At 39.1% G+C, this 144,179-nt stretch overlaps 7 protein-coding genes across 13 annotated transcripts in view; 5 read left to right on the top strand and 2 right to left on the bottom strand.

The window, feature by feature from the left end:
• Positions 1 to 6,381: 6,381 nt before the first annotated feature.
• Positions 6,382 to 41,017, bottom strand: tspeara (thrombospondin-type laminin G domain and EAR repeats a). Its single transcript, XM_079841100.1, has 12 exons — positions 40,432 to 41,017; positions 36,612 to 36,832; positions 34,566 to 34,792; positions 34,094 to 34,184; positions 33,823 to 33,979; positions 31,883 to 32,014; positions 30,064 to 30,296; positions 27,537 to 27,726; positions 25,699 to 25,931; positions 14,988 to 15,166; positions 14,798 to 14,899; positions 6,382 to 6,614 (listed from the first exon to the last, which is right to left on the bottom strand). Exons 1-12 carry the CDS (start codon positions 40,544 to 40,546, stop codon positions 6,461 to 6,463), a joined length of 2,034 nt encoding a protein of 677 aa, XP_079697226.1. The 5' UTR covers positions 40,547 to 41,017; the 3' UTR covers positions 6,382 to 6,460.
• LOC307141238 (zona pellucida sperm-binding protein 4-like) lies at positions 7,684 to 10,866 on the top strand (the record flags this gene model as incomplete). The annotated part of the gene is made up of 8 exons (XM_079841294.1): positions 7,684 to 7,708; positions 9,444 to 9,548; positions 9,625 to 9,812; positions 9,884 to 9,981; positions 10,048 to 10,205; positions 10,292 to 10,484; positions 10,550 to 10,697; positions 10,777 to 10,866. 8 exons carry the CDS (start codon positions 7,684 to 7,686, stop codon positions 10,864 to 10,866), a joined length of 1,005 nt encoding a protein of 334 aa, XP_079697420.1.
• A 9,680-nt stretch (positions 41,018 to 50,697) lies between the features above and the next one.
• Positions 50,698 to 71,582, bottom strand: ube2g2 (ubiquitin-conjugating enzyme E2G 2). 2 transcript variants are annotated; one of them, XR_013818324.1, is made up of 7 exons: positions 71,470 to 71,574; positions 71,044 to 71,079; positions 70,844 to 70,889; positions 59,226 to 59,344; positions 53,745 to 53,885; positions 51,428 to 51,621; positions 50,699 to 50,877 (listed from the first exon to the last, which is right to left on the bottom strand). XR_013818324.1 is itself a non-coding variant. In XM_079841097.1 (6 exons), the coding sequence occupies exons 1-6, from the start codon at positions 71,510 to 71,512 to the stop codon at positions 51,509 to 51,511; spliced, it is 498 nt and encodes a 165-aa protein (XP_079697223.1). In that variant the 5' UTR covers positions 71,513 to 71,582; the 3' UTR covers positions 50,698 to 51,508. The 2 variants fall into 2 exon arrangements, 1 of the variants encoding a protein (XP_079697223.1); XM_079841097.1 differs by having other exon boundaries at positions 50,698 to 51,621; positions 71,470 to 71,582.
• A 526-nt stretch (positions 71,583 to 72,108) lies between these two features.
• On the top strand, positions 72,109 to 78,426 carry cep20 (centrosomal protein 20). Its single transcript, XM_079840176.1, has 5 exons — positions 72,109 to 72,168; positions 72,367 to 72,564; positions 72,673 to 72,757; positions 77,807 to 77,945; positions 78,069 to 78,426. The coding sequence occupies exons 1-4, from the start codon at positions 72,141 to 72,143 to the stop codon at positions 77,940 to 77,942; spliced, it is 447 nt and encodes a 148-aa protein (XP_079696302.1). The 5' UTR covers positions 72,109 to 72,140; the 3' UTR covers positions 77,943 to 77,945; positions 78,069 to 78,426.
• Positions 78,427 to 88,072: 9,646 nt separating this feature from the next.
• Positions 88,073 to 125,788, top strand: myh11a (myosin, heavy chain 11a, smooth muscle). Of its 3 annotated transcripts, none has more exons than XM_079841053.1 (42): positions 88,073 to 88,195; positions 92,514 to 92,876; positions 94,454 to 94,610; positions 97,376 to 97,403; positions 102,398 to 102,497; positions 102,902 to 102,928; positions 106,005 to 106,097; positions 106,188 to 106,251; positions 106,335 to 106,433; positions 106,569 to 106,712; positions 106,794 to 106,889; positions 108,231 to 108,349; positions 108,478 to 108,630; positions 108,723 to 108,896; positions 109,150 to 109,323; positions 109,757 to 109,871; positions 110,089 to 110,282; positions 110,378 to 110,499; positions 111,905 to 111,974; positions 112,066 to 112,226; positions 112,307 to 112,415; positions 112,585 to 112,716; positions 112,802 to 113,008; positions 113,140 to 113,277; positions 113,370 to 113,493; positions 113,615 to 113,786; positions 113,897 to 114,109; positions 114,219 to 114,363; positions 114,451 to 114,657; positions 114,775 to 114,879; positions 115,005 to 115,157; positions 115,245 to 115,493; positions 115,601 to 115,813; positions 115,908 to 116,120; positions 116,201 to 116,362; positions 116,455 to 116,583; positions 118,183 to 118,271; positions 118,541 to 118,664; positions 118,884 to 119,092; positions 119,999 to 120,107; positions 120,233 to 120,405; positions 124,575 to 125,788. In XM_079841053.1, exons 2-42 carry the CDS (start codon positions 92,535 to 92,537, stop codon positions 124,717 to 124,719), a joined length of 5,952 nt encoding a protein of 1,983 aa, XP_079697179.1. In that variant the 5' UTR covers positions 88,073 to 88,195; positions 92,514 to 92,534; the 3' UTR covers positions 124,720 to 125,788. The 3 variants fall into 3 exon arrangements, with proteins under 3 accessions (XP_079697179.1, XP_079697181.1, XP_079697180.1); XM_079841055.1 differs by lacking the exon at positions 124,575 to 125,788 and adding an exon at positions 120,596 to 120,743; XM_079841054.1 differs by lacking the exon at positions 102,902 to 102,928.
• A 2,392-nt stretch (positions 125,789 to 128,180) lies between these two features.
• On the top strand, positions 128,181 to 134,598 carry pglyrp2 (peptidoglycan recognition protein 2). Of its 2 annotated transcripts, none has more exons than XM_079840220.1 (5): positions 128,181 to 128,417; positions 128,712 to 129,530; positions 130,943 to 131,153; positions 133,715 to 134,009; positions 134,127 to 134,598. In XM_079840220.1, exons 1-5 carry the CDS (start codon positions 128,354 to 128,356, stop codon positions 134,145 to 134,147), a joined length of 1,410 nt encoding a protein of 469 aa, XP_079696346.1. In that variant the 5' UTR covers positions 128,181 to 128,353; the 3' UTR covers positions 134,148 to 134,598. The 2 variants fall into 2 exon arrangements, 1 of the variants encoding a protein (XP_079696346.1); XR_013818263.1 differs by having other exon boundaries at positions 128,278 to 128,417; positions 130,943 to 132,607; positions 132,659 to 134,009; positions 134,127 to 134,357.
• rasal3 (RAS protein activator like 3) overlaps positions 134,465 to 144,179 on the top strand; it is a 10,569-nt gene continuing 854 nt past the window's right edge. Inside the window, exons 1-16 of one of the 3 annotated variants that reach the window (XM_079840217.1) lie at positions 134,465 to 135,798; positions 136,244 to 136,377; positions 136,546 to 136,624; positions 139,653 to 139,720; positions 139,832 to 139,917; positions 140,079 to 140,205; positions 140,328 to 140,426; positions 140,500 to 141,171; positions 141,248 to 141,392; positions 141,484 to 141,628; positions 141,820 to 142,056; positions 142,369 to 142,570; positions 142,695 to 142,786; positions 143,331 to 143,601; positions 143,703 to 143,810; positions 144,011 to 144,179. The exon at positions 144,011 to 144,179 is cut by the window's right edge and continues 22 nt beyond it. In XM_079840217.1, the coding sequence (XP_079696343.1) occupies positions 135,252 to 135,798; positions 136,244 to 136,377; positions 136,546 to 136,624; positions 139,653 to 139,720; positions 139,832 to 139,917; positions 140,079 to 140,205; positions 140,328 to 140,426; positions 140,500 to 141,171; positions 141,248 to 141,392; positions 141,484 to 141,628; positions 141,820 to 142,056; positions 142,369 to 142,570; positions 142,695 to 142,786; positions 143,331 to 143,601; positions 143,703 to 143,810; positions 144,011 to 144,179 (3,181 nt within the window). In that variant the 5' untranslated portion in view covers positions 134,465 to 135,251. Of the gene's footprint in view, positions 135,799 to 136,243; positions 136,378 to 136,545; positions 136,625 to 138,079; positions 138,284 to 139,652; positions 139,721 to 139,831; positions 139,918 to 140,078; positions 140,206 to 140,327; positions 140,427 to 140,499; positions 141,172 to 141,247; positions 141,393 to 141,483; positions 141,629 to 141,819; positions 142,057 to 142,368; positions 142,571 to 142,694; positions 142,787 to 143,330; positions 143,602 to 143,702; positions 143,811 to 144,010 lie in introns of those variants that run through there. The other 2 variants (XM_079840218.1, XM_079840219.1) reach the window with 2 other exon arrangements.

Consider the following 144,179-nt stretch of genomic DNA (forward strand, 5'->3'; position numbering starts at 1 on the left):
AAAGGTCTGCTAAATCCTCTCATATAATCTGGTTGATTTTAAGAAATCAATGAGGAGTTTCCAGGCTGATGGTCTTATATTTGAGAAAGATAGTAAACTTTCCAATGTGATACTTGTATATCCTAGTGGTTTCATATTTTCCAGCATGACTGTTCTCTCATTATTATATGCTGGACAATCTAATAAAACATGTTCTACAGTTTCACTTTGGTTTTGGTTGCATAACGTGCACTGATCCGTATTATGTTTCCCTATCATGTTGAGGTTGTGATTAAGACTAGTGTGACCTATTCTCAGTCTCGTCATTACAGTTTCCTCCCTTCGATTCCAACTTCCTGGTCTTTTGGAGGGAACCTGTTTCTGGATCTTATATAAAAACCTGCCCTTTATGTTTGTGTTCCATTGTTCTTGCCACATTTTGTTAACTTTGGTTTTAATTATAGTTTTGACTTCATCTCGACTCAAGGGTACATTCAAGTTATCTGCATTTAATTCAAGGGCTTTTTTGGCCAGACAGTCCACAACCTCATTTCCATCTACTCCAGCATGTGAAGGAACCCAGGTAAAAAATACCGATATACTCATCTGATGGAGTCTGTATAGACTTTGATATATTTCATAAAGTATATCAGGTCTACAAGTAGATTTGAAATTTAAAATACTTATTAATGCTGCCATGGAGTCTGAACAAATAACCAATTGACTAGGTCTAGCATCCTCTATCCATATGAGTGCTAACAGAATGGCCAACATCTCTACAGAATAAACTGACAAATGATCAGATGTTCTTTGCTTAATAGATTTCTCAAACTGTGGGATATATACAGCTGCTCCTGTCCTTCCTGTATCTAGATCCTTTGAGCCATCTGTAAAAACCTGAACCATACCTTTATATTTATCACTTAGGTACTGTTGTACCATGTTACCCACCCCACCATATTCTCTACTATTTTTTAATATATTGACAATTTCAAAATCCACGTTAGGCATAGAAAATAACCAAGGGGGAGTAGCCGATAATGCCACTGTGCAGCTATGAGATATCTTTGTCAAACTCAATTTCTCAGCTTCATTATCCCCTATCCATCCAAAGCTGTTAAAATGCCTACGTCCATGCTCCCAACATTTGCCTAAAACTGACTTAGCTGGATGTTCTGGTTTGTGACCCTGTAATGTCGACCAATATGTCATATTTAACTGAAGACGCCTCAATGATAGTGGCATTTCTCCTACCTCCACCTGTAATGCTGGAACTGGAGATGTCTTAAAAGCCCCACAACACAATCGCAAAGCCTGTGCCTGAATCACATCTAGTTTGTATAAATGCGAGTTAGCAGCAGATCCATATGCAATACATGCATAATCTAAAGCTGATCTAATTAATGCAGTATAAATATGTCTAAGAGACCTCATACTTGCACCCCAGTTACTTCCTGTGAGGCATCTCATAACATTAATAGCCTTTTTGCATTTAGTTATGACTTTCTGAATGTGTTCTCCATAAGTTAATTTATGGTCCATCCATACCCCTAAAAATCGAATCCATAGAGCTTGCTTAACTGGCTGCCCATAAAGAGTAATCTGTATTTTCGGGTTGACCCTTTTCTTAGAAAAACATATTACTTGGGTTTTTTCAATGGAAAAGTGGAAGCCCCATTTATTACCCCATTCCTCCACAGTACTAACCGCTGCTTGTAATTTCTTCTGCACAATTGCCGCATTACGACCTCTTATCCACAGCGCCCCGTCATCTGCATATAATGATCTGCCAAGGCTATTATCAACTCCTGCGAAGACATCATTAATCATAATATTAAAAAGTAGAGGGCTGCATACACTGCCTTGGGGGGTTCCATTTTCTATAGTGTAGGTACTGGAGTGGAATGTCCCAACCCTTACTTCAATACTCCTGTCCCTTAAAAAATCCATCACCCAATTATACATTCTCCCTCCTATACCCATATTTTCTAATTTGATAAGAAGGCCATCTTTCCATAACATGTCATATGCCTTCTCCACATCAAAAAATACTGCATTTACCAGCTCCTTATTGGCCTGAGCCTTCCTAATTTCATTCTCTAGGCATACAACAGGGTCCATGGTGGTCCTTCCTTTCCTGAAACCACTCTGATAACAAGTAATTAAATTTTTCTTTTCCATTACATATGTTAGTCTGTCTGTAACCATACGTTCCATAATTTTACATATATTGGAAGTTAGAGCAATAGGTCTGTAACTAGTTACCTCACACTTATCCTTCCCAGGTTTTCCAATGGGTATAACGACTGAGTGCTTCCAAGCCAATGGTAAGATCCCTGATTCCCATATCTTGTTATACAACTTTAAAATTACAACCTGAGCTACAGGATTTAAGTTTTCCACCATCTTATAACAAACTTCATCCTTACCAGGAGATGTTGCTCTAACCCCAGCCAGAGCTCTTTTCAATTCAAATAGAGAAAAAGGAACATCTACTGCTTCATTAAAAACACTCCTTTTTTTTCTATAAATGTTAGGATAATCTATCAAAATTGTATTCCTAGCTACCCTTGCGTCTGATGTCAAATTATCAGAACTGTGAATTTTAACAAAAGTTTTTGCTAAAGCTTCTGCCTTATCTTTGTTACTGATCATGACTTCATTATTATACCTTATGGCTGGTAGTGTAAACTCTCTTCTGATACCATTCATTTTCCTAATCATGCCCCATATATCATTTATTTGAGTTTCCCTTCCAATCTTATTACAAAATTGTTGCCATTGTTGTCGCTTAGCTTGTCTAATAACTCTTCTAACAACTGCTTGAGCTTTTTTATACTCCACCAGGTCATTAAAACAGAATGTGGTTTTAACCTTTTTAAAAGCTTTGTTCCTATCTTGTATAGCCTTTTTGCATTCATCAGACCACCAGGGAACCATTTTACGCTTTCCTATTCCACCTCCTTTACCAATCACCTCTACAGCAGTAGAATGCATGACTTCTGTAATTTTTCCATTAAAATCATCCACACTATTGAAACTGTTTGGTTTTAGTACTAGTAACCTCTCACTACTGATCATATTATATTCTGCCCAATTAGCATTTCTTAACTTCCATCTAGGAAAACTTACTTCCTCCAATTGAACTGGTCCTACTCCAATAGTACTTATTATTGGGTAGTGATCACTACCTATTGTGGTATTCTCAAAAACATCCCATTCTGAGATGCTGGCTATTTGTTCAGACACCAAAGTGAGGTCTATAGATGAAACCAATCCTCTCACTACATCTATTCTAGTCCCCCTTCCATCATTTAAACATACCAAACCCTCATCTTCTAAAAATTCTTCAACCATATTACCATTGATATCTGTGCTTGTACTACCCCAAAGAGTATTGTGTGCATTAAAATCCCCACACCATATTGTCTTATTCACCTCTTGACCAATTATATTTTCAAAGGTCTCTCTACTTAATTTCCCACATGGATTATAAAAATTCACTATCCATATATTTGTATTGCCTATCCATACCTCCACTACAATTGCTTCTGATTCTTTATTTATACTTATAATCCTGTACCCCAGTCCCTGCTGAATAAAAGTTGCTACCCCACCTCCAGTACCAGCTTCCCTGTCCCTACGAACAGCTACATACCCATGTATTACAAAGTCTAGATGTGACTTGAGCCAAGTTTCTTGCACACATATAACTTGTGGTTTCTTATCCATTCCTTCAATAAAATTCTTAAACTCCTGCCCATTAGAGTAAAGACTACGGGCATTCCATTGCAGAATCATAAGGACCATTATGTACCAGTACATGATGACTGTGTGTCTTGTATCCCTGCATTAAGTGTTTCATTTATTAATTCAATTGATATCTCTCCCACATCAAGATATTTTTCTGCCGCCCTTATTATGATTTTAATCCTCTCTGTTCTACTCTGTGTTTGAGCTGAGCAATTTATTATCTCAGCAAGAAATGTCACAAACTTTACTTTGTCCACTCCTACATTTATCTTATTTGCTGTATCACACTCATTTCTTCCCTTATAATCGTCCAAATTGGGTCTCTGTTCAAGCACTTTCCTCATTGGTAGTTGGTGTACCAGATTTCTCTTTGTACTGACTTTTTTGATGGCCTCAGCATATGTGAGCTTCTCTTCTACTTTAACCCTCTGTACCTCAGCTGCTCGTTTGTGTGCTCCACATCCTTTATATGCTGCACTATGTTCACCTCCACAGTTACAACATTTTGCTTTTGTACCTTCACAACATTTGCCATATTCATGATCCTCTCCTCCACATTTGCCACACCGCTGTTTACCTCTGCACACTGCTGCCACATGCCCAAATTTCTGACATTTGAAACACCTCAATGGTGGTGGAATGTATAGTCGCACTTGGTAACTCAAATATCCTACTTTTACTCGTACCGGTAACACTTCCTCATTGAAATGTAACAAAACAGACAAACTCTCCTGCTTGCTCCCATTTTTAGTATACAATAATCGTTTTGCCTTCTCTACTTTAGCTCCTTCTACATTACTTAGGATGTCTTCAACGGATATATCTGTTGATACCCCTGTGATTACTCCTTGTACAGTTTTCTTTCTTTGCCAAGCAAAACACTTCATTTTCTTTCCATTTAAGGACGTAAGTTTAATCAAGTGATCTCGCTGTTTAGTGTTTGTACAAATAATCAGTAGACTGCCATCTCTCAATGGTTTAACATTCACTACTCCTACGCTTTCATGTAGTGCTTTAGTCAGCTTCAATGGGTTGACAGAACCAGGAGAATCAAATTGAAGCTTTACCTTTATCTCTTCCGTTTGGTTCAAATTGATAACACTACCCACATCTGACTCATAAGAACTTTGAGAATGTTTTTTCTTTCTTTTACTTTTTCGCATCGTTTGCCATTCAGCCTCACTATTGTTCGTTTTTCCCGCGTCCTCTCCTTCCATCTCCTCCTCACTTCCTGACTCCACGCCATTTCCTGCCATCTCAACTCCACACCCCCGAGTTGCCAGGTCTCACCCATTCCGACTTCTGAAGTCATGATTACGAGCTCGTTGCATTCAAGTTTCAAAATGTGAGGGCGTTCATGTGCAATTTTTACCTAGGAAACTCGTATTTACGATAATTCCGAGAGCACGTGAAGGCAGCATTATACATCCGGCTGTTTCTTGGCTAGACGGGTTCTGTAGTTTTATATAGGCCTATAATAATTCTATGTTGTTATCAATGACCATACATTGTTGACCTCATAGTCACCCTGTAAATGTCAATTAAAGGGATAGTTCACCCAAAAATGAAAATTATATAATTTACTCACCATCAAGTTGTATGAAATCCCACCTGTATGAATTTCTGCTCAAGACAAAAGAAGATATTTTGAAGAATGTCAGTAACCAAACAGTTGACGAGCCCCATTGACTTCAATGTTTTTTTTTTTTTTTCTCCATAAGTCAATGGGGTCCATCAACTGTTTGGTTACCCATATTCTTCTAAATGTATTTTGTTTTCAGCAGAAGAAATTCATACAGGTTTGGATCGAATAACATGAGGGTGAGTAAATTACTTCATTTTTGGGTAAACTTTCCCTTTAATAAATACATTTTGTTTTTATGTGTATTTATATCCACTTTCCATATATATTAGTCATCTAATCAATAAACCCTCTTCATCAGCTGACCATATAATGTTAGTTTCTTAATGCTAACCGTGTGCTTATTTGTAAACATCATGTAGCAAATATAGTCATGAAACTGAAGCTGATATAGTATATTTTCTTCCCTTGTGACATATGTGAATTGGCTTCTGGAACAAGTAAAAATGTAGGCTACTTTAGAATTCTATGAGCAATACAGTCAGTGGTTGTTATATACAAGCATATTAATGTAATATACATAAATCATATGTGAAATTGTGAAACATGATACAGTTTATTGATTAGTAAAAACAATTTATTGTAGTGCACAAGAGGTAAAATACAAATATTATACATATAAATAATATTTATTACATTATTTTACATTATTGATGGCACTTTCCACAAATGAGTGTGCCGTATTAATAGAAAGTACTGTGTTTATAGAAGTTACACACAGTCTAAAAGTTCTGCACATTAATTTCACTTTCTGGCTTTGAGGGATGTCCAATGTGCACAAATGTTCATTTCTTGAAACAAAATAGTCTTTGCTGAACCACAATATCATTTAAACCATTTTAAACTGAAGTGATTTTAGAACACAATTGAGATTCACCGCTGATTTTTTCCCTTGCATCTTGACAGTCTTTTTATGCAGATGAGGTAGTTTCCAGGAAGTCTCAAACTCCAGATTCCAGCTTGATTGACTTCACTGACATTAAAATGTTTCCCATGAAAGCGTCAGCTGTCATAGAGGTCAAGAGTGGAATTGAAAACTATTCAATTCTATCAAAATATGCAAAAGCCAAACAACCGTTTGTGCCCTCAGTGGATCCTCAGCTTGAAGATTTTGGAAAGAGGTGTTTTGGCACTGGAGTACATCAAGTATGAACCCTCTGCTGAGGTAAAGAACTCCCAGTCACTGCATCCTATAGTAGGTAGCCGATGGACAGGGACAAAACCCTCATATCCCTGCCACCTGTCAGAGGCAAAAACAATAAAAGTGAAAAAGACTACCTGAAAAATCTTAATTTATTGCAATAGTCTTTTTGTGGAATGACAATTTTTCATGGTGTTAAAGGGATAGTTCACCTAAAAATGAAAATGTTGTCACCATTTACTCACCCTCATGTCGTTCCTAATTTTACTATGGATATAATCCATCTGTAAATGGTAATATAACTGTTTCTCAAATCTTATCAGGGTAATATTACAGTAAGGTATACTGTACTGTACTGTTACAGTAAGGTATACTGTAATATTACCCTGATAAAATTTGAGAAACAGTTATATCGCCATTTACAGATGGATCATATCCATAGTGAAATCCTAAGTGAAATTTGGCTTGCTTGGGCTTTTAACAAGTTAGGTCTTATCTTTTACATTTAACCCTCTCATGCATGAATTATTGAATCACAAAGTAATATTTTTTTTAATGTTTGTTTTTTTACTTTTAAACAAGTGAAAAATCACGGCAATATTTTTTTTTTCCCCCAATATATTTTATTTCGAGGGAGTTACATATCTGTCCACTGCAGTGGACACCATGCATCAACGGTATAAAAAGTGATTCAGTAAAACTCATTGTTTGGTCCGAAAAAAACATGTTTTTAAAACATTTACTGAAAGCAAATGGTATGAATACACATAAGAACATTAAATAACAACAACAATAGAGAGGACATTTGAAAAACATATCATTCTAGGTCTCGAAACGTCGTAACGTCGACTGAATGGGAACTAATTTTATTTGAAACCAATTAAAAACAATATCATAATTAGTCTCGTTTGATTTATCTTCTTCCACCAATTAAAACTATTAATAAAATTATTATGAAATATATAAAATAAGTATATGCCTAGCCTACACTTTTATATGACCTAAAAATAAATATAGACTGTAAAAATTGAAATAAATTATAAAATATGAAGACTATTTAATATTGCTGTTTAATAAAACTATGCAAGTGTAAATTATATCATAATTTTAAGTAAAACATACTAAATAAGGTGGAATCTAAATATAGGCACAATATACCCTTTGGGGCATGACGTCCACTGGAGTGGACAGATGTATTTTCTGTCACAGAAAAAAATTTACAAGATAAAAGTTTTTGTTACATCTTATTTAGCTGAAAAATATAATTTGTTCCTGTCTGGTTATCTGAGAATAAAAGGATTTAACACTTAATCGTGAGGTACTTGGTGGATCTCCTTTCCTGTGCCATTTTGAATGTATGATGCAATATATCAAAACAACAAAGAGATACAAAGACAATTAAAGCTGCAAGCAGCGTTGAAAGGGCCCTCGCACCCAGGGCCACCGCAACCCGGTGGCCTTGGGAAAATAGTGAATAGTGGTAAATATAGGAGAAATATGGCAAAGTCACTTCGATGTGCTATACTTCCTGCTGCCAGCAGGTGACGCTTTGACTATAACTGATATTGGCATGTAGATGTCTTCAGGCCAGCTCTTTTATCAAACATGTGAAGTTTAAGACAGATCAGACATTGTATGTCTGAGTTACAACAATTTCCTGTTTTGGGGATTGCCCCGAGGGGAAGTGCTTAGGGAGGTTTGTGAGTGTGTTGCTAAATTTGGAACTCCAGATTACTCGTACTATTTCTGCCATATAAAGATATTGTAAAAGTAGTAATGCTAGTTAATATTTATGCATGTCTACAAGCAAAGCGGAATGCACCAAACATCTACCCAAAGTACTTTGGGCAAGCTCCAGTGGCAAACCTGAGCATGAACCTTTTTATTTGTCTTCAATATGACAAATCTGACTAATTGGAGTCAAGAAACATCACATGCGTATGAGAATTTTCTGGCAGCGTAAGCTCCCATTTGGGCAAGTCTGGCGAATCATGACTGTTAATTAAGAGGGAGGGATTATCGTTAATTAGCCAAAATCTGTAGAATACAAAAAGACCAAAGGGCCTCATCTCAATAGTGTGACTAGCTGTTGAACAATGGCAGGAAGTTGGTGTGCTATTCAATCTCTGGCACTTTGTGTGTGGTTTTGTGCTTTTTGTCATGCTGTTCCACAGTGGAGTAATCTGCCCCAGTATCCTCAAGCTCTGATGTTACAGCAAACTGACCAGCGGGTTCAACAACAAGCTAGTCAACAGGTTCCTCAGAAGGTTCAACAACAAACTAGTCAACAGTTTCCTCAGCAGGTTCAACAGCTAGCTAGTCAACAGTTTCCTCAGAAGTTTCAACAACAAGCTAGTCAGTTTCCTCAGAAGGTTCATCAACAAGCTAGTCAACAGTTTCCTCAGCAGGTTCATCAACAAGCTAGTCAACAGTTTCCTCAGCAGGTTCATCAACAAGCTAGTCAACAGTTTCCTCAGCAGGTTCATCAACAAGCTAGTCAACAGTTTCCTCAGCAGGTTCAACAACAAGCTAGTCAGTTTCCTCAGAAGGTTCGTCAACAAGCTAGTCAACAGTTTCCTCAGAAGGTTCGTCAACAAGCTAGTCAACAGTTTCCTCAGCAGGTTCAACAACAAGCTAGTCAACAGTTCCCTCAGAAGGTTCAACAACAAGCTAGTCAACAGTTCCCTCAGAAGGTTCAACAACAAGCTAGTCAACAGTTCCCTCAGAAGGTTCAACAACAAGCTAGTCAACAGTTCCCTCAGAAGGTTCAACAACAAGCTAGTCAACAGTTCCCTCAGAAGGTTCATCAACAAGCTAGTCAACAGTTTCCTCAGAAGGTTCATCAACAAGCTAGTCAACAGTTTCCTCAGCAGGTTCAGCCTAAGCATCCAGTGGTGCAGGCAGAGCCCCTTGACAAATGTGCTGTAGCTGATTATGAGCAGATCCAATGTGGCCCACCTGGTATCAGTGGTGCTGAGTGTGAAGCTATCAACTGCTGCTTTAACGGACAGCAGTGTTTCTATGGGAAGGCAGGTAAGAGTGAGTCAATGTAAAGGTGTTCATGTTAAACCACTCCTCAGTGATAACATTCTCTTGTACCTTGTTCCAGTGACTGTCCAGTGTATAAGAGATGGTCAGTTTGTGGTAGTGGTGGCAAGAGATGTTACACTACCTCGCTTGAGCCTGGATTCAGTCCATCTCCTGGGTGGAAACGACCCACCTTGCAGTCCTGTGGGATCCACACCTTCCTTTGCTATATACCAGTTCCCTGTCACTGCATGTGGCACAAGCATGATGGTGAGTAGCTGCTTGTGGCTCTGTTCTGAATGGCTTAGAATGGACTGGATGCCAACAGTTACTATTTGCAGGAGGACAGTGGATATGTGGTGTATGAAAACCGAATGACCTCCTCGTATGAAGTGGGTGTCGGACCACTTGGTTCCATCACAAGGGACAGCCATTTTGAGTAGGTATTTTATTTTTAGAAAATATTAATCCTTGACAGGCTACAAGCTCTCTATTTGTTGTCTAGGCTTCTCTTCCAGTGTAGGTACTCTGCTACTTCTGTGGAAGCTCTGGTTGTGGAGGTCAACACTGTTCCTCCACCTCCACCAGTAGCGGCTTCTGGACCCCTCAGGGTGGAGCTTAGACTGGCAAATGGTCAATGTGTCACCAAAGGCTGTGCAGAAGGTAAATGTCTGTCCAAGTATGCATAAGTATTTTCTAAAACTCCAGGTTGCAGCAGTTTCTGGTTAAACGCTGGTTTTCTTCCTCAGGGGATGAGGCATACACGTCCTACTACGGTGATGCTGATTATCCAGTCACAAAAGTCCTGCGGGAGCCTGTGTATGTTGAGGTGCGCCTTTTGGAGAGGACTGACCCCAACATTGTCCTAATGCTGGGACGTTGCTGGGCGACATCAACCCCCAGTCCACTCAGTCTACCCCAGTGGGACCTTCTGGTCGATGGGTAAGGCCAGTCTTTATCCATCTAGTGTGCTTTAAGGCATTTCTGACTGCCTCTATACCTTTCAGATGCCCTTACCAGGATGACCGTTACCTGACCACATTGGTTCCAGTGGCTGGATCTTCTGGTCTTCAGTTCCCAACCCACTACAAGCGCTTTGTTGTGAAGATGTTCACATTTGTGGATCCAGCGTCACTGGCTCCTCTACAGGAAACCGTATGCTCTGCAGCCTTACATGAATCCTTAATTATTTTTATTGTAATTTCTGTGGCTTAACTCTTTCCCCCTCTGTTAGATCTTCATCCACTGTAGTACAGAAGTGTGCCATCCCTCTTCTGGCTCCTGTGAGCAAAGCTGCACTAGGAAAAGTGAGTGCTTGTTGTAAACTGACTTCAGGAACCATCAGAATTTGTTTTTTAAATGCCTCACATTCTACCATTCCTTTTCCAGGAAGATATGCTAACATCAAGACCATCCCTATTGGGCAAACTGTGGTGTCTAGTGGAGAAGTTAACCTGGTCATGTGACTTTAGTAGTTTTAATAAACTTAACTCAACTGTCTCTTTGGTATTGATCTTTCATGATTGTTCTGTTTGATTTATTGGGCCACACTACTAAACCAGAGTTCCCTTTTTTGCTTCAAGGTTGTGCTTGACTTGAACTAAACAAGCCACGTTTCTGCCCAAACCTGACCCAATTGCCAAGTTCCAGTTGCTAATCTGGGTCCCTGTTCTGAATGGTATCAAATTAGGGGTTGAATCTGTTTTGTCTCTACTTGTGCCTTTATGGCTGGACTAACATAACTGCTTGTACTGATATTCAAGCATTTATTGAAAAGTAGACTGGTGCTTTAATAAAAGCTGGTTTAGTCCCTTAACTGGTGTATCCCACCTGGGTTGCTGTCTGAGGGCCTGTTTACACCAAGCCTGCAGCGCTCCTGTGAGAAACTGACGCTTCTGCGCCTTGATCGCCCCCCGGTGGCTGGTCCCAGTATAGCTCCTAAACCCTCCCTCTCCATGTATTTGAATGTGGAGCGAGACACACTATAAAATTCAATTACACTTCAAATAATTGTTTCCTAAAGATGGTTTCTATCTTTTTAGGCAGTTTTATTACGATTTCATGTGTTTTTTTTTTTTTTTTTAAATAAGTTTAGTTTTAGTGAGTTGTGACGCTATAAAAACGGAGGGTGTGACGTCATGATTGACAGCTGAGATTGACGGCTTCTCTGAGTGAAGTTGTCACTGAGGCACTAACTGACTTTTTGGGGGATTTTAGGGAGGAGATTGGAGCTTTAATTTCTATATTTCTATAATGGTTTATTTCACACCAACATAATGAATTGTTATGCATCTGTGTGTGGGTGGGCTTTTGATAATCGTGCCTCTACTTCCTGTTCTCTACTGCGCAGACTCGGTCCCAAGATGTCAGCGCCGTGAGTGGGCCTACGAAAGCTTCAACTATGGTCAGCGGAAGTCAATGAAGTCGCGTCGTCCATATTTTTTTACGGTCTATGGTTTACACCTGGTACTAAAGCGTTTATCAATCCAATCACAAGTGGACAACGCTAAATACAGGTGTAAATGGGGTCTAAAATGTCCTTTTTAGACAATTTAACCTTCACTCATGAACGGGGTCTTTATAAAAAGGTTCCAGAGCGTGACATTAACCGGTCTAAACCATGTCAATGCTGTATATTTGGACAATAAGCTACTTTGTTTAACTGTCTGTGCTTGTTGTTGCACCATTAATAACAGAACGTGGAAGGCAATTTGACTAGTATCCATACTGGCAAGGAAATGCCTCATTTTAATTATATTTAACTGGTTTGAAAAGCTAAATGTTGGTGTATTAGGTTTGTGAAATAAACATTTCAAAATGGGGTCTATGATATTTGTACATTTTAGTGTCCCATCATTAAGACTTGGTCCTGTTAATTCTTCTTGCTCTTTGTGTATCACATTTTTCCTAGAGACATTTTGGGGGAAATTTGAGAAAACCTTAGGTTTGTGGCCTAACATAAACTGATGTTAAAGCTGAGGGCAAGTGGACAAAAATTAATGACTCCGTTTCAATTCCCGTTTGCATGCCCTTCCCTCACTATCTTCCCTCTGTGTCGTTGATTTTGTACAAGGAGATTTTTTTGTAGGTATTGGGTTGTTACATGTGTGCACCGAATTTCATACCTGTACGTGAAACGTTGCAGGAGGGGCACTTCGTTGAAATGTTGTAGGTGGTGCTATCGAGCCATTTTGTCATGCCTAATTCTGAAACTCATATGTAAATGTCTTCAGGCCTGGATTTTTATCAAACATCTAAAGTTTAGGGCAGATCGGACATTGTATGCCTGACTTACAACAGCTTCCTTTGTCAGGCCGCCACGGACATGCCCTTCAGCGAAAACTCATGATCTTCACAATTTAACATCACCAAGGCCTTAAGATTAGACTGACCAAATATGTTGTTATGGTTAAATCTCAATGAGGAATTAATCACAATGTAAAACAAGGCATTTCCTGTTGCCTGCAGGTGGCGCAATGACTGTAACTGAATATTGGCATGTAGATGTCTTCAGGTCAGGACTCTAATTAAACATGTGAAGTTTGGGGCAGATCGGAAATTGTATGCCCGAGTTACAACAACTTCCTGTTTTATGGCGAACCATCGAAATGTGTGAGGCCGCCACTGACACGCCCTTCAGGGAAAACTCAAGATCTTCGCAATTTAACATCACCAAGGCCTTTAGATTAGACTGTGCAAATATGATGTTGATCTGATTAAAATCTCTAGGAGGAATTCTTTAAAGTACAACGTCTGGAAATGGCATTTTGCAGAGAAAATTCAAAATATTTAACTTCCTGTTGGGTTTTCAGATTCCCAGGGTCTTTTTTGTAAGTATTGGGCTGTTACATGTGTCTACCGAATTTCATACTCGTACGTGAAACGTAGCTCGAACGGCGCTTAATTGAAATTTTGTAGGTGGAGCTATCGAGCCATTTTGCCATGCCTAATTCTGAAACCCATATTGGACGTAAATTTTCACCACTTTTGATGCTTGTACAAAGTTTTCGAGCATGTTTAGGCCCTCAAAAATGTGATTTATTAGGGAGAAGAATAATAATAGGCTGAACAATTCCAATAGGGTCCTCACACCATCGGAGCTCGGGCCCAAATAATTAAATGGAATCGTAGACAACGCTTTGGGGTTCACCACTTGGTGGTTGGGACATGGTACTAAAACTTAAATGGTTCAAAATGGCTTCCAAATATCTTTCCACTGTAGTGGACGCCAAGCATGAAAGGGTTAAAGGGTTACTTCAGCGATTAGCATTAAGCTTTGTATCAGTAGAAACCCGGTAGTATATTCAGATTATGGTACTTTTCCCCCTCATATCCCCCTGAGACGAGAGAATTATGCATTTTTATTTCTGGAAAAAATCCTCCGATGACGCAAATATCGTCATTTTGCATCATCGGAGGATTTTTTGGCCAGAGGCTAGAGACTACAGGAGCTAGTTCCGCATGTTATCAACCCGCCTATAGGGGTGGGATCTCACTCACAGAATGTAAATGAGCACGGCCGCTAGGCTCGGGAATTAATAACGGAGCGGTGCAGCGCAAAGTGAATGTTTCAACTTTTCAATGAATTCCTATGAAAGTTTAGCTTCCATATAGGCATGATTTGAAAACGCGCCAGACTGGACACGCGTCGTGAATGACTGCAGCGCTTACCTCAGCTCTGCTCAGCTCTTCGCTCTCGTGATGAATGAAATCTGACTCCTGCTGCGCTTGTGCCGTGACTTTCGTTCGGCTCACTCACACTTTATTGAAAAGACACGTTCAGTTTTTAATTGTAGTGTCTATTTTCTAACTGAACGAAATTATTGTATTACTATGAAAATCAAATCGACGGTGGGGACGGTGTCATGGTGGGCAAGTGATAACCAGTAGCCGTGGCTTTGGGAGTGGCCTCGTAGGGCAGCGAAGCAAGTGCATTCTGGGAGTTGTTGTCTTTCATCCTTTCAGACAAAAATACATTTTCGGTCTTTTCTCAGTCTAGAAGGCACCAAATTCAAAAATAATTTCACATTTCTACTACATAAATAACCCAGTTTAAATACACATTCATCTTCCCAGCGCTGAAGTACCCCTTTAAGTACGGAAGGAAGTAATAGAAAAAGGTAAGATATTTAACACAGTATACTAGTATCTCAAAACAGTTGCACAACCACCCGCAATGCCAATGTCTGAAGTTCTGCAGCATGCCTAAATTGAAGTTATGACACGTGTATAATGTAGACGTTTAAAATCATTACCTGTATATAACACTGTTCAAAGAGTAAGACGATCCATCATAAGAGTTGGCTACAACTAAAAAGTGCTCATCTCCAAGCGAAAAGAATTCCCAGTCCACTGCACTGCCATACAAAAGGGAAATACAGTCAAAAGATGAGTATTATTATTGACTCTCAAATCCCCAAAAATCTTTTGTAGTTTAGGCTTTACCTGTATGTTACAATGTCTTGGAACTTGAGGAACATCTTGGTTGTCATATCAAGTTCATATATAGTTGAGTTGATGGTGTAAAGGCTTGGTCCTCTCTCACACAGCATATGTCCATTGGCAACAGCAAGGAAGACTCTGTTCCCGATCTGAAACATTTCCCAGTCTGTAGCCCCAAATGTCTAGAGAAATTAAAGATATTCATTAAGAAACAAAGATTTGGTTTGGTAGTAATAATAATAAGGGTAACACTTTACAATAAGGTCCCACTAGAGGTATGTTTACACAACAATGATGTACTAAAAATGGAAAAGCTTTCTTTTGTGTTTTTCGCATGCAGACGACAACTTTGTCAAAATGATCCCCGTTCACGTGGATCTGCGAAATCCATTAAAACGCTGTATTATGCATGCCAGGCCAGTAGATGGCGATGTCACTTTGTAAAGAAAAAGTACCCGCCTATGGCATGACGTCACCGTTTTCACAAATTCATGCTTTTGTAGTTTACATGGAGACAATAAAAGTATCGTTTTCAAAAACTTGTGATATGGCTTAGTGTGATCGTCAAATCTCAATGCTTGTGATGTAATTATATAAATATATAGTCTGTCGCGCAGTTTCAGAGTAAAGTCAAAGCACGGGACTGTGTTCATTTTCAGTGTCGATTCACAGTAAATGCTAATCTGATGCAACCTGTGGCTACCATCTTCCCAAATTCGTAATGTGAATTGTTTATTAAACTGTTGTCAACAAAGAGAAGCCTTAAAGGGTTAGTTCACCCAAAAATGAAAATTCTGTCATTAATTACTCACCCTCACGTCGTTCGAGACCCGTAAGACCTCTGTTCATATTCGGAACACAAATGAAGATATTTTTGTTGAAAGCTGATGGCTGAGAAAGGCCTCCATTGGCATTCAGTACACTTATACTCCCAAGACGGATAAAAGGCACTCAAAACATCGTTACAAAGTCCATCTCACCACAGTGACTCTACAATAATCTTACGATGCGACGACAATAGTTTTTGTGCGCAAAAAAAATCAAAATAACACCTTTTTCCAACTTGTTACTGCCTTCCGTGTGCCTCCACGACGCATGCGCGAGAATATGATGCAGATCCGGCGTTCGGACAGATGACCCAGAAGTGATTTGTTTACAATCAGAGGAAGACGCGCGTATCTCAGCTGTTGGATTCTACATCGATCGTGCTTTAGGTCTCGGCGTAGTGCTCAAAATGGGGTTAAAGTGCGCATTTCATGGAATCCCGAGCCCCGGCGCTACGTCATATTCTCGCGCATGCGTCGTGGAGGCACACGCGGAAGGCAATAACAAGCTGGATAAAGGTGTTATTTTGATTTTTTTTTGCGCACAAAAACTATTGTCGTCGCATCGTAAGATTATTGTAGAGTCACTGTGGTGAGATGGACTTTGTAATGACATTTTAAGTGCCTTTTATCGGTCTTGGGAGTATAAGTGTACTGAATGCCAATGGAGGCCTAACTGAAGCCTTTCTCAGCCATCAGCTTTCAACAAAAATATCTTCATTTGTGTTCCGAATATGAACGGAGGTCTTACGGGTCTCGAACGACATAAGGGTGAGTAATTAATGACAGAATTTTCATTTTTGGGTGAACTAACCCTTTAAAGGAAATAGTTCACCCAAAAATTTAAATTCTGTCATTAATTACTCACCCTCATGTCATTCCAAACTCATAGATTTTTATTTTTGATGAAATCCGAGAACTTTCTGTATTCTCCATTGACGGCCTATGCAACTACCACTTTGATCATAATAATTGAGTGGTTTAGTCCAAATTTGATGGACTAAAAAATTTCAAATTAAAATTTCAAACTATTTTGTCTTTTATCTAAAAATGATGAGACTCGATCACATGTGATGAATTTAATTTATGGGTTCTCGCATGTCAAGTGAACATGCTTGAGTTTACGCTTGCCATGGTAAATGGGTCTTACAGGTTTGGTAATAAACGACTGAATTAAAATGATTAGGTGAACTATCCCTTTAAGTTCTCCATGTGGTTTTCCGCCAAAATAAAAACTCAATGGTTTGACGTTTAAAAGCAAAAGAAATCAAGACAACCATAAATGTTGGTATTGTAATTGTACTGTTGTTCTGTAAAATAAAATAAAATGATAATAATAATTGTTGTTATTAATAATAATAATAACAACAACAACAAAAACAACAATCCTACTTGTATGTATATTATTATTAATATGATTATAAAAGTCTTTTTTTATTTTACAGTACAGTAGTATATATTATTGCAATAGTAAGTTGTCTGGCTATCACCAGACCAAGCTCAATTTAAGATTGAACATTGGTCTGGGGAGTCTGCTATGTATTTTCTACTGCACAAGAGGTGTGATAAACAAGCATAATTCAAATGACTCTGTATGCAATTGGATAGTCCTTCAACCAATCAGACCACAAGAGGCATGAAAAATGAGCATAATTCAAATGACTCTGTATGCAATTGGATAGTCCTTCAACCAATCAGACCACAAGAGGCATGATCAACGGGCAATGACCCATCGCTTCTCTAGCCGTCATCGTGCTAAACCCGCCAATAGCGCGCCAGGTGGATAAGCCAGTCTGTGATTGGTTCCCGCAAAAGTGTAACAGAAGCAGTAGAAATGAATGTACAGGTTTCCAGACTGAGTTGCAGGGCGAAATGAAATCGCCGGCAGATCAGGCTGGGTTTACCCAGTCTAAATAGTAAGATATTTCTTTATGAATTTAATCAAATAAAACACTATTTTCAAGTAATACACTATTTCTGAAACCTCAAAATTAATATGCAGTTGTATTTCCATAAACTGGTGCAAGTACTTAACTATATTCTTTATAGGTTAAAACCATTGTAGCATTTGTCCCATTTTTGGGAAACACGGTCCTGCTGAATTGACACTGACTGCATCAATAACTTCACCAGATCCATATCACATATATGACTTAGATTTTATTAGATGTAAGATCTCAAGAATTTAATTATAGTGTAACATCATCTAAACGCTTGATATTAACAAAAAACTCTTCATGTTCTTTATTCCCCTGTAAAAACACATCTGCACACAGGGAAATTCCCATCTGAAACGGCTGACAACATCACAAGCGGTGAATCTGCCTCGTTAAGTCTGTTGACATGTACATTGGATCAGTGATTTAGAGCAAATTCAACAGTGATTTAATATGTTTAACACTTTTATAGTTTTGTATGAAAGCAGCCATTCCTTTTTTTCATCTGGCTTCCTATTGCAAATTTTTGGGATTTTCAGAGCTGCTATTTTTAATAGAAAGAAAGTAGATGGTGAATTATATTATCAAGCTCCAATTGGACTACTTTTATTTATTTTAAAGCTTGGTAGATTTTATATTTTGGAGCTTCGCCATTTACGTCCGTATGGAAAAAGAGTAGCTCCAACATTGTGCTTAAGCTCTCATGTTGATCTCCTGTTGAGTTTCATGGAAGAAAGAAAATAATATGGGACCATTATATAATAATGGCCGAGACTGAGTAAATAACAAAATTGTTGAGTCACCTGTTCTTTTAAGTGATATTTATCAGCAATCACCTTACCAATCCCAATTCCCATGAACAGACTTTTTTTTATGTATTTTTCCTTTAAATAAAGTAAAATAAATTGTTTAGTAAAATAAATTGCAATAATGAATGAAAAGTTTGTGACAACAAGCAATAAATCTTTTTGGTACCAGTTCAGGGTCTTTTACGGCGGTTAAAGCTTTAGTTCACCCTATACTTATACAAGCCAAGCGATACTACAGATGCCCCAAGGTGATTCAGTGAGAACAGGTGTCGGGTAAATGTAAAATAACATGCTGCAACTGGGAAACACCTACATGAGTCCTTCATTCATCTTTTTTCATCTGTGTCATGATTTTCCACTTCATTTACCCGTAATATATTTCTTAATGTGTAACTCAGTATAGAAATGCCCCTTATTCACATCAGTGTTTCCATTCAAAGTAAACCTAGAACCTAAACGTCTACACTGTAAAAAAAAAAAAAAAAAAAATCCCTGTAAAATTTACAGTAAAAAAACAGCAGCTGTGGTTGCCAGAATTTTACCATAAAAAATACGGTCGCAACATTTTAGGTTTTACAGATTTAAGTTAAATTTACAGTAAATAACCGTATTTCATTAACTGAAATAATGTTAAATTACCAACCTACTGAAATACTAATATCTGTTATGTACCTTTGATATATACTGACAACCACCAATCACTGTGGTGATGAGAGTCACGTGATGAATCAAAGCTCATCACAAGCAGCTTTTAGGAGGACAATACTAATATATAGAAGGAGCACAGTGTCATTCACACAAACGTTTCGGTTACTAACGTAACCTCGGTTCCCTAAGATGAGGGAACGAGTATTGCGTTTTGCTAAAACGCTATGGGGGAATTCCTTTCCTCGAGATATTGAAGCAAATTTTTATCCAAAAATACCTTTTATACGCAGTGCAGCTGCACAACTCTCAGCAGGAAGCAGCTGCGTGCTGATTGGCTGTGCCGTTGCAACTGCAGCAACCTATAGCGAGACCTTGGGGCGGGACGGACCAATCAGGTCCTTCCAAACTCCCGCCACAAGGGGCAACATAATTTGCATAGCCTAGGGTATATAAGACCCACTCTCGCAAGGTTAGTCAGGTTAATCGACTGAAGCGACTCCTGAGCAAGTGAGCAAGCACGGCAAGCAAAACGCAATACTCGTTCCCTCATCTTAGGGAACCGAGGTTACGTTAGTAACCGAAACGTTCCCTTACGAGAGTACTCTCGTATTGCGTTTTGCTAAAACGCTATGGGGGACCAATGCAAAACGCCGTGCTTGCTTAACGGCTCTAAAGCCGACGACACCAAACCCAGGCCAACCTAGGTGGGCCTGTAGTATGATATCAATAATTCAGAATGGGCCAGACCTGAGTCGGGCCCTCATGAGAATGAACACGATATTCGTGCAATAAGTATAGACCGGACATAATCGGGTCAGGAATAAAGAGTGGCCAGACACTTCGGGCCGTAAGGAATATGCTTATGACTTATACAATATTAAACCCAGGCCGGACTTATCGAGCCTCAAGGGGTTAATCTGTTCATACAGCAAGAAGCCCAGCTTGTAAAGCCGGAACATCTAAATTATAGAATCTGATAAAAGTGGACGGGGAGGCCCAGCCTGCCGCCGCACAGATATCATTCAGAGAAATGCCAGTAGACCAAGCCCACGAAGAGGCCATGCCTCTAGTAGAATGGGCTTTAATGCCCAAAGGGCAGCCGAGATCTTTAGACTCATAGGCCAGTGAGATAGCATCCACTATCCACCGTGACAGGGTCTGCTTTGTAACCGCGCACCCTCGGGTGCGTCCGCCAAAGCATACAAAGAGCTGTTCAGTTTGCCTGTAAACAGCGGAACGCTCTATGTATATTCTCAGCGCTCTGACAGGACAGAGCAAATTAGCATCTATTTCATCTGACTGTGATGAAAGTGCCGAAAGTGAAATAACCTGTGCTCTGAACGGAGTTGAAAGCACTTTAGGTACATATCCATGTCTTGGTTTGAGGACGACTTTGGAGTCGTTTGGCCCAAATTCCAGACACGAGGCGCTCACAGAGAGCGCGTGCAGATCACCCACTCGCTTAACTGATGCAATCGCTAGCAGAAAAGCGGTCTTTAGTGACAGGAGCTTTAAGCTCACAGAATGCAGAGGCTCAAATGCAGAGCTCTTCATGGCATCCAGGACCGTGGACAGGTCCCATATAGGGACTGAAGGGGGACGAGGTGGGTGAAGCCTTCTAGCCCCTTTAAGGAAGCGAACAATGAGATCGCTCTTTCCTAGTGACAGTCCGTTCACTTTAATGTGATACGCTGCTATAGCAGCCACATAAACTTTGAGCGTGGAGGGGGAAACGACCCGCGTCCAGAAGCTCTTGTAAAAATGTAAGCACCTCTGACACTGCACAATCATGTGGGGTCAGACTTCGCGCTTTACACCAGTCTGAAAAGACTGACCATTTGCCTGAATAGAGCCGCCTAGTAGTGGGGGCTCTAGCTTCAGTAATAGTGTTCATTATGCTTTCAGAAAGGTTCTCATGTACCCGTTGATGGACCAAACATGAAGCGCCCATAGATCGGGACGGGGATGCCAGATCTGCCGTTCCGCCTGCATGAGAAGATCTCTCCTCAGCGGGATCGGCCACGGAGCTGCATCTGACATCTGACTCAGCAGTGAGAACCAAGGTTGATTTCTCCAAAGCGGGGCTATTAAAAGCACAGCGCATTTGCTCTCCCTGATCCTCTCTATGACCTGAGGTAACATTGAGATTGGGGGAAACGCATAAAGAGGAAGGTTGGGCCATTCGTGGGCCAACGCATCCTCGTGCTTGGAGAAATATATTCGGCATTGAGCATTGTCTTTTGAGGCGAAAAGATCCACTTTTGCCTCTCCAAACTTGCCCCAAATTATCTGAATTATATTTGGGTGAAGAGACCACTCTGCCGGGGACACTTTGCCCCTGGACAGCATGTCCGGACCCAAATTCAGAATGCCTGGCACGTGAGTCGCTCTCAGCGAGCTCAGATTGTGCTCTGCCCATATTAGGGCTTCTTCCGCCATTGAGTGCAGATCGATAGATCTCAGACCGCCTTGGCGATTTATATAGGCTACCACCGACCTGCTGTCCGTTCGGATCAGGACATGGTGGTATTTTATGTACGGAAGGAAAGCTCTTAGCGATATCGTGACCGCTTTCATCTCTAGACAGTTTATATGAAGGCTCTTCTCCGAGTCTGACCAGAGACCGGAGATCGGCCTGCCCTCGTGAAGGGCTCCCCAACCTAGGTTGGATGCATCTGTCGAGATAACTTTCCACTTCGTAACAGTGCCCAAACTCACGCCCGTCTTGTACCAGACGGGATTTTTCCAAGGAGCCAGAGCTAACACACAGCTGTGGTCTACCTTGATTTGCAATCGGCCCGAAAGCCATGCGTGAGCTGGAACGCGGCGATTCAGCCAGTGCTGTAGGGGGCGCATGCGCAACAGACCCAGTCTGAGAACTGGCGCCGCCGAGGCCATGAAACCCAACATCCTCTGAAAGTGTTTGAGAGGAATGTGTGCACCGGACCTGAGGGAAACCGCTCGGTTCCGAACAGAGAGCGCGCGCTGTGACGTCAGCCGCCCGCTCATCTGCATTGAGTCCAATACTGTTCCCAGAAACGAAACTTTCTGTGTGGGAGACAATAAACTCTTTGCCACATTGATTCTGAGTCCCAAGCATTGTAAATGGTTGAGAAGCCAAGATCTGTGGTTTAATAACTGTATCTCTGACTGAGCTATTATGAGCCAGTCGTCGAGATAGTTGAGAATTCTCATTCCCCGAAGCCTCAGCGGGGTTAGCGCCGCTTCCATGCACTTTGTAAACGTGCGAGGGGCTAGAGATAGACCAAAAGGTAGCACCTTGTATTGGTATGCTTTCCCCTCGAAGGCGAATCTCAAGAATGGCCTGTGATGGGGGGCTATTTGTATGTGAAAATAGGCATCCTCTAGATCCACAGTGAAAAACCAATCTCCCGGGCGAATGTGCGCGAGGATTTGTTTCATTCTCAACATTCTGAACGGGCGCTTCATAAGGGCTTTGTTCAGATGTCTGAGATCTAGGATGGGTCTTAGACCACCGTCCTTTTTTGGTACAAGGAAGTAACGGCTGTAAAAGCCTGACTCGCTCTGTGAGGGGTGTACGGCTTCTACCGCTCCCTTTATTAACAGTTTTGATATCTCGGTTCGAAGCACGTGACTTTTGTCGCTTCTCACCGTTGTCTCTTCCACGGCGCGAAAGCGCGGTGGTCTGCGAGCAAACTGTAGCGAGTAACCTCGTTCTATTATGTTCAACACCCATTTCGAAATGCCGGGAATGGCCCGCCAGGCCTCGGCCTTCGAAGCCAGGGGCTGAATTAATCTGTGGGGCGAGTCGCTGAGTAACAGGGACTCGGTGGCCCGATAACCTTGCGCTAAGCTGGCGCTTATGAGGGAATTGTTTCCCGCCGCCTGAGTGCAGGGGGCCGGGGGACATAGAGGATTGGTGCTTGTGTACAGGCGAGCGCGCTTGAGTGCGGGCTCGTTGACTGTGAGAATAATGTTTCCAGCCACCTGAGTGCAGGGGGCTGGGGAACATGGGGGAGTGCTTGAGTGTAGGGGTACATGCTTTAATGCTGGCACACTGCCTACAGAGAAAAAGCTCTTTTTGTGACTCATATGGGTCGCCGTGAAAACGGCGTTTGTGTACAGGCGAGCACGCTTGCTTGCGGGCTCGTTGGCTGTGAATGTGGCGTTCCCAGCCGCCTTGAAGGGAGCTGGGGAACGTTTTGGAAGAGAGCGAGGCGGTGCACCGGCCGAAGCGGGCACTATCCGCCTTCTCTTCATACCTCTGGCTAGGACGGCTTCGGAGGCTCAGGTTTCGACACATTGCTGGGTCGTGGACCTCGACGCTCCGGCGGTCTGCTGCGGCTCGTAGAGCGGGAACGCTGACCGGGCTTGGAAGCCGCGTGAGGCTGGCGAGCTGAAGGCGGCGCCTTGGCGGGCTGGGCTGGTCCAGCCTTAGCTTGACGGCTAGCGGAGGAGCTGGAACGCTTGGGCAGGAAATGTCGCATTGCCTGCGAAGTTTTCTGTGCCTCAGTGAAGCGCTCTGTGAACCCAACCACGGCGGAACCAAACAATCCTGAAGGCGAAATGGGCGCGTCCAGGAAAGCGGTCTTGTCCGCGTCCTTCATCTCCGTTAAGTTAAGCCATAAATGGCGCTCCAACACCGTCAGGCTGGCCATGCATCTGCCGATCGCCTGAGCATTGGCCTTGGTGGCGCGCAGGGCCAAGTCAGTGGCGCCGCGCAGATCCTTCAGAGCCTCGTTATCAGGAACAGACTCGTCCAGGGAACGGAGGAGTTTGGCCTGGAAGACTTGAAGAACCGCCATGGAGTGTAGCGCTGACGCTGCCTGGCCGGCGGAGGCGAATGCTCGACCGGCGAGGCTGGACGTAGTGCGGCAGGCCTTGGAAGGGTGCACGGTCTTTGACTGCCATCCTCTGGCGGAGGGCGGGCAAAGGTGTGCAGCGACAGCCTCCTCGAGGGGAGGAAGGGCTTGATATCCTTTTTTCTGAGCGCCATCGACTACCGAGAGCGCTGGAGAAAAAGAGGATCTGGCGCGTGATGAAAATGGCGCCTTCCACGATTTTGTTAGCTCCTCGTGGACTTCTGGGAAGAAGGGAGCGGGTCTTTGAGCGGTAGGTTGACGGCGGTTCTCGAAATACCACTCATCCAGACGGCTTCTCGTGGGCTCCTCGGGCTGAGACCAGTCAATGCCGAGGTCGTCCACGGCCTTGGTGAGCAAGCGCATAAGCTCAGCGTCGACTGAGGTTATGACGCCGCTAGCCGTCCGCGTCGAAGTGGCGTGCTCCGAGGCGGCGTCCGACCACCCGCTCCCGGATGCAGCAAGGGAAAGGCTGTCATCCTCTTCCTCCTCCGGTCCGCCGAACGAAACAGCAGCAGCCGCCATGCGAGGGGAGCTGTGCTGCTCGTCGGCGAACAACACGGGCGATGGCGAGGCACGCGGGGACATGCCCGGCGTGTGCTCGTCAGAGCGCTCCGGTGGCCTCTGGTCGCGACGTTTTTTCTTCCGTGGCTCTAGAGGCTGGGAGCACGGGACGGGATCCGAGTCGAAGCTGGCGAGCCGAGCCCGAAGGGTCTGCAGCGCCAGCTCGTCGCACTCAGGGCAGCCGCCCTGGTTGAGTGCAGCCTGCGTGTGGTCTCGTCCGAGACATGACACGCAGATGATGTCCGCGATGAAACCTCTGCACGAGGCGCAGGAACGAGACATTTGTATCAACGTCTCGGCTCTTTTTGAATGTTTTAGAAAAACAGAAGGTATAAAGGATATGGTGCCGGATGGCGCAGCTGGAAGGCAGGCTGAAGGCGGAGAATCCGACGTCCTCAGGCTGCGTGTTCCGCTGGGTGCGTGTCGACGGCAGGCTTCGATCCGGAGCTCAACGATTGCAAGTCGCTGAAGAAGAATTAATCTGACTAACCTTGCGAGAGTGGGTCTTATATACCCTAGGCTATGCAAATTATGTTGCCCCTTGTGGCGGGAGTTTGGAAGGACCTGATTGGTCCGTCCCGCCCCAAGGTCTCGCTATAGGTTGCTGCAGTTGCAACGGCACAGCCAATCAGCACGCAGCTGCTTCCTGCTGAGAGTTGTGCAGCTGCACTGCGTATAAAAGGTATTTTTGGATAAAAATTTGCTTCAATATCTCGAGGAAAGGAATTCCCCCATAGCGTTTTAGCAAAACGCAATACGAGAGTACTCTCGTAAGGGAACACTAAACACCATCATGGTAACACTTGAAATTTTAAAAATGCAATAAACACTAATTTAACAACATAACACTTCTTTTTCACTTCCAAAAACTGTAAAAATGTAAGGTTAGATCTATTACAGTTATTTACCGCATATAGTACGGAAACTTTATGTTAACCTGTTAACTGTTTTTAACCGTAGCATTTTTACAGTCTTTTACCGTTAAAATCACAATCAAGTTTCAGAATGATCCAATTGATTTTAAGCAAGTTTCAGGGCCTTGCGTCCATCACAGGCATTTTGAAATGATGTTATATGCTTCCTAAACTCACCCTTATAGTCTGAAAAAGCTGAAAGGCTCCACCAAGCCAGATATAGATTGATGAATCTGTTTGGGTGGAGATGCCATCAAATGCATTGGCCACTGCTAGGAAGTGGTAGGGCCCTACGGTGAAAAACTCCCAGTCATAAGCTCCTGATGTCGAGATGGTCTGGTTCACCTCAAACGTCTTGGTGCCTGGGTTCCACTTATAAACAACACTGTTAATGTTGTGATTCCCGTTCTCTAATAGGGATGACAGGAACATAATATAAGGGTTTAAACTATTCTCACAATTGCCACCTATTTTAAGACCAGTAACACAATGAAATGCTGATACCATCTACTGAACTCCATCAGTTGCTCAAAATGTGCTCAAAGAAATAGCTAACCTAAGACTCTAAGTTCACACTCATCCTCATGCCATTCCAAACTCATTTCAGTCGCATCCTTGCATTTATTGGACGCTATTGAAATATATGGACAATGTTCAATGGCTCATTTGGAGCTTGATAGTCCCTAGTCAAAATATTATTTAATTGTATAAAAAACATTTCTGAAAATATCTTTGTGTTCCACAGATGAAATAAAGTCATACAGGCTTAGGATGGCATGAAGGTGGGCATGAATTAAAATTTTTGGGTTAACTATTCTGGCTTGGGGTGCATTTAGCAGTATTCTAGATTACTGGTCAAAAATGTAGATTCAGTAGTTTCTTATTCTCACCAAGGCTGCATTTATTTGATTAAAACAATACAGTATACAGTAATATTGTGAAATATTAGAAACATTTAAAATAATTGTTTTCTATTTGGATATATTTTAAAATGTAATTTGGTCCTCTGATTGTAAAGCTGAATTTTCATTACTTTTAGCAGTCTGTAGTGTCACATGATCCTTCAGAAATCATTCTAATATGCTGATTTGCAGCTCAAGAAACATTTCTTATTGTCATCAATGTTGAAAACAGTTGTGCTGCTTCTTACTTTTGTGGAAACCGTGATACACTATCATTAAAAAAATTGGTGTAAGTATGATTATAAAAAAAGAAAGTAATGAATGAATACATTTATTCAGCAAGGATGCAATTATTGGTTGAAAAGACATTCATAATAATACAAAATATTTATATTTCAAATAAATGCTGTTCTTTTGGACTTTCTATTCATCAAAGAATCCTGAAAAAAAAAATGATCAAGGTTTCCACAAAATATTAGGCAGCACAACTATTTTCAACATTGATAATAACCAAGAACCATTATTAATAATTGAGCACCAAATATTAGAATGGTTTCTAAAGAATCATGTGACTGAAGACCGGAATAATGATGCTGAAAATTCAGCTTTGCCATCACAGGAATAAATTACATTTATTAAAGTTATGTTAAATTGTACAAACGTTTCATAATATTACTGTTTTTACAGTATTTTTGATCAAATAAATGCAGCCTTGGAGAGCATAAGAGACTTCATTCAAAAATATAATCATAATGATTCCAAACTTGATGTACTGTACACTCTAAAAAAAAAGGCTCGTAATCATAGGGGAACCTTTTTTAGTGCTATACAGCACCAATTTTGGTGCTTCAGTGGTTCTTCAGCGGTTCTTCAGAGGTGCTATATAGCACCTTAGTCAAAGAACCGGTGAAGAACCTCTGAAGAACCACTGAAGAACCTCTGAAGAACCGCTGAAGAACCACTGAAGCACCAAAATTGGTGCTATATAGCACTAAAAAAGGTTCCCCTATGATTACGAGCCAAGAACCATTTTTGGTGCAATATAGAACCTTTTTTTTTTTTGAGTGTATGTACAAGTCTATTGATGCCCCACCACACCATTATAGGACCAACCTGTTCTGTGATTGGCCACAGCCAAAAAAGCTTCATTGTTAATATGGAAGGCTTCCCAGTCACGAGCGCTGTGCGTCTCCAGGGTCTGATATCGCACAAACTTCAGCCTCTTATTACTCCACCTATATATCACAGACAGCTCTCGCTGTCCATCCTCTCGGCCCACGGAGTTCGACACCGCCAAGAACATCTGGCACACAGACAACACACAAAGTGATAAATGAGCTTGAGACAGACAAACAGAGATAAAGTTACACTTATCAGTCAGTCTGTCATTTGGCTATCATGAATCCAGGTCTCTAAATTTAGCGCAGCGTGAAGATCAGTTGATAGATATATACTGTACCATATATAGCTTAGTATGAGTCATAATTTCACTCAGGCAAAGAGTTTAGCGATGTTATAACTGATACAAATACAGGCTCCATGATTTACAGTAATGATAATAATAGTTGTAAGGAGCTGCAGGTTTCAACAAAGAGCTTTTATTACTTCCTATTCTTTATAATTCAATCGGTGATATAATTAAGACTAAACAATTACACTGTAGACAGACAGATGTGCATAAATGATTCATTCAGGGAAGGGAAAGATCATCAGACAGAATTAATTTCTGTGATTGACTACACTAGTGATTTCAAGTTATTGCGTATGTTTGTACTGAGTGTAGAAACACCACATCAAAACACATCTGTCTCCTGAAGTGCAGTGTAAAGTCTGTCTCTGTGGATCTGTGCATGTTTGAGTGGGAAATGTTCAGATCACGCTTGTAGACCCTGTCTACTGTATCTCTGAATGAAGTCTCATACCTGCCCCCCTTAACATTTCACCTCAGGCTTTTTCTGCCAGTAATTCTTTCCTAATGAAGTGTCAATCACTGCTTTCTACTGCAGCACTCTACAACCTTTGCCTGTTAGGGGCAGAAAGCAATTTCTGAGAAACAAATTGTAATATAAATATGAACTGTCAATTTGGATTTCATCGTGACTTTAAGATGTGTAAGTTTAATATTCAAATGAATTAGATTAAATAATAAAATCAAAGTGTCTATGTCTACTGCTATCTTTGACACAGTGATATAATATCCTGTTTTGTATTAGCTAGTTTTACTGCATGTTGGTTAAACCTACTGTATTTTTATTTGGATGACCAAGGATTTTCAAATATTAATATTTTATATAAATGATTTATCCGTGCACATCAGTATTGTTTTATTTTTATTTTTATAAAATCTTGTAATCTTTATTCAAAAACGTTAACTTCCCCCTCCCTCTCCAAACAACGTCTGTTCTGTTCTAGTCATGACGTATGTCTCGGCGGAAGGTTTGACTAAATGTTCTCCACAACTGACATTCAGAGCTGCCTCCATTTAGTTAGCAATGCCCAATTTCCAACAATCCGATCAACTCCCGAAGGATGAAATCACGTCCCGCTCTACATTTTCTCTCATTCCAGAAACCGTTTCACTTTGGCGTCACAATAGGGAAGGCTTTTACTTGACAGTTGTGGCATGTGAAAGTTTTAGACTTTGACAACATTATTATCAGTGTGATGGGGTAACGCATTACAAGTAACGCGAGTTACATAATCAGATTACTTTTTTCAAGTAACTAGTAAAGTAAAGCATTACTTTTACATTTACAACTAAATATCTGAGTAATTTTTTCAAATAAGTATTAAACTTGTTACCTGCAATAATTAAATATGTTAAATAATGCAAATATATTTTATGTATTTAATCTCACTTTATTAACCAATGTCTTTGCTGCTGACCTTCGATGATCCAAATCAACCATACTAATAAGCAAAAATGACTGAAGAGTGTTTAACTTTCTTCTCTTGCATCCTATTCTTCTCCGATCCAGAATTAGACTGGATAAACCCAGGCTGATCTGTCGGCGATTTGATTTTGCCCTGCAGCTCAGGCTGGACACCTGTACATTAATTTATCCTGCTTCTGTTACATATTTGCGGGAACCAATCACAGACTGGCTTATCCACCTGGCGCGCTATTAGCAGGTTTAACACAATGACGGATAGAGAAGCCATGGATCGATACCCATTGATCACGCCTCTTCTGATTGGTTGAAGGACTATCCAATAGCGTTCAGAGTCATTTGAATAATGCTCGTTTATCACGCCTCTTGTGCAGTAGAAAATACATAGCAGACTCCCCAGACCAATGTTCAATCTTAAAAGATTGAGCTTGGTCCGGTGATTGCCAGACAAATCCAGAATGGCAGCCCAGCTGAAAGGTTTGTTTGAGCTGCGCCCTCTACTGTACAGGCATGAGTTTGCATTTCCTTCAGCCTGAGGCTTATTCATTTAACTTTTTGTGTGAAAGGGCCTTTACATTTACAAATATAACTTTTTTTTGCAAACAAGGAAGCCCAGCCCAGGTGAGAAAAAGTAATGCAAAAGTAAATGTTACGCATTACTTTCCATAAAAAGCAACAAACACAATTATCGTGATGCATTACTTTTGAAAGAAACATTCCCCAACAAAAAGATTATTATCTTTTCTCACCTTCCTCCCTATAGTGAATTGCTTCCATGCCTGGGCCTTAAAGGTGCTGATGTTCTGGTAGAGCTGGAAGTGGCCATGGATCCAGCGGTAGATGGCAGAGCCTGGTTTGTTGGCCCGATGAGCCATAGCAGCAAACAGCCCAACAGAGGGGATCTGGAAAAGCTCGATGTCCAAAGTCTCTGAGGTGGTGTAGAGGTCCTGGTAATCATCTACATAGTCTAGTCTGTCTTTCTCTGTAGATTGGACAGTGTAAAAAATTATTAATGAAGAACTTCAGCTGGCATTACAAACAAAAGTTTAACTTTAACTCACATGGGTCGCTTACATGACCAATTCTTAGTTGAAGCACTTACTGTACTGTTCATCTTCCATCACTAGAGAATAAATAATGGTCTGTACGTCTTACTGAGAGAAAGAACATGCTATCAGTATATTTGGGGAAAGTTTCCTGTTTAGAGCAAGAGCTCGACTAACTCTGTTGGGGACACAGTTTCAGACCCAGAGACCAGATATGTTGAATGAAGACCAGGAGTCAAGAGTTAGATTAATTAAAGAAATTTACTGAAGAATAGTTTGCAGTTTCATCAGCAGAAGCCAGCGTCAGAGTCTCTCGTGGAATCGCAGGCCAGACTCTAACTCACAGAGAATTTTGCCCACCAGTTATACTGGTTACAAGGACATTGATTACATCAGCAATAACAGATGGCCTAAGCCTTAATTGGCTACGGAGACCTAAAAGTCTAAACATTTGTCACACATGTATAGATATGCCGGAATGGCGTAGTTTAGTCAGGATGCTCGTCGCAACATCCCTCCCACAAGGGTAAGATTGGCCTCGGACGCCGTAAAGGGCGCCTGCATGTCGGGAGGGGGGTCAGGCCCCGATCAGATAGCTCCAACAAACCTGCACAGAACTTGTAAAGACACACACACATATAAGCACTAGGGCATCACACTCTAGTTAATGTCCGGGGATTATGACCGTTTATCAAGAGAACACTCAATACCCAAACAGCGATTCCGCCATAACTATCCTTCACGAGAGTGAGCCATGCATGGCTGGAGGTCAACCCAGAGCAGCTGGGGAGACTAGATTTAATACTACAAAATCATCCTTCCGTCTATCAGTCCATGTTTGGAAGTTCATGTATTTTATAGCCAACCAGAACCTGAAGTAATGGCGTAGCTTAGTGGCGTAGTTTTAGTGTTCTAAAACTTGTACGGTGAGTGGCCTACAAACTTCTTTCTGAGTATTGAAGCTGACATCTGCTGATGAAACTGCAAACTATTCTTCACTAAAATTTTCTTCAATTGACTTAACCTCTGACTCTCTCTAGTCCTTGGGTATTTAACTGTAAATTCCCTATACAACATGTCCAGTACAATACTTTTTCATAAAAGATCTGATCGATTGTGCTTATTGTTATGAATAATTATAGGTTCTGGGATTTATATAATACTGCACTGTAATTGTAAATGTGACGATTTTTTTAATTAAAATGGCAAAGTGGCTGCAGGACTTTTGCACAGCTCTATATACACAGCCCAGCTCCCCAAAAAGTCGCTATTTGGATTTAAATAGGCATATGCTTGAGAATTAATGATTGGATCATTATTACAGTTATTTTTATGTTTATACCACGTTACATGTTTGCAGTTCTTTTAACCCTAAAGGATGGGGTGTAGCTTTTAATTTCTTAAACAACCATGTAGGAAGACGCATCATGGGAATATTCCAGGATGACAATGTCAAGACACATGTTAGGTCATAATCTTAAAGTTAAAATGAAATATTTAGTAAATTCTTTTTTCTTCTTACCTTGCAGCATAGAGTGCCAGTATACACCATCACATAGGAAGAGGCCCCTTTTAAGGGTATCAAACCAGAGTTGTCCCTGCTCTGCCGCAGTGCATGCTGGTTTAGACCCCAGGGTAACACGGACCTCCGTTTCTGAACATTGAAGTGAGAATGCAAAAGTTCAAGTACACATACTGAGCAAAAATGCTTAAAGTAATATTTCTTTTTGAATTGTATTTGATGAAGTTTGTGATTACTGGATTTGTACAATATATACATTTATTTTTGATGTGTTCATGAAATTGGATGACTATTTGTCATGGATCTACTTCTTCAAAAGAATATGGATATGAAACAATAAACACAATCTCTGTTACATCATCACAGACGTAAAGTGCGAAACAATATGTCTAGTCATCTCAGACATTGAGGTTGTAAAAGTATGAACCAAGGTGTGTAATCTAGATCAAAGTTGCCATTAGCTAATTTAAATTGTCAATACGAATTATACAAACACAGCATTGTTTGTCATGCCCGAGATGTGTGCCAGCGTAAACCCCCTCATCACCAGCACACACTCAATCACTGACAGCTCTCACTGCAAGCGGTATAACCTCTGTTTTCCTTTTCAGAGCGAAACAAGTGTCAGATGTTTAGTTTGGGATGATAACTCAATCCAGCCATGGGCGATATGTCATCAGTGTGGTCTTTTGCAGCACAGATCTGTTCTTTTCCTCAAAATGTTATACATGGCTCCAGTCATGATAAAATAATTTTTTTGTAATGGTTCATTGTAACTCTGTGTTAACATTGGCTATATTGATATGTTTAACCAGCCTATTTTCCATTAAGCATCTCAGTTTTAATTCTTATCATGCCCTTAATGATGTTCTTTCTATATATATATACACTGATCAGTCATAACATTATGACCACCTTCCTAATATTGTGTTAGTCACTTTTGCTGCCAAAACAGCCCTGACCCGTCGAGGCATGGACTCCACTAGACCCCTGAAGGAGTGCTGTGGTATCTGGAACCAAGATGTTAGCAGTAGATCATTTAATTCCTGTAAGTTGCGAGGTGGGTCCTCCATGGATCAGACTTATTTGTTCAGCACATCCCACAGATGCTCGATTGGATTGAGATCTGGGGAATTTGGAGGCCAAATCAACACCTCAAACTTATTGTTGTGCTCCTCAAACCATTCCTGAACCATTTTTGCTTTGTAGCAGGTTGCATTATCCTGCTGAAAGAGGTCACAGCCACCAGGGAATACCGTTTCCATGAAAGGGTGTACATGGTCTGCAGCAATGCTTAGGTGGCATGTGTCAAAGTAACATCCACATGGATGGCAGGGGACCAAGGTTTCCCAGCAGAAGATTGCCCAAAGCATCACACTGCCTCCGCCGGCTTGCCTTCTTCCCATAGTGCATCCTGGTGCCATGTGTTCCCCAGGTAAGCGACGCACACGCACTCGGCCATCCACGTGATGTAAAAGAAAACGTGATTCATCAGACCAGACCACCTTCTTCTATTGCTCCGTGGTGCAGTTCTGATGCTCACATGCCCACTGTTGGGGCTTTCGGGAGTGGACAGGGGTCAGCATGGGTACCCTGACTAGTCCGCGGCTATGCAGCCCCATGCGAAACTTGGCCGCTTATTACCCTGTCGCTGGTTAACCACTGTTCCTTCCTTGGAGCACTTTTGATAGATACTGACCACTGCAGACCGGGAACACCCCACAAGAGCTGCAGATTTGGAGATGCTCTGACCCTCGTCTAGCCATCACAATTTGGCCCTTGTCAAATTCGCTCAAATCCTTACGCTTGCCCATAATTCCTGCTTCTAACACATTAACTTTGAGGACAAAATGTTCACATGCTATATATGCTGATATCTGTGTTTCACAGAAGAAAGAAACATACCTTAAAATCATTTAAATTTAAACGTTTAGTTTTACCATATGGAGGGAGCAGGACGTCATTCATGTGGGATTTCACTGGCAAATTTGACAGAATTGTAGGAATTGAAAGCTCAACCAGTGACGGTCTGGAAGAGGGGCAAACACGTGACGTCGCGTCCGATCCAGGTAATAGGACGAGCTGCCGCAGTAAACCCTTACAAAAAACAACAGATCATCCTCTGAGCAGCAGGTATGTTTGTGTGTATGCTAAAATATATTTTTTTAATTTTAAGCAAAATAATTAGCAATATGAGAATTCAAAGCTCACAGAGAACAGCCCTTTCCACTTCCTTCGACTTCCAATGTGGAACCTGGAGCCGTCGGTGCTGAGATCAGAGGGAAATGGCTGTTTATGGACCCTGAAACCCATCAGTGGAAGTACATTACTCACAGGACTCAATTTTAAACTGTAACATTATATTTTGTTTCTGAATCTCTTATATTTTTGTGGTTGGAAAGATCCCACCCCTAGAAATAACAAATGTCAGGCGCTTTCCTGTTCTAAATGCCACCCATGTAGCAAAATGAAATACAGTTATGTAAAATACAGCTATGCAGCTAATTGCTCAAGAATTCATTGCAATAATATGTGCACATTTTGGACAAGAAATCGTATTTTAATCTTATAATACAAATTAACCAAAATGTAACTCTGAGGTCATCTAAATGCTTATATCTTGTAGTGAAAACATAAAAGGGGTAAACTCAATAGGGTCTTTCTACTGCTGTTACAGACTCACAGTTCCAGTGGGATGCCGCAGTCCAGGGTGAGGGTGGCATGGTGGCCACTGATAGCTAACACTATGCTGTGCCAGTGGTTGTCTGCCAGGCGGATTCTTTTAAAGCTGAGACGCTCCCTCCCCATTGAGCCCCGATAGATGAGTTGGACTTTGTCTTTAGAGAAACGCAGGCCAAGTAGGAGTTGATTGACATCCTCCTTCACCACAGCAAACAAGTACTCATTATTCTGAAAGACAGAGTGAGTCCAGAGATACAGTAAAGACAGGTCAGGTTTAGGTTGTCATTAATTTGGGTCAATTTAATATCATAACCATTTCCTATTCTCTTTCTGACCCTTGTAGGCCAAAAACTAGAAACGAGGTTTAAAACATTACCGTTTTCACAAATTCACATTTTTGTAGTTTACACCGGGACAATAACAGTATCATTTTCAAAAATTTGCACTTTGAAATCCATTTTCAAAAGCTCAGGTCCCCAATAAGCCATTGACGTGTAAATGGACGGCCAAAACGCATAAAAAGTTTTCAGTTTTTATTTGAAAACGGTGTCGGGTAAATGGCACCTCAATGGGACATTAGAGATTGTCAGGGACATTAAAAACTATCAAGGTGAACAGGAAAACTCATTACTCGCTTTTACAGCCTTGTTGTGTTTATAATCACTATATATAATTTCTAACTCATGGTAAATGTTTTTTAAAATAAAGACTGAAGGGAGTTGTCGGGAGCTTAATGGTGGTGACATTGAAGTCATGCGTCCCTGGTGTAGCCCGTAACCGTTTATAGACTACGTTTTGCTTTTTACTTCTGGCTATTGTATTTAGGCTTTAAAAGTCTTCAAAAGTTGTGTTAATTTCTAAATATATTCTCATGATGAACAAAACATGTAAGAATCATACAGTCTCAGAATTTATTTTCTGCAATAATTCAAAAGCCAGTGAAAAAAATCCTATTGCGTTTTTGTTGAGGGAACCAGGGTGATGCTAACTTCTGTTTTGGCCTATAAAAATACGCTATCACTGGAATGCTCTTTGATGTAAAAAAAAAAAAAAAAAGAAAAAAAAAGTATTCCTAGCGAAATAACCCCCTTAATATTGTACACCAGAGTTTAACCCAGCTTGAACTAAAGAGGAAATTAGCAGTTTTTGAGACTTTCTATAATGATTAAAGGTATGGTAGACAAGTTTCGGAGAGGCTAGCAATAGCAAGCTATAGCTTTGAAAACATTAGATCCCATCTTCCATTCAGTAGCAAGCTATAGCTTCCAGTCTCCAAAGCCACGCCTCCTCCAAAACACATGAACACTTACAACAGGGAGTAAACAAAAGCGCCACGAGATGAGAGACGGCGTTAAACTACTTCATGTTTTAAAGCACATAACATTACAAAAATAACAACCATAAACAACTTAAAGAGCTCTGACCTGTACTAGCTGACTGCTGCAGATTCATTTCACCGCTGATAGTGTTGCCATTGAAATGCATACATTCGTGTCATGCACTGCTCTGAGTATAACGTCACAGGTTTCTATCACTTACAAATACAAAATTATTGGAACATTTTATGGTTGCCTCTGGCTTGGCGTGCTCAGTTGGGGACACTAAATTTTTCAACTAAACATCGAAATAAATCTAATTAATAAACTAAATTAACCATTTAAACTAAATTACTGATCGAATTATTGATCTAAAGCCCACACTGTCACTGTATGATAATTGAAATGAACTGATGACGTTTTTTCCAGAATGGCTATACAGCTGAATAAAATTATGCTGCATTATTTTCCTGTTTAACACTGTAAAGCTGCTTTGAAACAATCTACATTGTTAAAAGCGCTATATAAATAAAGTTGACTTGACTTGACTCCTACTCATTCTTAGTGATGAGCGATTGCTATCAGGATGTGAAGATACTTTCAATCAGCATAACAAAAACATGTTTCTGGAACAAATCACCAACCCTTTAAGCCCTTTTAGCATTTAAGCTGACCTGAACTCTGGACACAAGCAATTCTGGCATTAAATGACTATGTTAATATAAGCCTACCTTCACTCTGGTTTGAGGCACTTTTAGAGTGGCCACTATAGAGAATTCTGCAGGGAAGAGAGGGCAGTTAATGAAGAGCTGAGATGATGGAAAGGTGAGCGTCTGCTTAGGACTGAAGAACTGGACTCCACGGGCACCTCCCTCCTGCACCACACGGACCCCAGCCAGAGCCTCTCTATTATGGGGAAGCACCCGAGACAGCAGGTCCACTGGATTGAGATCTGTAGGAGAAGAGGACAAAGATTAAAGAGAGAAGTTGAGGAAACAATGAGATTAGGCCCCCTTGTCAGAAAAAAGTTTTGGTTGATTAGCATGGCCTAGTTAGCGCCTGCTGGTTAATGCTGTAACTACACCCTCTGAACTACACTATTGATCATTGAATAGTCAACAGTATTTATTTATTTATTTTTGTTTATAGGGACCTAAAAGATGACCTGTTATGCCCTTCATTTTGTTTTTGGGGTCTACTAGAATAGGTTTTCATGCTTGAATGTTCAAAAAACATAAATTTTACACTATTGCGGCACCTATCTTCCCAGTCTGTCAGTAACACTGTGTTCAGTTCCTCTATTAAGCCCCTCCTTCCAAAAAAAAAAGTGCAATGTGCTCTGATTGGTCATCCGGAACAGTGTGTTGTGATTGGTCAACAGCTTTGAGCGTGATTCAGTAAACACACACCCTTCGCATAATGTGAGTTACAACACACTAATAACGCAACTCAACCAGGCCTTGTTAAAAAAAAAATTGTGTATGCCTAGATAAAAAAGTTTGTAGACAAACTTTAAGTTGGCTTGAAAAAGCTAGACCAGAAAGTTTGAAATAGTTTAAAAAGTTTGAGATAGTTTGAAGTTTAAAGTTTGAAATAGTTTGATAAGTTTAAAGTTTGAAATAGTTTTAGTTTTAGTAAGTAGTTTAGATAGATAGATAGATAGATAGATAGATAGATAGATAGATAGATAGATAGATAGATAGATAGATAGATAGATAGATAGATAGATAGATAGATAGATAGATAGATAGATAGATAGATAGATAGATAGATAGATAGATAGATAGATAGATAGATAGATAGATAGATAGATAGATAGATAGATAGATAGATAGATAGATAGATAGATAGATAGATAGATAGATAGATAGATAGATAGATATGCTCTTTCTAGGGTACTCAGGTGGTTGCTAGGGTGGTTGCTATGTGGTTGCTAGGGTATTATTGTAAATATATATCTGTAAAGAAATATTGTAATGTGTACATTCCCGGAAGAAAACTGAAGACATTTCTGGGAATTTGGAAACAGTGCTTACTGAATAACTCCCTTTGGAGTGGACTTGGAATGGAGTGTGCTTTGTAACTTGCTAGTTGCTACTTGCTAGTCAAGCAAGATGGGAGCAAGCAGGTTGTATACTTCCAATGTTGTCTGCACCAGCCGAGAATGGGAATGCTAATGGATAGATTTCTCACGGTATTATAGACTTGATATTAAGTTTGATAATCATTAAGTGTCCGAAATTGTTCACTTTGACTAGTATAGTATAATTTAAAACCAGAAAGCAAATATCTTTTTGTGAAATGGCATGCTTGAAAAGTGTGCTTGTGCCTTGTGCTATCTACCATGCTTTAAAGTTGGCACAAATTGGAAGTTGTGATAGTCTTTTCTTTCCTGAAGTTGTGATATATCTAAGTGAAACGACTTCTAAAACAAGAACAAATGTAGGACGGGACTTGATTTTGTCCATGGGAATTGATTGAATTTGGATGGTTGTGGTTTTCTATTGCTTTGATCTCATGTGAGGGACAGGATAAGAATAAGAATTGTCAATTTCATAGTGACTTTAAAATAAATATCATTTTGTTTTATACATTGCTATCTATGTGGCTCAATAATCTGAATACTTTTGGGGGGCCTATGTATTTTTGCATATGCGGATGTTAATAGCTCTTGACATAGTTTATCAACTAAAGTATGCAAATTGCCTTTCCATGCAAAATATACAGAGGAAAGAGGGGCAGACAGAATATTTACCAGCTCTGCCTGGTTCACAGAATTTAATGAACCCTGAACTTTGATTTACGGTCATTCATAGGCTACATGGTTTAAAAACTTTTAAATAGGGCTTAAGTAATGTTTTTATCAGCAGCCCAAGTCTGACTTCACATGCCCTTTGTTTTCCTCAATACATAGTCTTAATCTAAAATACGTAGCGTGGCATGAGCATATACATTTAATGACAGCATACACAAGCTTGCAACTGATACTCTTGGATCCTGCATGCTTCTTACTCAATGTTCAAACTACAAATAAATGCAATGCAGAAAAGGAATATGCTTCAAATGAGAACACACACACTGATGACAAAGAGATGTCATCTATAGATGTTCAGTGACAGAACTGCAATTCCCTAAACATTCCCAGCATTCTTTGGTTCATCCACATTATTGTGGTATTTACAGCTTCTATTGTAATAACAGTCCTTTAGCTAAGCTCATTGCCCTAATTATGGACCATTTAGATGGCGTGCCCTTGACATACAAAAGCAATATTTTAAAATACCACTTAAGGAATTTACTTTGGTGATCTTCTAGCTCTTTTTTTATATTAGCATTTTTCATTTTCTCATTTCTTTTGCATTGGTATCTAATGTAATTGCCTCCGTGGTATGAAAATTGGGGAATTTAAGCCCGAGGGATGTCGCCGGGATTGGGAAGAGTTTAAATTTTTCCATTGTAGAGACCAAGCTGTGAATCAGCATGACAACATGGATACACCACCAGCCTTGTGAATGCATTTGTGTGGCTGTGCAACTTTTTCACATTTATTTCTTCTATTAAGTGACATTGTGGTGGTCCGCATGACACATGACCATGTTTTTCAGTGTTCAGCAGTGTCATTTTCACCATTTATCCCTAATAAAGTTTCTTAAGTGGTGACAGCTGTGTCAGTGAAGAACATGCTCGAGATGCAAAATGAGAGGTTATAGCACCATCGCACCATCTCATGCGAAATCGTAATTATTTTATGTTTTGGCAAATTGGTGGCTAATTCATATTAATTTATATTCGCAGTCGTATGTTTTTGTATGATCTGCTTACATCTCAGTGGCGGTTAGGTTTAGTGGTGGACATTTATGCTTACTTTTTTTCTACAAATTGTTCTTTTTCGTACTATTCAAATTCATATGAAATTGCCACCTCGTGAAAAAGTTACGTTTTCCTGTGAGATTGAGTTGGACGTGATTTGACTGGGTTTTTTGCATGTCATTTCCAATCAAGTTTGAAATTATAGGAAACGTGTAAATATATTATGTAATTGGATATCATTAGAAATATAATATTCAAGTTAGTCAAGGCAAAGAAGTCTGAAATTCTGATTTAAAATGTCATTTCCATCATTATTTTCACCACAAATATGCTAGAATCACATGGTGGAAATAACATTTGTTGATTCAGACCAACAAAAAAATGGCAATGATCTTCTATGATGCACACACACACACACACACACACACATATATATATATACAGTACATGTATTTATAAATAAAATCAAAAGGGCCAAAAGTGCCCATAGCTGAAGAGAAAACGTTCTATACACACAATAAATATTCAGATTTAGGATGTAAAGTCTCATTCAAGACCTTTAAAATCTGGACCCAATCTAATCTGAAGAGCTTTATTACAGAGGAAGTAACTTTTATCTTGGTGTCTGATGATAAATAGTTTGTAGCACCAGGACTCAATGAGTAAAGACTAAAAGTTGTCATGCAACAAACAGAAGCCAAATCAACATTATTTAGCTAGTGTGTTGAAAATGTATCTCACCTGTACAGGGTTTCCATGGCACGACGGTCACACTTTCTGTCAGTGGTAGAAGCAACAGACACCAATGCAGTGAAAGTAGCCATAATGATGGCACCAAGTTCTGCTGTCCTTCCATTAGATGGTTGATTTGCTGATAAAAAAAAAATTCTTACAAACTTTTGATTGGCCGCAAAAAAAAAAGTCAAAATATGAACTTCAGGATGGTCCAAAGTTATCTGCTGGTCAAGATGCCTTTATGTCCTGTATTCTTTGTTCACTGAACTGTCCAGAATGGAGTCTGTCCCTCATTGTATAATTTTGATTAAAGAATCAGTTCAACACCAGTGAGCCAGTAGTTACTCAATAAAGAAATTCACAAGTATGTTTGTAGAGCAAGCACTGGGTATAACTTCTCAATATCCAAGAAAGTCCTTCCTCATCCACTTAAATGCTAATCATTAACAAGCAGTTTGAAAGAGTCGGAGCCCAAATATTTCTGAAAGTTGTAATCAAAGTCCTGAAAATCCACAAGGTTGTGCTTTTCCCCTCTTCTTCCCTGTTACTCAGGTGCGTAGAGGCGACCAGAGAGCAGTAATTCACCTGTCACCTGCCGGGTCAGATGAGCATGTTAACAGATCAGAATTACAAGTGAGAGCTCAAGGGGCAAAAGTGGTGTATTTAGAGAGACATTCTAATGAAACCATGTCAACACAAGAGGAGGGGCTCAGAAGGAGGTACAGAGGCTGAGAGAAAGGCAGACAGACAGAAAGAGAGAGAGAGCGAGATTTCCTGCAGTCCTAATCTCAGCATTTCATTGCTTCTTAACCCCATCCTCCCACCCCCCCTCTCTCTCTCTCTCTTTCTGTTTTATTTTCTTCCTCTGGGTGGAGTCCTGATTTAGTTCAGTCTCACTTGGTAATTTTCTTCTTCTTTTTTTTTTTTGCTGACCTTTGCTGATCTGTAGTCGAAATTCTCCTTAACAACATGTGTACATTGAAAAAATTGTGTTAACTGCCAAACAACTATTTTCTTAATCTTCGTTGTTCAGTATTTTTAAACAAGATAAATTATTTGAAGTGCAAAGTTGTGTAAGTTAATAAGTCTTAAGAGAACATATTTTTAATTAACTGGCAACACTTTATAAGTACAAACTTTTTTATATCATATTAGATTATATTACTAAAACTTTTTTATATTAGATTTTTTGGCTAAAATAGAAAAATAGTGTCAGGTTTGGGGTGAAGGGATGAGGCAAGGAATCAGAGATAGAAAGAAAATGGGCTTTTATTTGACAACAAAAACTACCCGTGGCAAGTAACTAGTTACATAACATTACGTATTTTAATTACAAAATAAATGTAACTGTAATCCGTTACAGTTACTGAGAAAAATTTACAGTTACGTATGAAAATTTTAACGGTTACAAAGGGGGGTTCTGAATATTTTCTGTAAAAAGCTAGAATATGTTGAATAATATTAATGTGTTGCTTTGCCTGGTTTTGATGTGCACGGTTAGACTGGGTAAACCCAGCCTGATCTGCCGGGGATTTGATTTCGCCCAGCAACTTAATTTCTACTGCTTCTGTTACACTTTTGTGGGAAACAATCACAGACTGGCTTATCCACCTGGCGCGCTATTGGCAGGTTTAACACGATGACGGATAGAGAAGCGATGGGTCGATGCCCGTTGATCACACCTCTTGGGGTCTGACTGGGTGAAGGACTATCCAATTGCGTACAGAGTCATTTAATACAAAATACAGAAAAATAGAAAATACAGAGCAGACTCCCCTGACCAATGTTTAATCTTAAATTGAGCTTGGTCTGGTGATAGCCAGACAAGTGCACAGTTTAAAGGTCCTGCCATCCTGCCATTCCTGATGCTTTTGATTGGTTCTCTTGTTTGAATTTGCAGTGCACCACATCTGCCAATTACATAAATCAAAATTGCTGCTGAAATCATTAGACTTTTGACTACAACCCGTCTGAGAGTTGCCACTGTGAGTGATAAAAATGCGTTAAGAATTTAGAAAAGTAATCAAATGTCATCACATTACTTTAATAAAGTAATTTAAATAGTTACACTACTTATTACATTTTAAATAGGGTAACTTGTAATCTGTAAATTTTACATGTATTACATTTCCAAAGTAACCTTCCCAACACTGCCCGTGGGGTAAAACAGGACCGGCAGCTGGACAAGGTAAACAGCATCAGGCAGGAAAGGAAACAAAAGGTAAATAACGACAACGATCTGACACAGGACTGAAAACACAAGGAGAATAAATAGATAAATATTGCTTTTCAGCGTGAATGCTGTGAAAAACACATAAAGAATTAGTGTGAATTTACAATTTTTCATTCTTATGTTTTCGTATCTGCTTAAACCCCAGCACAACTCGGTTAAGTGGTTGGATTAGAAGAGGACTTTCATGCTTTCTTTTGTCTAAATATTGTACATTTTCATACAAATTGATATGAATTCATATCAATTCGGCACCAGTTTGAGGTGCAAGTAAGGATAGCCAAAGATGGTACCATGACTTTAAGTTTAAAATTGAATGAAATGTTGCAATTAATAATTAAGATTTGAAATAGAGTTTATGATTAGATTACGAAAACAAAGTATTGTAAATTAAGAATTAAGATGTCGGAAAGACAGCGTTGTAGCTAATTACGAGTTGGGAAACTCAGGATTTTCTTTCAGCCCAAGTTGGGGGCGTCAGTGATAAAAATATCAGTATGTAATTCATGCAGTTGTAAATTTGTTAAAATGACTAAAATAGTTGTTTTTTAATTTACAATAATTTATTAATTTGCATGTACAAAATACGATAATATTGTACAATTACAATTATTATATATAATGATCCAGTTTACAAACATCCACATAAATTAAATAAAAACATTAAAAAGCCAAAACACCTGATGCGCATTCTTTATTCATCATTTTGCAGAAGAGTGCACTGTAAAAAATAAAACCGGAAAATGTACTGGTAATTTTCAGCCAGGACATTAGTAATTTTACGAAAATTTCCATAAAAAAACAATGCGGAAAAATCTTTCATATTTATACAGTAGATTATGCCCCATTTTTACAGTGTATGATTTTATTTTATTTTCTACAAAAAAAATGTATATCACAATCTTGCTCTGAGCAAGAGTGATTTAAACACATCTGATGTCAGAATTACGTCTTCCTAACTTGCAATACAAGTTCAAGTCATACGTTCAAGTCCTCCTGCACTGTAAAAAATAAAAACGGAAAATGTACTGGTCATTTTCTGCCACACTGTAAAAAACGATTGTGATTTTACTGTAAAAATGCTACGGTGAAAAACAGTTAATTAGTTAACAGAAAGTTTCCGTGCTATATACGGTGAATAACTGTAATAGATCTAACCTTACATTTCATTTAATTTTACAGTAAAATACCGTTAAATTTACAGTTTTTGGAAGTGAAAAAGAACAAGTTGTAATTTACAGTGAAAACCCGTAAATTGATATTTCCAGAATTCCCCGCGTTACACTTCGCATTTGATGTATTTTCATTGCAATAACTATGTTTCTTCTTTGTTTTTTCTAATCAGTTATGTACATTAGGGTTTTATGTTACATCTGATGTTGTTAAATTAATGTCTATTGCATTTTTTTTATTTGTTTTACCATGATGGTGTTTAGTGTTTGTGTGAATGACACTGAGCACCTTCTATTTTTCAGTATTGTCCTCCTAAAAGCTGCTTGAGATGAGCTTTGATTCATCACGTGATTCTCATCTTCACTGTGATTGGTGGTTGTCCGTATATATCAAAGATACATAACAGATATTAGTATTTCAATAGGTTGGTAATTTAACATTATTTCAGTTAATGAAATATGTTTTTACCGTAAATTGTTTACAGTGTAAACATAATTATTACAATATAAACCTTTAAATTATATGGTTTTGAACTGTAAACATTTTTTAACCGTAATTATTACATTATAAACCTTTAAATTATATGGTGCTGTCCCTAAAAACCTAAAACGTTACTGCCGTATTTTTTACGTTAAAGTTCTGGCAACCACAGCTGCCGTTTTTTTACCGTAAATTTTTCGGGGATTTTTTTTGTGCAGTACATTATCCAGTAATTTGACAGTACATTATCCTTATTAGACCATACGGCAGCAGCAAATGAAACAGGAAGTCACAATTTTAAATAGTTGCCTTTTCTCATAAGAATTGGATTGGTTTTTATCATCCACTGTGAAGCAAGTCCAGATTGCTTAAAAATACACCACACCTCTCCTCAACAAGCTGCATGATTTGAGGAATCACTCAGGCTGTTACACCCCAGTGTAGTTTCCCCATAAATCTTTGTTTTGTTCTCTCACTCTCGGTCTCTCCCTCTTCTGGTACTTTTTGGGATGTACAACCCACTAATGGCTAAATGATGTGGGTTTGACTAATTAGTCAGACAGGTATTACAGATTACAGGTAACTGCCTCTCAGCTAGAGTTCTTCAGCGCACACATTCTACCCTACACAATACATTCATCTTTTATTAGTAGCACAGATGGTACAGGGTAAGCTGTTTGCTAATAGTCTGTGCGCTAATCAAAACAACATCTGAGGCTAAAGACCAGCATGCAGTGCACCTGACCCCACTTCACCTTTGTCGCTTAAAGTCTTTTTCACATCAAAGCCAGCAGAAAAGAAGGAACATTAGGGATGTTAAAAGGGGAGGAACACCGCAATTGAAATTCTTTTGGGAGTAGAACTACAGCCTTTGACAAACAGTTTGTGTGTAATTTGTAGTGGATAATAAAGTGCTGTGCTACTAGTTCATGAACTGCTTTCCTAACCTGCATATTTATAGTGGATAATGAAATTTTAACAGACTTCCAAGACAGCCTTTTATCATAAAATGGTGTTTAAGTGCAAGGGTTCCCATACTTCATTGTTGCTTCATAGATTTGATGACTTTATTATTTAAGAAATGGGAAATAGGGCTGTAACCATCACAAGCACCCAAATATGGCCAAATTGTCAAGATCCCGCGTCCTCCTCAATATTTGATATTTAACATTTGACATATTTTACATTTTAATTGGCAATTTTTACCATTTGGTGACCTAACAAAAGTTACATTTTTAATGACCAAATTGTCCCACCCAATTCTTGATATTTTGATCATATTTGAGAAAATGTTTTAACTATACATTTTTACATTTTCCATGACTTGTCGCACTCAATATTTGATATTTTACCAAACGTTTTAAAAGTTAAATTTTGTAACTTTACATTTTTAATTGCCAAATTGTCTAAATGGATATTTTTAATGGCCTGATTGTCAATGCCTAAAAGAGATATTTATTGAGATATACATTTTGAGATATTTTACCGTTCACAGAAAACCATGCACAAAAACGCATTTTAATGGTGAAAGGGTGTGCGAAATAAGATACAAGAATAGTTGACAACAAACTTGACCTTTTTTTGTGGCAAATTTCGCCATTTCGAATTGAAAATACTTATTTCATAACTGAATGTGAAGAGAGACAAGAAGTATTTTTAATTTTTGCATTTTCAACAATTTTTTTTTTTTACACCATTTTCAACAATTTTTTTTTTTACTTTTTTATTTTCATTTACACGGCAATGCCGTTTTGGGGACCACAAAAACCTTCTGAAAACTGGTTTCAAAGTGCAATTTTTTGAAAACAATACCGTCATCATCTATGTGTAAACTACAAAAACACAAATTTGTAAAAACGGTAACATCATGCACATGCCATAGTGCGTAGTGTTTCTTTGCAAAGTGACGTCGCCAACTATACTGGCCTGGCAGCAGAATACAGCGTTTTAATCGTTTTCGTGGACCCATGTGAACGGAGGTCATTTTGACAACGTTGTCGTCAATGGGTGCATATTTTCAAATAAAAATGTTTGCAAAGAGTTCAAACTGATTATTTTACAAAAAATATTCCTGTACTTTTACTTCTATTTCCCCCCTAAATCCATTCAAATCTTTTATTTCTTTCATTCCTTTAAATAAAAAGACAATTACCAGTGGGCAGAGGTACACAACTCCATTACTAGTAAAAGTACTACTGGTCAAATAATACTCCGTTACAAGTGAAAGTTGTAAAAACTGATTTTTACTTAAGTAACAGTACAGAACAATTTTTTTTAAAGTAGTGAAATATCAAAAGTAAATTTCCTTTTTTTGTCAATGCATTATTTTATTATTGTTGTATGAATGCACGCGTGTGATGCTCCATCCGACATGCTAGCATACGACTACCTTAAACTCATTTACTTGTATTAAAGCTCTTTACAAAGTCACTTAAGACCTAATGCACGGATCCAATACACTGATACACATCCAATATTCTCCCAACTGTTTACGTTCACTCAAGACATAATCAACTTTGTTTACGTGAATACTTGCCAAAACTGACATTTTTACATCATTTTGTGAGTATCGGTCGGTTCACTTGCGAAAAGACACGAAAGAGAGCTCTATTCAGTACTCGTACTTCTCTTTCTCCCAGACGTTTACATTATTGAACATTTTATGAGACATGCAGCATATGTATGCCAACAAAACTAATCTTTAATCTTTTGAAACATACTGCCATGGGTGCACACAATGCGCAGAGGAACTGTCATGCAGCTGTTCCATTTTGCTATAAACTGATCAGTGTTAAAAAATGCTGGGAAACTTCACATGACCCTACAAGGGTGATTATTGATAGACTGGCAAAAAACGACTTTCAACTGTGAGGACCTTGATAGAAATGTAGTGGAGTAAAAAGCATACGATATTTGTCTTTCAAATGTAGTAAAGTTAGTCATATGTTTCCAGAAAAATAATAATACTCAAGTAAAGTACAGATACTCAAAAAGTTTTCTTTTGACTGTAAGTGTACATAAAACTTCACACAAAAAAAAACTTGTGAACCATATACAGAATCAAATGTAAACAAGTCATTACAAATTAACCAAAGCTCTGTTGGTTTATGCAGGTCAACCTTGACGTCAGTCTCAGGGTTGGGTGAACAGCAAACTGGACTTTAGTGAACCTGTTTCAGATCAAATTGTTCAGGAGTGGTGTAACACATGATGGAGGGAGAAGGGAGTGATAGAAAGAGGTGTGTGTCATGTTAGTTCTTCTTTGAAAGCTGTTGTGGTCTTATATTTGACCCTGGGGCTGAGCTGTGCTTTGAGCTCCATTTATGTTTCATTATCAGCAGTGTGTGTGAAGTATCAGACAAGTTTAGACAGGGAAACTCATCACCTAACTGCAGGGTTTGTGCTTTGAGATTGATGAGATTCCAGAAGAGATGGACGCAGTATCGCTCTTATGAATCTGATAGATGTTCAACGAGTTTGATCATAAGTCTGTTATTTGCATAGATACAATAGCAAAATAAATGGGCAAAATTAAGCAAAAACCTTATTTCTTATACTTACCAAGGCTGCATTTATTTGATTAAAACAATCTAATAAAAGCAAATCAAGAAAGACTTCTTATTATCAATGTTGAAAACATTGTGTGGAAATGACACACATTCAACCATTCAAAAGTTTGTGATAGAACTTGTTATATATTTGTATTCAGCAAGGATGCATTAAATTGAAAGTGACAGTAAATATACATTTATAATGTTACAAAAGGTTTTTAAATAAAACAGTTTAAATAAATGCTGTTCTTTTGAACTATATTCAACCAAAATATTAATATCCAAATTGAAAATTATTTTAAATTATAATATTTCATAATAGCATTGTTTTACTGTATTTTTGATCAAATAAATGCAGCTTTGACGAGCATAAGATACTTATTTTAAAAACATTAAACAACCTTAATTTCAAACATTTGACTGGTAGTGTACATTTATCAATAACTAAAATGTATTGGTTGCAATTTTATATTTTAGTTAGTTTTGGAGCTATGTATATATATCTATCTATCTATCTATACACACACACCGATCAGTCATAACATTATGACCACTGAGAGGTGAAGTGAATAACACTGATTATCTCTTCATCACGGCACCTGTTAGTGGGTGGGATATATTAGGCAGCAAGTGAACATTTTGTCGTCAAAATTGATGTGTTAGAAGCAGGAAAAATGGGCAAGCATAAGGATTTGAGTGAGTTTGACAAGGGCCAAATTGTGATGGCTAGATGACAGGGTCAGAGCATCTCCAAAACTGCAGCTCTTGTGGGCTGTTCCCGGTCTGCAGTGGTCAGTATCTATAAAAAGTGGTCCAAGGAAGGAACAGTGGTGAACCAGCGACAGGGTCATGGGCGGCCAAGGCTCATTGATGCATGTGGAGAGCGAAGGCTGGCCTGTGTGGTCTGATCAAACAGACACGCTACAGTGCATCACGGTTTGTTGGGTATGGGGCTGCATAGCCACAGCCCAGTCAGGGTGCCCATGCTGACCCCTGTCCACTGCCGAAAGTGCCAACAGTGGCCATGTGAGCATCAGAACTGGACCACAGATCAATGGAAGAAGGTGGCCTGGTCCGATGAATCACATTTTCTTTTACATCAGGTGGCTGGCCGTGTGTGTGTGCGTCGCTTATCTGGGGAACACATGGCACCAGGATGCACTATGGGAAGAAGGCAAGCCGGCAGAGGCAGTGTGATGCTTTGGGCAATCTTCTGCTGGGAAACCTTGGGTCCTGCCATCCATGTGAATGTTACTTTGACACGTACCACCTACCTAAGCATTGTTGCAGTTCAGACCATGTACACCCTTTCATGGAAACGGTATTCCCTGGTGGCTGTGGTCTCTTTCAGCAGGATAATGCGCCCTGCCACAAAGCAAAATTGGTTCAGGAATGGTTTGCGGGGCACAACAATGAGTTTGAGGTGTTGACTTGGCCTCCAAATTCCCCAAATCTCAATCCAATCGAGCATCTGTGGAATGTGCTGAACAAACAAGTTCGATCCATAGAGGTCTCACCTCACAACTTACAGGACATAAAGGATCTGGATACCACAGCACACCTTCAGGGGTCTAATGGAGTCCATGCCTCGACGGGTCAGGGCTGTTTTGGCAGCCAAAGGGACTGGAAGGTGGTCATAATGTTATGCCTGATCAGGGGATACACTGTACTGTCTATATATATTAATACTTATATATAAGTGCTGTCAAATCGATTAATCACGATTAATCGCATATCTTAACATAAAAGTTAGTTTATATATATGTGTGTAGATACGTATATACTGTTTTAGTTTGTGTCGTGGGAATGTCCAAGCAGTTGCTCATACCAGAGAGAAAGACTGAATTCATCTGTGGGAGGTGGTCAGAGGCATAGCTGTTTTTTCAGTAATGACAGCTAAGTAATCATATTTGACATTCAATTACAGTAATGTGTGGGAGGTAATAGCTGTACAGAAGAACAGCTTCTGGCCTGCCAATAAATGTCAACATGCGGTCTCTAGTGTGCAGATGGTGAAGCAGAATCACACGGAAGCAACTGTCCAATAATGAGCCACATCAGCTGATATGCCATTAAGAATAACAAGAGTTAATCCAGCTTCTGATGCGGTCAGATTCTACAAATCCTGATTGAGCTCTGCCAAATCATACAGGTTTGATATCCACCTCTAGTTCACTGGGAAGTTGTTACATCACCTCAGAGTGGGGTCAGTAAAGTTCTCCTTTTTTAAGGAAATAACATCTATTCAGTAAGGATGCATTACATTCATTAAGTGACAGTAAATAAATTTATGTTACATATTTCAACTATTACTTTCTATTAATCAAAGAATCCTGAAAAATATCATGCTTTCCACAAAATGGAGCACATATGTTTTTTTAACATTAATAATATTAAGAAATGTTCCTTGAAATCAACATATTTCTAATGATTTCAAAGGTGACACTGAAGACTGGAGTAATGATACATTAATTACTAATAATTCAGCTATGAATTGTATGACGGTATTGTATTTTAAAGGAGTCTTTCATATACAGCTGCCTATGATTGAGAGACGAGACAACAAGAAAAATTGCATGTTAAAAGGACATTTTCTACATGGCAGATAAAGAGTTTCGCTTGAAACTAAATTATTAAAGCATTTTTACCAAACTGGTAGTGAATTAGAAGCTTGCCCCACTCTATCCTACTGTTACATGACCTTGTATGAATTATGTTTCCCCACATATTTGACAAATTTTCCTTCTGTGCTGTTTTTTCCCCCATCTGCGCTGGAGCAACCACAGAAGTGTGTGGACACAATTTTGGTACACATTAATAAAATAACAGAAGACGTTCATAAATCACAAACACTTATTGATTTTATTTGGCTATACAATCCTTGAGAACAGATGAAAGGCAACATACCAAATAAAGAAATGAAACATTTTTTAAAATGAAATGATGATGGTGTAAATCAATCATTTTGGTCTGACTTTCTGCTGAAGGCTGGACAATTCCAGCTTCCTGCTGCAGAATCTAAAAACGTCAATAAATGCAAAGAGTGAAATTTAACACAAAAAAAATTCTCTCATATTAAATGTAATCAAATGTTTGTAATTAAAACATGTATTAAATCCCCATCAATAGACATGATCTTTTTCCACATTCCTAAAAGATCAGCAAATAAGTGGATGTGATAGTCACTGCCTCGTATGATTTTCCTCGCAATGCATTTTATTAGGAGGCATTAAAGCATGCATCAGCATACTGTCATCAAACCAAAGCTGCATTCCACTGGTTATCTCATGGATCTATATAGACATGTGACAGGCATGATAGACAAACCGGCAGCCCAAAATGGCTGTAAAAAAAAAAACTTTCAGTGACTGATGCTTGACTCTCTATTAAAACACTGTCCGGTGAACGCATGACATTTTGCCTTATTCAACAAAAGTCATTTGTCCACGCATCCACCCAATCACAGGAGAGGGGAAGACTGGGAAGAGAGTATGAAAGCCTGGATGGGAATAAAGTGCTCACACTGGTGGAGGTAGGGGGGGGGGGGGTAGCACACTACAACACTCACTCTTCCGCTGGGAGTTTGTATCCTCGTAAATCTCAATCCTCACTGTCCTGGAGTGTGAGAGTGTGTCTGTACACAGGAGAGTCAGAGACACAGAGATTTGCGCACAATCTGCTTAGCTAGTCGATTGAACTGCTCTCTGTCCTCACGCCACATCTTAGAGGCGTCCACGTTTGCTCCGCTCTCATCATTGGGCTCTGTAGGGGCAAATATATGATTATTTACAATCAATTGAGGATAGGCAATGTTGAGATGTAAATTATAAAAGGTATTAAAACATTTAAAATCCATTATTTACATAGATGGAGGATTATCACAGGAGTGTACCTTAACGCACTGTCATTCCAGTATCCTAGTAAACACAGTCTGTTATGGCTTGAAACAACGCATGTGTACAGTCTAGGTATAGTGGATCCATGCATTAGGTCTTAAAGTGACAGCAGCCAAATATTTCTGTTGCTGTCTGTTTTAAATGTTAATCAAACAAAAAAGGATAAGAAAATCTGCTCTTGACTGAATAACTTGAAACTTTAAATGTTGATTAATTTGTATTAATTTATACAGTGAAGAATATGCAGTGCCTCTACCTGAAAACTACTGTTACTTGCTTTTAATGTTTGAAATGTATATAAGTTAGGCTAGTAGTTTAGTAGTTTAAAGGGGCTATATGCGTTTTTTCTGAAATTTAAACTCGCGACTGACACCTGTGGCCAAAAAACAGAACTGCTCTTATTTTCTGCTCGCTCTCGCAGCGGTGGTGACTTCACATCCGCAGACAGCGCGGGAAAAAAACGACCCGCCAGAAAATAGGAAAAATAGGATACAGGCTTATAGGTGCACCCACTGTGAGCGGACAAGGTGTCAGTATGCTCATCAGGAGATGTTTGAGTCATAAATGGTAAAATAAAAAGGTTATTGTTACGTTTATTTTGGGGAAAAAGTTGCATATAGCCCCTTTAAGCTGTGGTATCGGAATTGTATATTTTTACTAGTATCTAAAATGTTGTCATAACTGGCTATTTTTGCAAATTCAGTTTAATGGCCGGTAAAGAATTATGATTAAATTAATTGCATGCGTTAACGTTGACAGCACTAATATTAAAAAATAAGTCCTTAACGTGTGAGATGGTGGTCCAGTGGGTTAAACCATGGAACTGATATGCAGAAGGTTGCTGGTTTGATCCCAGTGGTCACCACCAATGTGTCCTTGAGCAAGGCACTTTACTCCATGTTGCTCCAGGGGGATTGTCCCTGTAATCAGGGCACTGTAAGTCGCTTTGGATAAAAGCGTCTGCCAAATGCATAAATGTAAATGTGTTAAAATAATTGTATGCAATTATGCAAATAAATTACAGAAGTACGTGAAGCTGCGTCATTAACGTAATTTTCGTCACGCAGTTAGATGATCTTCGAAGTCGGGAGTTTATCACAATCACACTGAGCATCTACAGCGCCTGTAACCCTGGTAGGAGGAAATATGCATTCTAACTCTTTAACCCGATTCTGCTTCAGTTTGTGATAAGGCGTTTTTAGTGAATTGTTCGTTCCAGTGTGCTTTGCTTTAAAACACAAGCTCTGTCGTATTCTGTGATTGCTTCTGAAGAGCGCAATTTTGGTGACGTACCGGAGTCGCAAGTAAGCCCGTGAGTGTCTGATGCAACAAACCGTGTGCGCGCGCTCGATCACTGATCGCATGCTGCATTCATGTACAGACACAAAGTACATTCACGTTGTTTCCACACACACTCAGGAAGGATAGTGTTTGATTTGTCATGTGTATGTTGTTGTGATTAGTAATCGTAGGTTTATGCAGTTGATTTAGGAGTTTTTTGGCGTCTCCGTTTTGTCCTGTATCGCAGTTTGACATCTAAAATGTAAACAATCTTGTTGTTGTTGCTCTGTACACACACACTTTGAATTCTGTAAAGTTTCTTTATGTAATGTTTTTTTTCATGGGTGCTCAGGTGTGTATAAATTTATTATATAATAGAAGTATATGGACTCCTTATATTTGGTGTCTCCAATGATCCTTGAAGCTTGCAGAAAAAACACCGTTCAATCTGATTGTTTACTTTGAATATAGAAAATTATGACAAAATGAATGTGTTTAATGTTATAAATGGTGTATGATTAATTTCACGATAAGAGTGCGATTAATTGCACAACAAAGCTGCAATTAATCGCGATTCAATTTTTTTTTTCTATTGACAGCCCAAATATATATTCTTGATTTCTCAAGATCCACTTTTAGGCAAGAAGAATCAAGACGACACAACTTTGAAAAAGTTTATTCATCATCATTAAGTGAATGGTTACTGACCGGCAAGCATGCTGACCACAGACAGCAGGATCTTCTCCACGCTCTGCACGGGACTCCACCTCTCAGCACTGCTCTCATAGCCCATGGGATCATCACCGGGTGCGTGCAGGATTGAGATACACACACGTCCATCTGGATAGACTGCAGAAAACCAAGTGATGAAGTTATGTTATGAGATTTCTCTTGCCATTTGTCCTCTAGACATCTTTACGGTCTTCATTGCCGGTTGGCTAAACACATTTGAATAAACTTTCGACTTGATTATATCTGCATTTTTGTCGGTGACTCTTATGTTCCAGTTGAAACAAACTGACTGTAACTTTGTGGTTCATTTCACTGCATTTCATACCACAGAATGAACCATTCTCCCAATTAATTGGAAAAAAGGCTGTAAAAAGAGTTGAGATGGCAATTACGAACAGATGTCAGGCCAGGGCCCTCAAATGATCAAAAGAACATAGATTAATCTGTTAAAATTGTCTAGCACAAGTAAAGATGAGATTATTAACCCTGGATCAGGCCTGAATGAAACCACCCCCGCACTCCACGGTATCAGCCACCCAACAGCCTGGCTGATGTTATCTCCTCTGTCTCCCCACAGCTGAGGACAGTGATCAGAATCTGAGCCGTCCAGCTCTGATAACCGCCTCCAGAGCCCCGGCACCATCAGAGGACTGCAGGCTGGTCTGCTGCTATCTGTGGCCTGCAGGAAGACCTTTATCTGGGCCCACTTCCCTGTCCACACATCCACCAGCAGGACCAGAGGAAATGCCCTAACCATAAAGAAACTTTAGGCCTCAGATCCTGTAGGTCAGTCTACGCTCTTTACGTCTGCGGACTGTAAGTGCATTAGAAAAGTGTTTCTCAAACCTGCTCCTGGAGGCTTCCCCAACACTGTAAATCATAAAAATCTGATAGTTTTGACTGTTTGTATATGCATATGAAAAACATAAAATATATGAAATAACTGATCCATATATACTGCCGCATTTATTTGATTAAAAATACAGTAAAAAAAAAAAGTAAAATTGTGAAATTATAAAAAATGTAAAATGTTTTCTATTTGAATTTTTATTTTTTTATTCAGCATCATTACTCCGGTCTTCAGTGTCACATGATCTTTCAGAAATCATTCTAATATGCTGATTTGCTGCTCAAGAAACATTCTTATCATCACAATCTTACAATTCTTATTATCAATGTTGAAAACAGTTGTGCTGCTTAATATTTTTGTGGAAACCCTGATACATTGCTAATATTGTGTTGGTCCACCTTTTGTTGCCCAAACAGCCCTGATCCGTCGAGGCATGTACTCCACTACTCCACTAGACCCCTGAAGGTATGCTGTGGTATCTGGTACCAAGATGTTAGCAGCAGATCTTTTAAGTCCTGTAAGTTGCGAGGTGGGGCCTCCATGGATCGGACTCATTTCCACAGATGCTCGATTGGATTGAGATCTGGGGAATTCGGAGGACAAGTCAACACCTCAAAATCATTGTTGTGCTTCTCAAACCATTCCTGAACCATTTTTGCTTTGTGGCGGGGCGCATTATCCTGCTGACAGAGACCACAGCCACCTGGAAATACTGTTTCCATGAAAGGGTGTACATGGTCTGCAACAATGCTTAGGTAGGTGGTACGTGTCAAAGTAACATCCAAATGGATGGCAGGACCCAAGGTTTCCCAGCAGAAAATTGCCCAAAGCATCACACTGCCACAAAGATGAAGTTCACAAGGTGAATGCATACCTTGACGCTAGGGGTCAAACAACTCAAAATCAAGTCAGGAATCTTAGTGTGATTTTGGAGTCAGACCTGAGTTTCAGTAGTCATGTAAAAGCAATAACTAAATAAACTTACCATCATCTCAAATATTGCAAGAATTAGATGCTTTGTTTCCAGCCAATACTTTCATCACCAGTAGGGTGGACTATTGTAATATTGTAATATGACCATATCACACCAGTCCTCTGGTCTTTACACTGGCTTCCAGTTACATTTATGATAGATTTTAAAGTATTATTACTGGTATATAAATCACTTAATGGTCTAAGACCTCAATACAATGCAGATTTACTCATAGAACATAAACCTAACAGATCACTCAGATCATTAGGATCACATTAGCTAGACATACCAAGTGTTCACTCAAAGCAAGGAGTCTGCTTTTAGATATTATGCCTATATCGTTTACTCTTTTAATTCTGTTTATAATATTTTGTGATTATTTTAATTCCCTTCTCTGTGTAAAGCACTTTGAATTACCATAGTGTATGAAATGTGCCATATAAATTGCCTTGCCTTGCCTCATGTGTTCCCCGGGTAAGAGACACACCTGGCCATCCACGTGTTGTAAAAGAAAACGTGATTCATCAGACCAGGCCCCCTTCTTCCACTTCTCCATAGCCCAGTTCTGATGCTCACGTGCCCACTGTTGCCGCTTTTGGCGGTGGACAGGGGTCAGCATAGGCACTGACTGGTCTGCGGCTATGCAGCCCCAGACGCAACAAACTGCGATGCACTGTGTATTCTGACACCTTTCTATCAGAACCAGCATTAACTTCTTGAGCAATTTGAGCTACAGTAGCTCGTCTGTTTGATCGGACCACACGGGCCAGCCTTCACTCTAGGGCTGTGCAATTAATCGAATTTCGATTTCGATTTTGCCTCCCAACGATCACCAAAATAGTACAATCGAGAAAAAACGATTATTTTGCCTTGCGTTCTGAATGAAACGCGCACGCGCTCATCCGCCCCTCCCGAAGCCATAAACTTTCTCAGATCGGGAGTCTCGTGTGCATATCATCCGCTGGAATTTAAAAACTCGGCGCGAGTAAAGATGGCAGAAGGAGGGCAGTTACAGCAGCGTTTGGTGAGCAAAAAAGGCAAAACCAACTCCGTTGTCTGGGAACAGTTTGGCTTCGAGGAATCAGACCACCACGAATTTGTTTAACCACTTGAAAATTAAACAGAGTGACCTATGACAATCTAATAAAGAAACAAAAACTGACGAGAGCAGGGGTGCCGTGTAAACGTCCTTTTTTCCCCTTATATTTCTCAAATAATTCTCTCTTTGAAAACTTTGTTCAATGTATGCGAGTGCTGCCGTATGTTTGAATATGACCAGTCGTTTTCACCGTCATCACCCGGGTTTAGTGCCAGAAGACGCGAATGAGAAGCCGCGCGCGCTGTGAGGAAATGTGTCTCTGTGCGCTCATCCGAGAGCGCGCACACGTCTCTCAGCGCGCAAATATTGAGTTCTCTTTCAAGTCTTGCTCTTGAACGGACAAACTCACACAAAACGTATGTCAACATGTCCATCTTGATGAGTATCCTAGCAGACATAGTCTGTATATGCCTTAAGTGAACTTTATACAGTCGATAAAGACGACGCATATCCGATCCGGATTGAATAGCTTTTGTAAGTTTAATAGGATTCATCTTTAATTTATGCACTCAAATATGCAATGTTATTTTACATTTGAGACATTTCTGTACCTGAAAACTAATGTTAGACGTACCTGAAAAGCATATCTAGCCGAACCATATTGTTGATCTTATTTATTTGTGATTATCATTTTTACGTGAATGCTTTTATACTTTGATTTGAATATGTTATATTATTTATTTTAATAGTTAAAAAAGTACAACAAATGTTACAATTTCAATTGAATTGTTGAAAGGTGTATTTTTAATAAATACAACACATTCCCAAAGTCATGTGAAATAATCGTGTTACATAATCGTGATTTCAATATTGACCAAAATAATCGTGATTATGATTTTTTCCATAATCGAGCAGCCCTACTTCACTCCCCAAGAGCATCAATGAGCCTTGGCTGGTCTGCCATGACCCTGTCGCTGGTTCACCACTGATCCTTCCTTGGACCACTTTTGATAGATACTGACCACTGCAGACCGGGAACACCCCACAAGAGCTGCAGTTTTGGAGATGCTCTAACCCAGTCGTCTAGCCATCACAATTTGGCCTTTGTCAAACTCGCTCAAATCCTTACGCTTGCCCATTTTTCCTGCTTCTAACACATCAACTTAGAGGACAAAGGCTGCGTCCGAAACCTGCAAAATACTGCCTTCAGAGGACACATGTCAAGGAAGGAAGGCATCAAGGCACATCCGAATCTAATGTTAGCTTCACTTCCTCTCTCCTGAGATATCGATTTTCGAAGGCAGCATTTATGCATCCTTTAATATCCCACAATCCTGTGCTTTTACATTCTGTGACAGTTGAGCTGGGGAAAAAAAGATGGTGTCTGAAAGTTACGTTTGCTTGTCAGTTCGTGTGTAAACATTTTCCACTTCTGATGTCATTTCTGGCGAGAAATTACTAATGTAGTAATTAAATTAGGGATGAACCGAATCCAGGCGCGCGAGCCTCCTGCCCTCTCCGTTGTGTTGTTCTTTGAAACGACAGAGGACGACTCGGGGTAATTTTTCTATAAACTATCAGGAAACGAGAAGAACATACGCGACAATGTTTACTTTAGTAAACTTGACCAAAACCACACTACAAAAAGCCTCAAACAAGGCTTCAGATGGCACTGATGTCCCGGGAATACAGAGATAACACCTTGCTAGAGTGGCCAGCCTCGGGAAGCACCTTTCATTTGCTTTCCACCAGTCAGGAGCTTGTACTACTGCTGTATTTTTCTGTCGAAATGGTCCCACACAGTAAGCTTTTCCATTGCTTCCTTTTGCGAGATATATCTGGTTTGTGGTTGCACATGTCGATGCGCTCCGTGAGTGAACAAATAACACTTTACAGCATATTTTTCTTAACCATCCATTAAAAAACAAAAACAAAAAAGCGTTAAAAACATTTAAACCATTTAACTGGTTGTATTAATCGGTCAAAGTTCTTACTTTAGGTTAACGGTTAAATGGTCAATAGCATCCCTGCACTGTTGTGGATGTTGTTTACTTCATTAATGTGTTACTGTGCTAATGGACTGAGGATGGGAGAAGGATTCGGTATTCAGTTTCGGATTTGGCCGAATCTTAACCAGTGGATTCGGTATTCGGCCGAACCCCAAAAATCTGGATTCGGTGCATCCCAGAATTAAATATTTGTTTAGTTCTCACCAAAGAACTAAACAAATATTTCCCACCTCTCTCTATTTTGCTGTAGATCATTAAACGGTTACACTGCCTAGGAAGTCTGTCCGAAATTAGTTTGTGAGGTGCCTTCATGCTCAAACGTTACCTTGCAAGTGGTCATAATGTTATTCCTGATCAGTGTATGTTAGAAGTGAAACATGCTCCAGATTTAAATCAAGGCTAATGAAAACACTGTATTGTGAATATTGATTACAGTATATAATAATACTAAAATGTTGTAATAAATAACTGTAACATAAAACGTAATTACACTGAAGCAATCTAACATCCATGCATTTTTGAGTCACCAAACCCCTCGTAAAATGTCTGAATGATGAATGTGTAGTCCAGAATAAAGTCCACTCACTGTTTGGATGAAACATGTCACAGGTGAACCTCATCTTGGGGGGGCTGAGGGGGTAGTCTGAGGGGAAACTAAGGATGGCAGGGAACACACCACCCTCAAAACACGTGTCCTCTGGTCCCCTGAAATAAGAAAACAAGAAAAGATTTTTTAAACGCTGAAAAATATCCAGACTAACAGGACTGCCATTTATTCATTTTTAACATTTAATGCATTGGTCTAAAGCGCTGTGGTGCAACAGAGCTAATAAAGAAACAATGAAATGAAGCATTCCAGTTGTAACCCCTCGACCCCCCTAAGCAGAAGCTATAATGTCTGGATGTCTGGATAAGCTATTACTGTATTGCCCACAAATCCTTCGCATACAGTCGTTTTATTACGATTTTTAAAGCACATTTACACAGGCATCTTTTCAGAGTGGTTCCCTCCACAATTCATTTTTCAGAATATAATAAAAGCATCAGGAATTAGATGAATCTAAAGAGTGCGCAGAGGAAGTCTCTCCGGAAAAAAAAATACGCACATGACTTATATACACAGTATGTGTCTAAATACATTTTTGGGTTGAGGACAAACAATATTCCAAATGGTTGTTTGTGAGAATCCCTTAAGTGAAAACATTTACCATCTCCAGCATAAAATTCATACATAAACATCAAAAATAAAACAATTGAAAAAGCTGCACACTTTATCTTCACAAACAATCATAAAAAGCACAATCATGAAATCACACAGCACCATAAATCACAAATTCATCCACCACTCCTGACAGCATTGGCAGAACTTCATGGAATCATTCTCAAAGGCCCATTTAACATGCAAATCTCTTTGTTTACTTACCATATCCTGCTGTCTATCAAATACTGTTTCTATGGGCAGATATTGATCGGTAATCATGATGAGGAGCGCATCAAACGAACGCAGTTCCGTATCTGTGGAACAGCTGTCGGGGAGTTGCTAGGGACACGGTTCCTTATTTTGCTTGGCACTTCGTTTCACTTAAAAACCTTATCGGTCAAAACCACTGATCTAACCACCAGTTTGGTTTACCGGAGGACACATTGTTTGGTCTTATCCAAAATCCAAATCAGTTATCATCACTTAATGTTCCCATTTAGTGTCTAAATGCTAGTGAATACGCAGCGGTGCATGCTTTGACTGCATAGTGGCTCGGGGGGAAAACGTCACAGAAATTGACATAATTGAGTTAACTTTATTGTCCGTAAAGGCAATTCTTTGAGCAGACAGCAGTATACATACATGTACGTACGGAAACACAATACACATTAAATAACACATATTTAAAATAGATAATTTAAAAACATGATTGCAGCAGGTGTGAAGGAATTTTTATATCTATTTGATTTGCACAAAGGGAGTTTAATGGCGTTTTCACACCTGAAAGGTCCGAACCGTAGTTCATGTTTTGATACATTTTATACATTCGGTTAGTTTTGGTTTGGTTTCATATTGCAATTATGCGAGCGCACTAAAGAACTTTACATGACACACTTGTGTCCTGTCATCATCATCTATGTGGGCTGCATCTGGACATTGATTGGTTTGTAAACGGACGTGCGTCTGACGCCAGCGTCTTTGACAAGAATGAATGAATGGACGGACACATATCGTTGCCACTATCGAACAGTGCGCATTATTTGACTATTTTCTTTTCGTTACGTTTAAAAGTGGACATTTTAAGCTTAATATACACATATTTCTAATTTTTGTGAGACAAGTAGCCTGGTTTATTTGAGACGCGCTCCAGTTCATGTGCAAAGCATGTGATCGCTCCCGCGATTATTGTCTGCTATTGACCATTTGCTTCTTATTTATTAAATCCAGTCAATTATCTGATTAAACATTGATTAAAATTAAGATACAATTTATACGAAACAAAATTCACATTAAAGAAAGGCTTTCTAAGCAAAATCATACAAAATTTCTTTCAAAATCATTTCGGACCTTCTGTCTTCTGACATATTGCGCATCTTTTCACTTTTCATAATCAATGTAGCCTAGATTGAATTTAAAAATAACATTATAATATTTAAACATAAACAGGAACTTCCTGTAAATGGTCTGAAAGTCCGAACCATACAGAAAATGCTTTCACACTAGAAACGAACAGAACCTTTGTTCAGTTTGATCCGGACCGAGACTACGTCTTTTCGTCGGACCAAATTTCGTCTGTTTGGTCCGGACCGTGGTACGGGGGAGGTTTCACACCTGTAATTTTGATTCGGACCAAACTGAAAAGTCAGAAAATCCGGACCAAACAAGGTAGGTGTGAAAAAAATTAATTAAAAAAATTAAATAAAAATAAAAATCGCCCTAAATCTTGTAAAATGTCAAAAATTCAAATTCAAAAAAGGGTGTTCTATTCGATTATAGACTGTCGATAGGTATAACATAAAATATAAGTTGTTTATTTGCAGGTAAGAGTGGTTATTTTTCCATGATCCTATTTTTTTGAGAATTTTCGGATATTGCATTAAATAAAAACGCTAGATGGAAACACCAAGATGCACATCAATTCTAAAAATGCACATAAAAACGCAAGCACGCAATTTAGGCGGATACATTTTTTTATCTGATAAGACGACGTATACATAAACTACAATGGAAACACATTTACCAAATTAATCCCTTGATGCCTGAGGATGTGATTGGTTAACTGGACTAACCAGTGGACCAATCGCATTGCACAGCATCTCAAATGTTGGTTTGACCATTCTGAAATGCCTGAGCCAAAGTCTGTCATCAAAATGGTTGGGTATAATGACTTGAGACCTCCCAGAACTGGCTCACATGATTGCGTTCCCAAACACCAGTGGCCTGTTGCACAAAGCTGGTTTTAGTTGCTACCCAGGTAAGTTTGAGATTAGTTTAAGCAAATTCTGTTTTTTCGGGCTCAAGAAGCGGGATTGGTTTTAACAGTGTTCATCACCATACAGGGAGTGCAGAATTATTAGGCACGTTGATTTTCTGATCATATTTTTTTTCCAGGCACATTTGACCAATTCCAAACCACAGTAATCCTAATAACTACTATTGATTTAGTATTTAATAATGTATAAGTGATATATAATTGTTCATGAAGGCTGGAAATGAAAATCACCTTATATTCAGGTGTGCAGAATTATTAGGCATGTTTTCTTTTACAGATAAATTGAGCCAAAAAAGAGATTTAACTCAGACTGAAAAGTCAAAAAGTATTAAATGCCCATGAGAAGGATGCAATACTAATGCAATACTAGACATTGCAGTTAAGGCATGACCATTGGACAGTGAAATGCCCATTGGGTCAGCAGGATCTGACAAAAACAGGTGGTGAAGAAAAGACACCTGTTAACTGCAAAAGAATTAAGAATTAAGGTGAACAATTAAGGGTGAAACCATCAGGAACCCTTTAGTCTCCAGCGCCACCATTTTCCAGAGCTGCAACCTACCTGGAGTCTCCAGAAGTGCAAGGTGTCAGGATCTCAGAGACTTCAGTTAGGTAAAGAATCCTAAAAGTGTTGTAAAATACATTAAGAAGGTTTTTTTATAGGCTTTATGGACAGATAGGTTGAGAGTGACTCTTGAAGGACCAGCATCACATCCTCTAGTACCACTGTTTGAAGAATTCATCTTCCAGAATCTGGCAGTACGTTTTGGGAGTTCATTTTTAGTCCATCTCTGCAAAACGGACTTCAGAATGGACTAAAATGAACTCCCAAAACATACTGCCAGATTCTGGAAGATGAATTCTTCAAACAGTGGAGCTAGAGGATGTGGTGCTGGTCCTTCAAGAGTCACTCTCAACCTATCTGTCCATAAAGCCTATAAAAAAACCTTCTTCATGTATTTTACAACACTTTTAGGATTCTTTACCTAACTGAAGTCTCTGAGATCCTGACACCTCGCACTTCTGGAGACTCCAGGTAGGTTGCAGCTCTGGAAAATGGTGGCGCTGGAGACTAAAGGGTTCCTGATGGTTTCACCCTTAATTCTTCACCTTAATTCTTAATTCTTTTGCAGTTAACAGGTGTCTTTTCTTCACCACCTGTTTTTGTCAGATCCTGCTGACCCAACGGGCATTTCACTGTCCAATGGTCATGCCTTAACTGCAATGTCTAGTATTGCATTAGTATTGCATCCTTCTCATGGGCATTTAATACTTTTTGACTTTTCAGTCTGAGTTAAATCTCTTTTTTGGCTCAATTTATCTGTAAAAGAAAACATGCCTAATAATTCTGCACACCTGAATATAAGGTGATTTTCATTTCCAGCCTTCATGAACAATTATATATCACTTATACATTATTAAATACTAAATCAATAGTAGTTATTAGGATTACTGTGGTTTGGAATTGGTCAAATGTGCCTGGAAAAAAAATATGATCAGAAAATCAATGTGCCTAATAATTCTGCACTCCCTGTATGGTGATGAACACTGTTAAAACCAATCCCGCTTCTTGAGCCCGAAAAAACAGAATTTGCTTAAACTAATCTCAAACTTACCTGGGTAGCAACTAAAACCAGCTTTGTGCAACAGGCCACTGGTGTTTGGGAACGCAATCATGTGAGCCAGTTCTGGGAGGTCTCAAGTCATTATACCCAACCATTTTGATGACAGACTTTGGCTCAGGCATTTCAGAATGGTCAAACCAACATTTGAGATGCTGTGCAATGCGATTGGTCCACTGGTTAGTCCAGTTAACCAATCACATCCTCAGGCATCAAGGGATTAATTTGGTAAATGTGTTTCCATTGTAGTTTATGTATACGTCGTCTTATCAGATAAAAAAATGTATCCGCCTAAATTGCGTGCTTGCGTTTTTATGTGCATTTTTAGAATTGATGTGCATCTTGGTGTTTCCATCTAGCGTTTTTATTTAATGCAATATCCGAAAATTCTCAAAAAAATAGGATCATGGAAAAATAACCACTCTTACCTGCAAATAAACAACTTATATTTTATGTTATACCTATCGACAGTCTATAATCGAATAGAACACCCTTTTTTGAATTTGAATTTTTGAGACATTCTGGGGTCGGAGAAGAACCCCGGAAAATGTGACCGTCTGTTGCGCGAGAGAACCATGGAGAGAACACTGGCAGCAGGGTTGCCAGGTTTTCACATCAAAACCCACCCATTCGTTACTCAAAACTAGCCCAAAACAAGCCCAATCGCGTTTCGGGGAGGTTCTACGGTAAACATCTCGTTCGGGGGGTTAAATATGTGTGTTTTTTGCAGGGCTGCCTGCTAAAATTCTCATTCCCGGGGCTAAATATCACATAGTTGGGATCGCTTCAACCCGCGGACATGAGACACAGCCCGCGGCAACAGTGTAGAAGTAGCCCAATTCCGCGGAAAAAAACGGGACTTGGCAACACTGACTGGCAGTGTGAAAGCTCCCGCTCTCCACGCGCACAGCTCCTGCTCTGCCACCGTGCGCAGTGTGAAACCGGCATTACAGAGCAAACAAAGCACAGTTTTATTCGGCTTCTGTTTAAAGTACTCCCACACTTTTGAATGTCGCGGTCTGGCTTTATATGATAATTTTCACTATCCCCGGGAGCAGAAGCTGCCATTATTCTAGATCTTCTGTTCCATTCTAGAACGTAAATAATGTGCCGCCGACGCATTTCACGCACGTCGACGTATTTTCGTAGTCGTTGCAGCCCTAAAACGGACACTGTGATCAGGGTTGCCAGATGCCAGCAGGGTTTTCCAGCCCAAAACTTCGCCAAAAACCGTCCAAAACCTGCCCAATTTTTTTTGGCTTGTTTCTCGTTTAAATACATTGAAATCATTAACAAGCTCTAAAATGACCCATTTATCGACTTGCCTATCCGATTTCAGAAACAACATTCAATGAAATGAACGCAATGGTCCGTGTACTTTTGCGGCCATTTTTCGTTTTAACCATGGAAACAAAAAACAAAAACGGAATGTTTGTTGTATTTTTAAATACTATGTTGAATAACAAAATTTAAATCAATACGTAGGCTATACACAAATTCCATGCACACAAAATAAAAACTTATTTTTGGATTTTTTTAAATTACGTTTTGCATTTTTATACACTAAAAACAAACAGATTCATATAAAAAATGTCAATTTACAAATGTTCTTTTGTAAAATTATTTCCAGGTAAAGATAGGATCAGTCAAATGAAACACAAACTTACAAATAATGATTACAAATTAAAAAACGATCGGTTGTTGTCAAACGATGACAACAATACATTTGGAAAACAAAATACAGCCATTTCTGCTTTTTTTCTTTTAAACAAAAAAACAAGCTGCACCCTTTTTTAAATTTCATCTTTCATTCCGACATAGAATAATGAATGAACAAAAAAGTACACGGACCTTCTATGCTGTCTGTAGTCATTCTATTGATTCCAGAAGAAAAGGCACCGCTGTGGGCACTTTTAGAATCTGTGTAGGCTTATTGACGCAAAAACGCTAGAAAATAAATTGAGCATATTTACACATAAAAAAAAAAAAAAGAAGTTATAAATGACTTATATTATTTTTAATAAAATAATAATAAGGTATTAGGAAAATTACCTTGTATCTGCTAATTCTTTTAATCAGTGTTAAAATAAAAAAAAATGAAGAAACCGCGTTTCCATATTTTATTTCTGGTTTAAAAAAGGAAAACGGAATGGACGCAATAGCGTCCTCAGTCTGACCATTATACTATTAAACTATAAGCTTATGTTACGAATAATGCGATCAACTTAGGCGATCAAGGAGTCTGTTTATGGTCAATAAAAGTCGCTTGGAACAAAAGCAGCCGAACATGAAAACATTGAGTGGATATATGGACATACAAAATAACCCACTTTAACATTTAAATTATTTCAAATAGCCACATAAAACATGCATATTCATGAATAACATTACATGAAAATCGTTGAACATATTATTTATAGAACGTGTCAGTGCGCTCTTTGCAGAAGCAGAACGCTGGAGCATGGCCATCTCTACACAAAAAAATATTTTCATACGCTAAATATAATAGCAAACTTGAGTTTAACACCTGTGATTTTGAACAGTTAGGCCTAATATCATAAAGCTATAGCCTTTATTCCACGAACCGATATGAGCTGAAGGTAGTGGGAGGGAGTGTCTGTTGTGAGTTTACGCCAGGGCACGTCAGCCAGCCCAGAGCTGTAGTTAGTGTATGTATGTGTGTGTGTGTGTGTGTGTGTGTGTGTGTGTGTGTGTGTGAGACTGCTGCCTGCTTAACAGAGGGTCGCAGGAAGAAGGATCTGAAGTGCCGGTATCTCGGCTACAAAAAACCCGCCGAACTGATCCAAAACCAGCCCAATTTTTATCCACCCGCCCAAACCCATTTTTGCCCGCAAAATAGATTGCGAAACCGCCCAATTGGGCGGGAAACCGCCCAATTGGGCGGGAAACCGCCCAATATGGCAACCCTGACTGTGATTGGCTGTTTGCCACACGTGTCACACTTTCAGGTGCATGCACTTCAGAGTTAATAGCAAACTCTGGATTAAACCTGAGTTGACAGAGATATACCAAGCTTTGAGAGACCGTTGAACTTGATCTAAACCAGGTTGGATTTCTCTCTATTTGTTAACTCTGAAACTCAGAGTTTGTTCAGCTAGCTTCATGCAACAGGCCTCATGGTGGCATTTATTGCGTTTCGTCTGCGCACAGTAAGAGCCACAGTGGCTTCCCTGATTGCACCAACTTTAATTTTTCTTACAGATATCTTGCGGCAGTTTCCTAGGAAGTGACGATTTCTTTCTCTTGAACACATGATGAAAACAGATTAAAAACACAAAGAGAAAACTCCAGAATCTCTGAAACCACTTGTTCTGATTGAGTTTATTTCTATAAATGTAATATTTTTCCATGTTATGATTCTGCGAGTAAATTTTCTCATGCTTATTCTACGAACAGACATAAACAGCATCTCAATTTTTCAGCTGCTGAGGACAGGTGTGCTATTACTTTTCTGAATAATGGGACGTTTTTGCCAGTTCATTATGTCGTCTGCTGCTTTAAAGGCCCAATGAAGTGCCTTGAAGCGCACAGGATGTAATTTCCACTGAAACAAGAAGACAGTGTGGGACATATCGGACAGTTCCTCCCCTTTTTTTTAAATAGCCAATAGTGTTTCGTTTATAACACAGCTCGGCCAGAGCCATTGAGCTCGGCAAAGCCGCATTTGGCAGCCACAGTCTAATAGATTCCCCTTTTAGATCTAATATTAAAGCTACAATATGTATTTGTTCGCCGCTAGGGGTAGCTAAACTCTTTAAAACAATAACAAAGACAGATTGATGACGCAGTGAATGAGCGTGGAATCATGGAACTTGTCGTCATACCGATGGATCTATTAAGGTTAATGAATGAGTGAATGCATTCATGTTTTTTAAAGGGGTCATGAATTGATAAATCAACTTTCCCTTGAGCTTTTGATGTATAAAAGGTCAAGGTAATATGAGAATATCCTGTAAGTTTCAGATGCTGAAAACTTCCTTGTTAGTCAAAGAAAAGCTTTTATTGACACCAGACCCAGCAAACGAAGGATCTCAGAATGTACCAGGCTGTGACGTCAGAGTCAGTGTAGTGAAACACCCCTCAACAGAAGAAGAACAAAGCCTGATTCTGTAGCCCCGCCCACCGACTCGTGGAGGTAAACCGGATCGAACTTCCAAGCAATAGACATGCTGCATAAGCTTCATTCGGATTCTAATACTATGAATGCATAGATGAACTTTATTTTTTATGAATATCCAGCTCACGTGGGTAAGATATTGCGTGTTCCTTGTTCCTTCACTATGGATTCATTTGTAAACAAGAGACTGGATTTGCAGACAGGATGAGATTACTCATTCATTATTGAGTAGTAAAAAAGGTTTTTTTTATATGTGATAGTATTGCATTGTTACAGATCGTTTGATATCTATTGATTATGTGTACGTGTCTAACTGAACATAACTTAGCACGCTGTCACATTTATGGGCCAGGGCTCGCAAAGCCCAACGTCCCGGGGCTATGTGTTTTCCAGACGGGCTACCAAGTGCGTTGTTCACTCGATATTTGAAGGAAAAATACAATAGCGGAAGTTTTGATCATGCTTTGATTTGTCTGACTCTGCAGTGAGGCCTGTGTGTGCGTGCGTGCTGCACGGTTCGCGGTTATATCCACCGATCGGGCGGGCCAAGTAATAAAAAATAACATTCCAATTAATTGCGGGTGGATGAGAGAGAAATCATTGTGTTTGTTTAATAAAGGCATATTGCGAGCCCTGTGGGACGAATCATCATTCCGGTTGCCGTTTCCCCACACACTTTCAAAACAATCCCTCATGTGTACTCACGGGGGAGCCAATCACTCATTATAATATGCAAAGCTTATCCAATCATAGCAGTGGGCGTTTACTTCCAAGTCTTCAGTGCGGCACGCCCATAAAAATTGAGCATTCCATGAGAGAGGCTCAAAATCAGGATAGAAAATAGCCTATTACTTACGTCATAAGTTGACCTCAGACAACAGTATAATAATTTTTTTTTAAAAGCCAGTTCATGACCCCTTTAACATGACTGTGGAATGAAGCAGGGCGCGATTACTAATAAGAGACAGATATCAGCGCTGCATGCGCGAGTCCCGGGGGATATAAAGAAATGCGGACATTTGCTGAAGTACTTTTCATACAGGTCAGTTTATTTGACTAAATAAAATTGTAAGGAAACACAATGCTGTTTCACTTGGTCTACACCATATAGACTGCATTTGAGTGTGTTGAAAGTTATAACGTTATTCTGTCTGTTAGTTTGTTGGCTGTATGAGACTAGCAGTAAGCAATATCACCATTATACTGATGATATTCTAAAATTTCATCGTGTTGAGCTATATAACATTGATTTATTTTATGTACATTTGCTCACCTGTCTAATAAAGCACATGCAAGAACGGCATCTCTGTCAAGTCGAAGTTTGTTGCGAAGCTCTCGCCATCTCGAAAATGGCACGTAGGTACAGTACTTGTCCTCTTTTGATTTCTCATTTAGTTCCAAAGTCTGCTTGCCATGGTCCATAATGTTTGAGCGAAACTACATCAGCGTGCCGCTAGACATTACGCAGTTGTCCACGTCTGTTGCCATGGTTTCTATGGCAGTAAAAGCGTAAACCGAGGGAAATGCAAATATGACGGCATTGACAGGCGACTCCCTCACACATCCCGGTTCTTTGGTTAAAGATCGCAATTTTCTCACGATTTACAAATAGTTGGAATTATTTGGGATATTGTAAGTACTAAGAACAAAATATATTACACTGGCCTAGAGGTTTTTGGATATTTTACTGCAAAAATCCTAGATATTGCACCTTTAAACTGTTACTAATGCAAAACAGTGAACTTAATCACACTGAGGATGTGTAGTTTGAAATGTAATTTATGTTGGTGCATGTTATATCATCTACTCGTCAGTGCTGTTTCTAATGCAGAGTCAATCTAACCGTTTCCCCTCCATATTTGCCTTAAAATATAGGTCACGATCAGTTTATTTATTTATCACATTTAGAAACACCTAGTGTTTGCCAAAGTGCTGTAAATCTACAAACAGAAAAATCCACACAAAAAAAAACATTCAAACACAATAAAACACACAAAGATGCATTTCATTCAAAAGCCAAGGAATACAGATAAGTCTTCAAGCAGGATTTAAAAAAAAAAAAAAGAAGGGAAGGCGCAGATCTAATGGTATGCTATTCCTAAATCTTAGTCCGGCTACAGAAAAAGCCCGATCCCCCTTAAATGTCAAGCGAGAGCGAGGTATATGCAGGAAAAGTTTGTAAGAAAATCTGACAGAGCGGGAGTATTGCTGAAAACAGAGAAATATCGCATTCTGTGAAGGATTTTCAAATAGGTCAGAGTCCGATTTGTTTTGTGGTCTGCGGAGACTCATGTGTATGATCCACTCTTGACCAGAGCAGACTGTGTGCACGCTAATGCGAAACCAGACTTAATTTGACCCAATAGAGAGCATATTTACACTGTATGAATCGTGCCCTATCCCCTATATAGTGCTAATACTAATTGTGTGAACAAATAACCGATTTCAGCTGCAGCTTCAGCATCTATTTATAGAGTAGGGGGGCGGGACGCTTCAGATTCTAGAGAGCATTTGATTGGATGGATAATCTGATGAGAAGCTGAAGTGCAAAATCGTTGATCCATATTGGCGGAAGAGAGAAACTGTACGTTTTGAATGCTTATATCTTCTAAATGTGAATTTGGAGCACACCAGCTTATAGACAACAGTAAGACTAACATATTCATACTAAAATGATTTCATGGGGACTTTAAATGCTTGAGCTCAGGAAGGATTCTGACTGGCTGTCGATGTTCATATCATTCACATCAGCTTATTAAGAATAATAAAAGTTGTGTTGTATTGAACAAGTGAGATTAAGGTATGGCGTATTGGCCCTCTCTGCTGGGTCACACTAGACATGACAGAGTTTAGTCAGAACTGAAACAGTCACTAAAATTTCAAGAAACATTTTCTCACCCACACTGAGCAAAATAACCACAAAAAAAACTAAACAAAAAAAAAACTAAACACTAAACAAAATAATACTTACATAATCAGAGCCTCCCATTCGAAGAAATTCTCCTCATTTACAGGACCTGTAGCGATGAAATAAGTGTCATTAATCACTTATCTTATAATATAGATAAATCAATAGATTATTTAAGTTATATTATAAGATTCTAAGTACGCTATAGTAAAAAACAAAAAAACAGGTCAATGGAGCAGTTCAGAAACTGCCCTATTTTTTACCTGCCACAATCCCCTCTGGAGGGTTGAGAGTAAGTTCTGGAAGAAAGAAAAGAGTTGAGAACAATTATCTGTATGCATTTAAATATGCTGAACAGTAAATAAATATATATAACTTAATAAGAAATCATCATCACACAGTTTACTTCAGTGACAGCACAGCACTATAGATTACAGAAATTAAGAGAAATGAGTTTCGAGTCTGTTTCTTTTTATTCAGTGCGACTGCTGTTGATTTCTGTTGCCTTAAATCGTGTTAATAATTCATACTGTCAGCATAAGTTAGCGAAGTTCTGGAAGTATCTGTGTCTTTTTGAGGGGACAACAACAGCTGCCAAACTGTTGCAATCAAAACATCGTAAAAATCCACATTTCACAATCACTAGCACTGCACTACATTTGAAATATAATTGGCATTAAGTGACTTACGTTTGTATTCGGCCATTAGTCTTTTTAAAGCTGTACCAGCCATTTTACAGCCTGGTCTAGAAAGTTGTTTTGGCACGAAGGATGACGACAACTGACACGATGAAAAGTCTTGTTCTTCCGGGACAAAAGCGAGCAAAGAATTTCGCATGTGGAAGATTTTCCACTCGACCTTCACTTCCGCATGACGTCAAGCGGCCCTAAACGTCATCTCTCCACTGAAATAACGGGTCAAATTTTTTTTTATTTCCTTAAAAAGGAAAAAGGAACACCCCAAAACTTTCTTAATTACTTGCTGTAAATGTTGATGAACCCAATAGATATAGTTATTTATTCATGTATCTCTTTCAATGATGTAGTGTTTGGATTTATTGTGTTTGTATCATTACAATGATACTGTTTTGTTGTTTGAAGAGGCATAAGAGGCATAAAAAACTACTTTATTTTAAGAATGTATTTATTTCGCTTTAGAAAAAAAAACAGCATGAAGATTGGATGTTTATTAATTATTTACTAGCCTACTACTACTTTAGCTCAAAGCTCTGTGCACCCGTTATTAGGTTCCCTAGTAAGGTCCCTCGCTAGAGTGGAATAGCTAAGCATGTCCAACTGTATACGTAGTAAGCACAAACTGACCTCTAGCGGAAGCGTCTGAGAAGTGCAGAAGGGTTTCAATGGCAACCATAACAGAGTTGAAAAGCGGTGAGCTGATACTCAAAAATTGCAATAATGCATCATATGATTATTCTGACTGTTTGTTATATGTCAAGTCTACCGTCGTTTCATATTAATGTTGTTAGACGTTTAAACCAAACCACCAAGTCTGTCCACTGTCGTTGTTTTAAATTAGCCCAGCTGACTGCTGTCTCTCTGTTTCTCACATTTATGATATATATATAGCCTTAAAGGAGACGCTGGAGGCCCGTGGAGTCCTCGGGCAGCTGAAGGCGAGGATCCGGGCGGAGGTGTTCAGTGCGCTGGACGACCAGAGCACGCCGCGCCCGCCGCTGTCCCACGAGAACCTGCTGATCAATGAACTGATCAGAGAATACCTGGAGTTCAACAAGTATCGATACACCGCATCGGTGCTGACCGCGGGTGAGCAGATGAGCCCTGCAGGAAGACCATATGCACGGCCACTCATTATGCACAATACATTATAAAAACAAACTTTTGAAGGTTGATTTGTTTAAAATTATGTATCAGAATCAGGTCAGCCTGAAGTTCCCCTGGACCGCCAGTTCGTGGCCAATGAGCTCAATGTCGCAGAGGATTCAAGTGCCAAATCAGTGTAAGTATGATTTGTGACAAGTAATACTTTAGAGCACTTTTTAAAATGGCGTTTACAATATGTATTACACTCAACTGTAAGGAGGCCTAAGGTCAGTGGGATGGAGTGTTGTGCCATTTAACAGAAGTTGAGTGATTTAAAGCTTCCTAAGACCAGAACACGCCACACAACTCCTGGTCCAAGCTCTTGTTCTCTCCAGACTGGACTATTGTAATGCTCCTCTAGCAGGCCTTCTGGCATGCACTATCAAACCCCTGCAACTGATCCAGAATGCAGCGGCGAGGGTGGTCTTCAATGAGCTGAAGAATGCCCACGTCACACCTCTCTTCATGGGTTTGCACTGGCTGCTTATAGCCGCTCGCATCAAATTTAAGGCACTAGTGTTCAGTGTTGGGGAAAGTTACTTTGAAAAGTAATGCATTACAATATTGCATTACTCCCTTTAAAAAGTTACTAAATTAGTACAAGGAAGCATTCTTGCTGCTGCATTCGGATCTCGTTGTAAATGTTTGATAGAGATTTTTTGTAAGTCGGCCAAATCATTACCCCAGTAGTCAAGTCAGATGTAACTAATACATGAATGAGCTTCTTGCTCATACCAGCATCTATGGTGTTACTCGAATACTCTCTCTTACCACCAGTCAAGGCCGTAACAATGTCTTGAACATTGGGGGGGACCAATTTTTTATAAAGCCTATAGAAACAGAACAGTGAAGGAAATTCTAGGTCTAATTCTAGTTAGTTATTTGCAAATCATATTTGTATTAATTTGTACTTTTTATTTGTATGCCTAACATGTAAAAAACATAAAACGTTTCTTGTCTATTCACACTCAGTTAGGAATGACATGAATCGCATAAATGCATATTTTCAATTCAAAATGGCCATATTTGAGAGAAAAAAGTTGAGTAGTTTGCATCAATGGATGTTAACGTCAGTTAACTTCTATCATAAAAATGGTTCACATAAATGTTTCACTTGCCTCACTTTCTTTCAACATGACGCTTTGCACTGTAATTCGCGCGTTGCTTCTGTGACTGGTAAACTCCGCCTATTTTGATTTGATTGGCCATCTCATTCATGTTGACATTGACGAGCGCCGTTGGGGGGGGGGGGGGGGGGGTATTTTTAATTATTGGAGGGGACTTGTTCCCCTCAATGTCTATGGTGGTTACGGTCTTGCCACCAGTAACACTTTATCTATTCATTGTATATTAAAGGAATAGTTCACCCAAAAATAAAGTCTGTCATCATTTATTAACCTTTTGACCTTGACCTTTTTTCTTCTTTGAAATATGAAAGGAAATATTTTTGAAGAATGTCCAAGACGCTCTTTTCCATACAATGAAAGTGAAAGGGTCAGTTGACCTAAAAATGAAAAACTTGTCATCATTTACTCACCTTCATGTTCCAAACCTGTAAGACTTTTGTTCATCTTCAGAACACAATTGAAGTAAGGAATAATTGACGATGGGCTGTTGAATTAATGAAAAAGAATGCACACCGAGTTGGTAATGCGGCCACGATGCTCGGATGTGTATTATTTTTCAATAATTCAATGGCCCGGAGTGCGGCTCGTACTAAGGTTACCACTCCTCAAAACATTGTTCAGGTGATGTATTTGAAGACATTTGTCAGGTTTTTGCCCTTAAAGCAGCACTAGGTAACTTTTGCTCTCGGGGTCCCCCTACAGTTGTGAAACAGTATTGTCCTCTACTACTGTCGTAAACTGTCATCCTACATCAGCGGATGCATCGCACGTGCATTTGTTGACATGACAACCATGATAGCCCTGAACACTGCAGGAGTTCACATGCAGGTGTTCTGCTTGCGTCGCGTGTGTTATGTCTTCATCCCAGGTACAGTGGCATATGTTTCAGCATGTCATATGAATATAATTTCATGGGTTTTATTTTTTTCAAACGCCAAATGATCGCGATGCTCACGTTTACAAGCCAGCGTCATTATAGTAGCCTAGTCTATTGGTTCCCGTTTTACAGAATCTATATGATACTTCAATTCAATGTTTGAGTGGTAGGTAATAACCATATATCGTCAATATTATAATATCAAGCTACCCTAGATGAATCTGCAAATTTGAAAAATCGATTTGCATTATAGCTTGAGGAAAGACAAATAAACCAATATCACAGACATGTTAGGTATCCTAAAATATGATTTTGTATGTATTACGTATTTACTTGCAAGAATGTAGCCCCTCCTCCTTCAGCTTACGCCAACGGGCAAACGCTGGCCCAATGTTGATCCTCGTCCTGTCTTTAATCCGATCACTTTCTCGTTTCCTCTTTTTGCTTTCCGACAAAACCTTTGCTTTCTTATTTTTCTGTGCTGCTTCGGCCATGACTATAACATTTGGCAAACAATTATAGTTTTTCTCGCACGTCCGAATTTAAGGAAGTGGGGGTGGGGGTGGAAGTGACGTATATGCTGTAAAGCAGTCGAATTTTGTAGTTCTTTTTTTTCTCGGGTTACTACCCGAAACCCGAAGTTTAAAAGTACGATTAAAAACGATACAGACCCCGTCAGGCTATGGCAGACGTGTCATTCAACCTATTGTAAGTCGATGTATCATCACAAGAGTTTTGAAAATATATTATGAAGGTTGAAAAGTTACCTAGTGCTGCTTTAAAATGGTTGTGTGTGGAGGACTAATTTCTTACGCATCTAATCCCAAGCCTCCATTGCTAGTAACGGAGGCTTGAGCCACTGATAGCAGACTAAAGGTGATGACACACGGTGCAACTTTTTTGAGCAATGTTGCAGAGCGATGTTGCTTGGACACTTTCCCATTGGATACTTGTCATACATAGACTTTCCATGACAACCAAAATGTTGAAGGTCCAAATCAATGCAGTTTCAAAGGGCTTCAGAGGCTCTGTGATTCCAGACAATGAATATGGTCTTATCTAGTAAAACGCCTACGTCTAGCTTGACGTTTTCGACGTGATTGCACAATCCCTTGCCGCAGCGCAAGATGAGCAATTTAGGTTAAAAAGTATATTCAAATTATTATTTTTTTTAAATGACCAATCTTTTCACTGGATAAGACCCTATTCCTCGTCTGGGATCCCGCAGAGCCTCTGAAGCCCTTTGAAACTGAATTGATTTGGACCTTCAACATTTTGGTTGTCATGGAAGTCAATGGTGTGGAGAAAAATCTTGGAATGTTTTCCTCAAAAAACTGAATTTTTTTTCGACTGAAGAAAGAAAGACATGAACATCTTGGATGAGATGGGGGTGAGTAAAATATCAGGACATTTTTATTTGGAAGTGAACTAATCCTTTAAGGGCTGGTTCACCAGAACCGGTTTTTACTGTTAAAAATGCGCAAGGTCTTGAGATGCGTTTTTTAAAAGTTGAACCTCTTTCTGGTTGAGCGCCGCCTTTTTATAATGCCGTGTCATGCGCAAGACGAGCGCAATGTTAAAGTTGTCCGTCTAGTGCTTGTTTACATTGAAAAACTATAGAAAGGTACGCTGTAAGAAAAAATCAGGTCTCCAATTGAACATTTTCTAGTAACCAATCACATCTAAATTTTTTAGTAGGCCAAATTAGATTTTCTACAGTTATTAATACAGTTATTAGAGAGAGAGATTAAGAATGTATGAATTACCTGAGTCTGTGTCTCTCAGCAGCATCTCTACTAATAGCGAAACTGTAAGTTTATCTGTGCCTTTATTACATTATTTGTGAGAAATGTAGCTTTTAAGTTGATGAACTATATTACTGATAAAATTGTCAGAGCAGCGCTGACAACACGTTTCTGTGCAAACGTGTGTCCGTAGTCTCCGTACTGTACGTGTGTGCGTTTGAGTGGGAGAGAGCAGGAGAAAGAGAGTATACGCTGTCTGTACATAATAAAGCGTAATTTTGTGGCAAAAACATGGAAATAATTAGTTGTTTTTATCCTATTGTTTACAATATTTATTTGCTTGGTCAGTGTCGTTGTGCGTTTTGGTTCTTTTGCTGAAAATCATTTGGCGAAATGTTATGGAACTGTAATGCGGTCAAGACCTGGGGCCGGTTGCATAAACCGTTAAGACTAGTCTTACAAGTTAGACATACATTTTTTTTCTTTAAGACTGTTCATAACTTTTTAAAATCAGTTACATAAAAACATAGACTGGCCTAATTTGATACGAAAAGTAAGACTGAATGCCACTTGCCTAACTGCTAGTGGCTCATACTAGATCTTAAGACACTGTCTTAACATGATGTCTTAGTTTATGCAACTGGCCCCTGCCTGGAACTTCTTTAGCCGTGCGTTTCCTTGAAAATTATTGCTCACCTTAGAATGTTTGTAAACCAATCAGATTCAAGCATTCAACAGCCCCGTAGTATAAGATATTTAAAATGATATCTGAGAGATTTCTGTCCCTCCATTGACAGTCCACATAACTATCACGCTTCAAAACGTTCATAAAAAGATCTAAATAGTAATACAAAAAGAGACACGATCGCTTTATATGAACAGATTTAACTTTTATTCCCACATAAACATTAATCAGGGAACATAAACAGAAGCTCAACCGAACCTGCTTGATGCACGAGAATGAACCTCATTGGTTCTTGCGGAAGCTCAAACATGCGTAACACGAGAATGAATCTCATTGGTTCTCGCACGTCAAGCGAACATGCTTGACCTTTCGTTTACCACAACTGATGTGTGAGTTGATGAATGTTTATATGTGAAAAAAGGCCTAAATTCAATCTGTTCATCATATAAAGCATTTGTGTCTCTTCCGAAAATTCGAAATAAAACGCTGAATTCATTTGGATTAAATTTACAATCTCTTTATTTTGAAGCATCAAATGGGTAATTGCGTGGACTGTCAGGGACAGAAATCTCTCAGATTTCATTTAAAATATCTTTATTTGTGTTTCAAAGATGAATTAAAGTCTTACGTGTTTGGAACTACATGAGGGTGTGTTGAATTGTGACCTGGGGCTTTTTAAAGCTCTAAAAACTGTATTTTTATTTTTTGGTGAACCATTCCTTTATGCTTTTTGTATTGCTCTTGTTTTCAGGCCATTGTTGTATGGATTGCTCCATCATTTCCTCAGCAGTAAAGAAGAGCACAAAGGAAAACTCTTCCTAAAAGGCCCGGCAACAGTGCATTCACAAGAGCCACATGGCCATCTCAATGCAGAGTCATATCCCTGATGGGTAAGAAAGGGCTTGAGTTTGACTTACATATTGTTTTGTGTGAAGATTAACACATTTATTTTTTTTAGTCTCATAAGTCTGAAAAGCTTTCATCCCATTCAGCTGCTTTTGTGTTGTTTCCAGCTCTGCAGTCATCTAGAACCAACATACAAGATAAGAACACACACAGTTTCCATTAAAGAGGCCAAAATATTCTGTCCTTGTCACCCTGGTTTTAGATATTGAATATATTTTCTTTTTAATGTTTTTTTTTATATTCATAGCATTAGTTTTATGAACATATTTTCAGTGTGATTTCAATGTGATTATTCAGTTTAGGTTCTAAAGAAATATACACGAAATAGAAATAGACCTCATGTGTTAAATGTAAATAGTCTTGAGATCTGTTTAACTGATTTAGAATTTGATGTTTGTATCTTTTCTTTTAAATTCTGTTCATGCGATATTAAATGTACGTTAATTAAATATTAAATAAAATTTTAAATAACGACAGCCTCATTTTTTGTACACATGTATTTGCTACTAATTTTAACTAACATCAACAATGATAATCATGCACATTTTGGTCATTTCTGCAGTCTGCGTTGAAAATGTCAAGCTAATCTTAAAGGGATAGTTCACCCAAAAATTTAAATTCTGTCATGAATTACTCACCCTCATGTCGTTCCAAACCCGTCAGACCTTCGTTCATCTTCATAACACAAATTAAGATTTAAGGTCCAGAAAGGTAGTAAAAACAGTTAAAATAGTCCATGTGACTCCAGTGGTTCAGCCTTAATTTTATGAAGTGACGAGAATACTTTTTGTGTGCAAAAACAAACCAAAATAGCGACTTTATTCAACCATTTTGTTCTAGCCTGCCTGTGCCAGTTTCCTACGTACTGTATTTACAACGTAAACTGCGTAGGAGACTGACACAGGCCAGAACGAAATTGTTGAATAAAGTCCTTATTTTGTCTGTCTGTCTATGGAGAGGTCAGAGAGCTCTCGGATTTCATCAAAAATATCTTAATTTGTGTTCCGAAGATGAACGGAGGTCTTACGGGTTTGGAACAACATAAAGGTGAGTAATTAAAGGGTTCGTTCACCCAAAAATTTCAATTGGCCCATGATTTACTCACGCTCAAGTCATCAGAATCAGAATCAGAAAGAGCTTTATTGCCAAGTGTACACATATACAATACAAACACAACAAGAACATAGTAATACAAATTCTAAGAATAAAAATATGAAAAATAGTATAAAAATATAAGGTCTACAGATTATGAACATATTTACAGTATTTGAGTAGTATGAATATATAAATATAAATAATCTCCTGAGTTTAGAAGATTGCACTAAACAGTCAGAGTATTGCACTTTGGGGGGTATTTAACTGTTCAAGAGGGAAATGGCCTGTGCCTAGATGTTCTAGTGGCCAGTGATCGGAGCCGCCGTCCTGATGGTAACAGTTCAAACAGGAGGTGTCCAGGGTGAGCGGAGTCTGTGATGATTTTCCCTGCTCTCTTCCTCACTCTGGAAGAGTACAGGTCCTGGAGAGTTGGCAGGGGGGCACCAATAATCCTTTCTGCAGTCCGGATTGTGCGTTGTAGTCTCTTGATGTCAGATTTGGTAGCTGAACCAAACCAGACAGTGATGGAAGTGCATAAGACAGACTCAATGACAGCCGAGTAGAACTGAATCAGCAGCTCCTGTGGGAGGTTGAACTTCCTCAGCTGATGAAGGAAGTACAGTCTCTGCTGGGCCTTTTTCACAATGGAGTCAATGTGATTGTCCCACTTCAGGTCCTGAGAGATGGTAGTGAACTTCCTCAGCTGATGAAGGAAGTACAGTCTCTGCTGGGCCTTTTTCACAATGGAGTCAATGTGATTGTCCCACTTCAGGTCCTGAGAGATGGTAGTGCCCAGGAACCTGAATGACTCCACTGCTTCCACAGTGCTGTTCATGATGGTGAGTGGGGGGAGAGCTGGGCTGTTCCTCCTGAAGTCCACTATCATCTCCACCGTTTTGAGCGTGTTGAGCTCAAGGTTGTTATAACTGCACCAGACAGCCAGCTGTTCAACCTCCAGTCTGTAAGCAGACTTGTCACCGTTTTGGATGAGGCCGACGATGACAGTGGTGTCGTCTGCAAATTTCAGGAGCTTCACAGGCCCCGTCCACACGAAGCCAGAACTTTCCCTATCCAATCTTTTTTTGTTCCTCGTTTCAAGAAATATCTGCGTACACACGAGAGCATGAAAACGGCTCAAAACGATGTAGTATACATGCCAGGCCAGTATGTGGCCCTGTAATTCTGCCACAGAAATACACTAAAAACGGAGAAGAAGAGTTGTGGCTAGAAGGGGTACGGCAACAGTCGGAGGTGAGGTAAAATCTCACAATAAAATAACAATAAATAAATTTGCTACTCACCAGATGTGTTTTATTAACGCATACACCTACCCCAACCCTAAACATACCCTTACAATAATGCAAATAGAGTAATTAAACAACGCAGTATTGATGTGCGCATGCCCAGTGCCTGTTGTTGTATCCCTTCTAGTCTTCCCCGCGCAGGACGTGGTGTTATGACATCACCGTTTCACAAAATATACGGATTGGCTGTATACACGAAACCGCAAAGGTGTCGTTTTCAGATTTATCCACTTTAGGACCCGGTTTCAAAAAATTGCGGTTTCAGTCTTCCAAAACGCCGGATCCGTGTGGATGAATCGCCAATACGATAAAAAATGTATACGTATACAGTGATACGCGTCTCCGTGTGGACGGGCCCACAGAGGGGTCTTTTGAAGTGCAGTCATTGGTGTACAGGGAGAAGAGCAGTGGGTAGAGAACACACCCCTGGGGGGCGCCAGTGCTGGTAGTGAGAGTCCTGGATGTGATTTTCCCCAGTCTCACTCGCTGTTGTCGGTCTGTCAGGAAGCTGGAGATCCACTGACAGATTGAGGATGGCATAGAGAGCTGGGTCAGTTTAGCTGAGAGAAGATCAGGCATGATGGTAATGAAGGCGGAACTGAAGTCCACAAATAAGATCCTTGCATAAGACCCAGGTCTGTCGAGGTGTTGCAGGATATAATGCAGTCCCATGTTGACTGCATCATCCACAGACCTGTTTGCTCTGTAGGCAAATTGAAGAGGATCCAGCAGGGGTCCAGTGATGTCCTTCAGGTGGGCCAGAACCAGTCTTTCAAACGACTTCATGACCACAGACGTGAGAGCGACAGGTCTGTAGTCATTAAGTCCAGTGATTTTGGGTTTTTTGGGGACGGGAATGATAGTGGACCGTCTGAAGCAGCAGGGAACTTCACACTGCTCCAATGATCTGTTGAAGATCTGCGTGAAGACTGGGGCCAGTTGGTCAGCGCAGGCTTTCAAACAGGCAGATGAGATGCCGTCTGGGCCTGAAGCTTTTCTAGTCTTCTGTTTTTTGAAGACTCGGCTCACATCCTCCACACACACCTTAAGCTCGGGTTGGATTAGGAGAGGGGGGAGGAGAGGGGGAGCAGGAGGTGATAGGGGACGTGTGAATTGCAGATCAGAGTGGGTGTGTGGTGTGAGACTGGGCTTTTCAAATCTGCAGTAAAAAGCATTCAGCTCATCGGCCAGTTGTTGATTCTCAGCAGATCGGGGGGATGGTGACTTGTAATTGGTGATATTCTTCAAGCCTGACCAAACTGAAGCTGGGTCGTTGGAAGAAAACTGGTTTCTCAGCTTTTCAGAGTAGCTTCTTTTAACAACTCTGATCTCCTTTGTCAGTCTGTTTCTGGCCTGGTTATACAAGACTTTATCCCCATTTCTGTAAGCATCCTCTTTGGCATGAAGCATTGACACTGTTTGAGTTTCCCAGTAAACCATGGTTTATCATTAGTGAATGATAAGAATGTCCTGGTAGGAATGCATGTATCCTCACCGAAACTGATGTATGATGTAACAGACTCTGTGAGCTCGTCCAGATCGGTGGTAGCAGATTCAAAAACAGTCCAATCAGTGCAATCGAAGCAGGCTTGTAAGTCCAGCTTTGCTTCATTAGTCCATCTTTTTACAGTCTTTATTACAGGTTTAGCTGATTTCAGTTTCTGCCTGTAGGTCGGTATAAGATGAACCACACAGTGATCAGAGAGCCCCAAAGCTGCCCGTGGGACGTAGTGATATGCATTCTTTATTGTGGTGGAACAGTGGTCCAGTATATTACTGTCTCTGGTGGGACATGTAATGTGCTGTCTGTATTTTGGCAGTTCACGGGAAAAATTTGCTTTATTAAAATCCCCAAGAATTATTAAAAGAGAGTCTGGATACCTTTGTTCAGTCTCAGCTATACACATTCACGAGAATGAACGAGGAAAACTCCCGCGGCGAGTAGAAAGGTTTACAGTTTATGAAGTGCGCCTCTAGATTAGGAGAGCACATCTTCTTCAGCGTTGTTACATCTGAACACCAACTTTCGTTAATGTAGAAACACAATCCACTACCTCTCGTTTTCCCTGTTAGTTCCGCGATGCGATCCGCTCGGAACAGCTGGAAGCCCGGCAGATATAGTGCGTTGTCAGGGATGGCTTCACTCAGCCAGGTTTCAGTGAAGCACAGTGCAGCAGAGTTTGAAAAAATAATAAAGGCCTTCTGAAGCGAAGTGGCACATTTGTGTTAGAAAAATATCCATATTTAAAACTTTATAGACTAAAATAACTAACTTCCGGCGGAAAGCTGTATGCAATTTGACTTATGGCAAAAGAATAACCCCTGACGTGAAAGCTTTGACGCCTCTCGCAGATAGGGCTGGGCAACAAACTCAAGCCCCTCTTCTCTTATATCGAAATCCTCCGCCATTTCTCTTTACAAATTCTCGTTTTAGACTCTTAATTCATGACCGGTGTTTTGTTTTGCTCTATCCTCTGCGCTTGTCAAGGGTTCAAGGGTCAAGGTTACTCTTTCGCCGTAAATCGATGTGTACGGCAATCCGCCGGAAGTTAGTTATTTTAGTCTATACATTTTTAAATATAGATATTTTTCTTCCGCCAACATGCCACTTTATTATCCCCCCCGAATCGTCATAACTGTGGAGCAGTTATATGATGGATAGATGCAATTTTATGGACTTCATAAACGAGACAACAGTTCACTGCCATTATAATGCTTGGATTAGCCAGGACTTTTTTAATATAATTCCGATTTAATTCGTCTGGAAGAAGAATTGTCATATACACTTCGGATGGCTTGAGGGTGAATAGATCATGGACTAATTTTCATTTTTGGGTGAACTATCCCTTTAGTGACAGCATTTTGAGTGCTTTGAGTGTTGATCTTAAATGTCAGTACACTAAAGAACTGTCAAAACAACCCTTGATTGGGATCGGATATCTTCATGAGTCTTTCTGATGAAGCCTCAGATCCTTGAACATTGAATTTTGAGCATTCTTTCTTTTGATTGGTTTTCATCCTTCACTCTCGTCACTAATCTTGCCAAAGCCAACATATCTAGAAATAACATTTGAACTACAGTTTCTTGTTTAAGCTGCTCTCTTTTCAAACCTTTGACTTTCTAATGAAATGTCTGTATCTACAGAAAGTACTTGTACTTAAAAAGAAAAGAAAAAGAATAGGGCATGTTATAAGCAAATAAGTATCATTTGTGCTCATTCTTTCATTTCTTGAGTGCTTCTACTGAGAAACTCAGTAAAGATTCTCAGTTGTGTTGAAGTATGTTTGGTTTTCTTTCACCTCAAAACAGCACAGCTCACAAACACTGTAAACATCATCTGTTGCCAAGTTATGTGTCCGTTCAAATTTCCTCGTATTCCTTAAAAGGTAAGTCACTTCATACTCACTCAATACTTCACTTCATAGCGTTTTGCACTGATTATCATCACAGATAAGGTTGATGAAATTTTCCCAGTCAGGGTTCACAGGGTGCATTGTCGGGGTACATTTTCATTCAGTAAAAGGTTATCATCAACAGATAGATCATGTGAAACATTTTGAATAAATATGAGCAGCCAAATATTTGCTTCGTCTCCCGCTGCTAAGTTGAAACTGCATTCTAACAGGGACAAATATATCCAAACATGCATGACACTCTAAAACAGTGTGTACTTTCTATGGGAAGTTGTAGATAACAGATATCTGTTCTTCTTTATTAACTTCTTTATTAATTCACTTTATATGTAATTAACTGTTTTAGTGCATGGGTACACACATTGTAGTACAGTTTTGTCTAGTAAGGGTGTTGACGTTCTTTTTTTGTTAATGTAGGCAAATCTTAATGTTCCTTACTGGGAACAGCTTCACACCAAATGAGTTTTTGGATGAGTCTCAGGAGACAAACAGCTTGTGCCTCACTCCACTTTAATCTAGCACATATTTCCCGTTCCCTCCTCTCCTTCAGGACTATGCAGGACTAATTCCTGATATAGTGTTCTTCCACTAAGGGTACAGATTATTATCTAGACATAGGACTTCAGCATAGCCAGGCAAATGTCTGCATATTGTAATTTTATTGGTTTTCACTTATTGAAAATAAGGAATTGTTTAGGAAAAACAAAAAATTCGGTCATCATTTACTTACCCTCATGAGTCATGGTTTTATTTTTGAAAGAGTATTTTATTAAAATATTGTTGCCACACTTTTCCATACAAACAGTCAATTGCTAGAAAACAAAACAAATTACACCTTACAAGTCCATAACTTGTGCACTATCTATACAATATCTTTGGGAGCAAGACGTGAGATTTTTGTTATTACTGATAATCTTCCCGTCTGCTATAGTTTTCAAATCTCTTGTTCGAGAATATTCAAATTTGGTGCAATCAAGACCTGAAAAGTTTCTGGAAACTTTGCAACCCTACTCATAATCAACGGATCTGAAAATGAGCATATTTGAAAGCTTTTATGGAAGTATTTTCAGTATTGGTTCTTAACGCTTGGAATATAGTGCACAATTAGTCGCATGGATGTTCTTTTTTTTTCTTCTTTTTTTTACTATTTTGTCATTCTTTTGCAGCATGAAAGCCTCTGGTCACCAGTTCATTTCACTCTATGGAAAAGAGCAGCTTGGACCTACACTATATTGCCAAAATTATTGGCAGTATTGGAACACCCCTTCAAATCATTGTGTTCAGGTGTTCCAGTCACTTCCATGGCCACAGGTGTATAAAATCAAGCACCTAAGCAGGGACTCGCCACTGCACTCGAATCCTGCTTCTCTGTCTGGCAATCCGACTGATGAGTCTGGGTTTGGCGGTTGCCAGGAGAACGGTACTTGCCTGACTGCATTGTTCCAAGTATAAAGTTTGGTGGAGTGGGGATTATGGAGTGGGGTTGTTTTTCAGGGGTTGGGCTTAGCCCCTTAGTTCCAGTGAAAGGAATTCTTAATGCCTCAGCATACCAAGACATTTTGGACAATTTCATGCTCCCAACTTTGTGGGAACAGTTTGGGGATGGCCCCTTCCTGTTCCAACATGACTGCGCACCAGTGCACAAAGCAAGGTCCATAAAGACATAGATGAGCAAGTTTGGTGTGGAGAAACTTGACCGGCCTGCTCCGAGTCCTAACCTCAACCCGATAGAACACCTATGGGATGAATTCGAGTGGAGACTGCGAGCCAGGCCTTCTTGTCCAACATCAGTGGAAACCTTCCCAGAAGAGTTGAAGCTGTTATAGCTGCAAAGGGTGGGCCAAATCCATATTAAACCCTACGGATTAAGAATGGGATGTCATTAAAGTTCATGTGCATGTAAAGGCAGACATTGTAAAACTTTTGGCAATATAGTGTATCTCAAAATATCTTATTTTGTTTGTCTCTTACAGTTACCAATTAACAGATTTTCACTGAGTTTTAGTGAAAAATGTCATCATATGTTTTATGAAAACACTCAATCTAGATATTTGGTTTGCACTTTATTTTACAGTATGCGCACGTATGTGTACTTACAGTGTACTAAGAAAGTACTGGTTAGTATAAGGTAACTACATGGGTTAAGGTTAGGTTTAGGTGTAGGTTCAGGGATAATATCCAGTTATTACCCAGTTATTGTAAAAACTATAATTAGTACATAGTATGTACAGGAACGGGTCTGTAAAATAAAGTGCTACTGATATTTGATTAACCTATGTACTGTGTTCATTATTTAGAGTCTCTGACTACAAACTAACTGCATGATTCTCCACAGTACAAACAAACTATTAAACTCACATTTATGTTCCTGTTTTTACAGTGTGATACAGCATGAGCAGTTGCAATACTTCACATTCCTTAATTGGTATAGGCTTTGCCGGAGTGAGAGTCTGCAGCTACTCCGAATTTTATTGTTGGTGAGTAAACAGTCAAAAGATTTCCCAATGAAAACCTATTTGTCTTAACAATGACACTGCTGTTGGACCATATTTAGTCACTCGTTCCAAGTCTTTTGGTGTTCCCTTCTAAACAGAATACAGCCGAGATTACAGGCAGACCCCATTGTCCTTATATGGCACAACAGAGACCTAGTAGAGTCGTGCATCTCCCTCTCTGCCCCTGCCTCTCACTTTCACTCTCACAATACCCCCCCCCCCCCCCCCCATCCTCCATCTGTCTCCAAGACACTCTCTCTACCTTCTTTCCTTCCCTTCGCACATCCAGGGGAGCTTGATGCTGACCAGTGACAGAGACGCTTCTTTCCCCGCAGGCTTTGTATTCTCCTCCATCTCTCTTTTGGACCGCAGCAACACTTCAGAGCATACCAGCCATGGGCCTGTTCCCTGAAACATCACAGACATGATTTACTGGATGCAATAGGAGGTTGTCCTTATATAGGAAGTTCCATTAGATAGCAAGGAGCCCGTTGTGGGAATGGAGGGGACGGAATGTGATGTGCGTAACGATAAGGGTCCCAAAAAGGATCTCAGGGGATTCGCCTCGTCCAGATGTAGCGTACAGCATGTAGTCTAGCCTAGGGAATCTCCGCTTTCTTGTTTCACTCCTTTTGTTTCTTTCCTCTATTCTGTATATGCCCCCATTCATTTTCACTGTTTGGAATAGAGCAGTGTGAACATGCTGCAAAACATCTTCTGTGTTTTAAATAAGAACGTCACATGGTTTTGGAATGAGATGGGCATGTAAAAATAATGACACAATTTTTATTTTTCAGTGAACCATCCTTTTAAATCTGTATTTTTTCACTCCTGATACCCCTGAAATGTTTGTGTACTGCAACTAAATTAACATGCAAATCCATCTGATGATGAATTGCTACATTTTTAAAGCTAGGGTAATATAAACAAAGGCCCGGTTTCACAGACAGGGCTTAGCTTAAGCATTAGGCCTTAGTTCAATTAGGGCATTTAAGTAACATTCATAAACATTCCTTAGAAAAAAGAAGAAAAAAAACATATACTACATATACTGGTGTGCATCTTGAGACAAAACAATGGCACTGACTTAATTTAAGATATGTCAGTTCAAGTTGCTTTCAGTTCAAACAGGCATTTTAGTCTGGGACTAGACTTAAGCCTTGTCTGTGAAACTGGGGGAAAGAGTGGGATCATTCTAATCAATTTCAATATTTATTGCATGAAAATCATTTAAATCAATTTTCCGATAATAAAATTCGACTTGTTGCCTCATTTCAATTCAATCCATCCAATCAAGCTTTTATTTTGTAATATGCAAAAAAGTGTGTAAATATTAGGCCTTTTAATTGTGTAATAGGCTAAGTAAAAAAAAAAGCTATGAAATTAGCCTTAGCAAGTCAAATGTGTGTAATTGTATTCCAAAAATAACATTCATTACCATCATAGAATGATATTAAGATATTAAGTAATTGGAGATGTGTTGTAAATGATTTACAAGTGCTGCAAATGAATTCAAGGCGTTTCTGTTTTAACAAAAACTAAGAATTATTATATGAACATGAGAGGAGCATCGGACCGTGCACTAATGAATTCCTGTTAACTTTCATTTCCTTCTTTCATCATTACTGCCTTCTGAAAACGTAGCACCTACTTTAATGGGACTTTTGTAACATTTAAATGTTTCTCGTTCAGGACCTTTACATGGATGCGCCTGAGAAGACTGTCGTTCACCTGAACTGTCAAAACTCACTGACCAATAACAGCGCGGGTCGATTGTGGGGCCCCGCCCACTCCATCCGCATCTCCGTTTAAATGATGTTCTCATGCTTTTCTGTCTAATTTGGACTGTTCGTCTTTGGAGTACCTCACTGTCGCAGGACTCTCCAAACCCTAACTTTCCAAATCCGGCATTTCTTCGTCAGCCTTGTGAGTATGCAGCGATATTACTCATACTTTATTTATTCTACTCTTTTAGTTGTGTAGGCATGCATTGCTTACAGATGCTTTCAGATAGGCTATGCAAATCATCTGTGTGTATACCAGTAGGCTAAGTTGATTATAGAGTGTTAAGTGTGCGGAAAAAATGAGTTCTGAGCTGTGTGAGGAAAAACAGCAATCTTTCGCTGAATATCGAAACTGTCGACATTTAATTACTTTGAAAGATGTGTTTGACAGCTGTTCATTCAGTCATTTTATGCTGCTATTAAACTGATATTTCACCCAGAATTAAAATTATGTCGACATTTACTCACCCTTATGTTATTCCAAAGTTATATGACTGATTTTCTTCTGTGAAAAGACATGAACGTCAGGGTGTTAGTTCCTGACAGCCTCAGTCACCATTCACTTTCATTGCATCCGTTTTCCATACAATGAAAGTGAACGGTGACTGTCGTTCTGCCTAACATCGTCTGTGCTCCACTTAAGAAATAACTTCTGGATGAGTAAATTATGACAGAATTGCATTTTGCTGCACAAAGCAAATTGTTTCAACAACTCATTCAAATCTGACTTTCTTATCAAAACATCACCATAAAGTATCTCATGAGCTTTTAAGAGAGAAAACATGTCTATCCATCCATTCTTTAATAAATAAGTTTGACTTCAGCAGAGTCTGTCATAGGAAATGGTTGGGGAAAGTGCATAGAATGAGAGAAGAAGCAGTGAGCTTGACAAACCAAAGAGTTTCCTGTTCTCCAAATATGGTTGTCAAATGCAGCTTTCTGCTGAACATTGTGGTGAACAGCAGACAGAGTCAACCGACTGTCCTCTCGTTTCCCATTGAAGTGATGACATGCAAAGACAGCTAACCATAGACAATAGTGTGATGAAGTCTACGAAGAAGAATCATGATCTTGTAACAAAGTGCGGGGGAAGTAGGCTAGTCATTGACTGTGTCATCATTTATCCAATAATGTCTTGGTCAGTAACAGTAACAATTAAAAGAGATGGCCACCAAAAAAAGTATTACCATGTAGAATAAAAGATAGATAAATTATATAATGGTTATTTACTCTCCCCCATGTGTTTTGCTGGGTTGTTTTAACCCATGTTTCGGTGAAATATGAACAAACCCAACCGTTGGTTTAAATTAACGTATTGGTTTAAACTGTTTAATTTATATCAGTTGGGTTTGAACAACCCAGCTTTTTAAAAAAATTTTTAGAGTGGATAGTTTTCTTTCTTTTATGGAATTTTTAAAAAGAATATTTTGTTAAATTTCTCAATAGCATTCAAGTAACTGAGCTGTGAAGGGATACAAAAGTATATGTATCAAAAATGTGACCCAAACTGTACAATACAGTAGATTAGTGTGAGTGAAATTCACAGAGAAAAAAAAGAAGGTTTAGTACTACATGTAGGTGAATAAATAATAACCTAATTTTAATTTATGGGTGAATTACTCCTTTATGTGTGCCTGTATAAATCTATATAAATCAAACTAGCGAAATTCCTGACAGCTGTTTTAGAATATCTTTTATAATGAAGGTAAAAGGTGTGTGCATGTAGCAGAAGTTAGTTTTAATCAGGCTTAGTAGAAAAAGGAAGTTTAACGGTTATATTGGTTAGACCGTTAGACCTAGCAAGTTTTTACCAGTTTACTTGCAGCTATTCCAGTTTAGCTGTGTTTTTGACTTTAGCACGTTTGGTCTATCTTAAGGCTTCTTACCTGATTGTTACTCTAATGATTTAACACAATTCTGCATCACCTGACAGACTCCTGCTGAAACTCTTGTTTACTTCTTAAAACCAGTAGCTGGACTACTGTTTAACAGTTTAATCCACTCTTATCAAAGAATCAATGAGTGATTTGGAGAAAGAAGGCCTTTATGGACATTAATGGCAACATGTTGTTTAAAGGTGCCTCATCTAGGAAGCATTATATTCAGCATATATTGTCATCGCAACCACTTTAAAGCTGGTGCTGTTGACCTTGTATGAACATCCATCTCAATAGAAATGTTAAGAAAAGAGACTGAAATTACACAGCTGCTCATGAGAAAAAGAAAACCATATGGGTGGAATGAGAAAAAAAGATGAGGAGGAGTAGTGAAGAGAGGAGGAAACCTTTCACAGGACCAGGGGTCACAAAAATCCATCCGCGTAACACATGGTCACATGATCTTCTGGGCTTTAGGCCCACTTGAACACGGGCCAAGGACCCTGATTTGTGCTACCCTTTACTTTTGCCATGTAAAAAAAAGAACATGTACATTTCTTTGAAATAAAACACAGTCTTAATTTATTTAGGTAGGGTTTGCAGTAGGCCTATGTTTGAAGTGGAACTCCTGATCCATAAAAACCTCTCGATAAGTCTCAATTGCTGAAATGAAGGCGCTTCCCAAAAAAAAGAGGCTGTGAATCTATGCACAGGACACAGGAAATTCCCTCTTTTAATTAAGTCAGCTTATCATAGAAAAACTATGTTTGTTTGTCTCGCTCCCAAACAATCCCAGGGCATTTAAATGACCCTTTTCCCTCCGTTGTGTTTTCAATAGACGATTTTTGTCGTCATTCCGACAAAAGAATGTGGATTGAGAAACTGGTTTTATATTTTCTCAGCACGTTAATGTCATTTAGTCTTTTTTCCATAGCACAGACTCCGAAGAAACTTCAGTCATTCTCCATGTTTTAATTGACGAGAGCAACACTCTGGTTTTAGATATTATGCAAATGTATTGCAAGCTCTCCTGTCTATTAGATACAATTATATCATTTAGAATTTCTTCCTGCAGTTTGTTTTTTAAAAAGCTAACTTGTTAGAAAGTCAGTAAGTTTTGGTTGGGCTATTAGACCATACAAAGTAAATGTACAAACAATTGGTTATAAATGGAGGAGGAAACTGGTTCACATCTAAGGCGTGGCTTTGGAATTGTTTCCCAAAATTGCTTTTAAAGCACTAAAGCTGCACCTGCTGTTTGCCAACACTACTGTACTCAAAAATACTTGTGTAAACTTCCCTAAATCAGCCACCCAGAGGAAAAGTAGGGTGGGGGAAAGTGGCAGGAAAACTAGACCCCCACCAGCCTCTGACTGTCCCTGCCTAATGTTATCATTTTGGAGTAAACTGCGAGTCCGGCTGGAGGCATACTATTCCCTATAAGGGCTTTGTTTGGGAGTTCACTTGCTTCTGCTGTTTAGATCGACAGAGTGTCCACTGACTCAAAGGCAGCCTTATATGGTCATCGCAGCACGGGACCACAGCTGAGCACCAAAAGAAACAAGAAAATGCACAGCATTTGCTGTGGAGATTATCACATATTTATATATGTTTTGCCCTGTAGGATATGTTTTGTGTAGTTTATGGTCAGACTGGGGGACTTTGATCAAAACTGATAAAATTTTTGTTATTTCCCAGGCCTTTTTCCTCATCCTTTCATCTAAATAGTGGTGTCCCCTGTGACCTAAGTAATGTTTGTTAGGAAGAGGGTTGGTTTGGTTGTTGAACTTTGCAAAAGCTACACTGGCATGTGAATTGCTACCACATCCAAAAATCATCCATAAATTGTTTGTTTGATGTTGCATATTCCATTGATAATTTGGCCATTACACTCTCTAATGATGGAAAAACGCCCACTACGGATCCTCCATCTACCCCTTGCATCAAGGCCATATCCACGTCTTGAACTTTGAGGTGGACCATTTTTTATTTTTTTTATTTGGGTTGTCTTTTTTATTGAAATGAATTAAATAAATAAAGAATTTAAATGGATGCGGGAGAATAAAGAGAAAGAGAGGCACAGTGAAAGATTTTTGTAAAGTAATCAATCTGAAATGTTTGCAAATAATATGTTTATTTTAAAATATGCACCCATTCAATCTTATTTTTATGCCTAATATGTTAAAAACACAAAATAGAAAAATTCTTCTTGTCTTGTCACATGCGGTTATGAGTTATGAATCATGTAAATGACAGCCTATATTTTTAATTAAAAATGGTGAAATTTGTCGTTTAGTTGCTCACATCTTACCTCGCACTCTTTCACCAAATATCGTCAAATATCAGAAATTGGGGAATGGACAATTTCATACTTCTCTATTGTTGGGTTGGACCTCAATGTCTGTGGTGGTTACAGCCCTGCTTTAGCAACTTATATTTAATTAAAATCTATTACACATCCAATATTGTGGTCGATATTGTTTAAAAATTCTTATTAATATTGCTGTAGTGTCATACAGGTCAGAGAATTAAATTTTGAAAGAAAACATTGTTTAAAAATCTGTTTTCCTCTTAAATTTGTAGTTGTCTTAACCCAGCACCAAGATGACGAAAAAGGGCTTGAGTGACGATGAGAAATTCCTTTACACGGACAAAGACTTCATGAACAGCCCCGTCGCACAGGCAGATTGGACAGCCAAAAAGCTGGTATGGGTCCCCTCTGAGAAACATGGTTTTGAGTCGGCCAGCATCAAAGAGGAACATGGCGATGAGGTGCTGGTGGAGCTGGCGGACAGCAGTAAGAAAATCACAGTCAACAAGGATGACATCCAGAAGATGAACCCACCCAAGTTCAGCAAGGTGGAGGATATGGCGGAGCTCACCTGCCTGAATGAAGCCTCCGTTCTCCACAACCTGAGGGAAAGATACTTCTCCGGCCTCATCTATGTGAGTATGCCATTATATTTAAAAAAAAATTGCTCAGTAAATTATAATAAGCATGCACTCTATTTTATCAAGTTGAATTAGGTTCAATGAGGTGACGCATTGTTTTGTTGGCATCTTTAATTTATTCAAAAATACATTGAAATGCAGTTCATACACACAGTGACTTCAATACACCTGAGCATATTTTTAATTTCTAAACTAAAAATATCAGGGTGATACAATTGACAATATATCATAAAAGCCTGATTGAAAGGAGGAAATACTTGAAAAGAAACCCACATCAGCAGTTTTATTTTTCATTATTTATTATTAAAAATACAAGCAGTTTTGTTAAAATATTAGTAATTTTTGTGGTGTGACTCCCCAAATACATAATGATACACACACACACACTGTATACTTGATGGTTACACCACATTACATTTGTAAAGTTATTAAAATGTTGAAAATGTTATAAATGTTTCAAGCTCAAATGAAACCAACATAAGAAGGAGTATATTTTATCGGAGTGTTAATTTACACGAAGTGCACTGCATATAGTCTGCCTTGTTGGCAGAGGCTATTTACACTAGCTCCGCCCACTGATATCTGGTTGGGCCAGACAAAATTACGGAAGACGCTGGATCGTCGTAAGGCATGTGGCATAACGTTTTGACACAAATGGACCCAAACTCACTCTACTCCCTTTTCCCATTACATAACAGATCGGAAAGGTATTTACTTTCAATAAAAATGAAGAAAATATTCGATATGTGTAAATAAAGTGTAATAATAAAGTGATTATTGGTTGGGGCTAGGTGTAGGTGTATGGAGGGCATCCATTTAATAATTTTAATAAATAATTATTTACACTCTATGATATTATTTCATACCGTTTTATGAACAACAACAATGAGGTGCAAATAGTACATCTATCTACTATTTACACTAATTGCAAAGAAAATACTGCTATTTTTACATAGTGTGAATAGAATCTCGCTATTTTCACTTAGTTTAAACAAGAGCTATCGCTAAGAAAATATGCTATTTTCATTTGTGAAAATTTTCACAATTATCTTGGACACTAATATCTGTCATTGACCCCCTGCTGACATTACTATATTACATAACATTGCATAACATTTTATTATCAACCAATGCATAACATTTATAAATAATTTTATAGTGGCCGAACCAATGCAAAATAATTTTTGCACTGACGACATCTAGCTTAAAATGGCAGCGATGATTTTGCAGTATCTAATGTGTAATCTAAAGTGTAAGATAGAGGAAGTATACATTCCCCCAGAGTGAGGGGTTATATAACTTCCACAGGACTCTGTTTTGGTAACAAACCATTAGTTAATGACATTTTGCTCTGAGGATATCTTGGGAAAGGAGTCTTCCATATGGAATATGCATCACCTAAGCTTTCAAATATTATGAGTAAAAATATACAGACTTAATCCTAACTTCCTTAGACTTATATTTTAAGACTCATTGTATGACTCTTACGATGCCTCCTTGTTGTCCTTTACCTGATGGATTCATAACACTTCAAATATACAGTGGAAAATTGAGATGTTATCTTTTTTCAGACATATTCTGGGCTGTTTTGCGTGGTGGTGAACCCCTATAAAATGCTGCCAATCTACTCTGAGAAGATCATTGATATGTACAAAGGCAAAAAGCGCCATGAGGTCCCTCCCCATATCTACTCCATCACGGACAACGCCTATAGGAACATGATGCAAGGTAAAGACGCGCTGCTGGACGTTCACATATTAAATCATAGCTTGCTTCTCTTTACAAGATCTGAATGTTTGGAGTTCACAATAGCCGTTGTCTTCGAAACTTCCAACACAAGTGAATCCAAAAGGCATTTAATTTGACTAATTGACAACAGGACAGTGTAAAATCTCTTTATAACAGCAAATGTCATTTGTGTTTGTTGAAATGGAGTGTGAGCACTCGTGTCAGCAGGTCACACATCACACACAACACCATTTGAAACACTTTCAAACGAACATTTGCACAAACCCACAGAAGTTTGAAGCTAAAAGAAATGAAGTGAAATTAGGTGCTAAATGAAAAGAAGAACCACAAGATATTTTACACCCCTATCTTGCAGCTTTTAGCATGGTCTAAAGTGTTGCTAATGAAGTTGTTGACACATCAACTCAACATCAACATCAATAAACTGGAGTCAAAAAAGAGGGTAAACAGTGAAGCTTGCAACAAATCGCTTTCAGAAAGCAGAAGTAGGAAGGTGTGTTGTCACGCTGTTGCTCAAGAGTAATTCTGCTCAGTGCACTCATGTTTACCTTAGACATGGGCTGAAAAATCATGCTTAAACCTTGCAAATGTCCTTATTCATGCAGATCATTGCTCAATGTTGTGTTCACAGTGAGAATCATTTCCTCCTATTTGAAGACAGATGATCATTTATTGTTCACACAGCACAAATATTTGTCCACCTAAACACCAAATGATGATATTTTTGATGAAAAATAAAAACCCGAAAGACTTTTGTTCATCTTCAGAATACAAATGAAGATTTTGTTTATGAAATCAGAGAGCTTTCAGTCCCTCCATTGACAGCTACGCAACTACCAATTTGACGCTTCAAAATGTTCATAAAAAGATTGTAAAACTGATCCATATGAATCGAGCGGTTTAGTCCAAATTTTCTGAAGAGACACGGTCACTTTATATGATGAACAGATTGAATTTAGGCCTTTATTCACATATAAACATTCATCAACTCACACAAGCATGTTCACTTGACATGCGAGAACCAATGAGGTTCATTCTTGGGTTACACAGCACGTTTGAGCTTCAGCAAGAACCAATGAGGTTCATTCTCATGTGTAACGCAGTACACAATATGTTCATCATTTAAATCGATTGAGTATCTTCAGAAAATTTGGACTAAACCGGTCAATTAATATGGATTAATTTTATAATCTCTTTTTGAAGCGTCAAAGTGTCAGAAAGCTCTCAGATTTCATCTAAAAGATCTTCATTTGTCTTCCAAAGATGAACGAAAGTCTTACGGGTCTAACATGTTTTGAGGGCTTCTTGTAGTAGCTATATCTTGAACTGTTACACTTGATGACATAACGTAAAAATCCAGCATGATCAAGCATGAGTGCCAGTGTTCACATTCCTACTCAGGGGCTTATACTGATCTTCCTTTGAAGTCCAGCAGGGTTTCCATGCTCAACTGAGTGTGAAATGGTGTAGCCTTGAGGTAAATCAAAACTTTAGGAGCTGAATATTGGATGGAATGGAAAGGAATAGAAATTATGTAAAGTATAGTATACTTATGGCAATAAATCCGTTGGATAAAACAATACCTGTGCATCTTGCTTTTGTCAAACAGTCTGGCTGAGGTGCAGTTTCCCCGTCGGTGTGTTTAGATTTGCTTTTCTGCGTCCCGAATGCCTCAATTTGTGCCTTAATTAGGAAGAAACAAGGGAACAGACATCATGTTGTATGTGGAAACCTGCCCAGCTTAAGTCATATCCAAAATGAGCAATAGTCATTCATTGTGTTTACAACAGAAGAAAGTTATATAGTACATGAGCAGAACAGGCGAGCTCACATTCAGCTGATTAGCTGGTTGGGCATCCGTCCAGCCTCCAGGATCATAGATAAGAACCAAACTGAATTTAAACTGCAAATTCATTGGCTTAGAATTGCTTGGAGAGGATCATATTTAGTTTGACTTGTTGACTTGATCAAATACTTATTTGATAAATGATCTAATAATAGATTTTTTTTAATTTCATTCCACCTTTTGAGGAATCAGTGGTGTACGGTTAGGATTAAAAAACCTTAAATGGAGCCAAGATTATCTGAGAAGGCTTTCAGGTTCTAATTTTAGCAGCATGAATCAATGATTGTCCCATTGCTGAACTCAGTATGAATTGTGTTGCATCTCTCAAAAGAATAGTGAAGTCAGTTTTTTCTTTCTCAGCTAATCAAATTGCTGCACTGAAAATCAAAGATTATTAGATTATGTGCATTATTCAATGTTGTAATAACAATGGTATTTGATCATACACCATTTTACATGTCAAGAACTTGACTTGAAGTGACCATGCGACAATCCTTGCTTTTTTAATGAAATGTTGAATTATTTATTATAAATTATTTATCCGTGCACATAATTATAACCTTTAATCAAAATAACTTGTCCTCTCTCTTCTCTGATGACGTGTTTACTGATGTGAGGGTGGGACAACCTGTCACTCACATGAGATCCACCAATAGCAAACCACAATAATCCAATCAATTCCCAGTGGACAAAATCAAGTCCCGTCCTACATTTAGGGAAGAAATAATTGTGAAGAAAAGCCTATCACAACGTCCGTTTTATTGCCGACTTTAATAATTTTTTTTTTTTCTATGCTTAAAAGAAGACCTTTTGTATTCTGTGATGTTCAAAAGTTTCCATGAGCACCAGCCTGACAGTTACCTTGAGCCGCTGTAATGTCTGTCTTTTCTTTCTACAGATCGAGAGGACCAGTCTATTCTTTGCACGTGAGTTCTTTATTGTTTTATTTACAACACTGCAGTAATTGCTTTTAACTAACTGGCACTGAAGCAATGATTCTCAACCAGGATTTAATCCCATGGGGGGCTGCAGGATGACTTAAAAGCGTTTAAATTGATCAATTATTATGAATTTATTCAAGCAATCAAACTCTAATCTAATTTAAAATTCAAAACGCATAAAATCAAGATGTAAACCACAATCATATTTTTCTCTCTCTCCTAAACTCAAGAGTTTATAATGTTGTTCTAATTGAAGAACATGCCGTTCTTGACATTTGGAATCACAAAATGAATAATTATTAATTAAATAGGTAACACTTTATTTCAATAGTCCATTTTAGACATTCAATTACAAGTCGTTAGAATATTAGTAGACTGTCTGCTTAATCTGCTAACACTTGATTTTGATGCTCCCCAACAGATATTCCACTGACTACTATAAGTAACTTTGCAAGTACATGTCAACTTATTCTACTAACCCGAAATCTAACACCTAGCCCTAACCTAACTGGAGTCTACTACAGTCTACTAATACTCTAATGAGAGATAGTTGACATGTAGCAAGTTATCATTGTAGAATGTCTGAAGTGGACCATCGGTCGAAATAAAGTGTAACCATTTAATATATCAGTATTCCCATTTTCTGTTAGGGTTAGGCAGCTTTGTCATAATTACAGCCGAAATATCTTATATGAGGAAAAACATCCTCAAAAATAGAGTTAGATATGGTAAAGTTGAACTTGATTGACTGAAGTCGTAAAGAGAAGGCCTGTTTTAAAGTGTGCTGAGAATACAATGTTTGCGTAAAACCAGCATCTTGTAAGATGCTTTCATTTTGAAGATGCCTTGCATGTATATCCTCTGCTGCCTTTGATATTCTACATTCATGTGCAGGCACTTAATAAAAAGAATTAAAATGGTGTTTGAAATAATTTTTTTAAGTTATAGCATTGTCACTTTCTGTTAAGTCATTGACTGACTGAACAAGAAGGCAGATGTTTTAGCTTTCAGACACAGCTAAATGTTATCCAATGTCATCTGACAGTGGTTAATACTGTTTACATCCCTTAATAAAGGGTTTTGAGGGGGCAAAAACTCCTCTCACCATAACCTGAATGTTGGGAGTTTGATTCTCAATACCGGCAGGAAAATGTAGGTGGTGGAGTGAATGAACAGCTCTCTCTTCCACCCTCAATACCCATGACTGAGGTGCCCTTGAGCAAGACACCTAACCCCCAATCGCTGCCCATTGCTCTGGGTGTGTATGTCCACGGTTTGCAGTGTGTGTGTGTGTGTGTTCACTACTCACTGCTCCTAATGTGTGTGCACTAACTCGGATGGGTTAAATGCAGAGGAGTATGGGTTAACATACTTGGCCTTCACGTCACTTTTAAATTTAACCGTTTTGACAAAAAAACGAATGACTGGAACTCTTTTAAGCTCCTTCTAATATAATATTCAACAATAAAGAAGACGACCGCTATCAAACACGAACATTATGATTAATAGACATCATTTAAACTAAGAGTCCTTCTACTATGACCTTTTTTTCCGAGATGTCCTCAGCACTGGGAACAAGGCAGATAAACCCAAGGGTCGTGTCTCTTCAGAGTCGACCTATTCACAGGAAATGTGCCCCCTGTCCTGATTCTAAATCCAGATCATCTTGCATGTTGACTTCCTTTGTGTTTGTTTTTTGAGTCATTATTTGGTATTTGGTCTGCGTCTGTAGAGGTCCCACAACAAAACCTGGCCTGTCCTAAATTAAAAATAACATGCAAAAATAACTGTTATCGAATTGGATAGACATAAGATGATCTTTACAGGCGATATCATTGTTTCACATCTTTGTGATGATTAAACGGCTGTGAAATATGAGGATTTTAAAATAAAATGGGTGTTGATGCAATGTGTCAGTGTGGGAGGCACCCTCAGATACTGTCTGCAAACTTCCTCTGAGTGTGGAATAGGAAATGAAAGCCATTTAAACTGTTCTTGGCCCACTGTTGCTAGGGCACAGAATCCTCTAATGACATCAGGATGTTTCCGCATGGCTCAACTCTCCCATGGAGACTTTTTTTTCAAGCTGTCTCAAAGCAAAGTTTTTAAAAGAATCATTTGGGAATAACCACCCAAATTTAAAACACATGGACTGTTAAACTGTTAAAAACACACGGGTCGTTTCCCATACCTCTTATCTAATGTGGTGTATGGGAACAGTCCAATACTACAATCACCATTTGACATCACAACAATCACAACAGTGACTGTGATCATCATGAATTTTACTATACTGTATCATAAATGGTCAAAAACTGTGGAACTACAAACATTGCTGTATAAAGTGCTCCATAAAATGGCTTTACTGATCTGAGGGCACCCTGCTCCTGCCAGATAACCAGCCCTTCAGCTGCGCAGGGTCTGTGGATCCCAGACTCAGTTTTCCTAATATGGAAATGTTACCGTGTCAGTATGAAGGTTACGTGATATCACTCTAGTATCATAGAAGCAATAGTGCACAGTAAGCTCTTGTAACAAAGTAAATTATAGATGATAATAAAAAATACATATATTTTGATATACAATTTAGTTTAATTTCTGTTATTTTTTGCATGCATGCATATTCTTAAGCACTATTCATTTAGTTTACACTACCATTTAAAAGTTTGGGGTCAGTAAGATTTGCTTTTGAAAGAAAATAATACATTAAATTGATCAAAGGTGACAGTAAAGACTTTTAAATTGTTAAAATTAACTCTTTTAAATAAAATCTGTTCTTTTGAACTTTCATGAGAGTCACTATTTCCACAAAAATATTAAGCAGCACAAATGTTGTCAACCTTGATAGTAATAAGAAATGTTTTTGGAGCACCAAATCAACTGAATTCTTAAAGGGATAGTTATTAGAATTCTGTCGTTTACTCACCCTCAAGTTTCTTTTAGTGAGCTTCTTTGTTCTGCTAAACAAAAAAGAAGATATTTTGAAAAATGTTTGTAACCAAGCAGATCCAAGCAACCATTGACTACCATAGTAGAGGGAAAACATATTATGGTAGTCAATGGTTGCTCTATCTGCTTTGTTACAAACATTCTTCAAAATATCTTCTTTTGTGTTCAGCAGAACAAAGGAACTCATACAGGTTTGGAACAACTTGAGGGTGAGTAAATGATGACAGAATTTTAATTCTAGGTGAACTGTCCCTTTAAAGACTGCCTGTGGTAAAAATCTAGTTTTTAATGTTATTTATGTGGTGTTTTTTAAATATGCGTTAAGACATGTCAACAAAATTGCTGAGAATTTTCTCCTTAAAACTGCAGTGAAAAAAAGAAAAAAACACGGTTTCAAATTGTCTAACTACCTTGTAACCAATCACATCAAAGTGTGGGCGGGCTTTAGCATATCATCATCAGTCTCAAGAGAAGCCAGGTTATCCCGGTATATTTTTCTGATGCGTACATTTAGCAATATAGCGGGTGAATTATGAATATGATGTATATTAAGATGATGAACTAAATGCATTTCTCGACTGACGTTCTAAGTTGTTCAAAGCGTTTCTGAGGATGCTGATTTTTAGAAGGCAGCTGTCTGACTCTGAGGTGGCGACCGGGAACACATTACATGTTTGTGTAACATTACCAACACATTGTCAGCTGTTTAATAACATTGTCAAGCAAAAGACTTATCATATTAATTACCGTTATGTGTCTGACGTTGTAAAGAGCGATACCGTTGTGCAGTGTTTACTTCAGTAAAGTTGAGCAAGTGGATCTCTGAGCTGGTGTGAGTGGAGGCGGGGCTAATTTGCATATTCATGAAAATTCAGCCATTACAGGAATAAATTGCATTTTATACAGATAATATAGAAAAGTAATATTATTTCACATTGTTTTTACTGTATTTTTATCAAATGTAGTTGTGCTGGTGCAACTTCAAAAGATCAACAAAGCGCATGGAAGAAAAGTGAAAATTTTGGGACAATACCAGTAACACTTGTGAAATGGAGAGATCAAAATAGTCAGAAAATGGAGCTGAAAAGATATTACTCTTTATTTTGCCAACGCGTTTCAGCGCACATGCTTTCATCTTGGCTAAAAGATTACAGGAGAACAAAAGCTCATTTAAATACAAACAAGGACAAAATTCTAACTTACGGATAACCAATGAAAGGTCAGATGGCATCCACCAATCACATAACATGTCAAGTGAGTGATCACAAATCAGGCCAATAGCCTCTGTTCTTATGGTAGCTTCTTTCAAAAGCATTTTTAAAAATCTTTATGATCCCAAACTTTTGAATGGTAGTATGTCAGTCATTAGAGTTTTCTCCTAAAAAAACAACTATACTATCTACTTAGGACATACACTCTAAAAAAAAAAAAGGTTCTATATTGCACCAAAAATGGTTCTTGGCTCGTAATCATAGGGGAACCATTTTTAGTGCTATATAGCACCAATTTTGGTGCTTCAGTGGTTCTTCAGTGGTTCTTCAGAGGTTCTTCAGCGGTTCTTCAGAGGTTCTTCACCGGTTCTTTGACTAAGGTGCTATATAGCACCTCTGAAGAACCGCTGAAGAACCACTGAAGCACCAAAATTGGTGCTATATAGCACTAAAAAAGGTTCCCCTATGATTACGAGCCTTTTTTTTTAGAGTGTACCATCCAAATCCAATGATTTATCATTTTCTTGGTTCATGTGTTTTGTATTCACAGCTATTACTTTCCCCGGCGGGTGGTCATTAATATGGTGGACGAGCAGAAAAGTCACGTGACTAACATATGATGAATAGCCTTCTTTACACAGCAAATATAGTGCCAAGACAAGGGCTGATTTTTTGTTAATTTCATTAACACTGAACCGAATCCTAAAACCTATGTAACTGTTATTTCTAAATGCCTTGCAAACACTGGTATTTCCATTATTAGTATTATTCAATGGAGGAAAACACAGTTTTGTCATTTTAGTGTTCTTTTTTCCCTAGTGGTGAATCAGGCGCTGGGAAGACCGAAAACACCAAGAAAGTCATCCAGTATTTGGCTGTTGTGGCCTCGTCCCACAAAGGCAAGAAAGACACAAGCGCTGTAAGTACGAACAGTCTGGAAAAACTCTTTCTCTCTTTAATAACCTCTGTCTTCTCCTCAAGCCAGTTCTTATGGGTTCAGTCATCATTTTTATGCTTTGCCCTTGCTTTGACCCTGTTCCTTCAAATCAGAGTCTGACATTTTGAATCCTTTCATAAAGACTTAAGTAATGATGTGCAAAGGTCATATTGGTGAACAGATAAGAACACTTTTTTGATATCTTATCCCATTTATCATAAGATAATGCTGGCTCTGATATTAAAATATTACTTGCTGTTGAGCCTTTTGTATCCCAAGGAAATCAAGACTTCTACAGATGCTAAATGAGAACCAGTGAATGCAACAGAATGCTCTTAGTTCGCACTTATCTAATGTCAATTTCCTTAATGAATTTCCTCAAATAGCAACAATCAGGACAACAGTTTGCCTATGTGAGTAAAAAGGATTGTGAAAAATTTCTTCTTGTGTGGGTTTGAGAGTTTGCATGCCTGAGTTTCTCACTGAGAGTGACATTAGACAAGTCTTACATGGAGGGACCATCTAAATAAACCACCCGTACGGCTACTGGTCAAGTGATTGTTGACCAACAGTGTGCCAAAAAGCCTGAGTGTTCGCATGATGTTTAAAAAAAATGATTACACAAAAATAATAATATCAAGATAGATCATCGTTAGATCACGTGTGAGCCATTCCCCCATCTGAGATGTGGTTAACTTTTTCTTTGCCAGAGTGGATGCCTGGCATTGAAACGGCCTGTCTGAGCACAGTGTGTGTGCATGCCAATTTATAGCCTTTTGAATTGACGATCTCATATCCTTTCCCGTTTTTCCTTGATCACCTATTCCACCTACCACAGGTTCATGCGCATTATCCATCAAGCTCATATGCGTGTGCATTAGGAATATAAATCCCACCTCAATGTATATCTGCTTATAATGTGTACTTATGAGGTACGACATAGGAAACAAAAATATATGCGCACATTATAGCTGTTTTTATGACGTTTTATGCGTAACAGCCATGCATATGAGCTTAAAAGGGATGCCCATAATAGTTATGTTCTTGGTTCTTTAAAAAAGTAGTTTCGTTACTCTTGAACGCACTACTTTGAAAATTACTAAACACTTCTTCTACATACTAGTACTCTGAAAAGTTCAACGTTGAAATGATTCGTTTTTTCCTTCATGTTAAACTTAAATAAGGTTAATTGCATGTGAGCGAGAGAGAACACCAGAGTATGTGAGTGGAGTGAATCGACAGCTTTTTCCTCTGGGTTTTCCATTTCCCGCTTGTCGTTCATTCTACGCTCAATGGTGAGAGAAACCCCGATCCGAGATTACATTATTGTTCTACAGTATTTTTTAGGTATTTCTTTTTTTGACGATCCAGTGTTCGAATTTTGAATAGACTACTCATCTGGAAGATTACATTTTTAGTGTAATGTAAAAGGAACACGTAGTCCACAACTTTAAATTTCCCCACACTTTGTCATTAATTTTTACTAAACATTTTAGAATTTTGTCTTTCTGATAATATTTCTCAAATCCCATCTTTCTTTCTTTTTGAGCGCTTAATAGTCTATTAAAATTGAATACTTGTTGATATGTAATTGCATTATGGGTTATTAATACAATTTTATGTTCACAATGTAACTCTAAAAAATGCTGGGTTGTTTCAACCCATGTTTGGGTCAAATATGGACAAACCCAACCAACAAAAATGTAATAAAAAAATGTAAGCGGTTGGGTTTGTCCATATTTGACCCAGAATTTTGTAGAGTATACACAAGATCAGAATGATCTTGGCACGAGAGAAAACACTGATGCCCTGACTTTTAGCTCCACTCCGCACCACTCACATACTCTGAACGGCACTCCATGGACCAATGAAACTGTCATCTGTTAGTTAATATGCCTCTCTCTGCCCTGAGACCAATGAGAGAAGCTGTCGAACTTAGCCAAGTGCTTTAAGAATGTTTATACAGTCTTCACTCTGTCCTCTTTTTTTCCCCAACAATCTTTCTGTCAACAGTCTCTCTGTCTCCATCATTCTAAAAGTCCCCTCTTCTTCTCCTTTTCTATGTTACTTTATTTTTTCTTTGTCAGTGTCTGAAGCTATCAGCGATCTTCTTTCCTTCTCAGCGGCAAGATGCTTCTGGTAGATATCTTCTTTTTCTAGATATTTTCTCCTTTTTTAATGCTCAGTTGGAAGGCAATTGAGAGTCTTAGTTGAAAGCTGAAACTTTTTTTCTGCTTCATTTAAGTCCAAAGAATCTAAGGCCCTGTTTAAACCTGGTATTACGATGCGTTTTAGTCGATCGGATCCCAAGTGGATGACGCTAAATTCAGGGGTAAACGGGGTCAAATGTTTTGAGCTTATCTACTTTCGACCACTTCCAGAGGTAGTCGTAAACGAATTTGACTGGATTGCTTTTGTGGTGTGTAGACGATCATGTCACAACATATTATTTCACACAAAAGAAATAATATTCACACAAAAGACCGCCTACTGACTAACTAGCACTAACCAGACTTAAACTTTCAGATGGATTTAAACTTTGTCAGCTGGAGACCCAAAACATACCAAGCACAATGTTCTCTCACCATTCCTGATTTCTTACACACTCTCACAGCTTTGGTGTGATCTTGTGGCTGTCAGAGCAGAAACGAAAGCTGCTGCTCTCCGTATGTTTTTCCATCGTCTCCGGTCGTGTTCATACGCACATTTCATGAGCTTATTTCGTCCAATAGATCAAAAGATCTGAAAAAGCCCACACATTTACCCACCCATAGACCCTGCGCTCAAAGAAATCAGGACAACTGGTTGAAAATGGACAAAAGAGACTTAAAACATCAGGTTTAAACTGGTATGTGTCTCCCTCGTCTACTTGTGATCCGATCGACCAAAAGGCATCTTAATACCACATGTAAACAGGGCCTAATTATGAGGTTACATGTTATGACACCAGTAGCTTTGTGAAGAACAGGCAGCATTATTCTCTCTAAGAACTTGGTGTTTCATCCCACAGAGTAACTTTATCTTAAGTGAACACTTAAATATATAGAATTGAGATCCATTTCATAAACCTCATTAATATGACCTCTCTCCCCATGCTTAGTATTCCAGATTGACCTCAACCTTTCCTCATGATATCCTTGTATGAGGTGGACATGCTTGTCTGGCTTGAGATTTGGCAGCTAATAGAATATCACTCGTTTGATCTAAGGGGATTATACCCATCTAAATTGACATGACCTAATTTGTTTTGCATTGTTGAAGGTCCCTGTATCTTAAGTATTCCTTCAGGACTTTGAAGAAATAGTTTGCTCATTTTTTGCCTGCCAAACATTTATAATTAAATATTGCATTGTATACTCTAAAGGAGAGCCTTTCCTTCTTTTGTTAGTTTTTTTCATTCTAATCTTCCAATCTCCCCTTCTCCTTTTTTCCTCCTTGACTTGTTTTCTATGGAATGGTTCTCATTACGTTCTAACCTTGGTACTGCAGGGAGAGCTAGAAAAGCAACTACTGCAGGCCAATCCAATTCTAGAGGCCTTCGGTAATGCCAAGACCATCAAGAATGACAACTCTTCCCGATTCGTAAGTTTGCTAATTAAAATATGTAAGCAGATGTAACTAGAGCGACCAAAACTGTAACTGATGTATGGTTTCAAAATCTTTTCTTCACAGGGCAAATTCATCCGCATTAACTTTGATGTGACCGGTTTCATAGTTGGAGCCAACATAGAGACCTGTATCCTTTAAGACTTCATATATATAGGCCATATACACAGATACAGATCAATAAGTTTAACCTTAATGTCCAAACCACTTCAGATCTGTTGGAGAAATCTCGCTGTATCAGACAAGCAAAAACAGAAAGAGCCTTCCACATCTTCTACTACATGTTAGCTGGAACAAAGGACAAATTACGCGGTAAAGGCAATTTTCGGATCTTTACCTAATGACTGACATACTAAGATTTCTAAATGCAAAGTGGTTTTGAAATGTTCTTACATCAATGGCGCTCTTGCTGGGATATGTCATACGATTTTTATTCTCTATTGGCAGAGGAGCTTTTGCTCGAAAACTTCAACAAGTACCGTTTCCTCCCGGCTGGCCATGTTCAGGTTCCAGGCAACCAGGATGATGAGATGTATGATGAAACCATGGAGGCCATGGATATCATGGGCTTCACTGTTGAAGAAAGAACAGGTATCAAATGCAATAAAATATACACATGGTGTCTTTTACAAAAAGGAATCAATTCTGAGAAAAGTTATTTCTTTTTGTCAGATGTCCTCAAAGTAGTCTCAACTGTGCTGCAGTTGGGTAACATTGAGTTCAAGAAAGAGAGAAACCAGGAACAGGCTACCATGCCGGACAACACAGGTCAGACAATTTTGGGAAAATATCAAATGAAAGACATCTCAGGCTAATATGATTCAACATTACAGACAATTGTGATGCCACGGCCGCGTAGAAAGAATAAAATGCCGTGCAGACGATAGACACGGACGCGAAATGTGGGGAGAAATCCGTTTGATTGTAGTTTAAATGAGAAATAATTGCAGTGCTCTGTTCTACCGCTATAGAGTTAGTACCGCTATCGTGTTAGAACCGGTGGATGCAGTTTACAGGTTTCATAGAAAGACAATGATGTCACGTGTGAGCACCCAGCAGTGAGTCGTGTTTGCGGTCCAAATAGCTCAAAATGAGAGGCAGCGAGAAACGCAAAGACGTGGAATAAAACATCATCATGTTTAAAGAAGAGTGGCTTGATTAAGTGGTGGAAATAACTGATGATGGACACAGCACGATAACAAAACAGACATTTAGTTACACCCACCTCAAGTGTAGCGTGCAAACTCTAAACACCAAAGTAACACACATCAGTTTAAATAGATGTGTGTGGTTTGGGTTTCAGTGATGTTTAGATAACAACTATAAAAGAGTTCACATGATCCCTTGAACATATTTAGCTATTAGATCCATTTTAATTACTTCAGTTAGTTTTTTGTTTTTTACAAATTGAAGCTTTTAAACTGATATAATATACTATCAGTTTAAATACTTCCATTAGTTTTTAAAAAAAAATTATATTATAGGCTATTATAATTGTATTATAGTGTAAGCCTAATAAAGAATTGATCTCACAAGGGGATTGTTTAGGGATCCTTGCCATTAAAACGTTTGAAAACCCCTGATATAGAAAATCTTGGAAATTCTTAAGCAATAAACAAACATTTAATATTGATGGTTTAATGCTGCCTGTCGCCAATACATGACTGTACAAAAACACATTAAGAACCATCTCAGTGTAACTGCTTAATTTTTTGTATATTATATAATATTACATTATATTATAAAGAATTGAACTGTCCTGGGGGAGATTTTAATAGTATTTCTTGGTAAAGAAGACTACAGTTAACAGAACTGTAAAATGTGCTTAATTTAGTGACTTGTGAATTAGCTGGGGTTTTTTTTTTTTTTTGTTATTTAATATATCACTAAGTTACATCAATGGTTAAATAAAATAGAAATGGCACATTACAGTTAAAAGTTATAACTGCATGATGAAACGAGTTTACATACGCTGTACAGGTAAAGAATGTTTTTGCTCAGGTGACCAAAATGTCCGGCCAATAGAGAAAAGTTTTGCTCAGCGAGAAAATACATTTTCAACAATTGATTACAGACCAAAATGACCTTTGAAATGTGTCTCATTCTTAGCTGCCCAGAAAGTTTGCCATCTCCAAGGCATTAATGTGACGGACTTCACAAGAGCCATTCTGACGCCACGTATTAAAGTGGGTCGTGAGGTTGTGCAGAAGGCCCAAACCAAAGAACAGGTGAAGAGAAAGTTTATAGTTGTGCTGTGATGTTGCACAGATCTGTAACAAAACTGGAAAACTGCACGATTGTCATTATGGAAGGACGTACAGTACTATCAATAAGATGTTTTTTTTTTCCTTTTCAGGCTGATTTTGCCACTGAAGCCTTAGCTAAAGCTATGTATGAACGTTTGTTCCGTTGGATCCTTCTAAGAGTTAATAAGGCACTGGACAAGACAAAACGTCAGGGTGCCTCTTTCCTTGGGATCTTGGACATTGCTGGCTTTGAGATCTTCGAGGTTTGGAAAAAATTAAATGGAAAGAACTAAATTTGGTGAACAACATCTGTGAAGTGTTAGAGCAAATGGCATATACTGTATTTCTCCTTTAGGACAATTCCTTTGAGCAGCTCTGCATCAACTACACCAACGAGAAGCTTCAGCAGCTGTTCAACCACACCATGTTCATCCTGGAGCAGGAGGAGTACCAGCGTGAAGGCATCGAATGGAACTTCATCGACTTTGGGCTAGATTTGCAACCTTGCATTGAGCTTATTGAAAGGCCGGTAAGTTTTTGTGTGTGTTGATTTGCAGGAACAGAATGATGCTTATTCTGCAGTATTGAACTGAACCAACTGCTTCCAGCAGAAATTTGTAAAGGTGGCCATTGTTTTTTCATTTAATCGGTTTGGCGTAATGGCTGTAACGGGCATTCTTTTGGTGGAAGTCTTGCATCAAATTCTTTAGGCTGAAGTGATGGTGTCTTATTTTTACAGTATGTAATGTCACTCACTCACTGTTACTGAAACTCCTCCACAGAACAATCCTCCAGGCATCCTGGCTCTGTTGGATGAAGAGTGTTGGTTTCCAAAGGCAACAGATGTCTCTTTTGTGGAGAAACTTTCCAACACTCATGTTAATCATACTAAGTTTGCTAAACCTAAGCAACTGAAGGACAAGACGGAATTCTCTGTGCTTCACTATGCTGGACGGGTGAGTTCAGCATATATATATTTACTGACTTACATGTGGACAATATTGTGGTCCAGAGATTAATAACCCAAGGAATACAGACTCTGGGTCAAATTCACTACACAGTTGCACCACTTTTATATGCAGCATTTAACCCATGCCTCAATGACTGAGCAGTCGCAATCGTGCTTAACTAGGCTTAATGCACTGCAGCGTATTTACTGTACATCAAGTCATTGTCAGTGCAACCACAACTCAATTATGCTCATTATAGATTGAGGCACTCAGAACGGATTTAGGAATTATGCAATGCAAATAATGTCTAGCTTGAATTTTACTTTTATTGTATAATGTTAAAAAATGCTGACAGTGCAACATTGGGCACAGTTAATTCTAAGTGAATTCTTCCCTCTGTATTGAATATTATGACCCAAACCTACTTTTTCTCAATTAGGTGGACTACAATGCTACATCATGGTTGACCAAGAACATGGACCCTTTAAATGACAATGTTACAACACTGCTGAATAATTCCTCCAATCCATTTATGCAAGATCTGTGGAAGGATGGTTAGTATGAACAATACATGCTTCTTATATCTCATAAACTGTCTAAAAACTACATGTACAGTTGATCAAAAGTGTTGCAAACCAGTCAATTGCGACCACTGAATGATTGGTGTACATGTTCTCACCTTTTTTGCTTTTGTTAATCAAAGCAGAATATCGCCAAGTATAACTGAGATAAGAATAATGTCTGATATCTTCTATATTTTCTGTTTCTCAGCTGACCGAGTGGTTGGATTGGAAACCATTGCCAAGATGTCAGACAGCTTTGCACCTAGTGCCTCTAAGACCAAGAAGGGCATGTTCCGTACTGTGGGTCAGCTTTACAAAGAGTCTCTGGCTAAGCTAATGACCACACTGCACAACACGCAGCCAAACTTTGTCCGTTGCATTATCCCCAATCATGAGAAACGGGTAAGTCACTATTGCATACATGTTCAAATTGGTGGTACCAATGATGTCAAAGTAGTTGTGTTGAAGTCCATGTTAAAGGTACATTTCACCTTCAGGCAGGAAAGCTGGATGCCCACCTGGTGCTTGAACAGTTGAGATGTAATGGTGTGCTAGAAGGTATTCGTATCTGCCGCCAAGGATTCCCCAACAGAATTGTCTTCCAAGAGTTCCGGCAGCGGTGGGTAGCTTCATTATTTTATATGGAGCTTTTCATTTAGTGAGACTTATTGACTTTACCTAACTGCATATCAAGTGTAAAAACAGTATATAATATCCTGCACATTTTGGATGTCTCCCTCGTCTAATACGCCTGACTCAACTCACCAGCTCATAGACTTGTGCTGCATCTGAAATCAAATACTTCCCTACTCTATAGTATGCAAAAAACAGTACACCAAAAAAAATGTGTGTCTGAATACATAGTAGGCACAAAGTCCCCAGATGACCCACTACTTCTGCCGAAAATTTGAAGTGCGCATTTGTTGGACACTTTACTATCCCGGTTATGCCATGGGAGGAGATTTATGAATGGAAGTGAAGCAACGCAACTAACGCTGGTAGGTCATGTGACAGTAACAACATGGAGGACATATTACATCCAAATTTCATACCCATATTCATACTATATAGAGCGTAGATTCCAATATAGAGCGAATTCCAATGTAGTACCTACTCAGACAGTACGCGATTTCAGTTGCAGCGGTGAATTGGGTGTCCGATGAAGGAGACATACAAAATGTGTTTGAGAAGCACAGCACTAGAATCATATTTCAAGATTCACAAAATTCAAAAAGTGAAAAATACGTCCCTACCTGGATTCAGATTTTTTCAGTCCAATAGAGTGGTGCAGGTATGAAATCACTTTGTAGGCCAAAACGCAAGTTAGCATTTTTGCACTTCTGGTTCCATTGTCCCGAATCAATGGGTTTTCTGAATGGGATTTTGGTTAAATGGCTGAAATAAAGTCTGTGGTGAACACAAGCTCATAACACTTTCACGTTTTATTCTTCGACATAAAATACATCAGTATTACCCCACTCGTGATTTTTTTTAAAGCCGTTACGTGTCTTGAAAAAGGCTGTTGCTAACAAGTGGCTAAATAGGACTTAAGAGGCTGTCGAGGAGATTAATCGCCATCATGCCGAACTTATAATTATGCTCTTATAAACTATTCTAAGTCAAACTTTCTGGGAAAATGTTTTTAGATAAAAACTGAAAGAGTTGTCAGAAGCTTAGTGGTGGGGAAGTTGAAATCGTGGGACCGTGGTTCGTTTATGGCCTACCTTTAGCTTTTTACTTCTGTCAGCTGCATTTCGGCTTCAAAATTCATAAAAGTTGTGTTTATCTGTGACAATTATCTTGATAAAACAAACTTATGCTGATCACAGAGCTTGTTTTTTGCGATTAATTCAAAAGCCTATGGAAAATCCTATTAGGGTTTTGTCAAACGAACCAGTGTGATGCTTACTGTCTGTTTGCCTAGAAAGTGACGTCATACATGCACCACTCTATATAAGTAATATTTATGTTGTGGCAAATATATTTCATGATACAGGTTCTCTTTATTTTACCTTGACATACAGATATGAGATCTTGGCAGCTAACGCTATTCCAAAGGGCTTCATGGATGGCAAGCAGGCCTGCTGTCTGATGGTAAGATATTATACAATGACATCTTGTCAAAGAGCATTATACAACAATAATAATGTAAAAGCTTTTTTCTTATATCTAAACCTTTCTTTAGATCAAGCACCTGGACCTGGACCCAAACCTGTACCGTATTGGTCAGAGCAAAATCTTCTTCCGCACTGGAGTCCTGGCCCAGCTGGAAGAGGAGCGTGATCTAAAGATTACGGTCATAATCATTGCCTTCCAGGCACAGGCCAGGGGATTCCTAGCTAGAAAGTGAGTAGAGTTTACAAATATAGTATTTTTCAAAACCGTAATATGCAATTTGAGTTATTCTTATTTAAAACCGTGTGTAGAGCCTTTGCTAAGAGGCAGCAACAGCTGACAGCTATGAAGGTGATCCAGAGGAACTGTGCTGCTTATCTGAAACTCAGGAACTGGCAATGGTGGAGACTCTTCACCAAAGTGAGACATTTCTGGTCTATTTAAAAATGTGACTAAAAGCATAGTTTATATTTCTGTGACACAACTGGTTGAACATGGTGCTAACATGCTAACAATTTGGTTCTAGCAATTCCTTGGGAACACTTGTTGTCTCCGTTACATCTAAACACATTTCCATCGATGCCCACAGGTAAAGCCTCTCCTGCAGGTGACACGCCAAGAGGAGGAGATGGGTCTGAAGGAGGAGGAGCTCCAAAGGGCCAAAGAATCTGCACAAAAATATGAAACAGATCTAAAAGACATCGCAGTGAAACACACGCAGGTATGCTGACATTCTAACGTTGTCCTGCATTTAATGGCAATTCATTAAACACTGATTACAAACAATATAATCCTTCCATCTGCAGCTTATGGAAGAAAGGAACCAGCTCCAGGAGAAGTTGCAAGCTGAGACGGAGCTCTATGCAGAGGCGGAGGAAATGAGAGTACGGTTAGCTTCCAAGAAACAAGAACTTGAGGAGATCTTGCATGAGATGGAGGCCAGGTTGGAGGAAGAGGAGGATCGTGGCGCAGCCCTACAAATGGAAAAGAAGAAAATGCACGATCAGATCAGAGTATGTTATCATTTATTGTTTTTTTTTAAATTCACAGTCAACCAGTACTTGTTCGAATTCCATCCTTAGATATCTTCAAACTCTACCATTTAGTCCATGACTCTCTCTTGTCTTTCAATGAATGTTCTAAGGATCTTGAGGAACATCTTGAAGAGGAAGAGGATGCTCGTCAGAAGCTGCAACTGGAGAAGGTTACATGTGATGCCAAGATCAAGAAGTTAGAGGATGATATCCTGGTGATGGATGACCATAACAACAAATTGCTGAAGGTTTGATTTCAACAAATTTCTTTTTTTAAGATGGCATATTTTGGTGGTGGTGTAAATATAAGTGTACTCAATTGTAAATACTCTGTTTGCAGGAGAGGAAGATCCTAGAAGAAAGGGTAGCCGATTATAGCTCAAACCTTGCTGAAGAAGAAGAAAAATCAAAAAACCTGACAAAGCTGAAGAATAAGCATGAGTCAATGATCTCAGAACTGGAGGGTTTGTCCATCATTCATTTTTGATACATAAGGATAATGTTTGTCTGGAGATCAATCACATTAATGTCTGATTACTAAATGATTCAGTTATAAGTGAAATTATTTGTTTTTGTAATCTGTAGTGCGTTTGAAAAAAGAGGAGAAATCTCGGCAGGAGCTGGAAAAAGCCAAGAGGAAGTTGGAGGGTGAATCAAATGACCTTCAGGAGCAGATTGCTGAACTTCAAGCTCAGATCGCTGATCTGAAAGCCCAGCTTGCTAAGAAAGAAGAGGAGCTTCAGGCTGCACTGGCACGGTATACAGATCTTAAGCTATTTAAAATAAAAATAAAAGTTAAGGAGGTATTTTCATGTCATATTTTACAAACCTATAGTAACTTTTGTAGTCTATTTTCATTTACATCAGACTGGAGGACGAGACAGCTCAGAAAAACAATGCATTGAAGAAGATCAGGGAGCTTGAGGGACACATCTCAGATCTTCAGGAGGACCTAGAATCAGAGCGGATTGCCCGGAATAAGGCTGAAAAGACCAAAAGAGACTTAGGAGAAGAGCTTGAAGCTCTCAAATCAGAGCTGGAGGACACATTAGACACCACAGCTACTCAGCAAGAGCTCAGGTGTCTGGATATGATGAATTGCATTTTAATCTGAAATATATTGATTTAATATATTACACATTGAGGGAAGGTTTACTGGACATCATTGACCTGGTCGTCATTTTTTCAGGGCCAAACGTGAGCAGGAGGTGACCCTTTTGAAGAGAGCCATGGAGGACGAGAGCCGTGTCCACGAGGCTCAGGTGCAAGAGATGAGACAGAAACATACCCAAGCTTTGGAGGAGCTTACAGAGCAGCTGGAGCAGTCCAAGAGGGTAGGCCACCCCATCTTCTGTTGACATGTTTAACTTTCTGAAGAACTCTTAAGTGCTTATGTAAAATATATACAAAATGCTTCTTAGGTGAAGGTAAACCTGGAGAAATCCAAGCAAGCTCTGGATAAGGAGACATCAGAACTCCATGTGGAGATCCGTTCTCTTGCTCAGGGCAAACAGGAAGTTGAAAACAAGAGGAAGAAGGTGGAAGGACAGCTTGTTGAACTGCAGTCTCGTTTCAATGACAGCGAGAGGCAGAAAACTGAGCTAGTTGATCGGGTCTCAAAAACCACTGTGAGTGATGGTGGATGATGTATTATTAGATATGTTGCTGTTGGGAGAACCTACAAAATGTTTGTTAGTTTTTAGAACAAACACAGTGTGTTTATCATGTGGTTCTTGCCCTGACAGGTGGAACTGGAGAGTGTTACCAACCTTCTTAACGAAGCAGAGGGGAAGAACATAAAGCTTAGCAAGGATGTGGCAAGTTTGAGTTCTCAAGTCCAAGATACACAGGTATGTGCTATGTTAATGGCGTGTTTTTTTATTTATAGCTTCAAACCAGAACATTTAAGCTTAATTTATCAATGTGAAAAGGGTTTGTTGTTGGCTAACTTGGATTTTGGATTTTGATGTTTTAGGAGTTGCTGGCTGAAGAGACGAGACAAAAGCTCCAATTCTCTACCAAACTACGACAAATGGAGGATGAGCGCAATGCCCTACAGGAGCAGCTTGAGGAGGAAGCAGAAGCAAAGAGGAACGTGGAGAGACATGTCTCGACATTGAACATTCAGGTAAGGTTAGCGATAAGATAAATGATCTGTGGTCTTTTTCCATTCACACCTCAATATTTACCATTTGAATATCCTTTGCGTCCACAGCTCTCTGACTTCAAGAAGAAGCTGGAAGAGACGTCAGGTAATGTAGAACTTTTAGAGGAGGGCAAGAAGCGGCTGCAGAGAGACCTAGAGGCATCCAATACTCAGTTTGAGGAGAAGGCAGCAGCCTATGACAAACTTGAGAAGACCAAGAACAGACTGCAACAGGAGCTTGAGGACACACTGATGGACTTGGACAACCAGAGACAGCTGGTGTCCAATCTTGAGAAGAAACAGAAGAAGTTTGATCAGGTTTCTAATTATTTCTTAAAATATTATTCAATATGTCTACTTAATCAGTAAGTTCATGTTTTGCCATTGGGTGTGGACATATCTTCACTTCTACCGTTTCCTTTCAGATGCTTGCTGAAGAGAAGAGCATCTCTAATAAGTATGCAGATGAGCGAGATCGTGCAGAGGCTGAGGCCAGAGAGAAGGAGACCAAGGCTCTGTCTTTAGCTAGAGCTCTCGAAGAAGCTCAAGAAGGCCGTGAGGAACTCGAGAGAGCCAACAAAGCCCTACGTGCTGAAATGGAGGATCTGGTCAGCTCCAAAGATGATGTGGGCAAGAGCGTAAGTTCAAAGTGTAAACCATTAAACAAATCAATCATAAACAAACCTTCCATTGAGATCAGAAATTTCAATCAAACAAATGTTCTAATTTTAGGTGCATGAGCTTGAGAAGTCAAAACGTGGCCTGGAGGCTCAGGTAGAAGAGATGAAGACTCAGTTGGAAGAGCTGGAGGATGAATTACAGGCTGCAGAGGATGCAAAATTGCGTCTAGAGGTCAACATGCAGGCTCTAAAGGCCCAGTTTGAGCGAGATCTCCAGGGCAGAGATGAGCAAGGGGAGGAGAAGAAGAGGCAGTTGGTCAAACAGGTGCAGTTCCTCTTCTTTGCTCAGACTGTGACATCCACATCAATGTGTATAAGGGTTTAAACAAACATCTTTACCAACAGGTGCGTGAGCTGGAAACTGAACTTGAAGATGAGCGCAAGCAAAGGACTGCAATAGCTGCTTCCAAGAAGAAGCTGGAGGGAGACGTAAAGGACCTTGAGGGCCAGATTGAGACATCTAACAAGGGTCGAGACGAGGCGATCAAGCAGCTCCGCAAGCTCCAGGTGAAAACGAAATTTTGTGAATGGGTGAATTTATTGAACTCTAATTATAAATGTAATAGTTTTTAGTAATTACTTTGGTGTGTATACCTTAGGCTCAAATGAAGGACTTCCAAAGAGAGCTTGATGATGCTCGAGCTGCCAGGGAGGAAGTTTTATCCAGTGCAAAAGAGAACGAGAGGAAGGCCAAGACTTTGGAGGCTGAACTTCTACAGATGCAAGAGGTGAGGCTTATTGTAAATAACACACTTAACCAATTTGTCTGAAAAGTGGTACGTATGGAGATTTTTTATTCCAACTAATGTATTATTTCCAAACGAATACAATTCTGGGTTATTTGAATAGGCTAAGTTCAGAGTTTCCCAACCAAGGGCCCACAAACCCCTATGGGTTCATGATGGAACTTCAGGAGGTTTGATTGTGATGGAAATGCAAATACAGAAATAGTATACACTCACCTAAAGGATTATTAGGAACACCTGTTCAATTTCTCATTAATGCAGTTATCTAATCAACCAATCACATGGCAGTTGCTTCAATGCATTTAGGGGTGTGGTCCTGGTCAAGACAATCTCCTGAACTCCAAACTGAATGTCAGAATGGGAAAGAAAGGTGATTTAAGCAATTTGGAGCTTGGCATGGTTGTTGGTGCCAGACGGGCCGGTCTGAGTATTTCACAATCTGCTCAGTTACTGGGATTTTTACGCACAACCATTTCTAGGGTTTACAAAGAATGGTGTGAAAAGGGAAAAACATCCAGTATGCGGCAGTCCTGTGGGCGAAAATGCCTTGTTGATGCTAGAGGTCAGAGGAGAATGGGCCGACTGATTCAAGCTGATAGAAGAGCAACTTTGACTGAAATAGCCACCCGTTACAACAGAGGTATGCAGCAAAGCATTTGTGAAGCCACAACACGCACAACCTTGAGGCGGATGGGCTACAACAGCAAGACTCCACCGGGTACCACTCATCTCCATTACAAATAGGAAAAAGAGGCTACAATTTGCACAAGCTCACCAAAATTGTACAGTTGAAGACTGGAAAAATGTTGCCTGGTCTGATGAATCTCTATTTCTGTTGAGACATTCAGATGGTAGAGTCAGAATTTGGCGTAAACAGAATGAAAACATGGATCCATCATGCCTTGTTACCACTGTGCAGGCTGGTGGTGGTGGTGTGATGGTGTGGGGGATGTTTTCTTGGCACACTTTAGGCCCCTTAGTGCCAATTGGGCATCGTTTAAATGTCACGGCCTACCTGAGCATTGTTTCTGACCATGTCCATCCCTTTATGACCACCATGTACCCATCCTCTGATGGCTACTTCCAGCAGGATAATGCACCATGTCACAAAGTTCGAATCATTTCAAATTGGTTTCTTGAACATGACAATGAGTTCACTGTACTAAAATGGCCCCCACAGTCACCAGATCTCAACCAAATAGAGCATCTTTGGGATGTGGTGGAACGGGAGCTTCATGCCCTGGATGTGCATCCCACAGATCTCCATCAACTGCAAGATGCTATCCTATCAATATGGGCCAACATTTCTAAAGAATGCTTTCAGCACCTTGTTGAATCAATGCCACGTAGAATTAAGGCAGTTCTGAAGGCGAAAGGGGGTCAAACACAGGATAAGTATGGTGTTCCTAATAATCCTTTAGGTGAGTGTATATCATTTTATTTATTGGAATGCTGGCATTACCTAAAATCTCAAGGGGTATTTTAAAGTATATAATTAAGTTTCAGGGGTTCAGCTGAAGTGATTTGCATGATCGTCTCGCCTTGATTATTGAAGAATTCAGTTAAATTCTTTAAATGTAGGACTTGGCTGCAGCTGAGAGGGCTAAAAAGCAAGCTGAAGCTGAGAGAGATGAACTGGCTGATGAGTTGGCCAGCAACGCATCTGGAAAGTGAGTATGACAACATGAAATATCATAGCGATATTCTAATCCTGTGGAATTCATTATTATCCTCTGATATATTGACTTCCGTTGGAACATGTGGTTCACTGTTACAATTAATGGTAGACATACTTTAGTGTGACTGTTTGCATGGGAACAGAGTCTAGTGCTAGATTTTTTAGGCATACCAGCAAAGTTTGTGTACCACCAAAACATTATGGCAAAAGTGTGCTCCAAGCACATTCTGATATAATATGTGGCTTGACTGAACCTCAAAGGTCTGCGCTGTCTGACGAGAAGAGACGGCTAGAAGCGAAGATTCAACAGCTGGAGGAAGAGCTGGAGGAGGAACAGGGCAATATGGAGATGCTTAATGACAGGCTGAGGAAGAGTGCCCAGCAGGTACATGTGTTATATTATGGAGCCATGAACATCAGTGACAGATTTTAAGAAAAGCATGATACATTTTGATTTCAAAACGTAATAAATCACATATTAAATTAAGTTGTACAATGTGCAACCATAAACACACTCATCAATGGAAATGCCATTATGGAGGCAGAACTTTGTAATTTGTAGGAAAACCGTGTCATTTGCTCAGCTGTTTTCTGCATCCTTCAGGTTGACCAGCTTACCATCGAGCTCCAGGCCGAACGCACCACATCCCAAAAGAACGAGAGCGCCAGACAGTTGATGGAGAGACAGAATAAAGAGCTGAAAGCTAAACTCCAGGAGATGGAGAACCAAGTTAAATCCAAATTTAAGTCCTCAATTACGGCTCTTGAGGCCAAGGTGGCACAATTGGAGGAGCAACTTGAGCTGGAGAGCAGGCAAGTCATTTATTCTAAAGCTCTCCAAGAAGTGGCAAGGGGGAGCTGGAGAAAAATTAAAAAGATTTCACCATATTGTTTTTGTGAGGGAAAAAATATCTTCACCTCTCCCTCATTCATAAATTGCTTGTATATGTGTGTAATGGTTGTGCTGTTATTTTCTGTAAAGTCCTATACAATTTTAATTGTATTTAAAATGTCTCTAATATTGTGATACTGGGGTTTAAAAAATATGGGTTTAATGTAAATGTTTTCCAGATAATGTTTTAATACTTTAGACATCAGTACAATGATATACAAAAAGCCTTTTATATTAAGTATTATATTATATTTTATACTTCATTATACTACCCTTCATATAAACATAAAATACTTTAACCACCAAGTCATATACTCATATACTACCATCAGTAAGATATTTATGAAAGAAATACTGTTTATTAAAAAAATTTACATTAAATAAAACATTTTGAACTTGCTATTAATATTCAGTCCTGAAAAAAAATGATTACCGTTTCCACAAAAATATTAAGCAGCAAAACTGTTTTCAACATTGATAATGATAAGATATGTTTCTTGAGCAGCATATTGGAATGATTTCTGAAGGATTGTGTGACTGAAGACTGAAGTAATAATGAAAATTCAGCTTAGCATCACAGGAATAAATTGCATTTTAAAATACATTGCAATAAAAACAGTTATATATCACAACATTACTGTTTTTTAATGTATTTTTTATCAAAATAAATGCTGCCTTGGTAAGCATTAGAGACTTTTTTCAAAAACATGAAATCCTACCAACCCCAAACTTTTGAACGTAGATCTCAGGAAGATTATATATCACAGAGGATTGCAGATGTGACATCTTTGGTTGAAAACAGATTTTTTTATTTATTTCTAATGCAGAGATAAGCAGACCACAGCAAAGGCAGTTCGCCAGAAGGAGAAGAAACTGAAGGAGTTTATGACCCAAGTGGAGGATGAACGAAAACAAGCAGAGCAATACAAAGACCAGGTTAACCATACAGCAGCTCTTTTCCCAGAACATTTAGGGATCATACTTAGTCAAAACGAAAATGATCTTATAACTAGATTGCAATGTAGTGTGCGTTTGGCCTGAAAAGAGTTTCTTTTTCACAGGCGGATAAGGCGAATGCTCGTGTCAAACAGCTGAAGAGGCAGTTGGAAGAGAGCGAGGAGGAGTCCCAGCGAATCACTGCGGCCCGCAGGAAGCTTCAGAGAGAGCTAGATGAGGCTACAGAGGCCAATGATGCCATGAGCCGTGAGGTCACTTCCCTCAAGAGCAAACTCAGGTACGTAGAGCACTCTAAAGACATGGCGTCTAACGTCAAAGTGTTTAAGCACATCAGAAAGTAGTGAAACCTTTGGGTAATGAATACACTTTTAGACAAAGCTTTGAGCAAATTCTCAGCGCTTGTTAGCACAGCCCAAATCCCTTCCTTTTATAAGCTGCAAACCGAAGATTGTCTATCTCTGTTGCAGAGGCAATCCTGAACCCACACAGTGACTATGCAGGTACCTCTGTGCTCAAAAGTTGACACAGAAGATGTACTCTTCACATATCTTTCCTTTTACTTGTCACAAATATATTTCTTGCCTGCAAGAGTGAAATATGGTTTATTACATATCTTTTAACAATCACAGAGTTGCACACGTAAGACTGTTTAGGCAAAAATGGATAAGTTAGTTCCAAACCCATAACGTTCATCTTCAAAACACAAATGTGTTTTTAATAAAACTGCATTTTTTTTCTCTTTTTTGTTTTTGCACGTCAAGCAAGCACATTTGAGCGTTGATGTTTATATGGGAATAAATTAACATTTATCCGTCACTCGCTCTCTGTAACAAATCAGTCCCTCGTGGGTCAAAATGACCCGAAGCCCGAAATGTCATTTCATTTTTATATTTTTTTATATATCTTAATGCAATTTTTTGGAGATGTTTTATTCTTTTTTATTTTATTTACCTTTAAATTACTAGATTTGATCAATAAATAATATAATTTAAGCACACTCTTCACATTCTTTCAACTTTAATTCAAAATAATTCATGCATAACCCTGTTTTGTGAGATAATTCACCCAAAAATGAAAATTCTGTCGTAATTTACTCACTCTCATGATGCTCAAAACCTGTATGAGTTTCTTTGTTCTGCTGAACACAAAATAAAATATTTGGAAGAATGTTTGTAATAAAGCAGATAGAGCAACCATTGACTACCATAGTATTTTTTCCCCTACTATGGTAGTCAATGGTTGCTCTATCTGCTTGGTTACAAACATTCTTCCAAATATCTTCCTTTGTGTTCAGCAGAACAAAGAAATGTATACAGGTTTGGAACAACTTGAGGGTGAGTAAATGATGACAGAATTTTCATTTTTGGGTGAACAAACCCTTTAATTCAGCTCAGAATATCTCACATTGGGTATCTCTGCCGACCTCTTGTGGGGAAAAAAATTATATATCATGATATTTCATGACTCTTTCCACTAGATGGCCTTATGCTGCGTTCACACCAAACGCGAATTGAGCGTCAAAATCGCGTCTACCGCGTCTAGTTTCACGCGCGTACATTTTGAATGCATTCGCGCGTCAGCAGAGAATTGGACGCGCGTAGAAATCGAGCGTTTGAAGCGAAATTGACGCGCGTTCAAGGCACTCCAGGAGAAATATGTCATAAAACACCACTCTGCCTCTTTTCATTTTCATTAAACATATATATTAAGCATTAATAGCCACACAAATGTGGTCCAGGCAACTCCTACATCATCTTCAGTACATGTATATTTAAATATCCTAAAAATATAAAGTTATTAAACTTCTCTTTGCCTTCAGTCAAAACGATTTGGCAGACAACAAATTATAGATTCATGAGAGCAAAGCTCGGCCGTTAGATCTACACAAAACGAACCACTACAGGACATCAGAGCCAGCGGCAGACGCCAGAAAGACTGGCCGAGGAAAGGCTGCCTTCGCCGGGGTTATGAGCAGTGATTGCCCGGTGATCGCCTGGATCTCACAACTCCAAAAACACAAGATTATTTTTTTAAAATAGGCGCTCTCTTTATAAATAAACAACAGATTTGAGCTTTAAACAACTGAATTCCCACCTGAAAACGTCTTAAAACTACATTTTGTGACACAATAGTACTGTTTTTAATTTATGCAGGGTTTCTCATACACGTCACTTTACCACGTGACAGCAGCGAGCAGGCTCCTGATTGGTTAACGCGGCGCGAATTGACGCCAAAGTTCAAATTTTTCAACTCGGGCGTCAGACGCGAATTCGCTTCAAACGCGTGAATGCACAAAAGCACCATTCGCGTGTAACGCGCGTATCGCGCAAGACGCTCAATTCGCGTCCAATTCGCGCCATTCGCGCGAACTGGACGCGCGAATGAAGCGGATTCGCGTCCTTCGCGCCGCGCGTAACGCGCCTTCCGCGCCGCGGGACCTCCAGACGCGCGTCAACGCGCCTTTCCATTGACTTAACATTGAAATCACTCGCGCCTGACGCTCAATTCGCGTTTGGTGTGAACGCAGCATCATAGCTCTATATGGAACAAATTAGCTGTTCCGCTGGGCCCTAAAGTCAGTTCTCGAGTTTATCTCTTCAGTATGCATTCAGACACACATGTAGACACTTTAAAAAAAAATGTTAGTTTCATTTTTAACTTTGTTGGTTTTTCTATGTATACTGAAGCATTCATCGCATTCGATTCATTCCTAAGGGGGTTAAATTGACCCACAAGGGACTGATTTGTTTTAGTTTTTTTTATTTCAACCACATAAAATTCTCAAATCCAGTCTTCTTGGTGTTTGTGTGTTTGAGTGTGACAAAAGTCCTATAAGGTCTTGGACCACTCCGATGAACACTCAAATTTTTAAAGGCCCCCTGAATTTGTTTAACTTTTAGTATTACCATGTTAGCCTTAGGGTTAGGAATAAGCTGGTGTGTTCCAAAACAATGCCAAAATTAGCATGTAGGAGATATAAGCATTCAAAACGTACAGTCTTTCACTTCCACTAAAATGGATCCCAGATTTTTATGACATCTCTGCAGACTTCAGCTTCTCATCACATCTTCTGTCCAATCAAATGCTCTCTAGAATCTGAAGTGTCCCGTCCCCTACACTATAAATAGACACTGAAGCTGCAGCTGAAATCGGTCAGTTGTTCACACATTTACTATTTTCTACATGGTGAATGGCACATAGCGCACTATATATGCGATAGGAAACGATTCAGACAGTGTGAAATATGCTTTCAGTTCAGGCGAATGAAGTCTGGTTTCACGTTAGTTTCACGCGCACCACGGCAGCGCACACACACACAGTCTGCTCCGGTCCGGAGATACGAGCACAGAGCGGATCTTATGCGCGAGTCGGCACAGACAACTAAATATATCAGACTCATTTGAATTCTGCACAGAATGCTGTATTTCAAAGGAGGAGATTATGATGGTAAACTGTTAGAGATGAGGAGGAAACTGTGGCTTTACCAAACAGAAAGGCTCTAGTCAAACTGTGATCGCAACAAAACGCTATTTGCTGATTTAAAAAAGGGGAGGAGCTGTTTACAGCTGGAGCTGTTTCGGGGGAAATTATGTCAACAAATTGAATAGTGCTGCAGGTTTCAAGGCACTTCAGTGGGCCTTTAATTTTTTTCAAAAATTAATTTCGGGTCAAAATAACCCGAGGGATGGATGAGAGTTAAATCTGTTCATCATATAAAGCGATCGTCCCTGGATTAAACCGCTCAATTTATATGGATTACTTGCACAACATAAACAATTTATTGACCAATCAGCATCCATGACCAGAAGGATCTATTTTATAATTATAAACGTATACTATGTATCAGGTGTTAATTGTTTATCAATGCTTATGATTAATGGTCTCAACTCAAAATCCTAATCTAAATCCTCATTCTTGCAGAGTCTTCATGTTAATATTTATCAGACTAACATAGTGGACCATATTTCCCTCTTCCCTCTCAAAGCATGGTTCAGTTTTCTGAACCAACCTCATTTAGCCTGTTTACAGGTTTACAAATGAGGTTTTAACGCTGCCTTTAACCGCTAACAAATCTTAACGGATGTCTGATGCCACTTTCCACTGTGAAGGATGCTTGTGGCTATATTATTGCCTATACAGTGCATTATATACTGTGTATTTCAGATGCACAGCTGCATTTTTCTTTGGCCGGGCAGTGTATATTTTAAGGCTGTAAGACAAATTGAGCGTGTTGGGAGTCATGTACGATTGCTGTAGATCACACTTCTGCAATAAATAAAATAATTGCAATCACATTCATTTTTTGTGGGCTTTGTGAACAATTTGGGATTATGAAATGGGTTCCTTGGTTCAAATAGTTTGAGAAAGTTAAATATACCAGGTACCAAGCAACCTACATTGAAAGTGTTTTGTGTTTTGATGCTAATATTTGTTATAACATTTCAGGCGAGGCAATGAACCATCATCCTTCAGCAGCACACCAAGGCGCACAGGTGGTAGCGTCAGACGGGGAATGATTGACAGCTCTGATGCTGCAGAGGATGATGCGGACATGCAGAGTGACTACAACGGAACCAAATCTAATGAATAAATGCCTCTTACCATGCTGTCCAAACATGGTATTAATATCTTCTTATCAAAGAACCACAACTTTCTTTTACAAAGGTCATTATTTAGATCATAACTATGTTTCGTTTGACTGCAACAAAGCACTGCTGTTTGACCAGGCATTTGGCCAGTCATGATTTAATATCGTTTTAATTGTTGTTATATCATTTACCACACCCCCCAATTTTTACATTGACCTCTGTGGTTGAAAATACGCTCATATTCCAGTATAGCACCATGAGACTCTGTATTCTTTTTTTATTATTATTATTCTTAAACATCTGAATAAAACATGGTGGTCCAAAAACCTTATATTTACCCTCACTCAGATCTTGGGTAAAAGACCATCTGTGTTTTTATGTCTCAACTGCGGGTAAATGGCTGTTCACTGTTTTGTGCTGCAATTGTCCCTGAATATACTGCACTTTCTCGTTTATTTGGTATATATTCCTGCCATACATACAACTCAGACTAGTTAGCAACAAAATGGAATTTTCCAATACAATTTACAGTGCAATTCTGAATGATACTTTGACAGATTTTTTTCCAATATTAAAACGATCCGCTTTACACATCCTGTATTTATCAATGAAGGTGTGTGTTGTGCCAGAAGCATAATTATAAATCGTAATGTTTTTGCTAAATGTTACCTCTTTAACATTTATCATACAGTCAGGTACCTTGAAAAACTGTAATTTTTTAAAGCATTTTATGTTCCCTCTGAATGTTTGCTAAAAGTATTATATATATAAAACAAAAAATTTTATCAGACAAATATAGTTTTTTCATTCTCCTACAGATATTTCAATATTTGAAATGAAAGCAGTCCAAATCCATCCTGTCATATAGATGATTTTTGACAGACAATGCCTGTAAAAGAACTTTGAAATTATATAAATATATATATAAAGTTTTATTTTTCCAATAATTTCACTTGGCACAATCGACAGTACATTGGGAATGATATGGGAATGATATGTCAATGGATTTATTCACTTTATCTACTTTTATCTATTCATTTGTGAAACCACATGCACATGAAATAAATTCTGAAAGAAAAATCTCTGTTTGTTTTTTTTACATGCCAAATTGCAATAATTACTGACACTATCAAGGCTAAAGTACCCCAATCTTTAAATAAAACTTACTAACATATGTTCAAATGCTAATATGACATGTATGACATGACACTGGATTAAAATCATTATTTGCCAACAGGTGTTTCTCGAAACAATGGGTGCTATTATTAACAAAACCTACAAAGTAGAAGGATACAAGTGGTACATTATTGGCCGAAAACTGGCTAGTGTACTAACATAGTATTTCTGCAGTAAATTGTACAGTATTTATACTGTGCATATTGCACATTTTCTGTATACATAGAACAGTTTGAAGTGTTTATTGAATGATGCCTAGAATTTCACTTATTATTTAACTGTCACCGCTAGTGGGACACTTGATGCTCTTTTTATTTATCAGCCTTTTCATATCACATATTTTAGTAATCATCATAAATTAGGTATCATTCAAAAGATTACAAACTTAAAATTCATCCTGTGTAAACCGTTTTGAAATTGGATATGGCGTTACCATGGAAGCGGTACTCTAAATCCTTTTAGGACTCCTCCCCCTAGGGCCTAGTGGGCGGTGTCAGGTTTCATATTAAAAAAAATATTTTAACTACTTTATAATCAAAACATTTTCTAATTAAAAAAAAAAAACAATGGTGGAAAGGAGTTTCAAGATTCCATATTTTGTGATAGAAGTGATATTTGTATTATTTGTGAAATGTATTAATTTGTTACATTGGATTGAAAAAAAATTAAGTGGAATGTGGGTGACACCCAGTGGCTATTTTTGGAAGAATGAAAATTTCATTTCTTCTTAAAATTTAGAAAACAAAGACGTATGGCTTTGATTTTATAGTGATTTTATAGTAAAAAAACATTTTGTAAAATATATATTTTGTATAAAATAAAAATATTTAGTACAATGCATTTAATTTACAGCAAATTTAAACTCCCATTACTTTTTTAGTGTCTTCTTTAAAACAAAACCAAACTTAGCTCTATATTCCAAAGCATTCTTGAATTACAACTATTTAAGTTTTAGTGAGTCGAAACCGCCCACCGCTCACCCCTCTCTTTCGAAGCACATAGAGAAGCTACGGTGGCCGACACAGGACAAAGATGTCCCTCTGTAGAGCAGTTTGTCCGTTTAGGGCTACTGTAGAAACATGACGGCGCAAAGCGCCTACTTCACTGGAAATGGCTCATTTTAAGGTAACGGTTCATTATGTAAGGCCTTTATACACCAAAACAAACACTGAAAACATAATTATGTATATTATATTGAATTTCTGTTAATCCTCATAAATACCACACACTGCACCTTTAAAGGGATAGTTCACACAAAAATGAAAATTAGCCCATGATTTACTCACCCTCAAGTCATCCTAGGTGTATATGACATTCTTCTTTCAGACAAATAAAATCAGAGTTTTATTAAAAATGTCCTGGCTCTTCCCAGCTTTATAATGGCAGTGAATTGTTGTCTCGTTTATGAAGTCCATAAAGGTGCATCTATCCATCATATAACTGCTCCACATGGCTCCGGGGGGTTAATAAAGGCCTTCTGAAGCGAAGCGATGCATTTGTGTACGAAAAATATCCATATTTAAAACTTTATAAAGTAAAATATCTAGCTTCCACCAGGTCGGAAAAATGTAACTGGTGTGCAATGTTGTCAGACGTAAGCATTTTGAACTGCGAGAGGCACTACTTTTTTTCCGGAACCGTGTGGAGCAGTTATATGATGGATAGATGCACTTTTATGGACTTCAAAAAACGGAGCAACATTCACTGCCATTATAATGCTTGAAAGAGCCAGGACATTTTTAATAAAACTCTGATTTTATTCGTCTGAAAGAAGAATGTCATATTCACCTAGGATGACTTGAGGGTGAGTAAATCATGGGCTGATTTTCATTTTTGGGGGTAAAAAAAAAACAAATAGTAGGCAGTATGCAGTATTCATAAGTAGTAAGCTAGTGTTCCAAAACAGCCTTGACCTTTTTGTCAACAAATTTGCCGCTGCATAATTTCAATGCTTCTCTTGGCCGCAAGAGGGAAGAATTTATTTACTTAATTTCTTTGCTGTTCTTCTAAATCAACACATTCATTCAAAAAAAGTTTCTCCACAGGCTGTTACTGAATACAGACAGTTGTTGCTCATTCTTCAGGTAAATAAATACACACATTCGACAACTTACTTTTTGCCATTAAATTATAAAACACGACATCTAGCTATGACCTTTACCTCCCTCATGTCCAGTAACCCGGTACTCCTACTTATGCAACAAGAAGAACGGCAGATCTGTCAGTCACTGCCATTAAAAAAATCAATATTGTAGCTGAATTCAAATTATGGAGAAGACCTTTACTCACATCAGAGTACACACATACACAAAAACATGTTTGTCATGGTGGAATACACCACCTGACTGTTGCTGAATTGCAGAATTTGGAGTGTCCTGCCTTCAGTGTTTCAGCATATGTACTCATACACTGCATTCAAAACAAGCACTTAGTGCCAAGTAGTAATATTTAGTACTGACAATGATACCTGGAGCACTATGGATTATTACCATATCTGGGATATGCATAGTCATTCAGAGCTCTGGTATGTAAACTATAAATTCTTTTTAATTATATTCAAATGTCCATGTTATACATTTGATATAAAAGGTTTGTTTACAAGCACTTTGATATTTTTATTTCAGTCAGACTAAAGCAATATTTTGTCATTTTTTCCCCTCTGACTAACTGACTAGATAATGTAATTGTATTTCTGCATTGTTTACATGTATCCACCTTATTTATTTTTTTAACTTACTATGAGAGTGGGCATGGCCATTTTAACTTAAATGTACAAGGCTTCTCATGTCAGTCGCTTAAAGTCGTATTATAATTTTAGTTACAGCAGTTCATCTGAGGAACATGGAGAACTTTATTACTGCTGTTACACACTTAGAAGATTTAAACCCAAGAAGTCCACTGGCTTTAGTGACGAGTCTACGCCAGATTGCAGACCAAACATCTGACAACAGAGATGAAATTCACCACAAAAACAACAGCTTTACAGAGCTGCTCAATATAAGCCACAATCTCTACAATTTCTTCCACCAAGCCATTCATCATTTCACAACAGATGGTTATGAGGAGGCGGGAGTTGTTCTGACTCCTGATGGCACGACGATTGCCCTTGCACCCCTCCTTTTAGGTCTTGAATCTGGGCTACGAGCGAATGAAGACAGTAACCAGCCTCACGGTTTCTACCTACTCCCACTGGCCAAGAACTTAGGCCTGTCATTTCTGCAGTTTCAGAAGGCAACTCCACCTGAGCGACTTGGGCCGGATGGTTGTTGGGACAATGTATCTACTCCCATGGTTTTTACTCTTTCAGGCGTGCCATCCTTGGCCACTGATGCTCTGGTCCATGGTGGAATGGACGGAGCCATACTTGGGAAGCACCTTTCTGTTTTTAACTGCTCTGAAATAAATTTAAGCACACTGCTTAGGAGCTACTACTCAGGGACTACGGAAGAGTTGGATCATGTCTTGGATACTTCTCTGAGAGGTCGCTATCGCAGACAAAATTTTAAAAAGATCACAAATTCATCACTGCTTCAGGAGAAGGTAGCTGATGCACTAGATAGTTATCCACAAAAAGGGGACATTGGGATGGAGAGCCTTATAGAAAAGGGAATTAAAGAGTTTGTGCTACGTTACATGGGTAAGTGAAGGTACTTCCAGTTGACCAAATAAACTTGCCAACTTTTTGGGACTTAAGCCTAGCTTAGCACAAAGACTGGAGGTATATGGCTCCAGCTAGCCTACTGCCCAATAAGTGACAAAATAACGCCAACATTTTCCTATTTACTTTTTGTGATGTGTATAGTCACAATGTGTACAAATAACAAGGTTACATGAGAAACGTCTTATAAACGTATACATACTGGGGACTATATTCTCAGAAGGCGCAGCACTGCTCTACTTCTGCGGAGTGATTTGCTCGCAGCACCTGAGAAGCCCCGTGGTGAAGAGCAGAGAGTTCGCTCAGAGTTGGAGTAATAGAGTCAGCAATTACTAGATAATCATGGGTGTTCGCTGTATTGTAAAGAACTGCGACAATAAACAGGGGAGACCAGGTAATACAATGATATTTCATAGAATTCCAATCCAAAACGCTGACCTGATGAATCGATGGCTACTTGCTTTGGAAATAGATCCAAACACACCTGTAGCCATCATCAAGCACCATCGCGCTTGCGCTGAACATTTCACAGAGGACGACTGTTTTGAAAAAATTTAATTTGCCACATGGACCATGAAATGTGTGCTGAAGGATACGGCCATCCCAGCGATAGTACAGACGGGACAAAGCGAATCGCCCGCGGCTGCGGTAAGTGTTCCGTTACGTTTTTAGATGACTAGCCTACTGCAATAGTGCCATTAGCTAGATCTAATGTAGCGTTTGTGACACTGTTACATGAATAGGGTGGTCACTGCAGTTTTTCCCGTGCTCCATGTATCCCCTGTAATGTTAGTATTGTGTTGTCACGAACGCACTCTGTCACAGTAACTAGCGGTGCTAGAGGTAATTCTCTGGACTGTAGCATTTACCTTGCTAATGAATTGGAGGGGTGATGGGCAGTTTTAATTTTTGTATGTAAGTTCATTGTGCAAAAACAGCTACCTAGTCACGCTGGTTTTGTTGATGGAAGTAAAAACGCTGCTGCTCAGGTGCTGCGAGCAAATCACTCCCCAGAAGTAGAGTAGTGCTGCGCCTTCTGAGAATATAGTCCCCAGAATGTATACGTTTATAAGATGGCTGTGTCTCATGTAACCTTGTTAGTTGTACACGCCGTGACTATACACATCACAACATGTAAACAGGAAAATGTTCGCGATATTTTGTCACTTATTGAGCAGTTGGCTAGCTGCAGCCATATACTCCAGTCTTTGTGCTAAGCTAGGCTAGTGGGGGGTGTGTCAGACAGAGTTATGGCACGCACGGAGATGAGAATGGTATGTATGAACTTATCTAACTCTGGGGAATAGTTAATAAGCCAAAGTCCCAAAAAGTTAGCGTGTTCCTTTAAACCTGACAACTGCCATGCTAACAAAAGTGTCACCCTCCTTCAGAGTGTCCTGCCATCATTCCTAGATGTATATGGGGAGCAGAGCCGCCCCAGGTTCCTCTCACCCCTCTGTCTCCACCACTGCCATATCTGTATATTCACCACACAGAGATTCCCAGCAAACCCTGCCTAAACCTTCAGATGTGTTCCAAAAATATGAGAGAAATGCAGCGTTTCCACCAGAAGGGACGGGGTTGGTACGACTTAGGCTACAGGTACCATCTGCTTCAGTATGATTTTGTCAAAAATATATGCTTATGCTCTTTTCCGAGACCTAGTGTATTGGCAACAAAGGTGGGCATCCCAGCTTGAAAGATGTTCCAAATGGTTCTTGGTGACAAACAATCCCAGAATGCATTGCAATGATCTTCTTTTAAGAACGTTTACAAACCTAAATAAATATTTAGATATTTAAAAAATCAGAGTATGCAAACAAATCAATAATATATTGTATCAATTAGTGGCTCTTACATTGGCTAACTGTATTTAAATTAGTAGGCAGGATACAGGACATATAATGTGTAATATGCAGTTAGCAATATGTTAATATGGCTCACTGTCTGGCTGCATCTGAAATTGCATACTTTCTGAGTAAGAAGGGTAGACCGCATGCAGTTGGAACACAGGGACAGTTAAAAAAAAAAACTTACCCGTGATATTTTTGCCCCACACATGCAACTTCTTTGATTGTGGAAAACTACCATGCATGTGAGGAGAAAAAAAAATGGGTAAGAAGGACTGGAGTGATGCGCACACAAGTTATTTAAGGCTTTTCAACTGTCCCTGTGCTCCAACTGTATGCAGTCTACCCTACTTCTTTTGAATAAGTAATTATTTTGCGACAATAAAAAAAAAAAAGGTTCATCCTCGTGTTACGCAGTACGTTTGAGCTTCCGCAACAACCAGTGAGGGTCATTCTCATGTGTTACGCAGTATGTTTGAGCTTCTCCAAGAAACAATGAGGTTCATTCTTGTGTGACGCAACATGTTTGAGCCTTTGCAAGAACAAATGAGGTTAGTTCTCATGTGTGATGTAGCACGTTTGAGCTTCTCCAAGAACCAATGAGGTTCATGTACGCAGCACGTTTGAGCCTTTGCAAGAACCAATGAGGTTCATTCTCATGTTACGCAGCACGTTTGAGCCTTTGCAAGAACAAATGAGGTTCATTCTCATGTTACGCAGCAGGTTTGAGGCTTTGCAAGAACCAATGAGGTTCATTCTCATGTGTGACGCAGCACATTTGAGCCTTTGCAAGAACCAATGAGGTTCATGTACGCAGCACGTTTGAGCCTTTGCAAGAACCAATGAGGTTCATTCTCATGTTACGCAGCACGTTTGAGCCTTTGCAAGAACCAATGAGGTTAATTATCATGTGTGACGCAGCACGTTTGAGCCTTTGCAAGAACCAATGAGGTTCATTCTCATGTTACGCAGCACGTTTGAGCCTTTGCAAGAACCAATGAGGTTCATTCTCATGTTACGCAGCACGTTTGAGCCTTTGCAAGAACCAATGAGGTTCATTCTCATGTTACGCAGCACGTTTGAGCCTTTACAAGAACCAATGAAGTTCATTCTCATGTTACGCAACACCTTTGAGCCTTTACAAGAACCAATGAGGTTCATTCTCATTTTACGCAACACCTTTGAGCCTTTACAAGAACCAATGAGGTTCATTCTCATGTTACGCAGCACATTTGAGCCTTTGCAAGAACCAATGAGGTTCATTCTCATGTTACGCAACACCTTTGAGCCTTTACAAGAACCAATGAGGTTCATTCTCATGTTACGCAGCACATTTGAGCCTTTGCAAGAACCAATGAGGTTCATTCTTATGTGTGACACAGCACATTTGAGCCTTTGCAAGAACCAATGAGGTTCATTCTCATGTTACGCAGCACATTTGAGCCTTTGCAAGAACCAATGAGGTTAAGTGATGCAGCACGTTTGAGCTGCCACAAGAACCAATGAGGTTCATCCTCGTGTACGCAGTACGTTTGAGCTTCCACAAGAACCAATGAAGTTCATTCTCATGTGTTACACAGCACGTTTGAGCCTTTGCAAGAACTAATGAGGTTCATTCTCATGTGTGATGCAGCACGTTTGAGCTGCCACAAGAACCAATGAGGTTCATCCTCGTGTACGAAGCACGTTTAAGCTTCCCCAAGAACCAATTAAGTTAATTCTCATGTGTTACGCAGCACGTTTGAGCTTCCAGGTTTGTTCTCACGTGTCAAGCAGGTTTGGTTGAGCTTCTGTTAATGTTCGCTGATCAATGTTTATTGTGTGAATAAAAGCCTAAATTGAATCTGTTCATCATATAATCGAAACCGCTCAATTAATATGGGTTAGTTTTACGATCTCTTTATGACCTTTTTGAAGTATCAAAGTGGTGTGTACCTGTCTATGGGACAGAAAGCTCACAGATTTAATCAAAAAGATCTTCATTTGTGTTCACGAAGATCAACAAAAGTCTTACGGGTTTGGAACGACATGAGGGTGAGTAATTAATGACTATCCCTTTAAGTTCGGATGCTACCAAGACAGCACCTGGTTTTGGAACAGCTATAATGTGGCACAGGCATAAAAATGTCAAATGCTTAAAAGTGGCAGTGACCTACTTTGTGGTGTTTTGAAAAAAACTATCATACAACTATCACACTAGCATACAGAACCATATTTGTGCCTATTTTTTTTTTCTTTCAGTATAATTGATGTTAAAGATCACAGTCTGAGTATTTGTATGCTTTCTTATGTGTATCTGGCTGTCTCTCCAAGCTTTGTGGTTGGGTCTGATGGCTACATCTATGAAGGTCGAGGTTGGACGAAGGCAGGGGCTCATACTAAAGGACGTAATTCTGTTGGGTATGGTGTTGCTTTCATCGGGAGCTACAGAACTAATTTACCCTCCCATTATGACATGGAACTTGTGCGCCATCATCTGGTCAAATGTGGAGTGAGCAATGGATTCCTGCAAGAGAATTTCACCATTCTGGGACATAGACAAGTAGTAGCCACTGAGTGCCCAGGAGATTCCCTGTATTCTGAGATAACCACCTGGGAACACTATAAAGTATGTAGGATTCTGTACTCATAAATGTTTAATTAATTTCAAAAAGTAGTTTAATGTTGGAAATACTGGTCATGCATGTTGGCTTACACATATGTGTCTGTACCATATTTTTCACAGGATACGGATCCTTTTAAGTAACAGTGTGGACATCTGCTGTCGCTGACATGACATGACTTGGAGTCCAAGCACAATCATTTAATAGTTAAAAGGATGACACTGAAATGTAAGATTTCATCTGCATGAAACATGACATTAGCATTAGTTTGTAGATTGGTTGGGAGTCTTGTTATTCAAAACCTTTTATGTAAGTGAGAATGACGTGTGCAAAAAATAAAGAGCGTAAACTCTACTGTTACGTGTTGAATTTTGTACGTGGCAGTTTAAATAAAAGGAAAGGTTGATAAGATTACTTCTAGTCTTTACCACGACAGGAAGTGGTTTTCATAGCAGGCCCCAGAGTGAGACAGGAAGTGCTGCTGTTATGACAGGAAATCTAACTGTCACTGAACAAAACAAGCAGGTATTTGGTTTAAACTGCCAACTTTGTTCATATTTAATCAATAAAATCTAATCGTGATTGTTACGCAAGGATAATTATACTTTTTTTTTTACCAGTCACAACCATACCATATCAAAATTAAACACTGTGTATAGGCCTACAATAATAACAAAACAAGTTCAGATTATGCTTTCTTAGATTTTCATGAATAATGACATAGAATAGAACATTTCAGAAATGTTGCACTTGTTGGGTCAACCTGGGAAATCTTATCTCTCAGCCTTTCTTTAACCTGTGAAACTAACCTGATTTCCCCACCCACAAACTGACTGGCTTCCTGAACGCTGGACAACAAGTACGCACTGAAAAAAGGCTTATACCTACAAGAGCTGGGGACCACAAAGGACTGCATCATTTGAAACAACGAGCACCAATTTAACAAAGCCAAAAATTTATATATGGACCATATATACTGTGAGTGTAAGAGTTAACACTTAAACTAAATGAGTGAACAGACAGAATTTTGAAACTGATGATGCGCAAAACAATCTGAGGAAGTAGCCAATAGGTGAAGTGAGTGGATGATGAGATCCGGAGCGCTTGCAAGTGAGGAAGATACAAAACGCTTAAAAACATCTAAAACTGGGAAGTGCTGAGGACACCATACACTTTGAGGTACTACAAGAAAATACATTCCATACAAAACAGAAAAGTTCACAAAATTGGGTCACAAAGAAATCTAAATGGGTACGAACAAAGAACCGAGTGCTGAGCAGTCGGCATCACAGATTGAGGAGGACATGGAACTGTCTCCTGAACAAAACAGTCCGGTTGATCAAGACCCAAAGCAACCAGAGGATGGCAAGCTACTCAACACGTACAAGTGGCACACGGGGGCCAAGACTGAGACGCCTCCACAGGGGGCTATCGAGAGGCTGGAGAAAGGGGCTTCAAACAAGTGGAACAAAATGCAGAGTTGGCGCAAAGCTCTGAGTGAAGACGCGGGGGAAAAGTGCTCGACTGCAGCTCGAGGTGCCGAAAGCCCCTCCAAACCAGAGAAGTCGGCAACTTCAAGGAAAAACCCTTTCCGCAGAGCTCTTTCAGAGCCACCGGGCTCCCTCCTATCTTCTGTCCTGTCCTCCTCTTCGGCATCTGGGTCCTCCAGCGCACAGGCATCAGGGACCACTGTCCAGGACACAACACAGAGGGGTAAAATAAGAAAGTACCTGCAAACGGTCTCACAGAAGTTCAAGAGACCGCGTCTACCGAGTAATCTCATTGCAGAAAATGGTAAGAGCTTCACATTCAATGCAAAATGTTCTAAAAACTTAAGCTTAAATCAGGTTGAAACCATTAAATGATATGAAGGTTTTTGTAGAGTTCTTAGAAAGACAGCTACTGTTGGACAGTGTAAACTCACTTTCTAACCTTGTAAAGGATTGTACATGCAGATGCCACTAAATGGCGCTAAAGAACGAGGGTGCAACAACAGGATGTGCAAGATGGAGATGGAATAGACTAAAAAATAGACTACAGAAGCTCTTCACAAGAAATAGTTTTTCAAGAGCAAATTGGTCATTAATAGGATTACTTGTGACGACATTATTTTAACTAAATAAACCCTTATGATGTTGGAACTGGATTATAATTTCATTGTAGCATGTTTTCTCTTTGCAACTTCTAGGCCATTTAAATTGCAATGTTTCATGGTAACTCTTTTACATTTCATGAAAAGACAAAGAAAAGTCTGAGAATGTGGCCCAAGAGCCTGTTCGGCTCTCGTGGGCCCCCCCACAAGACGTCCCCGTTTGGGATATTAGCAACTGTTCTCTTCAAGATGGACAGATCCTTATCCCACGTGAGGAGGAGGTAATGGACAACAGACACATTTAATAATACATTTGACATTATGCTTGGCAGATTAGGATATTGGATGTATGCCCTTAGACTGACTTTGATGTGTCAATCTAGTTTGTTTGGACATTTTAGGTGAACTTGGTGCCAATATATCATTAACTTTTGAATTGATTATTTCAGCCTTTGATGAGGGTACGGAACCGGGCCAGCAGTTGTCTCTCCAGCCTCAGTCTCCATAACATCAGTGGAAGTAACACTGGTTAGTATCACAGAGTTGCACTTAAAGGGTTAGTTCACCCAAAAATGGAAATAATGTAATTTATTACTCACCCTCATGCCGTTCCACACCCATAAGACCTCCGTTCATCTTCAGAACACAAATTAAGATATTTTTGTTGAAATTCGAAGGCTCAGTGAGGCCTCCATAGGGAGCAAAGCAATTTACACTCTCAAGATCCATTAATGTACTAAGACGTATTTAAATCAGTCCATGTGAGTACAGTGGTTCAATATTATAAAGCGGCGATAATATTTTTAGTGCGCCAAAAAAAAACTAAATAACGACTTATATAGTGATAATCGATTTCAAAACAGCTTCATGAAGCTTCAGAGCGTATCGAATCAGCGAGTCCAAAAGTCATGTGATTTCAGCAGTTTGGCGGTTTGACACGTGATCCGAATCATGACTCAACTCGCTGATTCATAACGGTTCGAATCTTCATGAATCAGTGTTTTGAAATCGGTTATCACTATATAAGTCGTTATTTAGTTTTTTTGGCGCACCAAAAATATTCTCTTCGCTTTATAATATTAATATTGAACCACTGTACTCACATGGACTGATTTAAATATGTTTTTAGTACATTAATGGATCTTGAGAGGGCCTCACTGAGCCTTCGGATGTCAACAAAAATATCTTAATTTGTGTTCCGAAGATGAACGGAGGTCTTATGGGTGTGGAACGGCATGAGGGTGAGTAATAAATTACATTATTTTCATTACCGGGTGAACTAACCCTTTAAGACAAACTTAAAAATGTCTGAATGTCATTGCATTAGATACAAATCTAACCAAGTAACATCTGCAACCTTTTCTCAGAACCTCACTTTTCTGATCCAATTTTAATTTTAACCAACTGGTCTCAAGGTCAGTTTAGAGGATGTCTAAAGTTCCCCTCAAGTTCACTAAAAGGTCCTTGTCGTCTTAATTTAAAATAATATTTATTTATAATTTCAATCACTATATATTTCATATAACATGTATATCTTTCATAAAACAAACTTAATTTTGTGAAATGTTTTGCTAAAAAAAAATACGAGAGTGTGCAGTATGCACTGTGTTATATTTTTTTTATATTACAAATAAATTCCACTTTGATATGCATTATCTTCATATACATTTATAAGTGTGGCTTAAGGGTTCAAATACCACTATTTAAGCAAAAAGAGCAAAAAATTACTGTATCTACTGTATGTGAAGATCATTGGTGGGATTGAAGTACTGAAATAGCAGCCTAAAGTTCTCTGCGTCCTGACCATTTAAAAGCTGGAGATGACTGTGAGATGAGAGGTATCATCTATCTCTATCAAGCCAATGGCTGCCCGCCAGTGACTATAGTAAAGCTAGATAACATATTCACAGAGGAAATGGCTGACGTGGTTATGTGTGCGCGTGCTTGTAAAATTGCTTCCTTTGAGTTTCTGAAGATAGCATCACAACTGGGTGTTCCATACCAGAGGATGACTGAGACTGATGGGGTGTGCTGTCTAGCATTCAACATAAGCATGCAGGACCCTCATATTAAATGTAAAAAACCTAAAAAAACATTTATGAATATTATGTTCTGAAAGGAAAACTAATTCTAAGCTACTCCAAAGCATGGGTTTCAGGCGTTGGATTGTATGTGGAAGGGCACTAGGTAAGAAAAAAATATTTTAACTTTGCCTTCTTAAATTAATAAATCAAATTATTTTGCCAGAGAGTATAATGCACGTGAAATATAATCAGTATTAACACAAATTTAAGGAGACGGCAGAATACCAATTGAGTTTAAATTGGTTTTCATTTCCAGTTAATTCAGTTGTTTGGCAAAGCAAAAAGATATATTATGAGTACTGCTTTCAAATACAATACTTTATTAAACTTAACGTCTTAAGCTGTTACTCTAGACATGAAGAGAGTAGACAACATTACCGATTAAGAAACAGGGCCTGACCTTCAGGTATATAAATCTTGATCTGTATTTAGTGGGAAGAAGAAAAGCCTCCAGTGGTGGACATTTTTGTGCTTCCATAAATATCTAATGGCATTTAGAGGATCATACTGTATATCTGTATATTGTGATGGAACATTTAGCAGCATAAGTCAAATCTGGTTCTGTCTTATAAGTCTTATATTCTATGGCTTCAGAGACATCATGCGACCTAAAGATTCCTAAAAAGAAGGATTTTGACCATGACTGACATTGTGTGTTGAAGGCATCCTTCCACCTAATTTAATACCGACTGTATGTGGGAAATACGCCGAGAGGTTTTGTGCTTTTAATACCAGGTTATGCATCACAATTGGTCATGGCAGACTTGCCATAAACTCTTGCTTCATTTCTGTTGGGAGTGGTTGCTAATTGAGTTCAATTTGTCGTCATTTTTAAGTTTGCACTTCTTCATTCTTCGTAAGTGATATACTTCATGTTGCTTTGTAAATGCAGATTGTGTAAACTGTCAGACTTCCTCACAAAACGTTAATAGGCTCATTTATTTTCACAGCTGCCGCTTTTGTAATTGTGATTTATTTAAGGACCCCGAAATCAGACCCCCATAATCATGTATGCCCAAAAATTGGGACCATATCCTCTGCATGATACAGCTTCTCCAGCTTTCATAAAGGCTCATGGATGATCAAGTAAAAGCTCATTTTTGACATAAAAAAATTAAACAAGCCCTAGATTTCCGTTCTGTTCTGGATAAACAGAATTTACTAACAGTTACATTTTCTGTTAAACTGGAAATTATTGATCTGATGCACATAAAAAGGAAGGAAATGATATGCTTCCTGTCATGGTTTCAGAATCTTGCGATTGCACTGAGATTATCTGTTTTTCTGCAGTATTTTATCCCACTAGACTGAAATAAACAGAAAGACATGCACACATACATGGCCGTTTTATCTTAAATTATCAAAACATTTTATTATGGAACAAGTTTCAAAAGAAAAGGGACAGACCTTCATCTTCAGTGCTCATACTACAGTCAAAAGAGGAAAATAAAGTGTTCTCTTTCTCTATTTAGAGCTAAACCCAGATCCTGTGGTTCCCCAAAGTGGTACCAAAATAAAAGGGCAAGATGGTGGTGTCAGAGTGAGTATACATTAGTCTAAGAAATCTGTACCATCTGAAACTGTTTCTGAACTAAATGCATGCATATATATATATATTGATTGTTTTTCTTTTGTTTCATTCTCATGCTAGAACTTAATCAAGCGCCGCTTACAGGGTGATGATAAACGGAAAAGCTCCACACAGCTAAATACTGCAGGACTAAGTGGTGCTGGAAGGTGAAAGATCATTTAAATAATACAGAAAAAAATATTTTACCACAATTCACTCTGTAGTAATGTCTACTATCAATGGGAACAAAACAAACATATCATCTGATGGTTTGATATGCTTAGCCGTTTACCTGGTAAACGACATGTCTTTCACACTTTCTATCAAGGTACGGTTCCAGAGACTCTTTGTCTATTCCAGTCAGTGCTGCAAAAAGCCTGGATCTGAGTGCAGACCAGACCACAGTCATCAGGCCAGTACACAGCTCAATTCTAGGGGAGAAGTACTGTTTTCAGGTAGGCCTTGCTGTTGTATATTAAACTGTAAACCATGTTTAAATTTTCTGATCTTTATGTCTATATACAATCCAAAACCAATTACTTCTATTCTGGGTATATCCTTGTCCAACTCACAAAAGGTCATAAGCTCAGAGAATAATCACTGCTTTGGCTGCAGTTCAGCTGCAGAAAGAGACCGCTGGATTGAAGACTTGCGTCGTGCTGCCCATCCAAATAAGGTACCACATATTCTTCATCTTAAATGTCCATCAAAATTTGTCAGAAATATCTTATAATGTCTTGTTCTTTCAGGACAACTGTGAGCGTACTGAGAACTCCCTGAGCCTTTGGGTGAATGAAGCAAAAGACCTTCCCCCAAAGAAGCGATATTATTGTGAGGTCCACCTTGATGGTACACTGTATGCTCGTACCAGTAGCCGGGCCGTGGGGAAGTCCGTCCAACGCTCCAGTCAAGCAGTTGACGGAGGATCTGGTTCAGCTGGCGCAGGCCATGGTGGTGGTGCTGCAGGAGGTTGCCAGCTATTCTGGGGCGAATTTTTCGAACTTGACAACTTGCCCCCTGTCACCCACATCACCCTGCACCTCTTTAAAGAAGACGACTCCAAAAAGAAGCGCCATTCCAAGGATGACTCTCTCCTGCATCCTCTAGGAAGTGTGGCTCTTGCTCTAGCAGACATAAAAGGACGGGCCTTTCAAGAGAAGTGGTATCCCATTGTTCCCTACAAGCCCCCAGGAACAAGCACAGCAAAGGACCAAATTGGACTGCAGGCTTCACTTCGAGTCAAGGCCAAATTTAAGAACCTGAAAATTCTGCCTATTGAAAGGTACAAGGAATTTGCAGAGTATGTCACACTGGATTATGTGGATATGTGCGGCAGTCTAGAACCTCTTCTCAATGTACGGGAGAAAGAAGAACTGGCAGGAGCACTTGTTCATGTGCTCCAAAGCATTGGGAAAGCTAAGGTGAGTTGAAACAGCAGAATTTGTGGGACAAGACAGATAAGCTTTTCAAATGTCTTAATGATTTTTGTTTGCGCAGGAGTTCTTGATTGATCTCGGTAGTGCTGAAGTTCAGCGCTTGGGAGAAAATGAGGCATTGATTTTCAGAGAGAATACACTGGCCACAAAGGCTATTGATGAATATATGAAATTGGTGGGCCAGAAGTATCTCATAGACACACTTGGTAAGGAATATTCTAATGCATCCCTTGTTGTCAAACTCCATGTGTCATTTTATTTACCTCTAATCTCCTGTGTAACAATCTTCACCCGTAGGCGACTTTATATCCAAACTGTATAGTGGAGGAGAGAGCTGCGAGGTAGACCCGCAAAAATGCTCTGCCTCTGATCTACCAATCAACCAGAGATATCTAAAGGAGACATGTGGGGATGTTGTAAAGAGAATCACTGACATGCACGAGTAAGACAAACGAACACACTCTACAAAATATATTTGAAAGTGTGAACACAAAGATAACAAGTACAAAGTATTTTCTGTAGAGAATACATCTAATATCCTGTGATTTACCACATCCACAATCTAAATATGTCAGAAATCTTCCAATGGACAATTATTTTTTAATTGATCAATTCTTTCTTTTCTATGAACAGCTCATTCCCTGCAGAACTGAATGACATTTTTTCCAGTTGGGTATCAAATTGTGAGGATCGAGGTCTAACGGACATTGGACACCGTCTCATTTCAGCATCTCTGTTTCTTCGATTCTTATGCCCAGCAATCCTCAGTCCATCACTCTTCGGCCTCACCCAACCCTATCCAGAGACAAACACCCTTCGCACTCTCACTTTGACAGCCAAGGTCATTCAAAACCTTGCAAACTTCACCTTGTAAGTCCCATTTATAAAGCCAAATGTATTGCTTATTGCAAATGTATTACCATCTTCCAGTTAACTTACATCAGGTCTCGGATTATCCAAAAGAAAATTATGATTTTGAAAGGTTTGTTTCTTATGTGACCAGCAAGAACCATTTTGCTTTGAAAATGCAGATTGTGCAAACTGTCAGACTTCCTCACAAAAAGTTAATAGGCTAATTTATTTTCACAGCTGCTGCTTTTGTAATTGTGATTTATTTAAGGACCCCAACATCAGACCCCCATAATCATGTATGCCCAAACATTTTATCTCAAAATCCACCAGGTTTGGCGAAAAGGAAGAGTACATGCTTTTTATGAATGAGTTTCTAGAACAACACTGGGAGCCTATGCGAGGATTCTTACAGAAAGTATCTGATCCAGACAGTGAAATGGCTATGGCTCGATTTGATGGCTATGTTGACCTGCCCCTTCGTCTAGCGGTCCTTCACAGTCTCCTGGTCGATATTATCTCTGTAATGAAACAGGTAACAAAACATCAAGTCTCATCTACTCTAAGTCTTTGCTGTAACTTTTGATCAGAACACTGAGATTACTGACTTTAAATTTTACATCTCATTGAACAATGATTTTATGGTCTTTTTTTTTTAGGACCAAATAGACAACCTACAACCCTTGCCTACAATCCTGAATCAGATCACAGAATTCCTTGACCATGATGCTCAACGGATCCCTGTTAACAGGTACGGTTATTTTACAATGGGTGTCTCAATCAGCTCCCCAGTATCAGGGCTGTCTCAATCGCAAAATCCTTCCAGTGCACTGAAACGTTCGCTCAGTACATTTCCTCCATTAATGTCTGTAAAATATCAGCTCTGCTGTTATTCATAAATTCCAGTAGTGATGTTGTACAATGAGGATGTATTCATGTCACCATCAGTGTCACAATGTGTAGTGAGCCAGGGTTCTTACTGTCCTTACCAGTGCCCAAATTCGTGTACTCAACTGATTCACAACCTAGGGAGCTGATTGAGACACATCCATAATAAACATAATTCCCCTAGGGCAGGGGTGTCCAAATCTGCTCCAGCAGAGTTTAATTACCCTGAACCAGCTAATCAAGGTCTTCAGATTCACCAGAAACTTCCAGGCAAGTGTTGACCCTCCAGGAGCAGGATTGGACACCTTGCCCAAAGACATAATAGAAGATGTATCAAGCTTTAAAATCAATGTTTGTTAAAAGTACTTAAACACCTCTCATCTGTGTCTCCATTATTGATGAAACAGCAGTCATGGAACACCAAAGCCTATATATTTACCTCCAAGGGATCTCCCCAAGTACAGTCCATTGCAAAACTCCATGCAGCAGCTTCCCATAGACTCAAAATCCAACCAAGGCAAAGAACGTCAGCGGAAGCAGGTGCAGCGGGCTTTCAGTGTCCCTAACAGACCACCCCGGCACCAGCGGCAAACAATAAAGCGGCAGGCAAGCACTGAAGAGCTACCTACGCAGTGCCCGGACCAAGCTCCCGGTTTGGAAATTACATTACCCAGCAATGTAAGTAAGATTGGTTAAAATTCACCAGACATTCTGTAAATGATTTGCTTTCAAATATATACACATATATTATTTGATGTGTATTTTCTGTTTGTGTGTAGTCTATAAAACCCCAAAACAACACAGCAAAAGTATTCTGGATCAGAGACAAGGATGGCAATGAGCCCCATCAAATAACAGGGCAAGAGGACACAAGCACATTAGATAGGGTGGGTCTACTCTATAAGCAACCAGATTGGACCATCAAGTGTATATGAATGCATGATAGTATTCATTTTCGTGCCAGTCTCATGAAAAAGTCTTTCTAACAAAAAATGTTTTACCTCTACTTGTGTTTATCAGAAATTGCTTAGAGGAAATTGTGTAGTAAAAAGCCACAGTATGTTGACAAATGTGTGGTGTGCCACAGCATGCGCAAGAGTTGGGTGAGCTGCGTTTGAACGTGGAGCAGGTGACAGAGCGTGAGCTGGAGATGGCCAAGCGGTTAGAAGACTTCATAGTTCTGAGCCAAGACCAGAATACACAGCTACAGGCAGAGGTCCAGGAACTTCGTAATCTGTTAACCATCCGTGAGGAAC

The sequence above is a fragment of the Gobio gobio genome (genome assembly GCF_949357685.1).
Source record: "Gobio gobio genome assembly, chromosome: 17".
NCBI classification, from domain to species: domain Eukaryota; kingdom Metazoa; phylum Chordata; class Actinopteri; order Cypriniformes; family Gobionidae; genus Gobio; species Gobio gobio.

What these genes read in the sequence shown, in the direction of transcription:
- ube2g2 (XM_079841097.1), bottom strand. Translation starts at nt 71,512, where the DNA reads ATGGCTGGTACAGCTTTAAAAAGACTAATGGCCGAATACAAAC. An exon ending in TCCAGAGGGGATTGTGGCAG is followed by an intron (nt 70,890 to 71,043) that starts GTAAAAAATAGG and finishes TCATCGCTACAG; the next exon opens with GTCCTGTAAATGAGGAGAAT. An exon ending in GAATGGGAGGCTCTGATTAT is followed by an intron (nt 59,345 to 70,843) that starts GTAAGTATTATT and finishes TTCTTATTTCAG; the next exon opens with GGGACCAGAGGACACGTGTT.
- tspeara (XM_079841100.1), bottom strand. Translation starts at nt 40,546, where the DNA reads ATGGAAGGACAGCAGAACTTGGTGCCATCATTATGGCTACTTTCACTG. An exon ending in GCCATGGAAACCCTGTACAG is followed by an intron (nt 36,833 to 40,431) that starts GTGAGATACATT and finishes CTTCTCCTACAG; the next exon opens with ATCTCAATCCAGTGGACCTG. An exon ending in TGCCTCAAACCAGAGTGAAG is followed by an intron (nt 34,793 to 36,611) that starts GTAGGCTTATAT and finishes TCTGTCTTTCAG; the next exon opens with AATAATGAGTACTTGTTTGC.
- myh11a (XM_079841053.1), top strand. Translation starts at nt 92,535, where the DNA reads ATGACGAAAAAGGGCTTGAGTGACGATGAGAAATTCCTTTACACGGAC. An exon ending in AGGCCCAAACCAAAGAACAG is followed by an intron (nt 108,350 to 108,477) that starts GTGAAGAGAAAG and finishes TTTCCTTTTCAG; the next exon opens with GCTGATTTTGCCACTGAAGC. An exon ending in GCCAGCAACGCATCTGGAAA is followed by an intron (nt 118,272 to 118,540) that starts GTGAGTATGACA and finishes TGAACCTCAAAG; the next exon opens with GTCTGCGCTGTCTGACGAGA.
- pglyrp2 (XM_079840220.1), top strand. Translation starts at nt 128,354, where the DNA reads ATGATACCTGGAGCACTATGGATTATTACCATATCTGGGATATGCATA. An exon ending in CATAGTCATTCAGAGCTCTG is followed by an intron (nt 128,418 to 128,711) that starts GTATGTAAACTA and finishes TTATAATTTTAG; the next exon opens with TTACAGCAGTTCATCTGAGG. An exon ending in GTTTGTGCTACGTTACATGG is followed by an intron (nt 129,531 to 130,942) that starts GTAAGTGAAGGT and finishes ACCCTCCTTCAG; the next exon opens with AGTGTCCTGCCATCATTCCT.
- cep20 (XM_079840176.1), top strand. Translation starts at nt 72,141, where the DNA reads ATGGCAACCATAACAGAGTTGAAAAGCG. An exon ending in CATAACAGAGTTGAAAAGCG is followed by an intron (nt 72,169 to 72,366) that starts GTGAGCTGATAC and finishes ATATATATATAG; the next exon opens with CCTTAAAGGAGACGCTGGAG. An exon ending in GATTCAAGTGCCAAATCAGT is followed by an intron (nt 72,758 to 77,806) that starts GTAAGTATGATT and finishes TCTTGTTTTCAG; the next exon opens with GCCATTGTTGTATGGATTGC.